The sequence below is a fragment of the Carica papaya genome, chromosome 2, assembly GCF_054855325.1.
Source record: "Carica papaya isolate Zhongbai chromosome 2, ASM5485532v1, whole genome shotgun sequence".
NCBI lineage: Eukaryota > Viridiplantae > Streptophyta > Magnoliopsida > Brassicales > Caricaceae > Carica > Carica papaya.
In genome coordinates, this window is record NC_142310.1 from 21,878,842 (window position 1) to 22,023,020 (window position 144,179).

Consider the following 144,179-nt stretch of genomic DNA (forward strand, 5'->3'; position numbering starts at 1 on the left):
TATTGTATTATCACTACAAAGGTAATGAGTACTAACATTGTACACAAATGCGATGATGACAATGAATTAAGGGATAATATAATGTTTACTTTCTAAGATAACAAGGAAAATTTACCATTTGACATGAATATGAGTAATGTATCTGAATTTTGGAAACTATGATCGAATTATCTCTCCTAGTGCCTTATATGTTATGAAATTGAAATATATATTGGTTAGTTTAGCACATCCAGGACCATCTCAATTATAATTGATAAGAACACAATGTCGGAGTATAGTGAATGGATATGAACAATTACGGAGAAAATAGACAGCGGTCATAATCTTAAAATCAAAGGGAGACTAGCTTTAATTTACAATGTAATAACGCTCAGTTTTCTTCAACCATCATCCATTGTTCTTGCAAGTTTTTTACACCTTTGGAGTAAAGAGTAAAGAACTTTATGTAAGTACATGAAGTTGGGAAGGAAAATGGTTCAACAACTCCATTATGTAAATCATAACCTTTGTAAGTTGGGTAAGTAAGCTACAATCCTTCATTAATGTTTGTTAAAACCAATCAAAAGTAGCAGAAAGCAACAAAATTATACTAGCAAATACATTACTCATTCAAGTAATAATATGACGAGTAAACCATCATTCCCACAAGGATACTCCAAACGCAAAACTAATTTAATTTACACTCTAATGCAATTTGAGAGAACCAAAATTATTTCAAGTGTTTAGTGTTTAAATTAAAGTGAATCTACTAAGCTAACTAATTATCAACTTTAGTAAATGTAACTAAAAAAATTTAAAAATTGGGAATTTTAATTTCACCTACACCAAATTGCATTAGTCTCCTTTATAGACCGAATACATTCTTATGCTGAATGAGATGAAAGAATTCCTTACATATAATTCTTGGATAAGGTACTAATTGACTAGAAAATAAGGATGAACACATATATTATTCAAATTGTTTGTGCGTTTCGTTGATTAAAAAGTTGAATAACAAAGATTGATTTCAGTATTGATATACATAGAGTGTTCATGTTTTCGAACAATTTTAATTTGATAACCTGGTGTCAGGTATGTTTTAGATATAATTTTTAATATGTAATATAATTTTTAAGTACAAATAGATCAGATTTGATTATTTTTTATTTTCCGCTACGTGTTATGAATGTATTACAATCTTGAAATCTCAAGTACAATATCTAGTTTGGTTCTTTATTATTATGTTGTTACTCCTCGTTTTCTCTTTGCCATTGGTTATTTATTTTTTATCCATTTCATGCATTTTGTTGATCAGATACGCATATATATAAGCCTTGAATCATTCTTTCCTTTCTAAATTTATCATCATATTGTTTTATCTTTTCTTGCATTGTTATAGTAGTTCGTCGAATCCTAATGTATTTATCTCTCTTTTGTGTCTCTTTCCCTATTCGATGTTGTTAACTTTGGGTTGCTTCACATTACAAGAACAATTTTTGATTCAACTCTTTCATGTGCTTTTATCACTCCTCTTTTCTCGTTTCCTGTGTTGACTATTTCACTTTGATTCTTTTTATATATTTTCTTGATCCATATTATAGGTGCCTGAATCTTAAACCTTTATTTCTCTTTTCAAATCCATTACTGTTTTTTTTTATTTATACCATTGAGATGGGATTATTCATTGAATCTTTACGTTTTTATTTCCCGTAACACTCACTCAAATTTTGTGAATTAGATCTAACGCCCAATATGTCGTTGTAATTGCTCTCGAATTATATTTCATGTGTTTGTTGTTTTGTTTTGATTCGTTTCATATGTTTTCTTGATCAAGTCTACATGCACTTTTTCCTTTTCTTTTCCATGTATTGTTTTCTCTTAAAAATTAAAAGTCAAATAAACATTCTATTAGAATTCAAGGTTAATACTTTAAATTTTTAGAGCTCTAACCTATAAGAGAAATTCATGAAAGTCTACCATAAGCTTCTTTCTCTTTCTTTTTTGTGTTTCCTGTCGTGAATTTTTTCCTTCAAGTTTTTATATCATGTTACGTGCTTGTTCCCATGCCATATTTTATAAGTACCCTGTTTTTGGTAAACCATGATTTGAATTATCTTGTTAGTTATATTACAATATAGTTTTTAGCTGTTGTATTTGAATTGCGTACTTCAATATTAGTTTTCAGTATATAACTATTAGTTGATTGTGCAGTCCTTGAAAATGTTTGATAAATGATTTAAGAATGATAGAGAAGAACTTGATTTCTTAATATTCAAGTTGAACTTTTTCTGACTAGGTTAGGGATCTTTTCAGGTGTATCCTTTTGCTACTGTTTTCAAAGAATCGGTAATGATTCAATTCCAATGAGATCCCGTGTTATTGTGCGTGTATGGTCCATATGGCACTGGAAAAGTTCATTGTGGCAATACATGCTTGATTGGTTGTGTTAAAGGAATGAGAATGAGATGTTTGGAAACAACGTGAGATGAGAAAAAATATTTGTTGTTAGAATTGATAAGATCAAATGTTATAATTTACGTGTTTGACCTTTACTATGGCGAGTGTGCTCTCACGAAAGATCAAAAAGTGCAACAAAGTTCACATTTTTTTAGTTTTAGGGGGATGGGGAAATAACATGAAATATTAATATATCATTTTGGTTAACTCCCACTTGTCTGCATATATACTTTTTTTTTTCTTATCTTTTATATTTATTTTGTGACCAATGATATAAATTATATATTTACGTAAATTATATAATTTATATGTCTAACTTTCACTATGACAAGTGCAATCACATTTCTTTTTAGTTTTAGGGGGAGAGGGAGATGACATGAGATTTTAACATATTATTTTGACTCAACTCTCTTTATCTCCCATTTCTCTGCCTATATATTTTTTTATCTTATATTTATTTTTTCACCAATAATATAAATTATATCTTTATATAAATTGAGTAATATACATGTTTGACATTTGCCATGGCAGGTGTGCTCGCATGGCAGGTCAAAAAGTACAATAAAATTTACGTTTTTTAGGGGAGATTGGGAGATGAGACAAGATATTAATAAATTATTTTGGTTCGTCTCTCCCTATTTCTTATTTGTCTGTTTGTATACTTTTTTTTTCTCTTTCTTATCTTTTATATTTATTTTCTTACTTATAATATAAGATTATATATTTATATAAATTATATAATTTATATATCTAATTTTTGCCATGAGGGATGCGCTCGCATGACAGGTCAAAAAGTACAATAAAATTTACGTTTTTTTTTTGTTTTAGGTGGATGAGGAGGTGACATGAGATATTAATATATTATTTTAGCTTGGCTCTTTATATCTCCCATTTGTCTTCTTGTATACTTTTTTCTTTTTCTTCTAATGTACTACCATAGAAGCTACAAGACAAAACCCCTGAAAATATGACCTCCAAGGATTTGGAGTTGAGAAACAAAAAAGTTTAATCAGCATTGTTATTATTATTATTATAATTATAACTGAAGTTCCTTTGATTGAACTGTTTTTTGTACAACATGAAATGTTCGAAAGGCAGTGAGGGATTTGTTTCCCAATTTTTTTCCCGATCATATTTGCTTTTTTTTTTTTTTTTTTTTTTTTTTCCTTTTTCTTCACTAATTTTCGTTTGTAATATCACCCTGTTCATGTGGTTGTTGCTCACCCTTGGTTGGTAAGGCACTAAGAGATTTGTTGTTGATGGAAGTGAGGTTTTGGTGTATATGCATACTTATAACAATGTCATTTGACCACAAGGTAAACAAGCCCATTACTATGAGAAACAAGAAAATCAAAGCACCCAAAATAAGTATCTGATTAAGATACTATTCCGAGACAGAAATTCTAGTCTTCCAATTAAATTTAAGAGATCTATTCACATCTTGGCTCAAAAATTATACTGAATAGGCAAAATTCTCTAGCCAGCTATCCCGAGTCCACATTTTGCAAAAATTCTAGTATTCTAATTAAATTTGAAAGATGTATTCATTCACATCGTGGCTCAAAAAATATACCAAGTTGATGAAATTCTCTAATCAGCTATTCCGAGTATGCATTTTGCAGAAAGAAAGATGTATTCATACACATCGTGGCTAAAAAAATGTACTAAGTTGATGAAATTCTCTAACCCACTTAGAAATAAGGGACCGGCTGATTGTTTGGGTTTAGGATGGGCTAATGTGCCCATGAACAACAATAATTTCTTTTATTCTTTTTTAAATGTTGGAAAGGATAATTAAGAAAAAAGAAAAGCTAAATGTACAATGATTTTTATATAAAAAAAAAAAAAATTGATGTAGCTGCTAATATATAAAGTAAATTATCCACCTTTACTTCCACACCAGTTCGGTATCACTTTTAGTTTTATTTCTATGATATTTATATTAGTTTGAACTAAACAATCAGACTTACAGTATTTTTTGCTTTAATTGAAAATAGACTTTTTGCTTTACCATTTTCATTTTACCTTCAAGTCAAGGACTCGGCTTGGGATCTTTTGATGGAGGGTGTTGTCTTGCAAGGAAAGGAACTTCTACTACCCTTCCAACAATGTTGTCTCCAATAAGTACAGTATCTCCAATTGAAGCAGCTCGCCTCTTGATGTAGCCTAAACCAAAATGCTCCTTTTTTCTTCTTCCAGGTGTATAGCTTGTCAATTTTCCTACCTGCTAAAATTCATGAAATTGCAAGAGAGGAGATTGGTTAACTCATTAAACGTGCAAGACTAATTAAAATATTAAGGTATTGACTCTTATTATGTTAAAGAAATAGTAGATATTAAACTATTCTGAAAGTGCTCTTGTTATTATTTTAAAGAATTAATAGATAAGTTAATGAGGATACAAATGACAAGGATGAGGGAAACAATGAAGATGACAATAGGAAACTAAATATATAGCAACCACCCTCTAACAAACCTTACTGAAAATATTCTTCTTCTCTAAAACTTCCCCTCAACTTGAATCCTAACACAGCTATTATTGCCAAAAAAAAAAAAAAAAGAAAAAAGAAAAACTGAAAGCAACTGAAAATCTCAAGCTAATCACCAGAAAATCACTTGTAACTGGATAAGTCCATGCTGATTTTATGATATTTTTTTAGTATTGAAATAGTTTTTCCCTTAGGAATTTAAGGGTAAAACATAAAAGAACTGGGCTCTTTTCATATGAAGAAAATCTGGAATTCTAAGTTTTTTTCTTCTTTATTGTGGACGATTAAGTGAGAGGATGAACCAAAACAGGTAAGAGATGCAAAGCACTAAGGACACTTGCTAAGTACCAACAAAACCTCAAAATCCTAGGATTTATTACCCTGATAACATATAGAAGAATTAACAAAAATATTGTTACATGTCTTATCATGTTAAAAGAAATTAGTTATCCTCTTAACAGAATATATGAAGAATATTCTTATTCTCTTTCGATATCAAACATCAACTATGAAAGAGGAAAGTACATTTATACCTTTTTCTCATCAACTGTAATAGCACTTCCATGTTCTGCAGGTCCAGACAAAGAGAGTCCCCATAATCTCTGTTTAATTCCATCGTATGTTATGAGTCTTGCTATTGTCTCTTGTCCCTTGTAACACCCTGAGAAGTTTGAAATAAAATCAATCTTCTATATATCTTTCTATGCAGAGCTTAATTCTAGGTGATTACCTTTGTTCAAACAAATGGAATTCCAGAGACCAGCCTCCAAAACATTGAACTCACTGGTGAGCTCCTTTCCGGGAGCTGGCCTTCCTGCAAAAATTTATTTCCTAAGAAGGCCTAGAAATTAATGCAACATATAAACCAAATAGCCAGGCAATGGAAAATGTAATGCGACAGACCTGTGCCATTTCTTATTATGAAAAAACAATTATTAAAGAATTTATCAAAACTTTTAGGGATACTTCTATTATGCACCAAAAGCGCCAAACCCTAATATAAGCTGTAACCGACTAACAGTGAGGTGTCCTAAAGAGGGATTGGCAGAATGTCAACACAGAGGATAAGTCATAGCCTCCAGGAGTCCTGTTGACATCAACATCTGCTTCTGCTTAGGACATCTTTGCCCCTTGCAATAAGGTCTCAAAGATGTTGGATTTCACAGGAAACTTACATTACAATTTTCTTAGAGTGAGATGGAACCTATGCATTAGAGTGAGATGGAACCTATGGCGAAGATGGATTAGAGGTTGCAATCGGTATCATTTGTGGTCATTGTTAATGGAAAACCCCACGAATAGTTCAGGTTTTGAGGGGTTTAAGACAAGTAGATCCTCTATCTCTTTTCCTTTTCAGTTTGGTAGTGAATGTTCTAAACAGAATGCTAACAAAGGCCATAGAAAGATATTCAGTGAGAGGACTAAAGGTTGGCGTAGATAGGATAGAGGTCTCCCATTTACAATCCGTAGATGCTACAATATTATTCTTACAAGATGATAACAAATCCATCGGGAATACTTAAACCATCATCCAAGTGTTTGAGCATATTTTCGAGCTAAAGATTAACTTGGCAAAGAGTGGGCTAGCTGGGGTCAATGTAGAGGGAGAGATACTTGATTATCTAGTGAGATCCATTGGATGTACTAGACTTGATTGGCCCATCACTTATTTAGGTGTTCCTTTAGTGGATAACGCTAGTGCCCAGACTTTTTAGGAGTGGGGAGAGCTGAAAGTGACAAAACGCCTTGAGAGTCAGAAGGGGTGACTTCTTTCAATTTGGAGAAGGGTAATCCCGATTAACGCATGTGTGTCTAGCATCCTGTTACATTTCTAATCCCTCTTCAGGATCTTGGTAGGAGTAACTACAAAGATAGAGAGTTCCATGAGGCAATTTTTATGGACCAGGGAGGGGGAGGATAAAATGGATCATTTGGCCAATTGGATCCATGTTGCCTATGCAGGGAGTTTGATGGATTAGGTTTAGGAAATCTCTTCAAGAATCTATCAATATTAGCTAAGTGGTTCTGGTGCTTCCTTCAGGAGCCAAACTCTTTGTAGCACAAGGTGACCAAAAACATTTATGGGTGCAGATGGAATGAGCAGGAAATGATCACATATGCAACCAAGTCTCACCACAGTCCTTGGAAAGCCACTTCCAAGCCTATCCTCAATATTGCCATCTTGCTCGTATCCGCTTAGGAGATGGCTGTAGAGCCAATTTCTGGGAGGATACTTGGTTTGGAGATCAGCCGTTAAAAACTAAATTTCCACATACTTATGGTTTGTCCACAAGACACGACACTCCTATCTCACATTTTATTTCAAGCATACAGGGGAATACAATCTGGAATTTTCACCCTAGTCGTGACCTTTATGACAGGAAGGCTTCTGAAATGTTAGACCCCTTGATCCTCTTGGAGTCTATCCAAATAACATTCCTTCCTGATACTATAACTTGGACCTTAGGACCTTACGCAAATACTCATGTAAATCCTTCTTCAAACACCTCATTTCAAGATCAAACCAAAACCCACTTTCCAACGCCAAAGTGTTTTGGAAATCTCCTGCTGCTTGCAAAGTCAAGGTTGTCTCATGGACCACCATCCATCATAAATCAAACATGTATGATATGCTCCAAGTTCGCCAACCTCACCTCAGTTTGTCTCTAGATATATGTATGATGTGCTCCGGAGGGGGAAAGACGCGCTCACACTTATTCTTACCTTGTGACACATCTTGGAGGTCTTTGACAAAGTTGGTAAGGATTTTCGGCATCTATTGGGTGACCCTTCCCACTGTTGAAATTTCCATGAGCTGTCATATCAAAGGAGAGGGGGTGATTCAGGGGGCTATAGCACTCTGGAGAGGGGCTCTTTATGCAGGGTTATGGTGCATTTGGCTTTCTACGAACAGTAAGATTTTCAATGATTGGGTTGCTTCTTCCAAAGAGTTGTGGGAAAGGGCCACCGTTTTGGCATCAATTATGGGTTAAGGCAAACGGCTAAATTCTACCACAAGCATCACTTATCTCCACCACAACTGGAAAGTTTTTACCCCTAACAGTTAGACCATTGTTTGTTTGCAATTCTTTATTTTCTACTTTTTTATTTAGCATCATGCAGAGGATCTTATTCTCCTTTATTGTGCTTTTATTGCTCTTTCCCATCACTAATAATATTTCTTCTCTTATCCAAAAAAAATCCATAAAAGGAATAGTAGTTCTTTCCTTGTTACTGTTAGGACCAAACAATGTGGAGTAGTATCTTCATATAAAGCCTTTTTAGTCTTAAAATCAACAAGAACATCGTCCTTTTCAACCTCAAGAACATCATTGCTAACTATTAAATTGAGAGATCCATTGCTAAAAAACTCAACTTGATCAACAGGAACAACAACTTAATTCACAAGTTTTTCTACTATCTCAAATAACTCACTCGTGCGCATATCTTCATTATCATTAATTAATTCTTAATTATTAGGTTGTAACACTTCTATAAGATTTTGCGTGCCACTCATTCACTCACCTTCTCATCCTTCTTCTTGTTCATGTTCTATCGAAGTTTCAAATATGTTAGGCTCTTGTCTAGCTGAAGATTCAAGATTTTCTTTATGTAATTTTATCTTCATTTCGTACATATTAATCTCATCACTTGATCCCGAATAGTTATTTTTATATCCTTCAAAACTTTATAAAAAGATGCATGTTGCTATTGTGACTTCTTGTCTCTTGTAGGGAGTACACTTGCTTTCACTACTTAAGATATCAGAAAATAATATTAAATTTTCATTTTATAATATCTATCATATTAACAATATCTTTGAAGAAAATCTCGAGCCTAACTAGCATCAGAAAATTCATAAGTCACAAAAGTTTATAACTTTGTAGAATGTTGATTGATTTTAATTTTCTCCGCATATCCATATTGATCAAACGTTGCTTACAAAGCATATTGTAAATCATTATTTGTAATTGAACTATATATTGGATAGAACGTAACTAAAATAAAATATAACTAAAAGAACACAGATTAACTCTATTCATGTTTTAAATCCATTAAGAATTCTTCTAACTCCAAAAAAAATTGTCTGAAGTATCAACTTGCTAACAAGTGAATGTAGAAGAAATTCAATCAAACTAACCTTAAAAGTGAAAGAATACATTGGAAAATATCAAGAACCAGTATGAAAATATTAAGAACCAGTCGAGAGCCCTTAAAGTCAACAAAAGGAAATTGGTGGCAGAAGAGATGGTGTCAACCACCACCTGGTGGTGGCTGAAGATTGTGTTGGCCTACTTTTCCTTTGTTTAGCTCTTTTTTTCTATGTTTTATGAAGACGAAGGAGAAGCAAGGAGTATATGAAAGAAGAGAGGTTGTATGTTGGAAATTGAACTCTTGAGCACTTAGATAAATGTGATGAATCAAATTTAGACTCTGATACCAACTAACATAGGACAAAAAAAGCTCAAATAAAAAGCTTAAGAGAAATTTTATTAAAAACAAAATTTGAAGATCTCGGATCTTAATAACCAAAGAAATATTTCAATATATGAATAATAGTCATCAATATTCCACCTAATGAGTAGGTCCCTTATTTATGGAGATCAAATACATCAAAAATAAGAAATCTAAAAAATCTAATAAATAGGAAAATAAGTTAAATAAAAAGAAGTATGAGAATAGAAAATCTAGAAAATAAGAAAATAAATTTTTCGATTTTCTTTTATTGGAAAACTTTCCAAAACTTAAAAAAAAAAAAAAAAAAACTAAATTTTATATTTCTTTAGTTAACTTCTCAAAATATTTATTTTCTTTAATTAGTTATGTTTCGTATCTCTTATTATTGAAATATACCTACATTAAAAGCTTTCTATTTCGTATCATTTGCGAACAAATCGAATTTAGTCTCTGATACTAATTGATGTAAGACAAGAAGAGCTTAATACAAAGTTCAGAGAAAATTTTATTAAGAACAAAAATTGGAGATCTCAGATCTCAACAACCAAAGTGATATTTCATTACATGAATTATAATCATCCATAGTCTACCTAATAATCAAACTAGGTATTCTATTTATAAACACCAAATACATCAAAAGTAGGAAATGTAAAAAGTTTAGTAAATAGAAAAATAAGTAGAAAGAACTAAGGAAATAGGAAATTTAGAAAAGAAGAAAATAAAGCTTTCCATTTTCCTTTATTGTAAAACTTTCAAAAATTTAGAAAGAAAATTAAATCTTTCTATTCCTTTTAGTTAGTTTTCAAAAACATTTATGTTCCTTTATTGGTTTTGTCTCATATCTCTTATTATTGAAATATGCCCATTTTAGAAGCTTCCTATTCTGCATAAATTAGTATACAACATCTAGGAGGGAAAAAAAATATTCTTTTCATGTGGGTTGATATTTTACAAGAAACGGATCTAGCTTCTACCAACATTATAACTCATTCCGGCTATCATTTTAGTCTTCCATCAAGTGGGACATGGAGGGTATTAAAAAAAGACCACAATGCATAATCGGTAAATTTTATTAAAAGGGGCAAAAATAACAAGTCTTAGACTTTATTTGCACTTGTACTAACTAGCAAGGCCACAAAGCCAGGTATCACCAACTCCTATCAATTCCTCACCATATTTGGTATGATGTGTCCATAGATTTCATTAGTAGTGTTGAATTTTAAGAGAAAAAATAAATAATTTTATTTCTCACATTTTAAATTGTTACACTTGAATATTTATAGAATACCTATTTTACTAATAGAGAAATTTCTATTCTAATAAACTTCTAATTACATTAAATTATCTAATTAAATAATAAAGTAATTTAAATAATAAAATAGAAAAATATCCTATTCAACACCCTCCAAGTTGATGCAGGGATGTCTTTCATACCCAACTTGCAAATCAAGTTGCAAACTAAAATCAAATATGTTAAGCAGTAGCACAGCTTGGTTTGGCCCAAAAACGGCTCAGGTTCGGCTCAAAAAAGGGCTCGAAATCGGCTCAAAATCAGCTAAAAAAGGGCTCGAACTCATCTAAAAAACAGCTCGAACTCAGCTCAAAAAAGGGCTCGAACTCGGCTTGGCTCAAGTCTCATCTCGGCTCAAGCAGATCTGTGCAAAGTAGAGATCGCAGCCAGAAAAGCTTCCTGTCGAGCGGCTCTGCGTGCGGCAAAGAAGAAGCTGGTTGCTTGGCACTTTGCGCGGCTCTGTGGGCGGAGGAAAGAGAACTAGATCGTGTAGCTCTGCGCACGGCGGAAGAAGAAGCTGGATTGATCGGGTTTTTTTCGCGCGTCTTTGCACGCAGCTGAAGAAGAATAGACCTGGGGTTAATGTGTCCCTACACGCGACTGAAGAAGAACTTACTTGAGGCGAATGCGGCTCTGCACGCGGTTGAAGAAGACGGATTCTGAGGCTCTCTCTTCGCGTGGCTTTACTTGCAATGGAGGCTGGCTGCTCACTTTCTTCCTCTGCTTTGGCCTCTTTTCTTCTAATCTCCCTCTCTTCTGATCTGAGTATTTCTATTCAGTCTATTTTGCTATTTTTGCGTTTGGAAAGAATTCTACAATTAGAACCCTAAAATAACTTTATTTGACTTTGATACCATGTTGAATTTTAGGAGAAAAAAATAAATAATTTTATTTCCCACCCTTTAGGTTGTTACACCTAAATATTTATAAAATACCTATTCTACTAATAAGGAAATTCCTATTCTAATACACTTCTAATTACATTAAATTATCTAATTAAATAACAAAGTAATTTAAATAATAAAATAGGAAAATATCCTATTCAATAAGTGGCCTTCCACCATCCCGTGAAAAAATAGTTCTCTTGGTTATTGTTGACAGAATTTCTTAGTACAAATATTATTTTCTAATAGTTCATCCTTATACCGCGGTATCCATCTTTGACTTTTATTTGATAATATTTTCAAGTGTCATGGTTTGCCAAAGCCTATCAAAAGCGAGCGGGACATCATTCTCACAAGTGCCTTTTGGCAAGAGCTTCTTAACCTAAGAGGTAAGAAACTCTTGTTTAGTAAAGCTTATCACCCTTAACCGAATAGTCAAAAGAAAGACGACAACTGCATGATTGAAATTTACTTGTAATGTTTCACTGATGACCGAACAAAGGCGCTAGTTGGATTGGCTTTCTTGGGTTGAGCATCATTATAATACTAGGTATTATTCTACCTTGAAGACCACCCGATTCCAAATGATACATGGCTGAAACCCCTCCACAGCTACTTTCATAATGCCCTAGCCTGACAAGTTAAAAGCAATGGATTATGAATTGCGAACCTAGAACCAATTCGTGAAAGAATTACGTGAACATCTTCTCCAAGCTCAAGCCACTATGAAAAGCATTATGATCTCAAGCACAATGACGTAACATTAACATTGGGGACAAGATAATTTCCAAACTCCATTCCTGTTGTCAACTTTCACTCAACCCAGAAGGTTGTGGAAGTTGGCACCTAAGTTGTATGGGCCTTTTGAAATTTAGACAAAGTCAAAGCAGGGCTTATAAGCTGAACTTATCACCAACAGCTAGAATTCACCCTATCTTTCATGTCTCTTGTTTAAAGGCCTTTCATGGAAGTGACATTTCCGAACCTGTCCTGCCTCCTATCTATATGGGGGAAATCCTTCCCACACCTTAGGCCGTCTCCCACCAGTGGGCTAAAAGGTGTGTAAAGAAACAACTTTTGACCCAGTGGGAAGGCTTCTCACAGGTTAATGCCTGTTGTGAGGATGAAGTAGAACTAACCAATTGCTGTCTACACTAGTGCTTGCAGACAAGCATCTTGAAGAGGGGGAGAGTGATGCTACGCACCAAAACCCTAACATAAATCTTAATTGGTTTACGGGTCAGGTGTACCAAAGAGGGACCACGAAAGACTCAAAGCAGAGGATAAGTCACAGCCCCCAGGAGCCTTGTCGATACCAGCATCTGTTTCTGTTTAGAAATTCTTGGCCCCTTGAGTTTAGGTGATGTACTAGAAATTCACTTTAGAATTTCCTGGAACATAGTATTTTATTTATCTATACTTTCTATTAGTAGGACTGAGCTAGGTCTCTTAATCACTTCCTAAATTGTTGGAGGAATGCTCTCTGTAAATACCTATCAATAATAAATAGTGTCAACAATTATTCAGGAAACCTTAAGAGTTCTCTAAGAGATCATAGGTGCTCCCATCCAACTATAGGCTGCCAAGGCCAACAATCCAATAAACAAGCTTCATGTTTGGTAGAACTCTTTCCTCTCAACCGGTCTGTGGCCTGATACAAAGTAGAGAAGATAACATACTTGAAATCGATCATATTTACTAGTATGAACTACTTTTTACACAGTCAAATTCTGGAACACTTGAGAGCTAGAAGTATCTACCCTTTATAGAAACAAATATTAGTTTAAAAACATCAGGAGGTATCAACTAAACAAGTCAGGACATTTATCACAAAACAAGCAGTTACTTGTTTACCAGTTACCACCTTGTATAATCCTCAACTTTTCCCAAGCGATAGAACCCATTGGAACTGCTCCTTCAGATAAAAGCATTTTCCAGACTGATTCAGCAGCAGCAGGTGCCATCAACATTGAGAAACCTTCTGCAGAAAGGAGATTTCCCACCCCAACTGTTATCGGCATACCATTTACCTAATAATTGAACCGAAGTAGTAGTTTTATTTCAAGATCAAGAAAACTAGATATGATAGATAATCCGTTACTTTTGTAATTTTACCACATTGCATTTTCTATTTATTCATTTCTCTATTACTCCACAAGAGCAGAAGACTAGAATTACATTTATATGCAGACAGGTAAACATTTAACAAATGTTTTAGTCCCAAGCTCCAGAATTATATTAAAGAATAAGTATATAGTAAAATGTTTTTAGGTTAGAAAGAGACTGGATAGCCAAACAGATGACCAGCAGTGTCCCTCACAAAGCACATTTATGTTTAGCATGATACAAGAAATTTCTTCTTTCTCTAATATATGTAGTCCTTCGATTTAGATAGGCAGGTAAGTTGAAAACATTCAGAATTTCAATTTACATAAACTCTAATTGTTTCATATATGAGTAAACTTGAAGTGCAGATTTGCCGTTTAAAGAATACAATAGATCACCAATCTTACACTATAGTGTCGATGTGTGCCAAATGGCTGCCCAATAAGATCATGCAGATTCAGGTTAGACATTACCTGTTGGCAAGTGAAGAGCAATGTTAATTCATACTTAATATTGTCAAAAAAAAAAAAATGGAAAGGAGATTTTCAATGTATCCGAATTATTCTTACTTGATTGCTTCTAGGTCCTACTAAACTGAAAAAGCAAGTTTGCTTGGTAACATCTTTGATCTTTACCTTGTCGGCAAAAAATATGTACCTGTAAAAGAATATACAAACACCAGAAGACATCACGAAATGGCCTGAAATATTTTTTTCTCTTTTTTAATTTTTCTTTTCCAATTAAATTAATTAAGAAGTAGGTTTTTCCCATGGGAATGTATCAAACAAGACCTCAATACAACTCCAAGGTTTAAGCTGTATTTTCAACACTGCATTTTACAATGACTATTTGGAACATATATGAAACCCAGAGACCAATTGAAAGTAACCAAACAGCTCCATCTTCACCACTGTTCTCTGTAGTGATCACTGGAATGCTTACTACTTCCTGCAGAAGTTTTTATTTATTATACAAATGCTATTTTTTCTTATATCATATGCAACTGTTAAATAAACTTGCAGTTTCTTGACTTCACAGTGTCTTTCACATAGTTGGAATCATTGTCTTCAAAAAACTTTCAGGTATTTGCTGTGCCAAAAAGAAAGATGTTATCCCTGGTTTACTTTTTCTTCAGCAGAAGCAATGACATAAGATAGCTTAGCCTAAAGTTAGTAATCCTGAAACAAGAACATCCCCTCTCAAAATTTTTTTATTCCACTTCTTATGATGACAGTGCAATCGTGTTACGAAATTATAGATTAAAACATCCCAACTTCACTTATTTACAAAAGCTTATTCTTTCTTATTCATCAATGAAAGTTCAAAAATTTTCAACATGATATATGCCAATTTGCAAAGCATAACCGCAATATCTGTCGAAGTCAACCACATAAAGAACCAAATCCTTTCTCTTTAATACATCAATCATGTATGGGAACCATCAAGAGTGAAAAACATTATGGGAGCCAGGTGGTTTGTTCTCTTTGTAGATGATCACGTAGAAGAATGGGGTCCTATATAAATAGTTCGGTATGAGTAGTAAAATAAAATACAATTACTTACAAGAGAATGGTATATTACTAATATATCCTTCACCTCACCTAATACCTATATTTACTTAATATCACACTAGAATAACTTGGACATATCTGATGAAAAAAATTTGAAGTTTGGGAGATATTTAAGAAATTCAACAAAATGATCTAAACTCAATTCCACACTAAACTTGAGATCCTTAGGATTGATAATACCAAAAAATATTTTAAATTGACTCTTGGAAATTACTCAACAGACCAAGGGATTGTACACCAAAGTCCTTGTGTTGATACGCCTCAACAAAATGGGATAGCTAAAAGAAAGAATCATCACATCCTTGAGGTAACCGAGTTACTTGTATTCTCAACCAACGTGTCGAACAATTTTTAGGGGAAAGCCATACTCAGTACCACTTACCTTACCAATAAAATGTCTTCTCGAGTAGTAAAATTTATAACACGAAGTCAGAGATTGTTTGATACCTATCCACATAAATGAACCATGTCATCCATCCCAACAAATGTCTTTGGATGTGGTATTTGTTCATGTTCGAATATTATAAAATATTCCATTTACATAATAGTATGATTATTTTTCCAAATGTGTTAGTGTAATTAATAGTGTTTTATGTTGATTACCATATCTGAATACATATATATATATATATATCCCTATTCTCATTTCAATAAAAGATATGTAAATATTCAGTATTTTTCCTTCTCTATCCATTTACATGGTATCAGAGATAGGGTTAAGATTAGGGTTTTAGGAGTCAAATTTCATCAGATCAAAATAAGAGTTAAACAACTCATTCCCGGTGCCGAAGGAAGTTGACCAGCAATCTACAGCCAGTTCAGAATGCGGCCATCACAGTGGCGCGCGGGAGAAGCCGAAATGGTGGCTTGGACGGTCGGCTAAGGCTGTTTGCTTCCGGTTTGCCGGAGGAGTGTATTTCTGTGCGGTTTGCTTTCCCATTGAGGATAGAAGCAACAGAGGGGCTTGGTCGACCGACTCTGTGCACGAAACCAGAAGGCTGAAGAAAGAAAAGGTGTAAGATCTTGCAAAAGCCATCCATTATACAATTTTATATCTTATAAAAGGTTATCATGTTAGTTTTAGGCATTCGTTGCAAATCTAGATAATACTCTTACTCCTAAGACAATCCAAAAAGCCATAAAAATCTCAGATTTGAAGATAGATTCATCGAAAGAAATGAGGACTGTAAAGAAAAATGGCACTTCAAAAGTCACCAAACTAACAGAAGGGAAACAAACAATACAATATAAGTAGGTCTTCACTATGAAATAAAAAGCTGATGAGAATGTTGATAGTTACAAGCTCCCTAGTTGCAAAAGAGTTCACACAGTCATATGGTATTGACTACAAGGAGACGTGCCCCAATTGTCAAGCTAAACACAATCAGGGTCCTGTTGTCCTTAGCAACAAATCTTGATTGGTCACTTCATCAACTAACTGCAAAAAATGCTTTCTTGAATAGATAACTTATAGAAGAAGTATACATGAATATCCCTCTAGATTCTGAGACACAAGCTAATATGGATAAGGTAGCAAGTTAATCAAAATTTTATATAGATTAAAATAATCTCCCAAAGTATGGTTTGACAGATTCAACAAAACACTAAAAATATTTGGATACACAGTGTCAAACAGACGACACAATGTTCGTGAAGCATTCACACAGAGAGAAAATTGTCATACTTATTGTCTATATGGATGATATAGTTCTAACAGTGGATAATGAAGAATGACTTATGAAACTCAAAAGAATCATTGCCACGGAATTTGAGACTAAATATCTGGGGAATTCGGAGCATTTCTCCAGGATAAAAGTAGCCTGGTCTAAGAAACGAATCACAGTGTTTGAAAGAAATATGTAATTGACTTACTGAATGAAACTAGAATGTTACGGTGCAAACAAATCAAGGCCCCAATGGATCCAAATATCAAGTTTGGGAGACAAGGAGAAAATCACCAGTAAATAAGGCAAGTATCAAAGACTAGTGGGCAAACTGACATATCTCTCACACACTAGCCTGAATATAAGATTTACAGTAATGTTATAAGTATCATGAATAGCTAATTGAACAACACTTAGGGATTGTAAATCAAATCTTATGATACTTAAAATAGCACCTGCTAAAGGGCTATTATTTGGAAAAACCATAAGAAAAGATGTAGAAGTCTTCATCGATGCTGACTGGATAGGGTTAGTTATAGACAGGAGATCAACTTTTGGATATTGTTCATATGTATAGGTGAATCTAGTGACATGGCAAAGTAAAAAACAAAGTGGTAGCTATAAGCAGCACTGAGGTCAAATCAGAGCTGTGACACTAGGAATATGTAAAGAAATGTGGCTCTCACGTGTACTTAAGAAATTACAAATTAAGAATTCTACTCAAATAAAAGTGATGTCTAACAGGTTATCCACAATTTGTGTTGAAAAGAATTCAGTTCACCATGATAGGATAAAACATCTTGAGATAGATCAAATACTTCATAAAGGAGAAGATACAACAAGATAATTCATGTTGTGCACATTCTTTTCAATCAAAAAATTGTTGACATACTCGCTAAGGTACTGTTGAGAAAGAATTTTGAAGGCTCAAGTGCCAAGATTTGCATGATTAACATCTATGCCTACCTTGAGAGAGAGTATAGAAATACTAAGAGAAGATTTAGGAGAGGAAATAGGATCTAGATATGATTCTCAAACCCCATAACTAAGAAAGTTTCCTAAAGTCCTAAAACAATATTTCTTTAATAAATTTTTTTCCTATTTTTCAGGGACACATTTGGTATCCAACTCTCTAAATATTGTATCGTAGTATAAACAAATATAAGAATAAAAAATTATCATTCAATATAGTAGAGACCCTAGACTACCTTGGTCGCAATCGAGTTTAAGTGAGAAGATAAAAATCAAGATTTTGTAGCAACTACAAGCAGAAGCTCTAATACCATGTTAAAACTCAATAAGTCGAGCTAATAAGGTGAGAGAATATTTTGTTATATTCAACACATGACTTACATTGGTTTCTAGATATTCATAAGTTGGTTTCCATAATCAGAAACTAGTTTCCTTTAGAAGATAATAAGAAACTAGTTATACATGGACGCAAATAATAAGGTATGCCATAAATATTGATTACAATCAAATAAGAACACGAACAAAATAACAATGGGAAGCAAATCCCTAACAGGCAATAGACAGGAGATCTCAACAGCCAACAAATGCATATTTAAATGATATAAGTATTATTGAAAAAAGGTTTTTCCTCAAAAAGAAAAAAGAAAAGAAAAGAAAAGAAAAACAGGCCATGCCATCTAAAAGTGAAATTCAATAGCATGCACAAAAAGCTTTAAAAAGAAAGAGCATATTATGCAACAAAATAGTACACACAATTCAATGTGAAGTCCTAAAAGGAGTGAAAATGATTCACGTACTTCTTGAGCATTTCAGCTATGCTCTCACAGGTTGTTGGTGAGACCACCAACATGATTGCATTTTTCTGTGAGTTTAAAATTTTGTAGTAAGTTAAGCAGTCACATGATTGGCTGTGAAAGCATAAGATATAATATGACAAACATGCTAAAAGAGGGTACCATGACCCATGCATGTGCTATGTCTATTGTCCTTGCCGTTGGCGTAACAAAAACAGTGTCACATCCCTACAGATTTCAAGGAACAATTTCACAAATTTTTCATCTATGACCAAGATTGAGGCAGAAGTTCATGTCAATAACAGAAACCAGGACAGTATAACCCTCATACCACACCTGTCCTTCATGAAGAGATTCAAAGTCACCAGTACTTTGGTTGTGAAGAAACTGAATACGGTCATCTCCACTGACTTCACAATAAGGAAACAAATAATTTTTCCTCCATCAAATAAATTATAAAATTTGCTACAAATTGCAATGAATATGGTTTTTAAATTTAGCATCATTAATAATATCAAGGGTGAAATTCAAAAGCTAATATTTACCTTGGATTTGTAAGAGAAGACAGGCAATATGAAATTTCCATAAGTTAGGGACATAGACATATGATAAATGATGGAGAAAGTCCATGAAAGAAGAAGAGGAGAATACAGTCAAACCTTGTCACTGGAATGAAAATATTGCTGTTGCAAAAACATCTGGCATTGCTTTTTGCGTTAAGAAATTATAAGAAATTTGAAAATGATGCATGTGAGGAGAGCCAAAGAAGAGGTACCTCTTATTCTCCCAAAATGTGAAAGGTCCACAATCTAAGCCATTGATAAAAAAAGCCGAATCAGTGAACGGAATCCAAAAGAAACTATGCAGTATCGAACTGTATTAATAAGCCACAGATTTGAATCGCATCCAATAGAACCTGTAGCAACTCCCTCCTAACATAAAGGAGTTTCACATGTTTTCATCTTCTATTATAAAAAGATAGTTTAAGAAAATAAGATATCACACTTCAGACACTTCCTCTTATTATGAAAAGATAGTCCATATGATAATATTGTTGACGCAGAATGGGCTAAAATTAGATTTCTTAAATAGATTAGAAATTATAATTATATTAAATATAAAACTACTAAACTATTTAAGAGTCTATTATTATTATATTATTAAGAGTATTATTATAGTTTTAGTAACTTATAATTTTATTTTTATTAATACTTTTCCTATTTGTTTTAATATTTCTTCTTTGTATCAAGATTAGTATTCATAATCTATTAATTTACTATTTAAAAAAAGTTACTAAGAGATCATTGTAAATAACTTTAAAACTTCACTTATTAGACATATTTTAGTTATTTAATAAAATACATTTTGAGATTTTCTTAAATTTGTAATTGTATCATGCAATCAAATTCTTAAATGTGATGCTTAGTACTTTGTAAAAGTGACAATAAGAAAACCTAGGTGTGATTTTTGGTTTTTTTTTTCTTTCTGTTTCTCCTCAAATCCCTAATTGGACAAATCAACCCTGTTTATCCTACATCAATTATCAAGCCTCCAATATCTCCTACTAGTCACTTCATCTAAGGCACATTTTAAAGTCATATTAATCATTTCAATTGTCTCCCAAATGGGAACATCAACCTTTTATTTCATGAATAAAGTCATTTATTGAATTTTTAAGGGATTCAATTTACAATTCCAGATGTCTCTTGTAATGGGTTAGAGATGAAAAATACTGAATAATTCTTGTGTTCTTATTGAAATGAAAAGTCGCGATATATATACATGTAAACGGATTTATATATGGTAACCAACATAAATTACCCTAATTATTTTCTTCTTAATTACGTTTATATATTTAGAAAAATAATCATATTATTATCTATAGAGAATATTCAACAATATTTTAACATTCCCCCTCAAACTGAAGTATAGATATTAATCATGCTTACCTTATTCCGAAAATACTCAATCCGTATTTCATTAAGAAGTTTTGTGAATACATCACAAAATTGTTATCCCGTTTTCACATAACCAGTAGATATAAAGTTTTCTTAAATCTTTTTTCGGATGAAGTGACAATTAACTTCAATAAGCTTAGTTCTCTCATGATATACAGGATTTGAGGTAATATGAAACTCATGCTGATTGTCACACTAGAGTTTTGCAGAAGATGTGGGCTTCAAACCCACTTCATCTAACAGATGATGTATTCATAAGATTTAACAAGTGAACTGAGCCATAACTCTATATTCGGACTTTGCACTTAAGCGAGATACAACTGTTTGTTTCTTATTTTTCATGATATGAGATTCCCACCAACAAAAACCCAATAGCCGGTAGTAGACCTCCTATCAATCTTAGATCCAGCCCAATCAGTATCAGTAAAACATTCAATGTGAGTATGCCCCTGATTATTAAATACTATGCTGAGTCTCGGAACACCTTTTAAGTAGAACAAAATATATTCCAAAGCCTCCGAATATTTGACTGTAGGTGCTGCTATAAACTGGTTAACAACACTGATAGGGTATGCAATATCTACACGAGTCACAATAATGTAACTCAATTTTCCAACAAGTCGCTTGTATTGCTCTGGGTCATCAAAGGGATCACCATCATCTTTACTGAGATGTACATTTGGTATCATCAGTGTATTGCATGACTTAACTCCCAACTTTCTTATTTTTGCAAGTACATCAAGTACATACTTTCTCTGAAATAACAGAATCCCTTCCTTACTTCTTGTTACTTCAACCCCTTAAAAGTATTTTAACTGTTCCAAGTATTTGGTATTGAACTTTATATGCAAGAATGACTTGAGAGAGGACATTCTTGCATGGTCGTCTCCTATAATCACAATATCATCAACATAAACAACAAGAATTATAATACCGCCGGTTTATTGTCTATACAAGATTGAATGATCACATTTGTTCTCCTTTAATTTGAACTTACATACTACCTCATTAAACTTACCAAACTACGCATAAGAACTCTGCTTCAGATTAGACAAAGATTCGTTCAAATGACAGATTTTTCTATACTCCCCCTGAGTAATAAACTCAGGTGGTTGCTGCATATACACTTTTTCTAAGAGATCACTATGAAAAAATGCATTTTTAATATTCAATTGGTGTAAGGGTCAATCTCAGAAGGCTGCAATAGATATGAGTAAACGAATAGAGGTGATTTTGGCCACATGAGAGAATCTATCAGAATAGTCCACCCCATAAGTTTGAGCATAGCTTTCGCTTCCAGTCGAGTTTTAAGTCTTGGCACAGAGTCATCTGAATTCACTTTGATTGCAAATACCCATTTGTACCCTATAACATTTTTTCGTTTGGGTAAATCTACTAAATCCCAAGTATGATTATCATCAAAAGCATATATCTCTTCAAGCATAGCATTATTATGCCAACCAGAGTGATTCAGAGGCTCCTTAACTATTTTGGGTATAGAGGTTGAATCTATAAAAACAATTAAAGTATTAGATGAAGGAGACAGATGGTCATATGATATAAAATTAGCAATGGGATAAGTTGGTGTAGGAATGGTGTACTAACGTTTACCTTTACGAAGACCAATGGGAAGATCAAGGTCCTGTGCGATAGAATCATATGACGACAGATCTAGTGCAGAACATTTATCATCAGTTTGTTGTCTTCTGAAATAAACATTAACAATTGGTGGTGGTACATGAGTTAGAGGCACACGAACGCTATCATCAACTTGCTCGAGTATAGCTAGAGGCACATCATCTAGAGGGGGTACTTTTATTTGTTTGCTCAGCTAAGGCGCCTGGTGTGAAATTATAAATGAGTCACTTGTTATCCGCCTCGAAACTTGTAGACTTGGACGATAAGGAGAAGAACTATATATTTTCTGAAAAAATCATATCAGTTGATACTAAATATTTATTGAGATCCGAAGAGTAACACCTGTATTCTTTCTAGAGGCGAGAATACTCCAAAAATACATATTTAAAGGCCTTTGGGTCCAATTTTGTCACAGTAGGTTGCACATCTCGAATATAACAAGTGCTATCAAATATCTTAAGTTGCACTGAAAACAACGATTGATTTAAAAAAAAAAAAAAACTGTAAAGAGCATCCTCATCAAGCACTGTTGATGACATACGATTAATCAAGAAACAAGCTGTAGAAACGGTATCAACTCAAAATTGCTTAGGGACTTGTGTTTGGAACAAGAGGGCTTGAGTTGTTTTAAGTAAATGTCTGTTCTTTCTCTCAACAATCCCATTTTGAGATAGTGTATCAACACACGAGAATTGGTGAAGGATCCCGTGTTGAGTCATATAGTTCTAAAATGAATTTGACATATATTACTTGGCATTATCACTCCTCAATATATGCACAAAAACATTGAATTGTGTCTTGATTTCAGTACAGAAACCACAAAAGTGAGAAAATACTTCTGAACGATTTCTCATAAAATATATTTAAGTCATGCGAGAAAAATCATCGACAAAAATAATGAAATACTTGAACCCAGTTTTGGAAGTAACAGGGCAGGGGCCCCAAACATCATAATGAACTAACTCAAAAGCAGATTCAGCTTGTCTATTGACCCTTGAACCTGATGGACTACGGTGATGTTTTGCAAACTGACATGACTCACAATCTAGTGAAAATACATTATGAAAGTGAAGACATAACTTTGTCAACACATGTAGAGATCGATGTCTCAATTGATAATGTGCTTCAAATGGAGAGATAATATTAGAGCAGACAACTGATCAAGGTAGCCAAGGATCAAGAATGTAAATACCATCTGACATATTTCTTTTACCAATAATTTATTTCCTCATAAGATCTTGAAGAACACAGTAATCAAGAAAAAATGTAATACAACAATTTAAATTTTTAGTAAGTTTACTCACAGAAATCAGATTGAAAACAAGTTTAGGTAGATTTAATACAGATGACAAAATAATAGATGACATTTGTTTTGTGGTCCTCGAACCCACAATAATATATGTCGACCCATTAGCAATAGTTATAGGAAAATATGTTTTATATGGTTGAAAACTATAAAAATTATTAGGATTACCTGTCATGTAATCTGTAACACCAAAATCAATCACCCATCTGTTTGAAAAGAAGATAAGATATTTTTTCTCTAATTCAGTAAGAGTAGAAAATTTATTCAAAAATTCCTGATACTGAATAAATTTAGTATACTCATAAACTAAAATCATAACAAGTCTCTTAGAAGATGAACTAGCAGTAGCAGCAACAATATTAGCAATTTGTGTTATCCGATTGTGATTCTGCAATTTATTACAGCACTACTTTATATGCCCTTATTCACGACAGTAATAGCAGATAATATTTTCATTCATTTTAATTTAGAAATTATAAAAAAATACCACTCAAAATACCCAAATCACAATAGTCAAAGATACCCAGAAAACACTGCAAATATACCAGAAAATATGAGAAGACAGAGTACCTTTTCACACACGGATATCAATAATCCTACGAGAACCTCACTATCAACCACCGGAGAACCTGTGCGACCGCATGCACCGCAGTCGAAGAGCCACTCGTCGTAGCCGGAGTTAGAAGCACCGTTGCCTAAAACCACCAAACAAACTCCTTTCGGCCAGAAATCACCACAGAACTTCAGTGCCAGCCCTAATCCGGAATGGTGCTCGCAAAAACACCCCAAATCGCGCTGGAGAGCGAAGAATCGCTTGCTATTGCCCGATTTGCTCCGCCGCGCCTTTTCCCTCTTCGGCCTTCTGGTTTCGTGCATAGAACCAGCCGACCTAACTCCTCTGTTGCTTCCATCCTCAAATGGGAACCCATAATGCACGAAAATGCTCTCCTCTGGCAATCTTGCCGCACACAGCCTCAAACCGCCGCGCGAACCACTTCTTTGGCTTCTCCCGCGTACACCACCATGTTGGCCGCACTCCGAACTGGCCTTAGATCGGTGGTTGTCTTTCTCCGGCGCCAGGAATGGGTTGTTCAACCATTCTTTTGGTCTGATATGATTTGACTCCTAAAACCCTAACCCTAGCTTTAATATCATGTAATGGATTAGGGAAGAAACATACTGAATAATTCTTGTGTTCTTATTGAAATGAAAAATAGGAATATATGTATACATGTATACGGATTCATATATTATAACCAATATAAATTACCCTAATTATTTTCTTCCTAATTAAGCTTACATATTTAGAAAGATAATCATATTATTATGTATAGAGAATATTTTATAATATTCTAATATCTCTCAAATGGGATTCCACAACCAAAACAAACTAGCTGAACTAGACATTGAATACTTCCCAGGAAGCAAATCAGTGTGACACAAATTAAATTAATTAGGATATCTTAAGACACAAAATAAATTGAGAACATACACATGCCAAAAGTAGCATTAAACGTTTAGATTAGCATCCAATAAGACCACTTTTTTGAAATAAAAAGAAAGTATTATTATGCATAAGGTATCAAAGGAGTACCCCCCGAATAAAAATTACTTACATGTCAATCAAGTGGTTTATGACAACACCAAAGTCAACCAAATCTTTGATGTTATGACTCAACAAAATAAAGCCAAAAATATGAATACATTTATCTCTAATTTTTATAAAATTAGTTTTTATACTCTCAAAAGCTCTCCTATTTCTTTCCTTTCAGACCATCCAAAATATAATAAGTGAAATAAGGAATAAATGATGTTTCTTTTTACAAAAGCACACCCATGCCCACAATTCATTACTCACATTACCAGCCATAACCCAATTTAACCAGCCCAAAAACAGAGGTCAATATATTGTATGTCACAGGGCAAAATAATCATAAATGGTTGCACGATTCCTTAGCCGCATAACATAAGTACCATCTATTAACAAACACATTCCTCTTCGTTTTTAGCATGTCCAAAGTCAGAATATATTCATTTGCCGTTTCCTATGCAAAAAAGGCCATTCTAGGTGGGACTTTAAACTTCCAAATTTGCTTATAAGGAGCTGACATGCTACAACTGTTATCATTCTTAGTTAAATAATTATACAATGATTTCACCAAGAACCCTTTCTTCTCATCTAGCTTCCATATTCTTTTATCATTTTTTTTATTCCATTTCATGTCATTCAGGGACAAAAGCAGGTTGTTATACTCATCAATTTCCCAATCATGCAGTCTTCTCTTTAACCTTCACATCCCACACCCTTCCCACCCCTACAATCACATACATCTCCTCCACCTTTGCATCCTTATTGCAAGCAATGTCAAAAATTCTTTTAATCTGTCCTGCAATATGAAATTCTTCATCCATTCGTCTTGCTAAAACCTTTGCCCATCACCCCTGCCGCCTGCCAACCCACACAACCCTTAATGCAGTGGCTGTCATCCCTAATCTTCCTCCAAAGCCTCAGCCCGTACGGTTTAAATTTGCCCCTTCTCCCCTTCTCCCTCTCCCAATCACCCCATCTAGCATGCACCACCTTCCACCACATTTTCCATCCCTCCCCAAGATATCTCCAAAACCATTTCCCATGGAAAGCACGATTTAAGTCCACAATTGACTTTAAGCTAAGCCCACCCTCCAAAACTGGTTTTTTGACCTTCTCCCACCTAACCAAATGATATTTTTTATTACCATCTCCATCACCTCAAAGGAATTTACATTGAATGTTTTTAAGTTTTTTTGCAATGTTAGCCAGAATTATTGATATGGAGAGATAGTAGATTGGTAAGTTAACAAGTATACTTTTAATCAACGTGAGTCTCCCTGCTTTAGATAGAAAATTCCTCTTCCATCCCGCCAACCTCCTATTAAACATCTCAATAATAGGCTCCCACGTTCTCACATCTTTATATTTTGCCCTAAGTGGAAGACCAAGATACTTTATAGGAAGATTACTGACTTTGCAGTCCAAAACTATGGCCAAACTAGTTTCATCTCTTTTATCACCAATCCTCACCATTTCCGTCTTTTTCAAGTTGATTCTTATACCGGAGACCATTTGAAAGCATAGTAAGATGCATTTCAAGTGGAGAATGACATTAACATTTGGTTTACAAAAAATTAAGGCATCATCCGCGAAAAATAAGTGAGAAACACTCATCTTTTCCCTCCTACTCCCAATGTAAAGGCTCGAAACTTTAAGGAAAAGAATATATATTAAAATAACAAAAACAAATAATAATTAGGGTTTACATTTTTTACACAGTAATTTGAGATGCTCAATAGGTCTAGGAAAATGTCCCTAAAAAGAGTTAAAATAATAGAAATATAAATAAAACTAAAACCTTATAGGGTTAACCTCCATTAGTAAGTTTGATGGGGTCCGGGAGGTAACCTTTACTCGCAACTCTCTTACTGTTCAGAATTTGAATTTTGGTCTTTTTAATCTGAAATGATTAAATAGGGGGATGATCTACATTAATTTAGTAAAAATATCACACTAATCACTGAAATGGAAAATCGAAAGTTGGTAAAAATTATAAAAACAACTAATAAAACCATTTGATTTCTTAAATAAATTCATTTAACATAAAATCTTTATTCTATACTTACCGTTACGAGTTTTTAAAATCAACTTATAAGGACAATAGCTCAAATAACATTATGATTTTATATACAAATGAGTAAGAACAACAACTTTCCTTTTTACCTGCTTACTGGTACCTCTAAGGGTACATAGGGATGTCCCCTTACGCGTGAACCCTATATCGAATTTTTTAAATTAACCGGCCGTCCCCATACCCTGTCTGCTAATGGGCGCTAAACATACCATCGCCTCGATAACCCATCCGGTATGAGAGTGAACTATATCTCCCAAACTCTTCTGGTATGGGACTTCTCAGCCCTGTTTGACTGAAGTAACGTTCACGGTAGGGTTTTTCCTATATATCGAGTCCGTCTACCTTTTTCCAAGATACTTAGTAAGTCTTTCATACATAAATTCACACCATTCATCAATTAGCAGTTACACATCAATATCTAATATTTACAAATCAACAGTAAGTCATGTAAATAGGCAATATGTACATTAAGAAAACACGATTGAGACATTTATTGTAAATAAATAAACAGATGAGGGTTATGCAGTTAGGTGAACTAACTAACTGAGAAATAAATTAAAACTAGTAGTTTAATGCACACAACGTAAAAATAAACATTTTAAACAGTACAAGGAAAAATAAATAGTAAACTAGTGCAAATATGAACTGACTGGTTCTGCCTCCACTAATTACTTGCAATTATTTTTAGGGTTTTTAATTTTCATAAAACATAACATTATCAATTATTAAGCTTCAATTTATCGTAATAGAAAAATGGTGAAAGATTCTTACCCTGAATCGGTGTCCGAAGCACTGTACTTTTCATTGCGACTTCTAGCGGTCCCTAAGTTTCCTGAATTTTTCTTATGAAAATTAAAACACTCATCACGTATCCAAAAATATATCAAAAAGCAAAAATAAGCGTTTTAAAACATTTATGCCCGATTTTAGAATTCCGGCAAGGTGGCGCTGCCGTGCTCTGGCGGCGATTTGCCACGACCTGGCCAGTTTTGACCGATTTAGGCAAGTTTTCGCCAGTTTTACAAATAAACCTATGAAAAAACGAGTTAGGAGGGCTTGTTTGGGCAGAAAAGACAAAAAAACCGAAACCTACCAGCGGAGGGTCTTCGGGTGCAGCAGCTCCGCCGGTCCTCCTTCGCGGCTGGGGTCTCTTTTTAGCTAATCTGCACTAGAAATGAATGGTGAACGTGACGGTGAAAAAATCACATGGTGAACACGACGATCAAAATATCACGTGAAACGAGAAACAAAAAGAGGATCATCAGAGAGGATTTAAGTGGCCGCGACAGCTCGACTGGGCTTTGTCCGTAGTTTCCAGCTCACCCGTCAATCCTTTAGCTCCAATACGGGCATGGGGAGACTCGGAATCAAATTCCAAGTGGGAAGGAGGAGAAATTACCTGTTTTGGCGTTGGCAGTGGCTCCAGTGCGGCGACGACGACAGTCGGTTTCTTTTCCGGCTGCTTCTCTTTTTCTCCAACGAGAATTGGTACGGCTATTGTTAGGGTTCCCAGGAACGCAATATTTAAATACCCTCCCCGAGTCAATCTCGGCCGTCCGTGCGGAAACACGTGACCCTCTCCTGTTCGTTGGATCCTTCTTATTCGGAGAATGAATCTGGGCCGCATGATTGGATTGAATCTGACCGTTCAATCACGTCTGAAGGGGAAACTTATCTGAGTCGTCCGTGCGCGGGATGTGATCTGCACCGTCTGATCGCCCAGGCATGCGGATCACCCTCGTGGCCTCCCGCGTGGAGCCAATGTCACGTCTCTGCCATGCAGTGTGTTCTGATTCACCGTGGCTACTGACATGGCCGTCCCACGTGGCCATAATTTTTTTTTTTTCGATTTCACCCCCTGTTTTTAAATTTTCTTTTAAAAACATCTCTCTTATTCACAATTTCACCCATTTTCCCCTGAATTATTTTTAATTTTGTCTTTAATTCATTTTTTTCTCAAAAATTTAATAAAAATTAAATCAAAATAAAATTTAATTATATATATTTTATAAGTTGGAAAAAATTATCCCGGGCCAAATTCCGGACCCGAGTGTTACACTAAATATCCACGCCTTTCAACAAATTCAACTGCCCCAGTCTCTCCATCAATCTACTAAATGCCTCCATAATGATAAGAAAGATAAGTGACGACAAAGGATCCCCTTGGCGAAGGCTTCTAGAAGCCTTGAAGAAAGTTGAAGGTCCCCCATTAACAATGATCGCAAAGGATGCAGATGAAATGCATTTTCTAATCCACTTTCTCTATTTACTCCCAAAACCCATCGTACCAAATATATAGTCCACAAAATCCCAACAAACATGATCATAAGCCTTCTCCATATCGATTTCGCATATAAGTCCTTGTTTTTTCTGCCCCACCAAATCATCAACCACTTCACTGACAATCATCACCGCATTAAGGATTTCTCTACCTTTAACAAAAGCATTCTGATTTTTACTGATCACTTCCCCGAGAACTCTAGATAGTCTTTTTGCAAACACCTTGGAGATCAATTTATAGATACTTCTCACCAAATTAATAGGTCTAAAGTCTTTTATCTCTTTAGCACCCGCCACCTTAGGAATAAGCACTAAAAAAATTGAGTTGACGGAATTCACAGATGTCCCTGTCCTGTGAAAATCGTGGAAAACATCCATCACATCACTCTTTATCACTTCCCAAAACACTTGGTAGAACTTCAAATTGAAACCGTCAGGCCTCGGCACCTTCTCCCCATGACACTCATCCAAACATGTTTTAATCTCATCTTCCGTGAATGGCTTCTCCAACTCATCAATGCTGCCATCGCTCAACCTCTTGAAGTTCAGGTTATCAAGATTGGGCCTTTGAGTCATGTCTTCTGTGTACAAATTTTGAAAAAATAGCTTTGCCTTCTGTCTCAGCTCCTCATTACCCTAACAGATTTTCTATTCCAGCACAACATATCCACAAAATTATTTTTCCTTCTGATGCAATACCTGCTGACAACACACCTAAACCAGAGAAGTGCAAGAAGCGAGCAAGTACCGATGAGCTTCCGAAAAAAGAGAGACAGTAATTGCGAGGTAATGATACTCCAAGTTACTCTATTACCGACCAAATATCAAACAGCGAGACTGAATCCATCAGACACAGTTCTCGGCGTAGGAAGAAACGGCACCAGAAGATGTTAGAAACTCGAAGGGTAACAGGCCTTACTGCTAAGGAACGACTCAGCCCGAAAATTCCGACCTACGATGAAAACCCAAATGTAATATGGGTTTGGGTACCTGTGGAGTACACATGCGTTGCAATACACGTACAGGATACTTGACCCGCACATCCACCAGTGTTCCCCGGTCCCGTGGTAAGACAATCAGGGCGAGCTAATACTCCGCAGGAAAATTGGAGATAGGCAATCTTCTCGAAGCAAAGATCTGGTGTAACAGTCCGAAACTAAAAGAAAATGGTTCATTATCTAAATGCGGAAACAAACAAAAAAGTTGGGATTTACATTCCTTTTATAGTAAATTAGAATGCCCAATAGGGTTACGGGAATGTCCTTTCTATATTGATTTATAAATAAAAAGAAACGATAATTAAAACTAATAAATAAATATCCAGTGGAGTTAACCTCCACTAGCACTTGAAGAGAGTCCGAGATGTGAACTACTCAACTCTCTTATTCATCGAGATATGAATCTTACTCTTTTTGATTTAAAATGGTTAATAAAAGAGTGGGTTACATTAACCCAGTAAGAATATCACACTAATTACTGATATGGAAAACTAAATATTGGTAAAAATCACAAAATTAATGAAACTCTTGATTTAAATAAATATATTTAACTTTAAAACGTTTTATTCCATGCTTACTGTTACGGATTTTTCCAAAATCAACCTATAGAGACAAGTAACCAAATGATATTTTAATTTCATGTATAAGATCAGTAATTCTTCCTTTTAACCTACTTACTGGGACCTTTGGGGGTCCATAGGGATATCCCTTTATTCGTGAATCCAGTATCTCGATTTGACAATTAATCCGACCGTTTTCATACCCCGTCCGGTAATAGGCATCAACATACCATCCTCTCAATACCCCGTCCGATATGAGATGAACCATCTTTCCCAAATCCTTCCGGTATAGAACTTCTCAGTCCCATCCGACTAAGATAATATTCACAATAGGGTTCCCTAGTTACTGGGTCCGTGCACTCTTTCCCAAGGCACCCAGTAAGCTTTCATATATATAGATTCTCATTGTCCAAACAACTTCCAATTGCATATTACACATTCACATATTAGTTTAAACGACATCTAAGCAAGCGATACAATTTACATAACCGAATAATCAAGTAACCAGATAACCAAATAATCAGTACAAGAGAACCCAAGTAAACCAAATAATCAAGAACACAATTTAAACTAGTAATGCACACAATGCAATAAAAACATCTTAAGCAATATAGGAGAAAATGAACAGTAAAACAGGGCAATCGTACATTGACCAGTTCCGACTCTATTAATAACATGTAATTATTATTAGAATTTTCCTAATTTTCACAAAACATGGGATTATTTATTATTAAACCTTAATTTATCGTAACAGAGAATAGGGTAAAGGATCCTTACTCGAATCGATGTTTTGAAACACCGTACTATTCACTACGCCTCCTGACAGGGTCTGGGTTTCCTGAATTTTCCCTGCAAAAATTAAAATACTCGTCATGTACTCAAAAATCTAAAATCGGTATTCAAAACCCTTTCCGATCAATTTTAGGGTTCAGGTACGGCGGCGGCGGCTCGGCAGTGGTTCGCCTTGACCTGATCAATTTTTGCCAATTTTACACATATCCCTACAAAGAAACACGTTAATAAGTTTCGATTTGCCAGAGAAACTAAAAAACCGAACCTATCGGTTTAGGGGGAGTCACTGGGTACGGCAGCTCTGCCAGTTCTCCTTCGCGGCTAGTGTTTCTTCTTCGGTTAATTTGCACAAAATGAGACAATGAACACAATGGTCAAAGAATCGTATGAAACGGGAAACAGAAAGGGGGTTATCGGAGAGGGTTTAGGTTTTGGCCGCGGTAGTTCCGCCGGGCTTTACCTACAGTTTCCGGCTCACCCACTGTCCCATTTGCTCCGATATGGCCACAGGGAGACTTGGAATCGAATTCCGAACGGAATGCGAAACATTTTACCTCTTTTGGCGGTAGTGGTAGCTCCGGTGCGGCGGCGGCATGTGGTCGACCTCATTCTCCAGCGTCTGGTTTTTCTTTTCTGGCGAGGGTAAGGCGGCTAGGGTTAGGGTTCCCCGGAACACGATGCCTAAATACCCATTTTGTGTCGATCTGGGTTGTTCGTTCAGGAAGCCGTGGCCTCTCTCGTCTATTGGATCTATCTTATTCGGGGAATGAATCTAAGCTGCAAGATCAAATTGGATTTGACCGTTCAATCGCACCTAAAGAGGGAATGCATCTGGATCGCTCACGTACACGGGATGAGATTTGGACGGTCGGATTGTTCGCCTGACTTCCTGCGTGGCGCTGATGTCAGCAGAGTTGCCACGCGGCGTGTTCTAGTTTGCTAGGACTGCTGACTAGGGTGTCCTACATGGTCAAACTTTTCCTTTTTGTGTTTTAACCCCTTGTTTTCAAATTTCATATCAAAAACACCCCCCAAATTCAAAATTTCACCCATTTTCTCCAAAATTATTTTCAATTCCGTCTCTAATCCATTTTCTCAAAATTTTAATAAAATTAAATTTAAAATAAATCAATTTAATTATTTATATAATTTTTTATAATTAAAACGAAAATCTCAAGCCGATTTTCGGACCCAGGTATTACATCTTGAGGCCCACAAGTGCGTTGGACATGCAGCCCAGCCTGCACAGTTCCTGAACATGCACAGTCTGTGCGCATAAGCGCCCGCAGGCGCCCATGCACGCGACCCTCTAGGCCCGCTCGGAACCAATCGCGTGCGCATAGGCCCAAGAGCCGAATGCATGCATCCTGCGAGGACGGGCCCGCGGACGGCCTAGCAAAATGGCCCAAGCCGCTATCCCGCGATTCCTGCGAGCTTTCTCCCGGGCAACCTGTGCGGGACTGGCCGGCCCGGCCCATCCGTGTAGCCCAAACCAGCCGACCTCTCTTTTTTTTCCTTCTTATTTAAATTATTTATTTTTATTTTAAAACTTTTAAAAAGGCTTAGGACCCACTTTTTAAATATCCATGTGTTAAAATTTATTTCTACATGTTTTTTTAATGAATTTCACACAGGATAAACATGAATTTAAATTAATTATTATTTTAATGTAAGTCTATCCTTTAGAATTATTTAATTAATTTATTTAGAACAGAATAATTATTTTATTTTGTATTTATTCTAAATTAAGATAGAATTTTATTTAGAGTATTATTTTATTAATTATCTCAATATTTTTGTACTCATCTACATTGTTCGAAAAAGACTATAAATAGACATTTACTTCTACAATGTAAAACACACATTTGAGAATAAATTTGAGAGAATTCTTGAGAGTTTCAACTTCTTTTTCTTTTACCATTTTGCTAAAATTAACTTCTGAAAATCAAGTTCTTCAAGAAACAGGAGTTTTCAGAAGTCTTGTTAAGTCAAGAAGCGGGAATCAACTTATCAGTAAGTCTGTGACGTTTTTTCTTTCCTTATTTTAATTCTCTAATCTTTGTGTTTGCTTTTTTTTTAAGATTGTAAATTCAATTAGAGGGAGAGATTTTATTAGAGGTGGTTATTGTTTCGATATTACATACGTTGAGTGAGTTTCAGGAGTAGATTCGATCCTCCCCATACCCTCCCGCATCACCTTCTAAAGTTAGCTAAACAATGGAAATATTTGGTGTTTCTATCCCCCTCATTTAGCCACTTCTCTATAACTTTTTGTTTCCATGAGATCACCTCCAAGTTCATGATGGAAGCCACATCGTTTTTAACTTCCTCTCTCCTAACCCTTTCTTGATCGCATAACATCCCCCCCATATCCTTACTGTCTAAGTTAGCCAACTTCTCAAAATTCTCCTTGATAACCCTCTCCACTCTGTCCTCCTCCAGCCTTGCCCAATTCTTTATTTCTGTTTTAAGATATTTTAGCTTGTAGGCGAACCTGAAACTAGCATTCTCCTCAACAATCGCCTCATGCCAGCATTTTTCCACCATAGGTCTGAAACCCGCCACATGCAAGCACGCACTTGTTATCAAGCCTAAAAGGGGTAGGACCCAAATGATACCTTCCGGCACAAGGCAAATTGGGAAATGATCAGAAATTGGCCAGGATAAAACTTTTTGACTCAACCCTGCAAGCTGCATTAACAACCCATTAGAGATAAAAAACGGTCAATTCTAGACCATGATGGGATATCCCTCGCGTTGGACCACGTCCATCTGCCTCCCCTGAGTAGAAGGTCCACCAACTTCAGATTATCCACCATCTCCCTAAATTCCTCCACCTCCCCACTCCTGGTACCACTGCCCAATCTCTCATGCATATGAAGGACCATATTGAAATCACCCCCAATCACCCAATTGTCACCCCATTTTATTTTATAGCAACATAGTTCCTCCCACAGGCTCACGCTTTCCTCTTTGTTATCTCTTCAATAGACACTAGAAAAAGCCCAATTCTTTCCATTCCCCCAGTTCTCAAACAAACCCAACAGAGACACCCTACCCCTCTCTACCCCTCTACAAATAAATTTTTCTTTGTCCCACATAATAAGGATACCCCTAGCTGCCCCATCTGCAGGTAAAAACACCCAATCCACCTTACTGCCATTCCACAAGTTTCGGATAATCTGTAGATTAATTTCCTCCGTCTTGATCTCTTGTAAACAGATCAAATCAGGCTTCCATCTTTTTAGACAGCCCATGATAATCCTATGTTTTTTGCCATCATTAATTCCCCTCACATTCCATGAAATAATTTTCCCTATCATCACTATATTTTGCTAAGCTTACCTCCCTTCCCCCCTCCTGCCGATTTTTTACCCTCATAATTTAGAGATTACTCCAGTCTTTCAGCTTCTAGAGACCTTAACTCAAGTTCTGCCAACAGACTCAACACCCTGTGCTCAAGACCCTTAAAACACAATCCAAACAATTTACTCACCTTGACAAAATTTCTCTGCACCCAGCCAGAGTATAGATCCTCAACTCCTTGATCAGCCATATGCACCAGAGGTTGTCACTTTGTAAGGGAAACACATCGAGAACGACCTCATCACAATCATCTCTCAGACCCATCCCGACCACAACCAGTTCGTTTCTTACCCCCTCTAGGCTCTCCTATTCATCTTTATCAGTCTCGACCCCCTCGTCCCCATCACTTCCTCCCTCTGAATCAACCATAGAGAAACCGGAATCGCTTGACTGAAATGATCCCAGCAAATCCCCAACCTCAACTCTGTCCTCCGTCTCCACAACATAAATCGTCCCGCAAGCTTCCTCTCCAACCCTACCCGATTCTTTCAGGGTCAGGCTCTCTAAAATTTTTCCATTGCCATCTCCTGATTTTGCCCCTTTATACTGACTTGCGAGAAATGGGTTCTTGGGCGAACCAAGCATGACCCGCTTCAGTTGCCAAATCTTCCTCACCCATTTTTTACCCACAACCTTGCTCAGCCCAGGATTGTACACCCATTTACCCCTTTCAGCCCATGAGAACTTATCTTTTATTCCTCCCTCTTTCGACGCACTAAGTACCCTTCCATTCTCATTCTCCTGACCACCCCTCATCACTTAACCTGCACATTTCTGTATTTCAAATTTTGAATTCCTCTTACCCCACCCGCATTGACCCGCCTTACCATCCTGCCCTACCCGACTTGGCTTCACGTCTGGTTGTCCGAAGGATATCAGCAAATGAAGCCTTCTTCTTCTCCACCAATTCAAGGCTGCATCCAAGACACTTAAGACAATAATGTGTTGCTCGAATTGGGGGAATGACTCCCATTCAAGCAATTGTCCTTCTCCTTTTAGCCAATCTTGGGGAAAAAAGCTCCACCCCAACAACCTCATGGACAACATCCATTATTTGCCACCAACCCTCAGCCCGAGCCCCCTCAGGAAAAATTAACCTGTTGAAACTCCTTTTAGGGCCATCTTTACTTTCTAGTAACACCAGAAATCTACCTTGCTTATTACTGCTCAGGACCAAGCATAGCGTCCTCCAGCTACTTCTCCGGAGCCTTCTCCATTTCTCCCATCTAAACTCTCTGAGACTTTTCGAAAACCATTCAACGTCTTCTTTCTGGAGAAATATAGACTTCCGAAAACCCCTACCATTTTCGTATACTCTGATACCTCTACCCTCTTCAACAACATCAAAAGACTTCTGTTCGACAACAAAAAATTTTTGCCGACCCACCGGCATGGTTGGCCGGGATGACAGTCGCCACAAGCGACCAATCACCAAAGAGACACCGTTACAAACATGGAATGCAATACTATCTTGATAATATCACACAACAAGGATTTATGTTCACCTTGGATTACTTTAGGAGGCTTATTGGAAACCAGAATATCTCATGTTCCAAACTCACCCAACATCCAATAAGACCACATGTGAAACTAAATTGTAAATTTGAAAATTCAGACTAGTGAACAAGCTTGTGTACGAAGACTATCTAAGGCTATGCTTGGAACAAATAAACTTAATTATATAAAATTCATTTAAAAATACATGCCTTGTAATTTCATCCAAAATGATAAAAGTTAGCATCCCAGGGCAATTTCAAGAAGTTGCATTAAAACAATATATTTTAAATTCCATAAGTATTAATAGGATTTGAAAAAAAAGAAAATGTGAATCTTTAAACGAATTCCTCAAAATTAGTTCATTTATTTCAAACATAGATTGGAAGTAAGTCTCGAACAACTGAATTATTTTTATAAAATTCATTTGAAATCTCTACTAATTTTACTACATTGAATCATTACAATTTTCCTAAGTATCCGCTTCTTAACTATTTCCTATCTATTTTCCTATTCTGTTTCTTATTTTTCCTATTTTGAATTTCCCATATAACAAAGAAATACTAAAGACAGACACCAACAAGAAATGAAGGAGAAACCAAATTTAGAAGTTGGAAGTAGAAAGTACGCACCGCTACTCCATTATCAACTGCATCCAAAGCTTCATCATCATTATGAAAAGTCTCAACAGTTCTACTCCCTGACAGGTTTGCTCCAGCAACTGCCAAAGTATCCTTCAATGCAATAGCAAAAGAGGAAAAAAAGATTAATTCAAGAGAGAGAGGGTGGGGGGAGGAAGTGAGAAAGGCGAATGAGACTTACAAGGAGGTCATGATCAATGGGCGGAGGGGAGAGATCGAAGGGAAGTGCAGTAATTGAAAAAGTGGAGAGTGGATTACGGTTGTGGAGAGTCCAGAAGCCATTTCGTAGAGGCAGCGATTTGCAGGGAAAGACTCTTTTGGTCGGAAAGGAGCGGAGAGAACCAGTGACGACAGTACCAACCACATATCCACCACAGCCCAGCGTCGCTGCCATTCCCAAATTACCTTAGAAATATAAGCTTCGTTTCTATTGAAGAGATTTCCGTTTACTCAAAGAAAAAAGAGACCATTTGAACATGTTTGAAGGTAGACGTTCATGGGCTATTGGATTTTAGCATATTATTTAACTATTATTACGAAGATAGTAAGTAAATTTATTTTTATGATAATTGTGATTAAATTAATAATAATAATAAATATATATTTTCATTAAGATTATTACATGAAAATATTTGAATTATCTTTATAATAAAAATTGTATACTGTACAAAAGTCGTGCCATCTTAATAATAAAATAAAATATTTATGTAATAAATTTTTTTTAAAAAAATATTTAATTGCTAATATTAATTATAAAAATATTCTAATTATTTGATGTTTTATGTAAAATAAATTAAAAAGAATATGGATGAAAAATTACAAATATGATTTATAGAAATTTAGTCACTAATCTTATGTATATGTTTTTCTAATTGACACTATCTTATTATATAAATTACATTTAATTTGAATTTTTAATTAACACATAGATTCTTCACGCTTAATTTCACTGTAAAATTTAAATTTTATTAAAAAAATTATTAAATTTATTCAATTAAAATTTTTAAATTCCAAAATGTTACTTTTTCTTTTTCTTTTAAAATTATAAAATTAATCAATTTAACAATAAAAGAATGGTATACATAAAGGACTTGAATATGTTTTAATACAAATTAATATTACACCTAAAATTGCGTAATATATTTATGTAAAAATTAATATTAGCAATTAAGAAAAGAAGTTATATGTTCCTTCAAAACTCAACTAAACAGGAAAACTAGAAGTTCATTTTTATAAAATATTTTTAAATATCAGATATAAAATAAATTAAAAATTTTAATTTTCTATATATAAAATAATTTTAATTTATTAGATAAATCAGTTAATAAGTATTTATTATAAATTTCAATCAAATATATAAAAAAATATAATAATATATATAAGAGATAAGTATTTTAACTATTCTGAAAAGAGATAATATCTAAAAATACTTTGTATTTTAACATTTATATCAAATTATTCTGTATAAATTTTAATTTTATTAGTGTAAATTAAATTTTAGATTATTAAAATAATTATTTCGTATTTTTTAATAAAATCCCTTAAAGTTTAAACATAAAATTTATTTTTGAATGATTTTTTTTTTCTCTCCATCATCTCTCTTCTCTTTTATGCAATTTGTTACCATAAAAGATTATTATTATTTTTTATATAAAAACAAATACTTAATTTAATCCCTAAATTTTGGTTATATTACATTTTAGTCTTGAATATTTCTCAATAATATTTTGATAGATCATTTGCAATTTTTCATACGCAAATTTCTCGTCAAATTTCCATCATTGTCTCTTATACTTAGGCTATCATCTCTTCAATGCTCAAGAATCCTTAATATCCATCTTCTTCTGTCGCCAATTGATGCTGCTCAAATTTTCTCTTTTGCACGCACCTTTTTTCAATGTCGCCAACCACCTCGAGACCATCTTCCCTTTCACATTTTCATTGCTGTTGAACCTTATTTCTGCTCTCTTCAGCTCCCACGTGCTAGGTTCAACTAGGTAAACTCTCTCTCCTTTGCCTCTCCTTCTTTGAGAATACATTTTTTTGTTACTTAATTTTTGAGAAGCTTATGTATTTATATGGTTGAATAGAAACGCCATGGAGGAGAAGAAGAAGAAAAAGAGATAAGAGAATTAATTTTATTGGACTTCGAAATAAAAAATACCGTTTTTTTTTTTAATCTGAATTCTAATGATATAAATCTTTTGAAATAAAATTTTTATAAATACATTTTGTTTTTTTATAATTAAATAAATAATTTATAACCTACAACTTTTTAGATATTTAAACTAACATGTCAGACTTAATGTAATTTTTTATTTTAAAATTATGCTGGAATAAAATCTGACCTAATAAATATACAAATAAATTGGGTTTTAGTACAAATGTTAGATGTTTTCTAATTTTTTTTTTTTCTTATATTTACTATCAACCTCAACAAACAACAAAATATCACAACATCCTAACTTCTAACTCTAACACCAGAGTACATATTCTACATATAAAGACATGTATATACTTGGAAAGTGAAAAGTTTAAAGTCGAAAACTGCTGTTAACTATAGAAAGATGTATTGATTGTGTAGAAAAGCAAAAGCACTCCCCTCCTGCCCTCCACATGGCCTGAATTAGCATATGGGTAAGCAGACCATTTAAACAGAAGAGTATAAAGAGGCAGACAAACTAACACCGGAGCCACAAGTATAAAATACATCAATGAAAACCCAACTAAACCTTCAATTGGAAATATGATCACCACTTCATAAGCTACTGAAACTCTTGATGAACCAAAACAATGGAGCAGATACTGGACAAAAGAACCGGGAAACTAAAGACTTGGGTTAACTACATATATATATATATGTGTATATAAATATGTCATTCAAGGCTTTTATGCAACTACCTAATAATGATTAAATGGATATTTCGTTTATTCAAAATAATATGAAGTAATGCATGTTTCCTAGGAGAAGATATTGTATTTTATTTGGTATTCTGAGCTCTCCTTGACCAGTATTTTTGTGCCCAATCTTTTTTACAATAGTTCTCCATTCAAAGATGGAGAATCAATTAATGTACATTTTTTGAGAAGAATTAACATAAATTTACACCTTCAGTTAAATTAAAACAATGCCATTATGACCATGAATTATATTTATATTACATTTAAAATCAAATATAAATATTATCATATTTTATTCCTATGTTTGGGTGGGGTTCGGATTCAAAAAGAAAATATGTTAAAAAAAATCTCTCTTTCTTCTCATGTTTGAATGAACAAGGCTGAGCTTTCTTACACACAATTTTCATATAATCCAAGTATTCATTTCCTGTAACACCTACGCTAAAAAGGTTTAACATGTAATACATTAAAATTGACATCTACTCCAAAGCTATTGTACATTCTGTGTTGCGTGACTTTCATGCCCTGGGTCATCGGTGTAGTCTTGTCCTTGATCTCTTAGATCTCTGAAGATGGAGAGAAATGAGTTGAGGCCTTCAGAGGAAGCGCCACCTAAGATCCACAATAACAGTGAGCTGAAGGAATTCATAGGCCCTGGGTTTGGACCAGTTTCTGCTTGCCGAAGGTCAGGTTGTCCTGGAATCTGCATAGGATTGCCCATTACATTTGGGCTAACATTTTCCCTTTGTTCGTGAAACCTAGTACCTTCTGCACCATTGGCTCGCAATGGCTCCTCGTCTCCAGGATTTAGGTTCGTATTAAGTGGAGGTTGATTTCTCGTGTTCAACCTTGTGATGTGCAGTGTAGATGCAAGTATGGTTGAGGAGGTGATGTGGAAGTCTGGATGTTGCTCAAGCTGTGACCGCCGGTTTTGCATAAACCTTTGAAGTGCTGGAACCTAAGATGTGTTTTCAAATTAAGACAAGTGATCAGGCATTTTCTAGAGCAAAAAGTATTATTCACAACGCATAAAATCCGCATTTTTCTTAAATCTAGTCTATTCTCACTCAAATTCTAAATTTAATTATTTAATATGTAAAATTTATTTATAATTTCTGTATTTTTTGTCATAGTTATATAAACTCTCTTCGCATATTCAATTTTACAAGGTTAGATTTGTATTCTCATTTGTTAAGCAAATGATCACAAAACTAAGTGTTATATTGCAATTGAACCATACGTTGTATGTAGAACAGATTGGGGCACCATGAGAGGGGATTTCTATGAATCCTCAAATAGGATGAGTATATTCTCTATCAGAAATCGAATATTAAATAGGCAGACTAAATAGGTGTAAGTAGAGTAGAAAAGAAGGAAAAGAAAAGAGAAATTTTATCCCTAGAAAGGCCAAAGGGTCAACATGTCAGATTTTACTATAGTTATTTGAAATGTGTTTAGCTAACATCCTTCGTTGAGTGAATATAGCTTTGACTATTTGATGCAAAATAGGAAACACTTAAAATAAACATATTCCAATAATATGAGATATGAGGGAGAATTAATAAACAAACATAAATGCTTTGAGAAGTTACTAAAAGAAATAGGAAGATTTAATTTCTTTCTAAGTTTCAGAAAGTTTTACAATAAAAGAAAATATGAAATTTTATTTTTTATTTTCTAGATTTTCTATTTTTGAATTCTTTCTATTTAATTTATTTTCCTATTTCTTAGATTTTCTATTTTCTTAATTCTTTCTATTTAATTTATTTTTTTATTTACTAACTTTTCTAAATTTCCTATTTTTGATGTATTTAGTGTCTATAAATAAGATATCTAGTTTAGTTATTTATTATTATTATCAAAATATTGATATATTGCTTTGGCAGAGGAATGTTGGATGAAGCTAAAACATGAGTAGAGTTTTTTTGGTTAAGTTCTATCAAATATATGAATCAGTTAAAGATGATGATTTACAAAATGCTTTATACAAAACTTTTGATCAATATGGATATGTGGAGAAAATTAAAATTAATTGACATTTTGTAAGGTTGCAAGCTTTGCAACCAATGGACTTTATGAAGATGCAATTTGGTTATTTAAAAAAAAATGAAGATGCTACTTAGACTCGACATTCCCTCCAAGGATATCATTTAAATGATAGGTGTTATCAAATAGAAATCTAATATTATTTTCCTATGTCTAAAATAGTGAAGCAAGTGTTCCACTTAGAAGAGAAGAAAAAAGTCACAGGGAAGACATGATAATTCTTATCCTTATCAAGTTGCTTTCGAGAATACAAAAATAACTCTCTACGATTTAAATGATAAGATTTATATGTATGAAATGAAGATGAAAAAATATAGAGAAAATGTTGAATCTCAGTTATACTAAAAGCTCCCATATCTAAAATGTCAGTAGAACATGAAGAAGAACAAGAAAAGGATAAAAGGGTGAATGATTTGGTAACAGAACAAATCTTATGAAAGTGTTGCAACCTAATGATTAAGAATTAACTATGATATTGAAGGTATGCACACAAATGAGGTATTTGAGATAGTAGATAATATTTGGGTCAAATATGATCCTTCCAGCACATTTTTGTATCCAGTTTAGTAAATAATATTCATCAACTGATCATAATTAAAAGTTCATTAATAACTAATCATGGCAAATAGGTATAAGGAAGAAACTTGTAAGCTTATTCCATAACCATAGTACCTCAAAACGGTTCCAAAAGTAGAGAATGAGATGTTGCATGAATGCTGCCGTTGTCGAGAGAGCCAAATAAGAAAAACCTAGGGAAAGATTGCCAGACATTTCAAAATAGTAGTTGTAAGCTAAAACAGTAATAGTTCAGTGATTGCTTCCCACAATAAAAAAAGTTCAGTGATAAAGTCTCACATACCGTAAGCATAGGAGAAGAAATAAATATGAAAAACCAAAAAGTAGAGCAAGAAGAAGCGGGGAAAGAACTTCATTGATATTGGTGTTCGGACACTGCAGTTTAGTGAAGAGAAAAATGATGTTAGGACCTCGGACACGTGATAAACTAATACATATGCTTCACTAATGAACAACTGGCATCTATCTATGGCCCTACTTATCCTGATTATTTCTATGGTCACTTCTTGAGAGACAAAGGGACAGGCATTATGTTAAACTCAGTGATACAGACACTTGAAATGCAGCGGGCCAATTAATTTGTGTATGCACTCTCTATATCTTTCTCCATCACCTACAAACTGCACCTTTTTAGTGTCAATCATAGTCCTGGACATTCAGAATATCATCTTCCCTGCTTATAAACCCTTATTTTTATAATATTTTCAGAGAATATGATCCATAAAAAAAATCTAAAATTATATTCAGAATGAGATAATTTTAGATTGCAGTAGAAGTCCACATCTGGAATCTCATATGCACTAGCTGCCAAATTAGAGAAAATATACTCAAGCGTAACCTATCATCTATTCATAGCGTGTTTATGTGTGTCTGTGTATGTGAGAGAGAGGAAGGGAGAGAGAGAGGGGGGGGGGGACAGAGACTGACCTAATCAGGGTAAATAGTTCACACAACCACACAAGAATCAGAACCATGAAAGCTAACAGTTGGTCATCATAAAACTCGAAGAGAAAAAATAGAATACCAATCATAATCTGCAAAATCCAAATGCAGCTTGATCAATCAAAGAAACTTAGAAACTTAGAAATAACTGGGTAAAAACCCAAAAGATTCTCCAATTTATTTCTTTAGCAAAAAGGAACTAGAAATGTACCCACCGGTACAAAGACAAGTGATTCAATAACATGAACAAAGATCAACTGAAAAGTTGGAAGCCGATGTCGAGCATGGTGTTGGAGCTGCACTGCAATAATATGAGAAAACAACAATAGCCAATGATGTTTGGAAGATGGAAAGAAAGAAGAAAGCATGACACAATGTTTGGGCCTAAGCATGGACAACTTTGGATGAATAGGAAATATGCTTCCCAGAGAATCTAACCAATTACTGAAAATAAATTATAATAGGAAGTGTATAATTGAGTTTCAAATTCACATTTTTCGGATTAGGATTTGAAAAAAAGGTGGATTATAAATGACTTCCCACTTTTTTGTGGAATTCAGTTGTTCCAGACATAGCATTATGAAAGCCTATCAATAAAGACACATAAAGAAATTAAAAGTATGCATCTATTGCCTTGACTTTGCACAATGCTACACGGACCATTTAAAAGGTGGAATAAATGCATACCTGTGAACTTCAACATGCGAGTCTGTGTCTCTCGCAATGTAAACGACACTGACATTGTGGTTGTAAAAAATACAAAGAATGACATCATAAGCACACCACATTTTGTCACCAGATAGTCTGCCGGGGAAACAGACAAAATGAGTAAAAATAATTCACAATACACACACACACACACACATATTAGAATGGTTTTGGATATAATCAATGTTAATTTTGACTTGCCACCTATGGGCTAGCTACATTGACATAAATTGAAAAGTTTGGTCACCAAAATAACATTTGAGTTGAATGATTACATTAAAATCTCCCTCAAACAACTAATCTTGCAATTTAGTCCACTACGAAAACAGCGTGCATAACTTTTTCATCCACTGCCATTAATAGTAATTATGCATATACTAAGCATGAAAAAGAAAGGAAGCTTCATATAGTAATCTTAAAAGCTTGGGTTTGCGGAGAAGTTTCTAGATCAGTCTTATCTAGTCTGCAACAATCAAGACTCTCCAGGTTTTCACCCTTATCACTAGAGACTTCGGCACTATGTGTAGAAATGAGTTTGGAGGTTGAGGGAGAAAAGTTACCTCCTCTTCTTCTCTAGTCTCTCTCTTAGTTGGAGCAAAGGAAAATATGGGTTGAATTCTTCAAAGATAAGGCAAGATAGTAACAGTTGACCGCTTCTACATTTTAGAGCACTGAATTAAAAAAACACATTTGAGAGTCCAGGATAACTTTCCTACACTCCTTTTATGGAAAAACAAAAACAGCCAAACACATTAGAAAGAACATAATGCCTCCTAAAATTTCCAAGGGACTTTTGAAACCTTAATGTTTCCAGAGGCATTTGATTGATTAGATAGATCCCCAACAAAACTGCATCTCCTTGGTAGGGTTTTGGGACATTCACGGCAAACATCAATGCCCAGGCAACTTTAAGTGTCCCCTCTTTATCTCAGCAATCCCATTTTGAGCACCAGTGTTAGCTACTTTGGTACACTATCTCATGGAGGTTAAGATAGTCATGGAGGATACCATCAATGTATTTTGTGCAGCTATAAGTGTGGAAAAATTTGATTTCCCACATTGAGTTATGTATAAGCCATTTTGTAAATGATTTAAAGCAAGAAAAAATTTATTTTGTGCACATAAAAGGTAAACTTAAGTCATTCTAGTGCAACAGGTTATAAAAAGTGGCAAACTATCTGTAACCAAACAATCACAAAATTTGAGTAGGAACTCATAAGACTTTATAGTCAATAAATGAGAACTTTTATTAGCATAAGAAGTTCTTGTGTGTTATGCAAATTCACCAAACTAATGACTCTGAATTGCAATTTTTTAAACATATTAGGATAAATCGCCTTTAGAACAAAAAAGATGGATGACCTAATCTCCCATGCAAGCAACTGTATAGCTATTGATTACCTAATAAAGATTCTCCTAACATATCTTGGGTTCTAGAAGGAACTAAAGGACTATTAACTAATAAAGATTCTCCTAACACAGCTTGGCTTCTAGAAGGAATTAAAGGACTATTACCTCCACTAACAACATCAAAATATCTATGAAATCCCCAATATTCTCACTGGAATACAGCTGATGACTCCTTAACAAAAAATTCAGTATATGGAATCACTAATCTTTTGGAGTGTCAAAATTAGAATTAATGCCCTAAAAAATCCTTCTACTTTTCTCTTTCCAAAATCACCTAAATGACAACTAATTGGATGAGTCTCAATGGCTTATCCTCGTGTATACCACTCCAAGCCCATATCTCCTCCTTCACAGAATCGGTTATGATCCAGTCTACACCCAATGAGCTATGAGCTAAGCACCAAAGACAATGGACAAAAGGACACCACAAAAGGATATGCTTGCAAGAATTTTCCACCTCTTGACGAGGTTATCTAGAGTAAAAATGCACCCCTAGACAATATCCTACGTGAAGAAAGCAATCCTTTAAGTTGCATTAACTTTCAAAATCAGCCTAACAAGAGTATTCACCTCCTCTGGCCCACCCCAATAATGGTACTTATAATAGGATTTCACTGAAAAAACGCCTGAAGTGTTTAACTTCCCACATAGCTTATCACCCATAGACTGACCCCTCTTGAATGATGATATTGCCTCTAAAAGGTTCATATACTCTAGGATCTCTCAATCATTTAAGTTTCACTTCAACCCTATCCACTAGTCCTCATTAATGCCTTGGCCTATTATATAATTCTTTACCATGGGATCCTTATCAACTGTAACTGCATAAATGTTTGGAATTTGATGGCACACATCCTTTTCCCACTAGTCATCTCTCTAGAAACTCACTCCACCCCCCGACCCTACAGTCTACTTAATATATTTACAAAGGTCTTCCTTCTCCCCACAATTCTTTTCAACAAACCCACCCCAAATGGATCCATGGGAATGCTGGAGAACCACCCATATCCATCCACCTGATGTCTGGCCTCAATGATTCTTCTCCAAAGACTCTCCTGCTCCATCATAAATCTCTAAAGTCACTTTCCTTGAAGTGCCCTGTTCAACTCTGTCAAGGATCTCAAACCTAAACCACCCCTTCGAAGTAGTTGTTTCACTTTTCCAAGGCCACAAAATGATATTTCTTATGATCTACTATATCTCTCCATACAAAGTTACATTGGATTTCTTTTCAAACTTTTTGTCACTCTGGCACGCATTATTGCCAAAGAAATCATGTATATGGGAATGCTAGCTAACGTGTTTTTAATGTGTACTGTCTTTCAAGAGCAACTAATCTAGACTCGAACTTGTTGATCACCTGTTCACATGTAGAGATCTCCTTAACTTAGCTCCCAACGATAATTCTAGTATTTAATAGGTAAATTCACTTGCTCGCATCCCAGGATTCCAATTTTATCTCAATCTCATTGTTCACCCCTTCACAACAAGCTCAGATTTCGACATGTTGATTTTTAGACTCAGCACAACCTTAAAACATAACAATACACATCTAATGTTGCGCAGGTGTTATCTTATTCACAAGACAATAATGCATCATATTCAAAGAACAAATGAGTCATTCCCACCCTCTTCTCACGCTCCGCAACATAGAGACCTCTAGACAAGTCAACCTCTTAACTCCGGATAAGAGTTTATTGAAGGCCTCCATAACCATTAGGAACAACAATGGAGAGAGAGGATCTTGCCATCTCAAACCCCAGAATGCTTTAAAGTAAGAAGAGCCCTCCTCTCATCCAGGTTGCAAACAATGCAGAAGAAACATATGTTTTCATCCACCTGTCCTATTTTTCAGACCTATGTCTATCGAGCATATAGAATAGAAAACCTCCGATCTACGTCGTCATATGCCTTTTTTATATCCAGCTTGCATAAAACGCCTCTTTTCCTGTCTTTCAAAAGGCCATCAACAACTTCATTAACAATTAAACCTACATCTAGAATTTGTCTTCCTACCACAAAATTGTACTAACACTACTTCACCACTTTTCTCAGGACTTTAGACATGCACTCAGCCAAGACTTTTGCTATGATCTTATACACCTTGCTCACCAAACATATCGGTAAAAAATCCTTAACGTTTGATGCACTTTCTATTCTATTTTAGGGATTAATACCAAGAAAGTGGAATTAGACTCTTAGCAAAGGAGGCCGAACTATGAAACTCATAAAATAAGTCAATCAAATCTCCTTTTGTGGTCTTCTAATTGCTTTGAAAAAAACTAATGTTGAAATATCTGGCTGCGAGGCTTTATCAATCTTGTAATCCATATAATGCTCCAGAATCTCCTCTTCCGAGAATCGTCACATTAGCAATGCCCTATTCTTTATCATCCTTACAATCCATAAGCCCTAAAGTCAAGTTTTGAACCTAATTGACTAGGAATATGAACAAATACAACACAACCACATATTTTTAGAGATAAATTTGCATGCACTTTAGAGGGTGGGAAAATATTTTTATAACATCCTAGAGATATTGTAAAATTCAAAAATCTTGGTAGGCATCCTTCATCAAGTAACAATGCTATAGAAAAACTCATTTTCCCAAAATTATTTTGGGAATATGCATAGAAACCATTGAACTTGCTACTCTCAATAAATGTTTATTTTTTCATTCAGTAACATGATTTTCTTTACATTATCTCGATAATTAGATTGATGCAAATTATTTTTTTCTTAAGAAAAATTTCTGAAATATTCATTATAATATTTTTTTTATTATCAGAGTAAAAGATAATTATCTTTGCTTCAAATTGATTGTTTAAACATTCATTTATCATGGAGGATGTTGCAATAGGGACAGGACTCAGAAGTAATGTTGTGAGGTTTTTTTTCTTTTTGTGTGTGACTATGATGGTGGTTACTGGAAGTTAAGAGGTTCTTTATTTTTCTTTCTAGAGTGATCAATGCTCTGATAGCACGTTGAATTTAGTAAAATTTGAATTCAATGGACATATAAAAAAAATATGAAAAATGTTGGAAATGTATACATACGTAAATTAGTATGTATAGGTATACGGGTAAAGTACCTAGATGTAATTTATGCTTAATGCGTATATATAGGACATTTTCATTCAATAAACATAATATTTTATTTTTTCACATGGTATTACAGGTATAGGAAGAAATACCATAGCTTTCTTCAAATCCTAATCGGCCCTTAAAGCCAAAACAAAGAATAGAAAAACATTAAATATGATTAGCCTTCATAGCCGACCACCATCACAACGGCCACTGGCTTTCATAGTAGGAAAACAGCCCAGTGCACGGCCCACTGCTGCATGCCGCAACTCTTGCCGAGCCACTGCACTGGTCATGTGTCTCTGTCCAGCCGCTGCTGCACCAGCCACGCACCTCTACTCCAGCACCAGCAACGCGCGTCTGCTCCAATCTTGCGCCTCTAATCCAGCCGTGCACTAGCAGCTCCTACCTCTACATGCAGCCCTGCTCTCTAAAGCCATCCTTCATAGCTTGGTTACTGCAACATCAGACCTTCATTGCAAGAGTCCTTTTTTACTAAGTTTGTCCCAAAAAGTTTGTAGCAATATTTGAAATCACATCTCAAGCCATTGACAACCACCCTGAAAGGTTGACTTACCATCTGAAGTAGTTACAATTGATTCATACTATCCTAAGAAACATAAGAAAAATCAAAGATCAGGACCACAACCAAGATATCTTTGACTTTCGGGAAGAAAAAGACTCCATGGTCGCAGTCTGCCTTTGGAATTTCATGATCCTGAAAATTAGTGACACTTAAATGATCCTCCCAAATCAAAATAGGCACTTACTTGGTACTACTCAGGCTTCCTATCCCAAAATAATGTATCTAAACAATTTTGAGGAGAAACACTCCTTACTGCCACCTACCTTATTAACTCATTACCATCTAGGGTCTTGGACTTTAAAAGGCCTATGAAAGTTATTTCCATATTTTATTCAGAGTTCAGTGCCAGAAACTATATTGTCCCTAAATTATTTGGTTGTGTTGCGTTTGCTCACATACATTCACGCCACTGAATACAATCTTTGAATCTTGCCCAACCCATCATAATTTTTCTCTATAAACCATATTCATGCAGTCGGATTATTTTATTGAAAATGAGCTCACCATTAACAATCCCCCACCTAGCAGCAATTATTTTCCTCCAAAGCCCATCATCTTCTACAGAATATCGCTGCAACCATTTCCCTTAAAGAGCCACATTCATCTCAAAAAGAGACTTAATTCCCGCCCACCTTTATAAATCGGCTTCTTCATCTCTTCCCATTTGACTAAGTGAAATCTCCTCTTATCATTGTCATTCCTCCCAAAGAAAACGACATTGAATGAATTCTATTCTCTTTGCAACCTTCACGGGCATGGTAAGAGCAGATAGATAATAAATGGGTAGGATGGTGAGTGTGCTTTTAAGAAGAGTGATAGAAATTTTCTTTTCCATCCAGCAAATTGGCTCTCAATGGAATCAATCACCAGTTCCCACGTACAAGAATCTTTATATTTGGAGCCCAAGGGGATGCCCAAATAAATGATAGGTAGCTTGGCTGTTTTGCACCCCATAATGCTAGCAAGGTGGTTCTCGTTACTTGTGTTGCCAAACCTTACCAATTCTGTCTTCTTTAAGTTAATTTTAATGCCAGAAACCAATTGAAAACACATCAAAACACATCTCAAGTGCAAGAGATTTCTAACCTCAGATAGACAAAAAATCAAGGTATTATCGGCAAAGAAGAAATGTGACACCTGAATAGCTCTAAAATCCTTCCCAATAGTTATACCTTTCAGAAAGTTCAGATCAATAGCCTTGCATATCAAAGCATTTAACGCCTTCATTACAGTTAAAAAGAATAACGGAAAAAGGGGTTCACCTTGGCACATTCTGCGTGAAGCAGAAAAGAAATTGGATGATCCGCCATTAACTAATACCAAAAATAGATGGTAGTGATAAAACTGTTCATCTAATTAATCCATTTTTGTCCAAAACCCATTCTTCTCATCATGTATGCAAGAAAGTTCCAATTGACATAATCGTAAGCCTTCTCAATGTCTAACTTACATATGAACCCTTCTTTTTTGTCTGATATAATTCATCTACCACTTCATTTCCAGCCATGACCGCGTTCAAAATCTGTTTTCCACCCACAAGTGTATGTTGACATTCCCCAATAATTTTACCTAAAACCTTGGATGGTCTATTAGACAGAACTTTTGCAATTAACTTGTATATGCATTCTAAAAGACTGAAGGGTTTGAAATTTTTCGTATCCTTAACTCCTCTTTTTTTAGCTATTAGCACTAGAAATATAGTATTGAGGGACCTCACAAATTTATCAGAGTCATGCAAGTCCCTAAACAATCCCATAACCTTTTCCTTGATTAAATGCCAAAAGTCTTCTAAGAACTTCATGTTAAACTCATCCGGACCCGGTGCTTTGTCACCATTACACAATTTAAGGCTGTCCAACACCTCAGTATCAGTAAACTTCGCTTCGAGGAACTGTCTACTTGTCTCAGAAATGGCTCTGAACTGTAGGAGATATTATTATATGAGACATTGTTATGTGAAAAATATAAAAATGTTATCAACGTTCAAATGCAGGAATTAGAGAAAAACCAAATTTAGGAGATGGTGGACCAAACCTAAAGGAAAAACATTTGTTAGATGCAAATGGGTGTTCACCATCAAGTACAAAGCTGATGGCAAAATAGAAATATACAAAATCAGGTTGGTGGCTGAGGGTTACACCTTGGCATACAGAATTGATTGTCAAGAGAATTTTGCACTTATTGCCAATACCATGTACTATTATTGGCAACTGTAATAGTTTGGTGTAAAGAATGCACTCCTATGTGAGACCTAGATGAGAAAATTTATATGGAGATTCCATTGGAATCCACCAAGAATATAGCAGCCAATAAAGTTTGCAGACTTAAAAAAAACATTAGATGAACTCAAACAGTCATCAAGAACATATTCTGAAAGATTTTCAAAGGTAACACTGGCAGTGGTGTACAAACAACATCAAAGAAATAACACTTTATTCATCAAGCATTCAGATTCAGGTAGAGCTACAATCCTCCTAGTATATATCGATGGCATTGTAGTGACTAATAGTGATGAACATGAGAGATTAGCACATAAATTAAGTAATTTGAAATTAAAGAATTAGACAAACTAAAATATTTACTTAGTATTGGAGTGGTTCACTCAAAACAAGGGATCTCCATCACTCAATAGAAGTATATAAATGACCTCTTGAAAGATAGAGGTAAACACGTATGCAAACATGCTAGCACACCAATTGATCCCACATCATAAGTTGATACTAATAGAGGAAGAGGCAGCCATTAGCAAAGAGATGCAGACTTATACACAATCCTAAAAAAGTGCACTTCTAGGCAGTATCAGAAGGGAACATTAGGAAAAAGTATCATATTTAAAAAGAACACCAAATTACTACTGTAAGCTTATATTGATGAAGACTATACTCGATTAGTAGTGAATAAAAGATCTAATACAAGTTATATCACATTCCTTCAAGGGAATTCATATGGAGAAGTAAAAAACAAAATATAATAGCACAATCTAGTGCAGCCGAACAATGGGTCAAGGAGTTTATAAGTTGTTACAACAAAAAATGGTTTTAAAAGACTTGAAGATTAAGTGAGACGACCCAATGAGATTCTATTGCGACAACAAATCAGCAATCAACATTATTCACAATCCAGTACAACATGACTGTACGGAACATATTGAAGTTGAAAGACATTTTATCAAGGAAAAACTAGATAATGGGCTTGATTTGCATACTTTACATACCTACTAACTCGCGACTTGCGGATGCACTCACCAAAGATCTTAATAACCCAGCTTTTCAGACGCTTATTGCCAAATTGGGAGTAGAAAATGTCTATTCACCAGCTTAAGCGAGAGTGTTGGAAGTGTGTTATGTAAATTAGTATGTAAAGGGTAAGAGGTAAACACCCACATGTAATTTATTATCAAGGTTTCATTTTTTAAGAGTTGTATATACATAGGACATTTTCATTTAATAATAAACATAAAATTCTATTCTCCCGCAGAAATTAACAATTAATTACACTATTTTATAGTCTATAATGTCTACAGAATCCCTATATTAGTTTGCCCAAAAATCTCTTAAAAAATCTGTCAATAAATTTGCTCGAATTAATTCCCATACCTGCTGGAATTAGTTCCCAGATCAGCTGAAATTAATTAGTACATCTGTTAAAAATTAACCCCCAAATCTTTTGGAAATTAATTCCCCAAATTTCTCAATAAAATGTTTCAGACTATTGATTCCTGTCATATTACCTTTAAGCGTACCAAAATATACTAAATAATCGTCAATTTTTATGAGCCTGACCAGAAAGCTAAAATCTAGCCCTCGACTTACCCCTCATAATTGTTGAAAGTAAGCAGTGATCTTGGGATACTTGCTAGTATCTGGTGTAAGCAATTTTGTTCCCGCATAACAAAGTCTTATAGAACTCATTGTTTTTATTACTTTCTTCTCTTTAATAGAATTAACCTTCGTTATTAATATCATTCTCAATCTCTAAATTTAATAGAAGAAACTGAAACTAAATCAGAATTATACATAAAGTTGTGGCATTAGAAAATACGGCATCAAGTGAAAAAGCACATCATGAAGGGAGAAACGAAGTATGATGTCAACAAACCTCCAAATCTTGCAGAACCTTCCGGTTGTTCATGGGCGTAACTAAGATTATAAAACTCCTTAGTTTGGTAATTATAGAGGTAACCTGCAAAAGATTCAAAACCATGCATAGTTTATAGGACTGAACTCAATAGAATATAAATTGATTTCTTACCCAGATTCTTTATTCCACGATTAATATCAACAAATGATATCAGACACAACTCTACCAAATGCAAACGCCAGAAAATTTACACAAGCAGAAAGAAATAAATGTGATGCAGGCAACCATCATGTAGCCATAGAAGCTAAGTAATTGCGAAATGTCATGAAATAGCTGAATGGCGGGAAGAAGAAATAAATTGAATGTTAGTTTTCTGTTAGGGTTTCATTAGGAATCTTTTATTTATGTATTTATTTCCTCCTAATTCTACGACTGTACTGGAAAAGACAAGTGACAGCTATAGGAAATATTACTGTTACTGATCACCCATGATTAGCTGCAGTATCTTTATATATGTATGGCTGAAACTAATAGAACTAAGGGAAGAATTATGTTTTCGATAAAAAAATGATTCATTAAGATCAAGAGAAGGAATTACAAGAAAAGAAAATGAGACATCCCCTGAGAGAGCACAAAAACAAAGAACAGAAAACAATAGGCCCATTAGTAGCAGCTGAAAGGAAATAACAAAACAAAAATTCTAACTATCATGAATAATGGTCTCCCAATTTCGATGACGACAGGAGATAGAAAGTCCTGCCCTTCAGCCTAAAATGATGCCGAAATGATTGCCCTATCCCACAGCTCAAAAAATGGGTAATTCTGTTACTGAAGATTCTTGAATTATGAGCAAGCCAAATACACCACAAGCCAATAAAGAAGACTCCCCTACCACAAGGGTTTGGCATTCTTCCGAAGCCCATTCCCATTCAAAAGGTACAAGAGGAAACTCTCCACCCTAGGAGCCAACACCCACACAATACCAAATTTTTTCAAAACATCAGGGAAGAATTATTAGAAAAGTTTTCTTTTTATCATTCTCTCTGCTCTTTTCTATTTTCATCTTTCAGTCTCTCTAAGTCTTCTCCCCTCACCTCCTTCTCTCTTCTCCCTTGCCCTCACTATGATATTGGCTACAGTTACCTCAAGAACCAATATCTTGAAAAATTGACATTAGAACCTGCTAAACCTACTCAGACCGCTTTCCCCACTGTCAAACTGGCTAAAGAACAAGGAAAAGGCTGCTATGATTGATGCCCATGAAATGAATTAAATCGAGGATTCCTTGCATGGAATGGAAAGGTTAATACAAGATTTTAGGAAAGAGTTTTATGAGATCTTTGATGCCAAATTAGTGGCCAAGCTTGAAGCTAAATTGGATGCAAAGTTTCCATAAAACAACACTCCGACATCCATATATGGCCCTATAAACCATAACACACCCAGGGCCAATATTCCCACCTTTAATGAGGAGAATCCTCGAGAATAAGGGAGTGTGGCAAGTACTTCGAAGTTTACACGATGCCAGACGAACAGAAGGTAGGAATAGCCAGTCTATACCTGGATGATAAATCAAACACTTGGGATCAAGGCTAACATGCTTAGTCTGGCGAAGTGAGTTGGGGAGATTCAAAAAGGAGATTATAGATGGTTTAAAGACCTGACAGTGGCTGATGTTGTGGAGGAATTTAACAAGCTTAAACGGAGTACTAGGAGAGGTTCGAAGAGTCATATCTATTATGCTGAGAGACAACCCTCATCTCAACGAAACCTATTTAATTTCGAGCTTTATCAGCAGGGTGTGTGAAGAACCAAGGCCAATAATAAAGCTTTTCACGTGACAAACCTTTAACTTGGCCTACGAGCAAGCTTAGTTACAGTCTCAACATATTGAGGCTATGCTCAAGCGCCGAAAAAAGCCTCATCAAAACACCTGCCTTCCATCACAAACATGCATATAACAAACCTAACAAACAAAATATGACCCAAAATTGAGCTCACTCAAACTCCAAAAACAAAATAGTATCCCTCCTAACAAGGTTACTTCAATAGCTAACAATAAATAAATGAATAACCCTTGTTAAGATGCGGGGAACCTTACTTCCCTGGGCACCAATTTAGACCTAAACAACTCATTATGATGGAAGCCACTATTGAGAAGGAAAAGGAAGAAAATGAAAAGGAGGAAATAAAGGAGGGACCTGAAGCAGATGAAGACATATTGCAAGCCATGGAGGGATAGGAACATGGCTGTAGAATAAAGGTTTGGGGATTTGTTAACTCTAAGCTTGTTTTAACCCTAGTTGACAAGCAGTACCACCCATTCCTTCGGCATTAAAGTAGCCAAGAGATGTGATTTGCAACTTGTCCAAACACCCTCTCTCCAGGTATTGGTGGCAAATGGAGAAAGGGTGGTAAGTTGACATAAAACTCCTATACTCAATTAGAAGATGCAAAATACATAGTTTCTTTGCTCCTTCAAAATCCTAGAACTAGGTCATTACATAAGGTTAAACATATACATTGTCATCCAAGCTACACAAAAGGAAACTTATATGTTTTAGAATCCCATAATTTATGAGATATTCTACCATAATATATACCTAATTAAACAGGCCTGATTCTAGAACATAATTTGTTACAAAAAAGGAAAAAAGGTATATTAACTAAATTGTTTACTTTTCCACGTTCCCCCTCAGGCTAGTAAATAGGTACTTTTCATTCCTACTTCGGCGATAATACTCTGGAACATTAGACTACTTAAATCTTTTGACAAGTGCATCAGCAAGTTGGCCATGTGTAAGCATATAACGTGTACAAATCAATAGAGTTATTCTTTGGTAGTTTTATTTGATGAAGTGTCTGTCAATTTCAATGTACTTCGTTTGATTATGTTGAATTGAATTATAGGCTATATTGATAGCAGACTTATTGTCACAATAGAGTGTCATCGGATCATCCCATTTAATCTTCAAAAATCTTCTAAAATGATCTTTACCAATAGTAGTTTACACATATCTTGGGCCATTGCTGAAATTCTGCTTTTGCACTTGAGTATACTAGAAAATTTTGTTTTTTGATACCACCAAGAAAATTACAATGTTCGGACGTTAACCTCCTATCAATGATTGACCCATCATAATCAACATCTGAATATGCCTCAATGACTAAACCTCCATTTCTTTTGAAGAGAATACTTTACGTGGTGTATCTTTAAGATACTACGACATTAATGAACTGCCTGTAAATGGACTTCTCTAGGGCCAGCATAAACCAACTGATCATACTCACTACACAGGTCATATCTAGTCATATGGGAGATAGATAAGTGAATCTTTACCAAGCATCGTTACATTTCTGTGTCTACTTCTGCATCTTCTTCTGTCTTTCCCAATTTAAGATTTGAATCTATTGGAATTCTCACTACTTTGCATGCTGTCTTGATTGCTTCTTGCAGAAGATCAGTAACATCATTTTGCTGAGAGATGAAAATGCTCTGTTTAAAGTGAACTATCTCAATTCCAATAAAATATTTCAACTGTCCCAGTGTCTTGATCTTAAATTCCTTACTCAAACACTGATTTAATTGTTGTCTCTCCTTATCATCCTCCCCTGTCACTATTATATCATATATACATATATATATATATAGGTTATAACTGTTAAATAAAGTATGTAATTAGAATAAAGGGCTTTAGGATACAACAGGAAAAGGTATTCTCTCCAAAGAAATGGAAGTTTAGTTCTTGAGGCATATACATATACCTATTATGATGGATTAATCATTTACAGGAGGCCAACATTGCTATAATCTGGTGACATAAAGGAGGCAAAAATAGAATATGGTAGTACAGTTAAGTGCAAAAGCAGAATTTCGGGCAATGGTTCATGGTGTGTGTCTGAACTACTTTCGGTAAACATCATTTTAAAAGACCTGAAGTTGGAGTACTTGCTGCACCTATTTGGTGCTTTGTAAATATACATAATTTTTATTATTAAAAAAATATTTTCATTAATGAAATGTTTATCAATCTTGATGTATTTTGCTTGTCATGCTGAACAAGACTATGCAGTAGACCTGTTTTATCTAACATCCTTAGTCCATACAGTAATTTCTATAACCGAAGTAGTTAACACATACCCCATGCCATTGATATGTATTTAGCCTGTGCACAAGCCCTGGTCACTACTGACTTTTTTTACTCTCTGAAGTTACCAAATTATCTCCAATAAATTTGCACTAACCCAATGTAAATCTTCTATCATAGGAGATCCAACTCAATCTACGTCAGTAAAACTATTTATTTAGGGTATCTTTCTTGAAGAGTAAGCTTTTTCCGAGAGCAGATTTAAGATATTTGAGAATTTGATGAACTGCATTTAGGTAACAGGGTTCATGCATGTACAAGCTCAATGTACTTATAACAATCTATATCAGGCCTAGTATGTTTAATATTTTACAACCCTGATCTGAAGAATCTTCTTCATTTGAGATGAGTTCTTTTATGCTTTCAAGTGGTTTCTGGACTCAAGATCAATCTCAATAAATTTGAATTAGCTAGAATTGGTCGTGATGGTGATGTGCGGCTTTTTGCAAAAATTTTGGAATGTAAGGAAGTAAAATTTCCATTCAAATATATTGCGGTTCTGTTGGGTGCTAAGTACAAAGATCAATCTACTTGGGAACTGGTTATCGACATGTTTGAAAAGAGATTAGCGGGTTGGAAGAGAGGTTTTCTTTCAAAATGTGGGAGATATACTTTAATTAAGAGTATTTTGACAAATCTACTAATCTACTATCTATCTACAATTACTATTCCCGTGAAGGTGGCAAAAAGATTGGAATCTATTCAGTGTAATTTCTTTCGGGGTGACGGTGATGATGGTCATAAATACCATTTGATTAATTAGGATGATATCAAAGGTGAAGTTTTTGAGAATGGAAAAATTCTCAAAATTTCTTTTTATTTCGTTTATTCATCAGGTTGCCATTATATAGGCAGATAGAGGAGAATAAAACAAAAATAACAACCTTTCTCAACAGAAGGAATAAACGTAAAATGGCAGAGGCCATCCCCAGCTGCCATACTTGACACCTGCACAAAAAGACAAAAAAGGAGAATAATAGAAGAAATGGTAAAATGGTAAAAAGATGGGGAGAGACTGGTTTTACAATATTTCTATACTCCTCCTCAATTTAGGTTCCATAGATGTTGAGTAAACCTACATTGAATATTAATTCATTGAAGGATCCTTTTGGTAGTGCCTTTGTGAGAATATCTACTGTTTGTTGTCCAGTAAGAATATGTAACAGAGTGATGGAATGATCTTCAATCTTTTCTCTGATGAAGTGCCTATCTATTTCCACATGCTTAGTTCGATCATAGTGTATAGGATTTCTAACCATACTGATTGTTGATTTGTTATCGCACCATACTTTCATATGAGTAGTAACTAAAACTTTCAATTCCATCAAAATCCTTTTCAACCAAACACCTTCACATATTCCATGAGTAAGTGATCGAAATTCAGCTTCTGCACTACTTCGTGATACAACAGATTGTTTCTTACTGTGCTAAATAACTAAATTCCCCCAAACATAAGTACAATACCCAAAAGTGGATTTCCCCAGAAGTGGATCTCTCGTCAATCATAGACCCTGCCCAATTTGCATATGTGTAAAACTCTAATACCCCTGTTCATGATTTTCTGGAAGCGTGATCCCTGCCCTGAAGTCTTTTTAAGATATCTCAAGATTTTGTATACTGCATTCATGTAATCCTCGGTGGGTTTATTCATAAATTGACTTACAGTACTTATTGCAAAACTGATATAAGGTCTAGTGTATGCAAAATAAATGAGTTCGCCCACAAGTATTTGATACCTTTCTTTATCAACAGGTTTACCTTATAGTTTGAGCCCAAGTTTGCCAGTTGGCTCCATAGGTGCTTCTGCTGGTTTACACCAAAGCATCCCTGTTTCTTTTAGGAGATCAATGATACATTTCCGCTGTGACACAAATATTCCTTTTTTAGATCGAGCGAATTCCATTTCAAGAAAATACTTGAGTATTCCAAGGTTTTTGATCTCAAATTCTGTAGCAAGAAAAGCTTTGAGTTTCTGAATCTCCCCTATGTGATCATTTATTAAAATGATGTCATCCACATACACAATTAGGATAGCTTTCTTACCAGAGGCAAAATGCTTAACAAACAGGGTGTGATCAAACTGGCACTGCTCGTAGCCCACATGTTTCACTGCCTTGGTGAATCTATCAAACCAAACTCTCGGAGACTGTTTTAATCCATAGAGTGACTTATTGAGTTTACATACCTTGTGTGAATCATATGACATCTCAGGACCCAATGGGACTTCCATATAGACTTCTTCTTTTAAGTCGCCATTGAGAAAAGTGTTTTCCACATCAAACTGATAAAAAAGACAATCAAGATTAGAAGCAAGTGAGAATAATACCTGAATAGTATTGTGCTTACCCATAGGGGCGAATGCCTCCTGATAGTCTATCCTATAGGACTGAGTGAAGCCTTTAACCACTAGACGACCCTTGTATCAATTCACACTCTCATCTGGATTGTATTTTGTCATAAAGATCTACTTGCATCTTACTTTACACTTTCCTAGAGGTAAGTTTGTCAATTCCCAAGTTTCATTCTTTTCCAGAGCCCTAATTTCTTCTTAAGTAGCATCTCTCCATTCTGGCAATAGGAGTGCCTCATGAACAGTTTTTGGTTCGGTGGGACTGTTGTTTAATTTGTTCACAAATGCATGATACCTTGACGACAAATAGCCAAATGAGACATAATCCTGTATAGGGTGTTTAGTGCAAGACCGAATACCTTTTTGCATAACAATAGGTAACTCAATGTCATGATCAGATATTGCAATAGTATTAGAAATTATGGTAGAATCATTACCTGTTGTGTTCTCACTACTTGGTACAGGAATAAATTCATGATAGTGCGTAATTGATTCGGACACTTTACCAATTGAAGCTTTATTCCTTTTAGTGTAGACACATAACTCTTTGTTGATTGCAAATAGTACAGGTTCAGGCTCAGACTCTTTGTTCCTGGTTTCACTCATAGATTCAGGCAACTCAGGAACAACAGAAGGAGGTGATATATTAGGGGACATGAGAGGAGATGTGCTCATATCCCACAATTGATATTTCTGAGTAAAATACTCCCCCTGAATATCACTAGTGGGATAGAAATGTTGATTTTAAAAAAATGTAACATCCATAATGTTGTAGAAGCAATGGGTTCTCGGACAAAAACATTTGTATCATTTCTAATTGAGTGAGTATCCAACAAAGACATATTTTAGGGATTTTGGGTCAAGTTTTCCTCTGAGATGAGTATGAACGTGGACATAAGCCGAACAGCCAAAAATTCTAATAGGAAGGGTATTTAGAACATGGGAGTAGGGAAAGACTTGTAGTAAATTGTCATAGGATAATTGAAAATTGAGTATACTGGAGGGTATTCGATTTATTAAGTATGTGTCTGTAAGTACTGCCTCTCTCCAAAGATATTTTGGGACATGTATAGTAAACATGATTGATCGGGCAACTTCAAGGATATATTTATTTTTTTTCTACACGACACCATTTTGTTGTAGGGTGTTTACACAAGAACTTTGGTGAATAATTGCCTGATCAGAAAGGTATTTTCTCAATGTGATTTCAAAATACTCACATCCATTATCAAATTTCAACATTTGTACATCGGTATAAAATTGGTTTTGAATCATAGTGTTGAATTGTCGAAAAATTGGTCCAACTTCAACTTTTTCTTTCATGAAAAAAATTTAGGTGATTCTGGTGTGGTCATCAATAAAGAATATAAATCATTTTGTTCTAATGATATTCGTAACTCGTGAGGGAGTCCATACATCACTATGAATGAATAAAAATGATTTTGAAGGTTTGTGAATCAAATTTGGATATGAATTTCGAATGTGTTTAGAAAATTGACACACCTCACAGTGGAATGAAGTTGGATTTTTATTCCGAAACAAAGGTGAAAATAACTTTTTCAAATATAAGAAATTTGGATGTACTAAGCGATAATGCCATAACATGATGGAACTTTCACTGTTCCAATTGCTTATTGATTTAGAGTTTGTACATACTGCATGGTGAGTTTGTCCATTAGAAGGAGTTCTATCAACTTGTAGGAGGTATGGGCCAGAATCCATCCTACCATTGCCAATCGTCTTCCCTGAGTCCAATTCCTAAAATTCACATAGATTTGAGTTAAACTTAACAACACAATGCAAATCTTGAGATAATTTTCTTACTGATAAAATATTGCAATTCAACTTCGGGACATAGAGTACTGTATACAAAGTCAACCATGGTGACACAACAATTGACCCCGTCCCTGCCACTTTAGAAATTAACCCATCGGCAATCTGGATGGTGAGATCCTTCTTACACTGATTATAATTTTGAAAAAATGATATATCTCCCGTCATATGATCCAATGCCTTAGAGTCTACAATCCATATTTTCCCTTTTGTGGAATAAGCTGAAAAACTAATCAAATTTTTATCTTTATGTGCATTGGAGGCATTATCAAAGGTCTTTTGAGAAAAAAGTTTCTGCAACACCTCCATCTGCTCGGGGCTGAAAGGAGAAGCTTCTGTGGTAGCGATAGGTGAGTCCTCTGTCATCACAAGGTTGCCCCACTGTGGTTCTAGTCTTGAGGTCTTTTTGTTGTTTAGTTTTCCATGGAACTTCCAGCATTTCTCACGGTAGTGATCTGGTTTTCTGCAAAATTTGCATCAAGGTCTTCCTTTCCTCCCTTGAAAATCAGTCGTCCGAGTTGTAAGAGCAGCAGCGATCTTAGTTTGGTGTGCGCCGAACTGGGGCTCACCTATTACTACTTTCTTCCGAGCCGTGAGAGCTTAAACAATCTCTGTCGGGCCAAAGTGAGCTTCTCCCAACATGACCTTCTTCCTGCTTTCTTCACGGCAAACTTCGGAGAACACCTCTCGAATGCTCGGCAGCAGCTTGGTGTCCAGAACACGACCGCGCACTTCGTCCAAATTCTTATTCAAACTCCTTAAGAATTTGAAGATGCGCTTTTGTTCGGTGATGATCTTAAACAGTTGGGCATCTTCGGGGCAACTCCATTGACGTTCTTCGAAGGCATTGAGCTGTTGCCAGTTCCAGGAAAGGGTGTTGTAGTACTAAGTCACTGTCAACTCTCCCTGTCGCAGGTCGTGGAGATGAGTTTTTAGCTCGAAGGTGGCAGACGTGTCGTCGTGGCTAGAGTAGAATTCACGAGCAGCTTCCCAGATGCCCTGTGCTGTCTCATACAGCAGGAAGTTCTCTCCAATCTCGGTGGTCATGGAATTCACCAGCCAGGACATGACGAGGCTATTCTCAACCTTCCATGAACGAGCACTTGGGTCGTTGGCAGAAGATGCTGAGAGTTCTCCGGTGAGGTATTCGTCTCTGTCTTTTTCCCGGATGATCATCAATATAGACGATGACCATTGGAGATAATTACTTCTATTTAATCTGTGCCCAATGACGAACAAAGAAGTCTGATCAACCAGGGTGTGGTTTACTGCCACAGGAAGGTAAGATCTCGAAAGAACTTCGGGAGGAGAGGAGGTCCGCTCATCCATGGCCATTTTACGTAAACAGGATAATGATTTCAGATCATGTATGCTCTGATACCATGAAATTTTTGAGAATGGAAAAATTCTCAAAATTTCCTCTTATTTTTTTCATTCATCGGGTTGCCATTATATAGGCAGATGGAGGAGAATAAAACAAAAATAACAACCTTCCTCAACAGAAAGAATAAACGTAAAATGGCAGAGGGCATCCCCAGCTGCCATACTCGACACTTGCACAAAAAGACAAAAAAGGAGAATAATAGAAGAAAGGGAAAAATGGTAAAAAGATGGGGAGAGACTGATTTTACAATATTTCTATAAAAGGCCCACTAACTTTTGGGATGTTTGGGTATCCGATCTTTGGTTAAATTAAATGAAGCTCTTCAAGGCAAATGGCTGTGGAGGTATTTGGATGAAAAGAATAACCTTTAGCGACGGATCATTGTTGCTAGATGGGGAGAGTATATGGTGAACAGCAAGAAACTCAAAATTCCTATTCCTCATGGGTGAGGTCTTTGGCAAAAAATTGTGATGCAATGGCATTCATTCTGACAATGCATTCAACGGAAGGTTAGTAGAGGCAATCTAATTAATTTTTGGGAGGATGATTGGGCAGGTGAAGGGAGCTTAAGGAGTAGATTTCCCAGGATATACAACCTTTCAAAAAATAGTGATATGAATGTGGAGAATGCGTACCAAGTGTGTAATGGTATAACTGTGTGGTCTATTTATTTAAAGAAAAACTTAAATGATTGGGAGGTGGATGAATTTGAAGATTTGCTACAGCTGTTAGATTCTCAAAGAGTTTCACAGGTTGATGATCAGATTGTTTGCAAATTGGCAAAAATGGCATTTTTTCTGTCTCCTCTTATTATCAGTACCTGTGTAAGAATTGTGTTGCTGATAGGATTGTCTTCCCTACAAATATCATTTGGAAGACGAAAGTGTCCCTCCGCATGGCTTTTTGTGCTTGGGAAGCATGTTGGAATAGAATTCTAACCATTGACAGGTTGAAATCCAAAGGACGAGTCTTTGTTAATGGCTGCTATTGTTGTCTTGTGGCTGAGGAAACGTGCAACCATCTGTTATTGGAGTGTCCAACAACTTATAATTTATGATGTATAATTTACGGACTTCTTGGGATTGATTGGGTGATTGTGGGTTCGGTTAGGGAGGAAGTTTAGGCTTGGGAGGGTCTACATGTAAAAAGAAGCTTTGTTAACATTATCCTATTAACTATCAGAATTGAAAAGAGAGAAATAGAAGAGCTTTTGATAACATTCAAAGTAGTTTAAATAGATTAAAAAATAGGTGGTTACATACTTTTGAGTCAGTATTATTAAGTCATGATATTAATAATGATGTGCATTTTAGGATTGTCACTAACATGCTAAGTTCGCTGTAAATATTTTTGTACATAGGCGGTACCCTCAGTTTTTGGTACCTAATAATACATACATTACACTTTTTATTTCAAAAAAAAAAAAAATCAGGCCTAATATGTGATAGGTAAATTAGTCTTCCAACTAGTCTTTACACCTCCCAACTTCAACTGGTTTACCAACATCACAATGTAGCTTCTGATTATTTTCAGTAGGAGAGTCAACCAATTATGACTCAAGATAGTAGTATTTTTCAAAAGATCTAGAATATATTTTTGTTAAGAAATAAAAGCATTATTCTTTTTATATAGCCATTTTGATAACCCGAAAACATCGTATTAATATAGGACAAAGAGAGTTTGAGCGCAACAATTAAGGATAAATATATTAGGAACCAAAATTGGAGATATAGAATCTCAATAGTCAAATCAATAACTGAATATTTGTATAATATCGTATAGGCACCATTATGCAATCAAAAAAGGAATTCTTAAGTCTACCTAGGAATTCTATAAAATAAGAAAATAAACTAATTAACTTAAATATCCTACAATAGAGAATAGCTAACTAAGATCTAAACTAAGTAGAAAATAATAAACTTACACAAGTAATAAGCCTGTAAATACTAGTTCCTAAATAAACTAACTACCTTAATATGTAAACAATATAATTACATAAATATATTCTATTATTGAGATATGTTCACTCTAGAATATTACTGTCCTATATCATGTTGTTTTCCTAAATCTTTGATCCTCAAATTCCCAAGCTAGAGACCCTTTTAATTTTGTCACTTCCTCTATATCATCCCATGTCATTACTATATTATCAACGTAGACAATGAACATGGTAACTTGCAACAATGTAGGGTGATTTCGCTTACATTAATGACCTTTATTTGGTTGGGATTGAACTTCCAACAACTCTCTCTAGTATGTTACATTTTGCCATAGTAATCACAAGGAAGGTGATCTTTGGTCAAACATTCTTTGATTACTACTCTTAGGTGATGCCAGCAACAAATCCTGCCTTGCCTATACCTGTTAGATGGATCATGATGCTTCTAAGATTCTCCTCTTGCTGAACATAAGAGTAGGTCTGTCATAGCGATAGTAATGGATCTCAACGAAGAACCTGAGCCTGAATTTGGCCATTCTCCTCTTGCTGAACATCTAGTGAACAGGCTGTTTGAAAGTCTTGATAATGTCTAGTTCGTACCATAAACCACTTAGTTCAGCAAAATATTAAGCTGTAATCATCCTACTTTGTCTGGTTGCGGGCACTTTGTTTCGCAGTTATATATATGATTAGATTATCATATATTTTTTAAAAGCCTGCCTTAGCCCATAAAGATGCCAAAAGCAACACCCTAACCAAATTCTTTTTCCATTTTTATAATAGTTCCTGTATTGTTTTAGCCTTTCTAACTGAAAATCCAAAGGCCCAAATCACTTCTTTTATGCTTTTAAGCCTTAAATCTCCATTTCACTTGAACCCTATGTCACTGTAATTGCATATAGGCTTCTAAATCTGTTCTACATCAAGGCATCAAGGATATTCACATGTAAGTTCCCTTCATAAATTTCAAAACAAAGCCATGGACTGTAGTAATGTTCAAAGAAACCCACAAATTAACATGTTTATAAGCTAGTAAATTAGTACAAGAATAATGTAGTTAAAAGATCTCATATCCATAAATTATAGAAGAGCACAAAAATGGTCATTTGTGGACTTTTGACAGGATTAGAGATGAAAAAGTTGTTACTGGCAAGGTGTTGAGAAAAACTGAAATTGTCTCAGTGCACCAGTTATAACTTTTTCACAAGCTTGTGCATCAAAGATAGAAGAAATGTCCATATATGTTCAATTTATCCAGATATGAAGTAGTGAATTACCTTGACCGGGAGAAGTGAGTAAACTATTCATCAATATGGTATCATAACCAACAAATCTGTTTATGAGAAGTTGCTGCCATCTGTAAGAAGAAAATCATCATTTTAAGATGTTTATATTACTAAATATCTTTTGCACTTGAAATAACTTAAGTGCAAATGCAAACTGCAGGAAACCAAAATGAAAATCATAGCCTCAACAACTCTAATAATTATATTACAAAACATTCCAAAAATAAAATGACCATTTTTTTCACAAACAAGAAGTCGGCAACATTAGGCACAAAAAAAGCAGTACGCTGCAGTTAAATTTACACAACATACACAGGTACAGCTCATATGATCCAAACCATTCACAGATAGCTCATGATCCAGCAAAATAAAGATTATGGATATGTTTAGACGTTTATGTGGTTGCAAATTTTGGGATTTTCTTACATAAAACAGCTTCAGGATTTTTTTGTTACTGGTTTTCATAGACAAGCCAAATTGAAGTAGGAGTACCCTTAACTAGTTTTGGTTCTTAGAAGGTTAAAAAATCATGGCTGCTAGCAGTGGCAATGAAACAAACATCCCCTCGGTAGTTCGGATTCTGGTTGGTTAGACCTCGTTCAAGTTCGGCCAAAATTGAATTTGAGCCAAATTCAAGCCTAAAAAGAAAACCTTTTTGATTACCCAGCCAAACTCAAACTCCAAAATATTTTATTCAAAAGCTTGCAAATATATTTTTTTATACATTAATGTATTAGATATACTTTCATATATAATATTTACGATATATAAATATTATAATTTAAAAATTTTAGTAAAATCTTACATATTCATTTTAGTATATATAAATTATTAAGAATGATTTTGATATATATTATATTGAATATCACATCCCTATATATACATTTTCAGGATGAAAAATGAAATAAGTAATTAATTACAATTAATTAAAAATAGTGTAATTTACTTTTATACTTTTTAACCTAATTTATTCTCTTTTTAACACTCTCTCAAGCTGAGAAGTAAATGTTGTTCATTCTCAACTTGCCAATAAATGTTTGAAATATTAGATTGCTTACACTTTTAGTTAAGACATCTACCAATTAAGAATTGATAGGTAAGTATCGAGTACATATTAGGCCGCTAACAAGTTTTTATTTGATAAAATGTATGCCGATCTTAATGTATTTGATCCAATCGTGTTCCATCGGATTGTGAGCAATACTTACGACCGACATGTTGTCACAGTATAGATGCCTAAGATTCTTTATATATATATACACACACATACATAGGATAAGGATAAGTGATAAACAAGAACTAAATCAAGAGATATCCTAATACTATCCTAATCCCAGGATGAGGATAAAACATATCCCCTAAAATCAAGGAATACAATCACCATTAAATCTCCTATATCATAGCACACAGTTTCCTAATTAAAGACATGTTTTTCTACATTGGACGTGGAGTTATTTGCTCAAGAAATTCTTTGGTCCTACTAAATGTTTCACATGTGCCTAAGCTTTCTACAAATTTGTCTCACTAAATATTTGAATTGTTGAGATTTTTTTCAGTCTTCCTTTTGTGAGATTCAAGACCTAGATACGAAAAGGATGAATAGACATGCTAGGCAGCAAGATGGACTCCATTACCTTGAGTTGTTAATTAAATATGCAATCCAAAAACCAAGTTGCCTCTTTATTTCTTTCAGTAACACTATCTAAAAAAGGACAAAATCTAGCTTTATCATCTTCGTCTTGGTCATCCTTTGTTTGGTCTTTTTAAAATTATGTTTCCTGTATTGCATCTGTAGAAATTTAAATATTTGCACTTTATTTTTCTTTACTATTAAGTGTTACAATTGACTCGTATATATACAGGATTTCTTAAATACAAATAGGAAAATTTTCCTTATAATAAAATTCTAAAAAATTACATCATTATGGAGAAAACAAATAGTAGGATTATATAAGGAAAAATATCACGGTCATTTAGGTAACAAAATATTTGTGTCAACACTCCCCCTCAAGTTGGTACAAAGATATCACACGTGCCCAACTTGCATATCAAGTTTTGAAGAGTTTTGTTGCAGAGTCCTTTAATGAAGATATCTACTACCTGATTGCTAGAAGACACATAATGTAAGCACAAGGAATCATCAACTACTTTTTCTTTTATGAAGTGACGGTCAACCTCAATATATTTTGTCCGATCATATTGAATTGGATTTTGAGCAATATTAATAACTGTTTTATTGTCACAAAACAATGATAAAATTTCTTCTTTAAACAATTTTAATTCTTTCATTAGTTTTTGCACTCATAATAATTCACATACCTCTTGTGTCATTACTCTATATTCTGCTTCAGCACTAGAACGAGCAACCACACTCTACTTCTTATTTTTCTATATAACCAAGTTACCTCCAACGAGTGTGCAGTAACTGGTAGTTGACTTTTTATCATCAGGAGATCTAATCCAATCGGCATCTATAAATAATTCTATCTTAAGATGATCATTTCATGAAAAAAATAAACATTTTCCTAGTACAGATTTCAGCTATCGTAGTATTCGAAAGATGGCATGTAAATAAGTATCACGAGAATCATGCATCTGATCTAGTATGTGAGAGATAAATGAGTTTTTCAACTAATCTATGATATCTTCCAATATCAATTGATGTACCACTACCTGCTTGTAATTTGTTATTACTTTCAATAAGGGATTCAATTGGCTTGCAACTCATCATACCAGTCTTTTCTAACAAGTTTAGGATATACTTTCTTTGAGAGATAAAAATTCTTTTATTAGATCTGTCAACCTCAATTCTCAGTAAATACTGCAATTTTACAAGATTTTTAATTTCAAATTCTCGAGTAAGAAGTCCCTTTAATCGAGTCATGTCTTTTGTATCATCTCCAATCACCACAATATCGTGTACATAAACAATGAGAAGAGTGATCATACCCTCACAATGCCTGATAAATAGAGTATGATCAGTATTAATTTGCTGATATTCAAAAGCAATCATAACTCTTCTGAACCTTTCAAACCATACTCTTGAAGACTATTTTAATTCATAAAAGGCTTTTTTTAATTTGCAAACCTTCACTTGTGTTCTTTCATCTTCAAATTCATGTGCAATTTTCATGTATACTTCCTCCTCTAAATCCCCATGGAGAAAGACATTCTTTTACATCAAACTGATGTAAGTCTCAATCAAGATTAGCAACACAGAATAATAATATTTTGGTTGTGTTCATTTTTGCGACAGGTGTGAAGGTTTCTTAGTAGTCAACTCCATAGGTTTGAGTAAACCCTTTACCCACTAGTTTAGCTTTATATCTTTCAATCGACCCATCTGTTTTTTGTTTTACAGTGAACATCCACTTGCAACCAAAAATCTTCTTTGCTTGTAGAATTGAAACAAATTCACATGTTTCATTTTTTGTCAATGCTTTCATTTCTTCAATCATCACTTCCTTCTATTTGGTATCTTTTAGAACTTCTCTCCAATCTTGAGGAATAGACATAGAAAAAAACCATAAGATAAAGGCTCTATAGGTGGGAGATAGAGAGTCATAAGAAACAAAGTTAGACATAAGATGCTTAGTGCAAGTTCTGATTCATTTTCTAAGAACAATGGGTTTATTAGATAATTCACAAAGTAAAGATGACTCACTTGTATCTTCAAGAACTAAAGAAGATTCTTGACCTGAGATAAACTGCATGATGACTTTTTCTATCTTATCTCTCCTTGAATACTTCCTTAGATCTAGTTTATTCAATTGTTCAGCATTTTCTTCTTGAATAAGATCTTCTTACATAGAGTGCTCCCCCTGAATATGACTGTTGAGAGTTACAGAACTGAACATCACCTCTTCCATTTAACTCTCCCCCTGATGAGGTGTTACGGTGGAACTGAAGTATGATTCAGATTCTCTAAACGTAACATCTATAGTCACAAACTATTTTCTAGATAGGGGATGATAATACTTGTAACCCTTTTGAGTTGGAGAATGTTCAACAAATACACACCTAAGAGCTTTAGCTTTCAGTTTGCTCACATTTCTGGCATGGACAAAGCAAACACATCCAAACACTTTTGGAAGAATAGTATAGGAATTTGTACATTACAAAATCTCCAAAAAACTTCTAAAATTAAGGACCCGCAAAAACATTCTATTAATAAGGTAGACAGCTGAGAGAATTGCATCTCCCCAATAACTTTTAGGTAGATTCATGGTGAACATTAGTGACCGAACTATCTCTAATATGTGTATTTTTTCTTTTAGCAATCTCATTATGTTCACTAGTGTAAACATAACTTGTCTGGTGAATTATCCCATTTGACTCCAAGTAAGTACAGAACCCGCTATCAATATATTTTGCACCATTATTAGTTCTCAAAATCTTAATTTTAGCATCAAATTGTGTACATATCATTTTATGAAATACTTATAAGTATGAAAATACATCATTTTTTGCTTTCAACATATAAATATATGTCAATCGAGTACAACAGTCAATAAACATAACAAACCATCGATGACCAGATAAAGAAATATTCTGAGTAGATCTCCACACATCAAAGTGAATAGTCATAAAAGGAACAAAACTTATATTATTACTCAAATGATAAGAACTCATTTTATGTTTAACAAATTCACATGCATTACAAATAAAGAATCCATAGAATTTCTCTTAAACAAAATATGATATAATTTTTTTAAAATAAAAAAAGAAGGTTGGCCCAACTGCCGGTGCTATTGTAGCATTCCCAATTGGGTTCTTACTTCTTTGCAAAATATATAAGTCATCCTGCAGTCTACTAGTGTCAATCATCCTCCATGTTCGAAAATCTTAAAAGACACATTAATCAGAGAAAAGTTCAATTTTACAGTTTAACTCTTTAGTAATTGCACAATATATAAAAGGTTATTAGGAAAATTATACACATGTAAAACTGAAGACAGTGTAATAGTCAGGGTATAATTAATGGAACTTGTTTCAGACACAGGAATGCATGACTCATTCGCTATACAAACATTTTATTTTTTAGTACAAGAAAAATATATTAGAAATTTAGTGGAAGAACCTATCATGTGTCTGTTAGCTTCAGAGTCTATAATTCAAATATCAGGAGTAGAAAGAAGAGGGAGAGAAGGAATACTTAATTTTACCATATGTAATGCACCAATAATTGTTGAAAAGTTAAGTTAAGACAGAATGCGCTTTAAACTCTAAATCTATTCGGTGGAAAAAGTTCCAACTGTTGGTGTGTCAGGGGTGTTTCACTTGCCTCAACCAAATTTGCTTGAGTTCTAATACACCCACCTTTCCTTCCCCCACGTCCTTTAGTAGACTGTCTATGCAATTTCCAATAAGTCTCCTTAGTGTGTCTAGACTTCCCACAATAGTCACAACTCCGTTGGTCTTTGGAGTAATCAGATTGAACAATTAACTCAGCTTTCTCAATTTGTGCTATGTGGAGTATGACAATTCTTCTACTTTCTTCTTCTTACATGTAAGAATAAGTTTGTTCTAATGAGGGATGGAGATCTTTTCCAAGTACCTGAACCCATATCTGATCATATTCAGCATTTAGACCAGCAGAGAAATCATAAATCTGCTCATTTTTTATCATTTTCTGAAATTTGACAGCATCCCCTGGACAATCTATTTGAAAATCCTGATAATAATCGAGCTCCTACCATAGTCTACTGAGTTCAGAAAAATATTGAGAAATATTCAACTCTTCTTATTTTGTGTTGTGAATCTTATTTCGGAGTTCATAAATTTGATCATCATTACCCACTTATGAATATATAAGAAACACTGCATTCCATATTTTTGCGACGATGTTGAGCAACAGATATGTTTGAACAATATGAGGTTATATGGAGTTAATGAAACAAGACATGACCAAGGAGTTTTCAGAGTCCCATCTGTTATATTCCAAACTACTAATTACTGGCTTCTTCACATCACCAGTAATATAACCCTACAAACTTCTAGCTTTGATTAAACTGTAAACAGAATCTAAATCAGGCAAGATAATTAGCTCCATCAAGTTTGACGGGACTTATTTGTAATGATTGGTTATCAGAATTGGGAACAATCACTTTTTTTGTTTCTATCATTTTTTAATACAAAAAACAACGATAATATCCAATAATATATCTTTCAAGGATAAAACACAATTCCTAATCAGCACCACAAAAAAGCCGAAAAGGTTCTGAGATAGGAGAATATTACCGGAATTAGAACCAAATCTAAGAAGAGAATAACCAAGATAACAGACCTAGTCCAAAAAATAAACAATAACCTGAGAAGGCTGAGAGAATCAGACTTGGTTGTAACCTGAGAGAACAAGGTGTGACAATCACACAGCAGAAGGCTGAGAGTGGGCGGCTATGTGGAACCCAAAAACCAAGTCGCGCGGCAGAGGAAACTGAACGGAAGAAACCAGAAACCATTGTGTGCAAAAAGCTTGTGCGACCCGAATGGAGGAACTGATGTGACCCGATCTGCAACGCTTCTTCAGTGCACAAAAACTGATACGCAAAGCACAAAACGCTGCGAAGAGATGACACGAATCAGTGGCTGCGAGAACAGCAACGCGACATGCAAACCAATGAGCTACGAAGAAGTGATGCGTGAAACAAAGAGCTGCAAAGAAGAACAACAATGCGAATCAGGAGGCTGCGCATGAAGGGCAGTGTAAATTGCTACCTGCGAGTGGAGTAGGCAGTCGGGTATGGTGGAGAAAGTCACCGGAATAGGCGGCCGACCACCAGTGAGATCGGTACTCTGTTTGGGTGGGTGTTGTGAAGATTCGAGGATTTTCAAATAAATCCTGAAATTAAAACCTCAAAATACTCTTATTTTACTTTGATACCATGTAGAAATTTAGGAAAAATATTTGCACTTTATTTTTCTCTACCATTAGGTGTTACAACTAACTCCTATATATACAAGACTTCCTAAGTACAAATAGGAAAATTTCCTTATAATAAAGATTCTAAATAATTACATCATTATGGAGAAAACAAATGGTAAGACTATATAGAGAAAAATATCACGGTCATTTAGGCAACAAAATATTCGTGTCAACAGCATCAAGACATTAATCTTGAATAATTAGATTCTTATGTGTGTGAGTTTGCGAAATATGACCATGCCTCTTATCCAAGAAACAAAAATAGAACTTTAATTCCTTTATCTACGTTCATAGTGACATTCGGGAAGGATCAAAAGTGCCTAGTCTTACAGGTGCTAGGTGGATTGTCTCCTTCACAGATGATTGCACCCAAGTGATCTTTCTCCTCAAGTAAAAATCATCTCTTAGCATTATCTTTCCAAATCTTCATCAAGTCATAATGCCAAAGCCTATTTTTATCAACCATTATCACCCTTATTCCATAATGCATTCCTGAATCCTCCCCCATTTAACACACTCTAACAGAATGAGGTTGCTAAAAGAAGGAACAAACACCTTACAGCCACCACTAAACCATTTCTCTTTCAAACACATAAGTTAAATCCTGGAGAGAAGCTATCCTCACTGCTATTCATACCATAAGTTGACTACCGTTTGGAGTCCTAAGGTCCTGAAGTCCAATGGAGTTGCTCCCACCATTTTTCCCTCACTTTTAGAGCTCCAGGAACTCACTTTCAAAGTCTTAGGATGTGTGTCATTTATTCATCTTTATTCCTCTAATTGAGGTTAATTGGATCCTGGAGATTTGAGGCTCCAACAATGAGGTGCAACAATGAATGTCCAACACCTTTAAAGAAAGAAAAACTCAGTGATTTTGAAGGGTATGAGCTCTGCATACCGTCTGGAAATTGCAGCAATAAAGGCTGAAAAAAATTTCAACAAAAGTGGCTAATGCAGATTTTCTTTTCTCAGAAACCTTAATGCTTTGATACCATGGGGAAAATAGAGAGAAAAGATTCTATTTATTATGAACAACATTCAAGATATTTATACATGTGCACTTAAAGAACAATGATGACTTTCGTAAAATATAGGAATCCCACTGATAAAGAAAAGCTACATATCTCAGTTAATTAGGAAAATACAGATTGTATGCTAATTAAGCTTAATCTGCAGCTCTCCAACAGTTTCCTTTTCCACATGCAGCTGGCCAACAATTTCCTTTTCCACAAGTTCCTCATAGATTTGAAATATTACAAACAAATGTCTATGTCCAACTTGTGACTAAATAGTGAAATAAAGGTGAATAAAAGATATAACCTGTTCCCAAAGCAAGAATGTCCTGCCGGTATGCTAATATTAACAGTACGTATATTATGCTGAGACTTTGCTCCTTCAGGTAGCAAAAGATACCCCTGCAATGCAACTATATGTTTTAACATTCGAACTGATGATTATAAAGTGCTTCAATGTTATGCAGAATTTTTATCAGAATGCTTTCTCTTCTACTCTCCTCCATTCCTTTCTTGGTAGACGAGATTTGAGCCCAAGGTAATTTAAACACATTCCTTGAATGCAATAAACCTATATTCAAGAAAAGACTAGCAAGAATATTTTGGAGTGGAATTTACCTTTTCCATAGTGTACAAGTATGTAGGTTCAAATGCTTTGCTTCTCTTCTCAAGCCATTGCACTGAAATAAGCAACAAAAGATTTGAAGAATAACTATAGAAAGTAGTGCTTTCAACATATGAGGGGAAAATGTTAAAAAGTGAAAATGAAAGAAAGAGTTTTTGCATCTTAATGTTCTATTGCATCCAAATTGTTTAATTGATTTTAAATAAAAGAGGAGGTAGTACCAAAACGCAAGAGACATTGTAGTATAAGTGAGGATAAGAAATCCTCCTACATTTTTGCATTTGATTCAAGTCTATTCCTATTTAATTTTTAAATCCTAATAATTTGATGTGTAGAAGTTAGTTTTACATACTTGGTATATGATTTAATCAACTTCACTTGTATCATCAATTACACAATGATGCATTTTGTCTTTCCACTAGGCAAGAGATGTACTACAAAAGCACCCAAGTTTAATTGGACATTGAAATGACTTGGAATTAGAATGCTTCTCCTTCAAATTTTATCCAATTTGAACTCTATCTACATTCCTATACCATAGAATTAAAATTTCAACCAAACTTAACCTAAACATGAAGGCAAAACAATCCCTTTGCAAAGTAGACAAAAATGCAAAAAAAACGAAGGCTAATGTTAGGAACCTATAGCCTCTATCATTTTGTGACCATTACAGATGAAAATAATAGATTGAGTAATTTACCATCAGCTAAAACTTTTAAGACAATTGTCTGCAATCAATTATTTAACATAATATCAACATCTATCTGTTTATAACTATTACAGGAAAAAAAAAATAGATTGAGTAATTTACCATCAACTTAAGTTTTAAGACAATTGTTGAGAATCAATTAGTTAACATGATAGGTGAGATAGAGATCTAATACTCGAATCCTACTTGTCCCACTTATGTTAAGGAAAAGTAATTTTACACTAGGCATGGGAGATATGTACCTGATCTACACTTTTGACTTAGTAGGTTTGTGCGACAAGATGGCAATTGGTCAAGTTCGAGTGGGTTTCACAAAATCCGCACACGATCCAATTTTAAATATTTAAAACCATAATCTGCCCCGTGTTCAGTGTGGGTTTGACAAATTTATTTGGTTTTAATCCTGACCAGGTTTTTGGTACTGACCTGATCAAGATTATGTATGTATATATATATATATAACATATGGACATCAAATTTAAGTATATTAAATTTTTTTTAATTAAAATTAAAAACCAAGTAGGTTCTTTTGCTAAAGAAAATCGAATTGTGTTTGGTTAATCTTAAATTATATCATTTAGGTCGAGTTTGGATTTAGAAGCAAAACATCTGTTCAAGGGTTATAAATATACCATACTTTTAGTTGTAGCGGGTTGGTTCGGGTCTACCAGATCACGTTTTTTGCCGTCCTTATTTGCACATTAAGAGTTGCAAAAGAGGAAAAATAATATATTAGGAAATTTCCTACCAACTATTTTAGAATAACTGGTTACAAACAATTATTCAACAACAACGATGATGGCACAGGATTAAGAGTCGTGGTCAAAATATTGCAATAGGTTCCTGTTGGAATTCTTAGTTTGTAAAGGATTTAGTTATGAAACCTCAAAAATAACCCCACTGACACATCTATAAATCTTGATAAGTGTTTTTAGAAAGCTGATTTTCCTTCCACGGTGAAACTCCTTGCTTGGACAGCAATTTATCAATAGCTTAACACGCACAATCTGCTCCAAATCCGCTGTCCTAATCATGCCTTTTTTCCTGATGTGTGCGTGTTGTGCTTTCGAGGCGGAGAAATGCATGCACATTTGTTCCTTCACCGCAATGTGGCTTGGAGGTTGTAGACTGTGTGCTAAAGTTGTTTGGATGTTATTACATATTGCCTCCAACAAGAAAGCTTCCTGAGCACTTGTATTATAGGGGATGCGATAAGAAAGGCTGCCAAATCTCTGTGGCAGGGAGGTCCCCTTCGCAGGCCAGTGGTGTATTTGGCTGCATGTAATTCAAGAAATTTTTAATAACAGGAATGCATCATATTGTGGATTGTGGGAGAGGAAGACTTTCTTGGCTTCTCTATGGGCTAAAGGGCATGATTCTTTTCCTAATATTTCTGTTACGAATCTCCATGGATGCTGAAATATTTTCATGCACAACATGTAGCTTTTCTGTTGATTGTTTTTTCTGCTTTTTGGGTTTTTAACCTTTTACTTTCCTAGCTGACATGGGGTTATTTTTCTTTTATTCTTTTTGTTGGGGAGGATGTCTCTTTCTCCTAGGATGTATTTCCACATTCATATCTCAATAACATCTTCTTCCCTTATAAAAAAAAAGAATTTAGTTGTGAAACCACAAGTGGTGTAAAGAGATTGCAATTGAGATCTATGAATTCAATAATCAGCTAGAGGAAGATGGGTCAATCTCAAGCTAAGCATCACAAAGCAAGACAAATGATCGATTCAGAAAATTAAGTGGGCGGACGGAGTGGATTTTGGGTACTTACATTTTCCACTTAAAAAGATAGAAGTTACTGTGCAGTTGTAGCCATGTAGGGAATCGAATAGAACCTTGATGGCTGAGAGAAAAGAGAATGTTGGGAAAAGTTTCCTACTGATCAAAAAGCATATAGGAAGGAAGTAGTTTTACATTATTATTAGAGAAGGTTCTTGCAGCAAAGGGTGGTATAGTTTGGTTCTGGCATTGCATCCTTGACGATGGTGCTAGTCCTGGTGGTTAAAGAGGAAGTGCAAAAGTATTCCAGAGGCAAACATGACAGTGTTGATGACATATATCCTTAGAAATTAAAGTGAAAAACGACGATAATAGTTTCAGAATAGTATCCAGATCAGGTAAGCTGGGGAAAATCCAGGAGAATCAACCACTCCTCCAAGGAAACCATTAAAGGGAATCCTATTATCTTGGCCAATCTCAGATATTTTCATAATCAAATTTGAAATTCAAAATGACCAAAAAAGCGATATCAACTACATATTAATTTGTACCTACAAGTAAACTCAATGCTGTATGCAAACCTGCTAAACTCAGCTAGTGCATCAGTCCCATGAGTTCTAGGAGTAGTAGTAGGCCAACTTTAGAAGCCTTTTGCTTAGATCATGAGTGCATAAAATTGGATTGTAACTAGTAATTTGTAATATTATTTTAGTTCATCGAAAGAACTGATAATTTAAACGATATTATCATTTTGTGGAAACATTTCATATAAATGAATTCATTCAATTCATATTTGGTGGTTATAACAGAAATTTTATTCTAATTAGTTTCTCGAAAATAATATAAACATCATTTGTTGTTGAGAACATTGAATAGTATGCAGTACAAAATACATAGCAGTCAACTATCCTTTATAAACAATATTCAATGAAATAAGAATAATAAAAATGTGGAAAAAATAAAGTTGGGAGGATTCTATAAAGCAAGTACTCCCCAAAAAGGAATTTGTGTCATCCCCAACTCCTTTTTCTTTTTCTTTTGTATATAAGAAGAAATAATATTGAAGAAAGGAGGAGAATACACATCTCTGATGCATTGATAATCGCAAATGAAATAGTTGATGAGCTGGTAGTCAATAAAAAGCAGGGGGTTCTATGCAAACTTGACATGGAGAAGACTTTTGATCATGTAAATTGGAATTTCATCGATTACATGCTGTCCCAGTATGGTTTTGGCACCTGTTGGAGAAAATGGATAAAAACTTGTATTACCACTACTAGCTTCCCGGTGATGGTTAACCGTCTTATACCTCTTACTATTTTTTGGGTTATTTGGAAAGAAAGAAACAATCAAGTTTTTGATGACACTAAGGATACCTTTGTAAATATCAAGGATAGATAGCTATATTATTTTGGCTCCATTCTTTTGGGTCATAACGTATTATTATATGATGACATAGGAGTTATGGTCGATATCCTTATTGATATGTAAATCTTTTGTACATGGACAGCATCCTCTCGGTGCTTTTCTAATACATTTACTAACTTTAATCTCAAACAAAACTGGAGGATAAGATATCCTTCTAAAGCCTCCTAAGTCAAAAGGCCAAATCAGCAAAAAAAAAAAAAAAAGAATCAAGAAAATATGCAACCCAGCCAACCCCTCCCCTCTAACCCCAAAAAAAAAGCTTGTCCCTATAACACAGAAACAACATCTGTAAAGTAACAACACACTATGGCTCATAAGGAGACCACAGAAACTGAAAAGAAGATAAAAATCTTCCAAAATCATGTTATTCCGCTCCAATCACATACCACAAACCTGTAAAAAATGCTCATCTCCAAAAACGTTTTGGCATTTTTCTCACTCCATTCCCGTAGAGTTTTGGCATTTTCGTCAGAGTCCCTACACCAGATTAGAAAGACTATCCTCTTAGCAAATGGAGACTAGAGATCCCAACATGAGTAAATTCTTCATCTGTCAACAGGCCAAGTACATTGGGCATTTGCAAGCAGGCGATCTCCTTTACTTGCAATCTTGTATAAATTCATTGAATCCTTTCATTCATGTTGTCATTTTATTCTCATGAGAAAACCAACATGCATTGAAATATTCCATTGCACACCAAAATACATTATATAAGCCAAATAGGTAACACTGCTCCTCCCAAAGAAAGGATCTGAATCTAGACCTTGTTGGGCCATATACACTTGTAAACCACCAAGAATTTTTTCCTTTTACATTGAGTAACACTAATAACGACAAAGCCCCTTCTACTATATCGGTCCTACGAGTAACTCTGTATCCCATATTATTAGTATCCCTCCTGATGCCCCTACTAACAAGAGCACTACCCATTCTTTAAATCAGGACTCCCACACACTTCACACTAAAATTGTATTTATTACTTCTTTCTTTGTCTCCTAAAACAAAACAACATTAGGATTTGCCCTTATAATGATCTCTTTGGTTTGCTTCTTTTAAGTTCACTTCTCATCTCATTAATGTTCCTGTTAACTATTCTCATTGACTCCCTAATGTCTGGCTCACCTTCCCGACACCTTCTATAATGACTTGTCATGCTACTTTCTTAATATCCAGCACCACCTGTTTTTCCTAGGGGCATATGATTGAGGTGATACTACCATATCTGATGTGAGCAAGAAGAGGGAAAAGAATTTCTTTAAAGAGAGAATCATCCAAGAGTGAAAACTTCTTCCAAAACCATATGATATCTTAAAAAAAGAGAATCAAATTTCATTCCTTAAATAACTAAATCCCACGGTTTAGGAAAGATATAAGTAGCCTCTTTCCTCCTTTAATGGTCAGCTTTAATTAACCATATTTATTTTCCCTAATTCCTCCACAATTAATTAAAATATTCTCATTTAAAAAGAGAATATCTTATTTAGCCTATTATAGTCAAAATCTTCTTAATTTTTATTATTTTCTCATTCAAGACAATATTTAATTTTCATATAATTTCTTCTATTAATTTAGAAAATTTATTTTCTTATCATGCACATGATCTACTTTATAAATAGGTATTCAATTCACAATTGTAACGAATCAAATTTAAAAATAATAAAACTATGAAGTTTTAATTTTCAACTAATTAGGTTTCTTCAACCTTCTTGTTGAATGGGAATTGATTCAACTTATCAATATATATTCTTGTGGCGTTTTATCAATTTTCTTTTGAATTGATTTCTAACTTATCAAATTCATACTTGTGACGTTTTTAATTCAAACTATCGCAATCACCTAAGTTGACATAAACATGTTGAATGTAAATCAAGTAGGGAGGATTTGTTGAGAGTTTTATGATTCTGAAAACTAATGTTATATATGGAGTTTTTGATCACGTTAGTTGATCCTGAGTTCTGCATCATTTGGTATCAAAGCTTAAACTCAAGATAAATCTTACTATCCTGCATATTTTATCTTCGCATATTCATTATTCTTCATAGTAAAAAAAAATCATACTTTGCATCCGCTCATATACATTAAAAAAAAAATATATCCATATTATCCTTCATGCACTCTATGTTTCCTTGTACTTTTGTTTCACTACATCTCTAAGTAGCTAGTTGCACCATAATTACTTAACATCATACATAAAACACGCACTATCTTCATCCGTGCGTTTGAATTGTTATTTTTAAAATTATTTTGCTACCTTCTTTTCCTAAAATTTTCTTGAAGTATCATAAACAAAATTTGATTATCTTGATTCACAAAAATTCAATTCTTACATTCAACTTAAAGGAAGGAGATCAAGTGAAACATAAGAAGTGCAACACGTGAGCGAGTGTTATTTTCTTTACTAACTATTGCTTGCAGATTTTCACAATGATCTTATACAACGTCCCACCGATGACATTTTAAAAAAAAAAACAGAATTGATGAAACCCAAACATAAGAAATGTCCGATTGGAGGACAAATCATTTTTTAAGATGGAGGGATGATGTGAGCAAGAAGAGAGAAAAAAATTTCTTTAAAGGAAAAATCAACTAAGAGGGAAGACTTCTTTCTAAACCATATGATATCTTAAAGGAAGAGAAAATCAAATTTCATTTCTTAAATAACTAAATCCCTCGATTTAGGAAAGATATGGGTGGCATATTTCCTCCTTTAATGGTCAGCCTTAATTAACCATATTCACTTCCTCTAATTCCTCCACAATTAATCAAAATATTCTCATTTAAAAAGAGAATATCCTATTTACCTTATTATAGTTAAAATTTTCTTAATTTTTATTATTTTCTCATTCAAGATGATATTTAATTTTCTTATAATTTTTTCCATTAATTTAGGAGATTTATTTATTTGTAATGCACATGGTCTACTCTATAAATAGGTTTTCAATTCACAATTATAATGAATCAAGTTTGAGAATAATAAAACTATGAAGTTTTAGTTTTCAAGTAGTTAGGTTTGTTCAACCTTTTTGTTTAATGAGAATTGATTGAACTTATCAAGGTAAACCTTGTGACGTTTTATCAATTTTCTTTCGAATTCATTTCTAACTTATCAAGTTTATAATTGTGGCATTTTTAATTAATTCAAACTATTTCAATTAGCTGGGTTGACATTTACGTGTTGAATGTAGGTCAAATAGGGAGAATTTGTTCAGAGTTTTATGATTCTGAATACTAATATTATATACAAAATTTTTAATCACGTTAGTTGATTCTGGGTTCCGCATCAACATCTTTTCTCATTCCTCGACTCTGCCACTAATCCAAGCAACTTGTTCATTAAGTCATTTGGGTTATATTGATCAAATTTATCAAAAACAATGTCACCTCTTGATGTTACCAAGGTCTACTAATATCCCAAGTTAGTACAATATTTCTTGTTTCTTTTGGGAGCAGAAAGTATGCTTTTGCCCAATGAATTGATATCGTTCTTTATTTCCGCCGTGGATTGAACAAAAGATAAATTATGATAGGTGTTTTAACTAGGATGTGCACTAGGAGACTCTAGGGTATTGCCCAAGTTTTCTGGAGATGACTCCAGTTTCTTCACTTCCAGGGGTCATTCATTCATGTCACCCTTCTCCAGCTCCTCACTTTTGTGATGCTTCACATAGTGGCTTTACCTTGCCCTACTTTTTTCATGTATCTGCTAAGCAAAATTGTAACTGTTCACATATTCCATTTAATTCATTTCCCTCTAACTCTGCCTCATCCTTTGTATCTTGTTCCAAGCTTATAAATTCATAGTTGTTTTCATCTTCCACCTCCAAAAGGTCAAACAACAAAACCTGTTGTTATAGAGCCCATCTCCTCATCTCTCTTGTTCCTTATCAGTCTCTTCCCTCTATTTTTTTGTCATTCATTCCCCCTTCTCAATGCTCTATCTTCCTTTCCGACATTGCAATTTCACCTCAACCACGTATCTAATACGAAATTGATCGTGCCAATGAACGTGAAATTATGTTGCTCTATGTTCAGCTTGACCAAGATCTTTTCATGTGATTTGTTTAGCCTCAAAATACAGAGGGGTCAGCTACAATGATGGATGTTAACATTTTCTTCTCAGTTTCTTTCCTCTATTTTGTCTTAGTTTTCTGCTTTTTACCTCCACTATTTTCTTTGCCTCCCCTATGTTTAATCCCAATCTTTGGGAAGCCTGCACGTCTCTCAGTTCTGGTATTAACTTCCTCTTTGTGGGTCGCCACTCAACAACCTTTTGTTTACTCAACCGGGCTATCACCGCTCCGTAAAAATGTTTTGTTCTTGTCTCTCTTTTCAGATAAAGTTTTAATCTTGAGAACCTGGATAGGCCTTTGTCTTTTATGTCTCTTCCAAGCCCATGTGCTACTACCAAGCTTTATTTTGATTTGTGACTGCCATAGCAAGCCACTTAATATTTCTTTTTCCGATGACAATCAACTACTATTAGAACTATAAATTCTTCTAATAACTGTTACATCTCCGCCATATTCTCCCTCATTAATACCTTCCTATATTGGAATCAAAATATGTTATGAGGCAAAATTTTTGCTCTTTTGAAAAGTGAGTCTATCTTCTCATTAGAGCTTATTTTTCTATAATTGTTGTCCTCCTACTCTGCTACCAACAAATAACGAGACATCTTTTGGGGCTATTTTCCTTCGTAAGTGTTGTTTCTACCATGTTTTAGCTCCTTAATAAAGGAGGGTGCTTTACATCAAACACAACCGCTTTGTTCATTTCAAAAGGGGTGCCCTATTCTCCTATCTTCAATAGCACCGCTACCAAATCTTGATACCCCGACCACTCTCTCCGTTCTAGCATGCAAATCTTATTTGTTCTCTAACCTCCCACAAATCGCCATGTAGCCAAAGGAGACTCTCTTTGCTATTCCTACTTACTTCAGCCAACAAGTACCCTATCGAGATTCGGCATACCAAAGAGTAATGACACCCTCGGTCAATGAGGTGATCAATTAATTTCTGTAACTCTCTTCTTGGCGAAACAAGCAAGATATCATAGGATTGATACATCAACTTCTCCATTATTCTCACTTTTACAATCGACCAGTAACCTTGGCTGGCTGTGAAGAACCTTTTGTCTATTACGAACTCGACACTTTGATGTTCCAGTGAATCCCATTGTCATTGATAAACACGGAATTAAAATAGCTATTCTAAGGCAAAACTAACAAAATCAAAGGAAAATGTGTGCTCGTATCACAAAAGGAGCACCCCATCATCCCCTTCCTAACTGATGAATAATGACGATTCAATAATTATTTTGATGTAGAACTTAGGATCAACAATGCAATCCGAACTCATATGTACAAAATAGCATAGAATTTAATCTCTAAACAAACTCTCCCTATTTAATTCACAATCAACTTATGATTGGAACTAAGGTAACGATAGAGATAAATGAATTTATTAAAACGTCACAAGAATACCTTAAGTTGAAATCAATTCAAGAAAAGAAAATAATGAAAACGTCACAAGTTATCTTGATAAATAAACACAAATTCTCTATGCAATAAGAAGATTGAAGAACCTAACAAGTAGCAAACTTTATCGAATAACTTCTGAATTGAATAATGAAAATGATTGCAATGATGCTTATTTATAGATGTATGTCTTGAGGAAAAAACCTCTTAAATGATTAAAGAGTCCTAAAATGTTTATCTAGGACTTTTTAAAAGATCATAAATTACACATATTGAACTACATAAGAAAGGACTCTTTACTCTTAATTAAAGAAGAATAAAATGCATGGATTCTTGAAGATTTAGCCGACCATATCTTGGAGTAGAGTACTTGGCAATGACCTCTATCTTGAGAAGCTTGTAGATGAACTAAAATCCAGCTATGATGGTGTGAAATATGACTCTTGTTCTTGATGAGAATCGATAAAGATGTGGTGGGATAAGGATCCTTGATTCTCCACATGTTTAATATGCTTTTAGAAGAGAAATGATTGGCTAGGAGACTTCCAAGAAGAGTGATCAGATTCCCATAGTCAAATACCCGAGAGTCCAAGATTGTGAGGACTCTTTTGGTGGCCACTTGCTTGTAGACACCTTGTAGAAGATTTGGGCAAACATCCCTATGTTGTAGGACTCTTTGATGGCTGATTGTGAGGAGTTGGAGAAGGAGAAAAATGCTTGTAAAGGAGCTGACCAAGAGTCCTTGAGTTGTAGGACTCTTTAATGCTCAGTTGTGAGGAGTTGTAGGACAAGTTTTTGGCTGCCTCTCCTCTTGGTTTAATGGGCTTGGCCTCCCCCTTTCAAGGCCTTCAAAGTTTGGCCCAAGACTTCCTTCCTCATGAATTCATCATTTAACATAAACTTGAAAGTCTTTCTTGAGTTCATTGGCTCATCGTCCACTTGACATAGTGATACTCCATCTATATTGCCTAAGTGCACCTTTAATTGGATCCATCCTCAGCTTCTCTTTATGTGAACTTTGCTCAACTTAAATTGGGTCTTGATTTCCACTTATATGGACCTCGTCTTGAGGATCTCCCTTGCAATGGACCTTTTCATGACATCCATCATTCATGAGGCCTAAATTATGACTCCTTAAGCTCGTGAGGCAGCGAGCTTCATCTTGAGTTGTGTCTTGCTCTCCCTTAATGTGGCTGTGAGCTTTTAACATTATTTGGCCATGATCTTCTTTGTAGCCACGAGCATTCATGTTTCCTCGAGCTCCTTTGTGACCTAGTTCGATTTGACTTACCTTGATCTCTATCATATTCAATAATTGCAAACCTTACTTGATTGTGCTCACTCTTACTAGTACCAATGGCCTGAACAGCCTTTTCACTTATTCCTCAAAGGAAGGTCCATCAAGCCAATTCGCCCAACCCATGCTAATAGGACTTCAACTTATCACTTATGCTTAAATATTCTCACAGCTTTCTCAACTAAAGGACCTATAACCAACAAAAGTACCCCTATTCAGAGAATCTTACTATAACCAACAAAAGTTTTCTCAACAAGGAAGAAGAAACTTAACTAATCCAAATCCTAATACCACCGCCCATAACTCGAGGTCACAAGTTTGAAAGTCATTATTGTTTATCCTGTTTAGAATCACTATCCACGCAAACGCTCTTACCTCAAAGGAACTTTATCTTAACTTTGACTTAAGCTAATCTCCTTTTTCAAAAGAATCTCCTCAAACTCAAAAAATGCAATCTAGCCTATTGAACCCCAGTTAATCTGTTCTCAAACTCTAACTATCTATCAAAGTTGGCTATTAAGATCCTTCTTCTTAACCCGATTCATGCAGACAAACCGTTTTGCCAAGGCATTATTCGAAACTGTTGCTATATTAGTTGTTTAATCCTTTTCTAAGATAAAAAAGCAAATATTTTATAAAAAGGAAGAGATAATACATAATTGAGGATATTATAACCACCTCTTGTCTACCAACATTGAAATGTGGTGCAAAATGAGTTATGTCTAAATAGATTAGAAGTATTCTTTTAAATGTGAAATTATTATACTATTTAAGAATCTATTATTATAATACTTAGGAGTATTATTATAATTTTATAAACTTAGAATTTTTGTTCTTATTAGTATTTTCTTATTTCTATTAGGATTAGTATTTTTAATATCATTAGTATTAGTTTCTCATTATTATTACGGTTAATAAGGAGCATTTAGGAAGGAGAAAGAGTCTTAAAGAGAAAGAGTCTTAGAGAGAGAGAGAGAAAGAAAGAGAAACTTAGAGAGTTGCTTTGATGTTGTCTATGTGACCGCGATGGTACCGCTAAATAGGGTCATCTTTACGAGTCTCCAAAAGTTTATGGTGCCAGGGCAAAGTTCATTTGACGTCGTTGGAGAGGGTGAAGGGGTGAGAGTTTTCAAAAATGGGAGGAGAGTCCGAAAGTCGATTCTTTTTCAAAAGGGGGATGTTGAATGGCTCATGGGATGTTTCAAAGAATTTCGATGAGAGAAAGGAGAATAAGGATGGAGTAGATGCAGGCAGAGCCGAAACCAAATCCTCTAGATGGCTCTAAGCTCGATTAGGGGAGAGAAATACTTGGTTCTCTTTGAAGGTAACGTAGGAGGAGGAAGGGGGTTCAAGTAGATCTTCGTTCCGGAGGGAGAGAAGGTAGGTGGGTGGTGGCAATTTATGGAGGAAATTTTTGAAGTACAAGAGATTGAGCTAGTAGAACTAGAATGGGTGAAGGGGAAAGGGAGGGCGGAAGTAGGGCAGGGGAGTGTGGCCGATCTAAAGAGTTGTTCTTCTACAGGAACATTTTTTATTAGTTGCCCATGTTGTGGAGAAGAGATGGAAGTAAAGGTGAGCAGGAAAGAGACCGTGACTATAGCGACGATCCTCAAACATCCAATGCAAGTGAACCCTCGAGTAGGGCAGGAAAAACCCATACTCGCATCTGTACTCAATCCCAGTCAAGTTCAAAATGGAGGGGATAGAGGTCGTTTCGAGTCAAGGGATCAATAGGCCTTCTCGGCTTGTGTTGGGGCCAAATCCAATTTTCAAATTTTGAATAGTTCGTGACCAGCCCAAAATGCAAGAGGGGAATGTCATTTTGGGAGAACTGATTTAATGAGAATTAATCATGGGCCTTCTGGTACACGAAATGGATTGAGAGTGGGCCACAAGTTCACATGGTTAGAGAAAGGTAATGGGTTGATGTTCCAAGCCGAAGCAAGGAGTCCAAATTGAAGTTAAGCCCAAGTGTCCGACTGGTTTAAAGGATAGTGAACCGAAGTCCGACTCGATGCTCTGAGCCAGTCCAGAAGGAAACATTATTCGAAAAAGAAAGATAAGCCGAGGGTGAGAAAGAAAAAGTCGAGCGGGAGGCGACAATGGAGGCGGATTTGGAGATTGTCGCATCCCGAGGCAAGATATCAAAGAGGAAGAGGAAGTTTCCACCAAGGGTGACAAGAAATTTGGCAAGGAAGGAGGTGGAGACACAATATTAAAAGATGCAGACAGTGGAAGTGTCGAGCATGGTAGTGCGACTTTGCGGCCCGAAGATACGATCAATTTGGTGGTCATTGATGGTCAAATCTACTACTGGATGGTGTGTGTTTCTCGGCGATACCCTTATCTCTTGGAAATGTAAGAAACAAGACTCTGTATCCAAGTCTTCTACTAAGACAAAGTATCGAACCATGTCTGCTGCATGCTCCGAGATCATTTGGTTGCGTGGTCTCTTTACAAATCTTGATTTCTCACAAGTTCAACCTACTCCACTACACGCTGACAACACCAGTGCGATCCAAATCGCTGCCAATCCTGTCTATCACGAAAGGACAAAACACATATAAATTGATTGTCACTCCATCCGGAAGGCATATGACCGTCAAGTTATTATCCTGACACATATATCCACCACTCTATAAATTGCATATCTCTTCACTAAATCTATGACACGTCAACGCCATAATTTTCTTATTAGCAAATTGACACTTGTAGATTTACCAGCATCAATTTGAGGGGGGATGTCAAAGGAATTAACTGGCAATTAATTAGGCAGCAGATTTTATACAATTAATCAGCATATATTATACAGTTAATCAGCAGATTTGTTATAATTATGCCAGCAGATTCTATGCAATTAACCAACATTTATGGCAGCAAATTCTATGCAATTAATTAGTAGATTTCAAACAATTATGACAGCAAATTATGTAATTAATTAGCCAGTAGATATTATATCTAATTTTATGATTTGTATACCTTTAATAACTTTAATTATGACAAATTTGTTTAGTTAATTTAAGGACAGAAAATTACCTTGTATATTTGTATATATAATAAGAATTCTCTTCCATGAAGGACACACAAAAAATTTTCTACTCAAAATCTCTTAAATTGTCACTAATATCATTGGTTTTTTTTAATATCATTAGTATTACTTTTTTTATTCTTATTAAGGTTAATATTCCTAATTCTACTGATTTATTATTTTCTATTTTAATTCTAATTAGAAAAAGATACTATAAATAGTTTTGTGATTTCACTTATTGATCTTCCATGTATTCAGTAATAATTTGTTAAGAATTTCTCATAATTGGTTGTGTGATTCAATCAAACTTTGTTATGATGCCTGAGGACCCTAAATATGATATTTAGGTTTAATCCCCAATTTCTTAGTAGGTAAATGAACCTTAATTTATCCTACATCAAAATGGTAACAAGGAATCCAATAGATCATAGATCATTATCTTGTATCAGTTGCCTAGTGTTTAAAGGAGCAGAACTAGTAGTGTACATACATCCATGTAAACTCTACATAAAATCAGACTTTAATTATACAAATAAGATTATTCAGGAGAATTTTCTCTAATTTCTGGAAAAATCAGAAACTTTAACCCAATTGCTGATCAATCCTATATTTTACCCCATAACTTCCCTCTCTCTGCCAACATCATCAAGACAGATGAAAGGCGGTCACTATACCTGCATACCCGTTAAACTTGTCAAGGTGAGGTACATGCAACCATTTGGGACAATCAAGATTCAAATTGATACCAGCAACATTCTGCACTTAAAACATAAAAGCAATGAATCAGAAAATGTACCATAGTCTTTCTTTCATACTTTTCTAAAGCACAGACCCTTAGAAATATGGTTTATGCGGCTATGTCGTGACTTTTGTACATAAAAGAAAAGAGAGATGGGAACACATTAAAATCTTAATTAAAAGGGAAATTAATAACTGAATTTCAGGAATAGTTTCAAAATTCAAAATAGAAGATACATTTTGGTGGAAGAGGCTCTTCTAATAGAAAAGGAGGACATTCAAGGGTAGGCAGAGTTTCTATTGTAAATAGTACTTCCACAGCTGATAAAACCACATTAGCGAATCCTTTTTTAATAGAAAAAACAATATAGAACAAGATTATCTGAATTCCAACATATTGAAAACAAGAGAAAAATCAACGGGGAAAAGTGGCAGAAGCAAAAAGTATTTCCGAAACTGAAAAATAAAATTAATATGCTTCTTCTTTGTTCTTTTTCTCACCAAATGGGAGGAATTTAGAAGTATGTCTATGCACACGACTTAGCAGCAGAAGGCTTCAGCTTTAAGATTAACAATATGTTCAAAGCAGTAAGGTTTTTTTCTGGTCTTGTAAAAAAAAATAAAAAATAAAAAGCACCCAAAAGCAAAGAGACTTAAGCAAAAAATCAATACCTGCATTCCAAAAAAGGCAAACCAATAAAACCATCAACAACCAAAATAGAAGTTGACACAAGAGGGGTATAAAGGTAGGAGTTGACACTAGCAACAACCAGACACCACTATACACCACTTGAACCCAATAGAATGTAAAAAGTAGGAAATATCGGTAAAACTAACAACTTTTTTTCCAAATTTACTCACCCATAAATTTAGGAAATGTCTAAAGATTTGCACTGTATGCCTCCAAATGAAAGAAAGTCGCCTGTACCACTTTTTGCCGAAGTGAAGAATTGCTGTTTTAAAAGTCTCCTTGGCAGATAAGGAAAATCTTCCACGTGGCTCCTCCTTATCCGTTTTAGCAACTGGATCATCAAAGTTCCAAGTATTGGTAGAGCTTTCAGCTTGATGTTCTATTTCAATATCACTCTTCCAGAACTTCAATGCTAATTTGCCCCTCCTGGCATTAGAACCAATCCAATTCAACCAAAACTTGGCAGCAAAAATTGTTAATCCATTTTCATTTACATTTGTAACTTTCAAGCTATCAGCTACAGCTTCTAAACAAGGAATATCCGCAATACTAGTTTCAGACTTGTTCTGCAACCACAAGCCTGCACTGGTAATCTACACCAACAAAAGATGTCTTAGACAAGATAGTTTGGTCATACATCCACAATCAAATTACTAACAAAATACACTAGGTACAAATATAGATAACTGGTGATAGTGCTAACTGTTGGAAAGTAGAAAATTGTGGTCATTTACTTTCTATCTCAGTAAGATATTAGCTGTAAATATTGATTAATCAAATATTGTAAATTAGGAATGCTCTTAAAACAAATTTGATTCTCTTTCCTAGTTTAGCTTCTTGTATCTTCTATAAATTGACAATATGTGAAGTGTTATTCAAAGACGCCTAATAACAGAGAACTACGTTGTTGGACGTGTATATGTATAGTAAGTAGCGTAAAGGATATATTAGTGATATACTGCGCTCTTGTAATTGATAGTGTTTCCTTGTTATTGTTCATAAACCTTTATATATAGGGCTCTATTATTTAATAAAATTCATACTTCGTTCTCTACATGGTATCAGAAATTTAGGTTAAAAAAAACTTAGACCTTTTTTACAAATCCAATTCAGCTTTCATTATCGAAATAAGAAAACCTTAAAGGAGGCTGACCTTCAAAGCCAACCACCACACTCTAACTAACAACAACCACAAGACCGGCCATCTTCACCACAAGCTGGCCCTAGCTCCCAAACTGCATGGTCAAAAGCAGTCACTACGCCACCAGCCACTAGAACTGCATGCTTGCACTTGCACAGCCTCTGACCGGTCAGTCGTGCCTCTGTCGCATGCTGAGCTTTCTCTTTGCACACCCAGCAACCTGCACAGCACAGCCCGCTACACCCCACCTTGCGCGTTTGTCCCTGACCACCCTTCTGTTTGCCATTATTGCTCCCTGACCGCCTTGAACAGCTGTGCCATCTTTGACAGCCAACTACCAGATCGCACAAGCCTGAATAAATAAGTACGAGTATATATAGTACAAGTATGTTTTGACAATTGATATACTTCATAAAAATTTTTCAAATTTTTGTCTATGGATAAATAAGGGAATAATTTTTGTAGGTATACAAAGTATGGGTGTCCAAATCGATAATGCCATAGTATAATTGTATTAAGATTGTCTAAGTTGAAATGTCTTGAGACTCATTTTTTGACAATTGGAGTGCAGGAACATTTTTTGGATAGTGTCTATCTGCTCTTTGCTGAATGAGCATGATTTCTTAGCGGAGACATCTTCATCAAAAGACTCATGTTTTGACAATTGGAGTTTTGATGTAGGAACATTTTTTGGATGGTGTCCATCTACTCTTAGCTGAATGGGCATGATTTCTTAGTGGAGACATCTTCATCAAAAGAGGCATAAGTTTCCCTACTTTATTTGTCTGGGGTTGATTTTGTGCTCTTCAAATTTGCTAGTTTTCCATTAATTTTCCAAAAATTATCTCAAATATGACCCAAAATTTCTGCAATGATCACACCAAGGTCTTCCCCATCTTTGTCAGTTGTCTGAGTTGGGATGAGAACCCCAGGTAGCCAAAGCAGTGTTTTACTCAGTAGTCAGTCTTGTGAATCTATCCCCCAACATTACTATTTTTCTACTTTCTTCTCTCCTCACTTCGGAAAAGACATCACGAATGTCAGGTAATGGTTCCATTTCGTGTACTCTTCCTCAGAATTCATTTAGATTTTTATTCAATCTCATGAGAAATTTGAAGATTCTTTTTCTTTTCAAAATTTTTCTATACCGTTTTGCATCATCTAGACAGCTCCGTGCAAGTTCCTCAAACACATTGAATCATTGCCAGTGACAGGTAAGCAAACCCTAGTACTAAGTTACAAATTAATCTCACTGCCACAAGTTGTTGAGGCTAGATTCAACAGCAAAACTTTCTCACATATTTTCTTTACTCAAGTAGAACTCATTTGTTTGCTTTCCAAATTCCGCGTGTAGTCCCATACAACACAAAATTCTCACTGATATCATTTGTCACGGAATTAATCAGTCACGACATAATTAGATTATTTTCAGTCTTCTAAGTTCAGAATTTTGGGTCTTTGGTGCTCGATTGGGTGACTTTTCTCATGAGGTATTCATCTTCCTCTCTTCCATAGATAAACATCTTAATCGATTAAGACTCCTGAATGTAGATGTTCCATTTAGTTTGTGACTGGTGATCAGAATTTGAGTGGCTGGTGATCGAGATTTTGTGTTGTGTACCCTTGGTCCAATAAAATTCTTGTAAAGCACCGAGAATCCTTTCCACTTCATCTTCCCATATTGAGACTCTGAAACCCCTCTTATTCTCACTCACCCATATCCCTTCCGATTTATTCCTCTCATAAACGACGTCGAAGGTTTTTTTTTTTATGGTCAGAAATTTCCTTCCATGCGAGACCATTTCGACCATCGCCAAATGAAGCGATATTGGTCACACGATTTTGCTCAACCTACATCCATCTGGCTACTCTTGGCCAGTGCAGTTTTCGGTCACAGAATACTCATTCCAGACATTCATATCAAGCAACAATAAGCTTGAGACTTTGTTCAAGTCCAACTAAAATAGAAATTTAAAGAAATTATGAAGCTATTTTGAGGGAAGTTTTTCCTCTATTTTCTGCTTGCATTTTCCAGCTCCAAATGAGCATATTTATACACAAATGAATAACAACTTTTCTGCACCAGAACCAGATTTTGTGGGGTCAGGGAATATTTAGAATTAGTGTAGGTGACACACCACCAATTCTGTTATTCTCCTTTCTACGGTACACAAGAAATGACAAAGGAGATGTCAGTTGTTTTCCTTCTAAAATAACAGCTATTTTCTACATTTTCTACACTCCCCTTCAATCTAAGTTTACATAATTGTTGTGTAAACCTACATTGGATACAATATTTTCATATACATGTTTAGGAAGAGCTTTGGTTAGTATATCAGCAACTTGTCGATCTGTGGGAACATGAATGATGTCTATAACACTGTCTTCGATCTTCTCTCTGATGAAATGCTGATCTATCTTCACATGCTTTGTCGTATCATGATGGACTGGATCCTTCACCATTCAGATAGTTGACTGATTATCACACCACACTTTTATAGGCATTCCTGGAGTCAAGTTTAGCTCTTGTAATACTCTCTTTAGCCAGACACCTTCACATATATCATGGGCAAGGAATCTGAATTCAGATTCTGCACTACTCCGTGATACCACTGATTGCTTCTTATTTCGCCATGTAACAAGGTTACCCCAGACGTAGGTGCAGTACCCTGAGGTTGACCTCCTATCATTGACTGAACTAGCCCAATCAGCATCTGTATAAACTCCTATCTCCATGTCTGTGTTCTTTTGGAAAAATAGGCCCTGTCTTGGTGTTTTCTTTATATACCTGAGAATCCTGTACACAGTTACCATGTGTGTCAGTTGGTTGACTTATAAACTGGCTCACTGTGCTGACTGCAAAACTTATATCTGGTCTCGTATGTGTCAAATATATGAGCTTCCCAACTAACCTCTGATATCTCTCCTTATCAGTCAACTTGTCACCTTCACTCTTGCCAAGTTTCACAGTAGAATCCATAAGTGTGTCTACAGGCTTACAGACGAGCATTCCGGTCTCCTTTAGGAGATCAAGTACATATTTCCGTTGAGCCACAGAAATTCCCTTCTTTGATCGTGCAATCTTCATGCCTAAAAAATATCTGAGTATTCCTATGTCTTTTATTTCAAATTCTTTGGCCATGAACTCTTTTAATTTCTGAATTTCTTCACCATTGTCCCTTGTAATTATAATATCGTCAACATAAACTATTAAGATAGACTTCTTACTCGAGTCGCAGTGTTTGACAAATAAAGTGTGATCTAACTGACATTACTTATATCTCACTTGCTTGACAGCTCTTGTGAATCTTCCAAACCATGCCCTTGACTGCTTGAGTTCATAAAGTGCTTTTCTAAGTCTGTACACCTTATGAGAGTTATTGCTTGTCTCAAAACCCGGAGGGATGTCCATGTACACTTCCTCCTCCAAGTCTCCGTTAAGGAAAGCATTCTTCACATCTAATTGGAACAAGGGCAGTCTAGATTTACTGCAAGAGAAAACAAGATCCGTATCGTGTTGTGCTTGGCTACAGGAGCGAAAGTCTCTTGATAGTCTATTCCATACGATTGTGTGAACCCCTTTGCCACCAGACGGACTTTATGTCTGTCTATACTGCCGTCAGGATTATATTTAGTTGTGAAAACTCATTTACATCCTACCTGTCGCTTGTCATGAGACAACTCTGTCAATTCCCATGTCCCATTTTTTTCAAGAGCTCTCATTTCTTCTTCGATAGCTGCTCGCCATTCTGGAATTCTGAGTGCCTCATGAACTATCTTGGGCTCAGATGAGCTCTCATCTAGTTTGCTTACAAAAGCATGATATTCTGTAGACAAATTACCAAGTAACAAATAATCCTGTATGGGGTGGTTAGTACAGAATCTGGTTCCTTTTCTCAAGGCAATAGGTAAATCATCATCAGTAATAATAGTCTTACCAATTGGGTCTAGGACGGTCGGAGGCAGAGTCGAGTCATGGCAGAGCTTAGTCCCTGCTGGAACACTACCTTTCTGAGCCTTATTCCTCCCAGTGTAGACACGTAACTCCTTTGTTGTAGGTAATGTACTTTTTGGTTTGGGCTCATTTTGTGTGGGTGATATTTGGTGTGTGTGGACAAGTGGTGAAGAAATGGTAGCTTCCCAAATGTGATATTCCTGAGTATGTTTCTCCCCCTGAATGTTGCTTTTAGGATAAAATGATTTATTTTCAAAAAATGTGACATCCATGGTGTGATAGAACCGACGAGTATCCGCAAAGAAGCATTTGTATCCTTTTTGATAAGGAGAATAACACACAAAAATGCACTTAAGGGCTCTAGGATCAAGTTTATCTCGAAGGTGTGAGTGGACATGAACATATGCAGAGGAGCCAAAGACCTTTAGTGGTAGGGAATTTAGGATACGGGAATGTGGAAAGGATTCTGAGAGAAGATTAAATGGGATTTGGTACTTGAGGACTCGGAAAGGCATTCTGTTTATCAAGTAAGTGGTTGTGAATAAGGCTTCCCCCCAAAAATATTTTGGTACATTCATAGCAAACATAATGGACCTAGTGACTTGCAGAATATGTCTATTTTTTCTCTCAGCAACACCATTCTGCTGAGGGGAATAGACGCATGAATTCTGATGAATTATACCATTTTCAGCAAAATAACTATTAAGGGTTGATGTGAAGTACTCACAAGCATTATCAGATCTTAACACTTGTATTGTTATGCCAAATTGGGTTTTAATCATTTTGTGAAATTTTTGAAATATGGCTCCTACTTCTGACTTACTTTTCATAAGGAATACCCAAGTATCCCTATGTGATCATCAATAAAGGATACAAACCACTTATTTCCGGATATGTCAGTGGGTCGGGAAGGTCCCCAAACATCACTGTGAATTAAGAAAAATGGTTTAGATGACGTATACTTGAGACTAGAAAAAATATTCCGAACATACTTAGAAAGTTGACAAATTTCACATCGATATAACAAAGGGTCTTTATTAAAGAACAATGGCGGAAACATTTTCTTTAAATACAAAAAATTTGAATGTCCCAAGCGAGAATGCCACAACATGATTTCATCACAAGTACTACTAATAGAAATAGACCCAGTACATACTACATTTGGAGCTTGTCTACTAGAAGATTCAGCACGGAGGAGGTAGAGTCCGGTATGCACTCTAGCACTACCAATCATCTTCTCCGAGTTTGAGTCCTGAAATTCACACAAAATTAAACCAAATTTAGCAACACAGTTGAGATCAGTAGTCAGTTTCCGAACTAATAGTAAATTATATGCTAATTGGAATAAAGAAAACCAATTCCAGAATAATTAAGAGTGATACGACAACTGAGCCAATACCACCCACTATAGATACAGTTCCATCCGCAACCCTAATGGTGAAATACTCACTGCAAGGACACTAATCTTTAAACCGAGAAATATTAACAGTCATGTGGTCGGTTGCACCGGAATCAACTATCCATGCTTGTTCACCTGTAGAACATGCTGTAAAATAGAGTACCTGAAGATTATTACCTTTTTGAGTGATTGTTATATTAGCTGAACCTTGGGACAACAATTTTTGAATGGTCTTTTGGAGAATATCAAGTTGCCCTGGGGTAAAATGGTCCTTTCTAGAACCTGAGGCAGACTCAGACCCTTCTTCATTTGTTGCTGCGACTATTGCCGCGTTACTTCGCAATTCTGTGAAGCTTTTGGATTTCAGAGGATGACGGTCAGCTGGCTTGCCATGAAGTCGCCAGCAACGGTCGCGTACATGGCCGGGCTTTTTGCAGTAATCACAAAATGGTCTGCCCTTTTTCCCGCGACTCTCAAAATGCATCATTAGAGCCGACGCATTCTCAAATGACCTTGCTACAACACGGCCCTCACCCATCATAATTTTCTTCTAACTCTCCTCTCTTCTAACCTCTGAGAAGGCTTCGCGAATGCTGGGCAGAGGCTTCTAACCCAGAATGCATCCTCTTACATTGTCAAGGTAGAGATTTAGACCCAGCAGAAATTTAAACATCCTCTTTCGTTCAACCAAGTTCTGGTAGGTTCTGGCATCTTCAGGGGAGACCCATTTCACCTCTTCAAACACGTCAAGCCACTGCCAGCTTCGCGTAAGAATATTACAATATTGTGTCACGGTGGAGTCACCCTGGTGGACGTTGTGAAGGGTTGTTTCCGTTTCAAACACAGCTGCGGTATTGTCTTTGGAGGAATAAAATTCCTTGGTAGAAGTCCAAATGTCGTGAGCAGTTTCATATAGGAGGAAATTTTCTCCTATTTCCAACGTCATTGAGGTGACAAGCCAAGACATGACGAGGATGTTCTCCATTTTCCATGTCTTCGCGTTTGGATCAGTGGCGAGTGGTGGTGCTGCTTCTCCGATGATATATTCCTCTTTAACCTTGCCCGAATGAAAAGCAGCACAGAAGAGGACCACTGTAGATAGTTGTTTTCAGTCAGCTTGTGGCCCGTAATTTGTGAAGAGGCTTGCTCTCTGAGGCCGTGCGTGATTGCTGAAGAAAGGAGAGGTCCTGAAGATACCTTAGGTGAAGATGAGGACGACGTACCTCCAGAAGCCATAACACTTGTTGTATTATGCTGGAACAGGGGTAATTGAATGCGGATCAGAACCGAAGAAGCTCTGATACCATAAAGAAATTATGAAGCTATTTTGAGGGAAGTTTTTCCTCTATTTTCTGCTTGCATTTTCCAGCTCCAAATGAACATATTTATACACAAATGAATAACAACTTTTCTACACCATAACCAGATTTTGTGGGGTCAGGGAATATTCAGAATTGGTGTAGGTGACACACCACCAATTCTGTTATTCTCCTTTCTACGGTACACAGAAAAGGACAAACGAGATGACAGCTGTTTTCCTTCTAGAATAACAGCTATTTTCTACATTTTCTACAAAATTTCTCTACATAATGGATCTTGTAAAGCTTTTTTCAAACTCCTCTTCTAAATCTCGTTTAAGTGTTGCCACGGTTTTCTCCTGCTTTTCACTGTTTTCACTCCTTGTTTCTTTCTCTTCTTCCTTCAACACCAAAACACACACACTTCCAACCATTTTTGTCTCACAGAAAACCAGCTCCTCTTCTCATAACCCCCCCCCCCCCCACCCCACCCCCCCAAAATCTCTCCACAGAATATCCTTATTCCACTCAAATTCTGTTCTCTCGCTCTCTCCCTTCTCTGTCACAAACCCTCCTCAACCCCCCCACCCCCAAACCCCCTCCCTTGTCTCCCTTTGAACACCAAAAACCCTTCTCCAAAAACCTAGCTCTCGTGCTCAAGCATCGTTCAAAAAGAGCAGCAGTCACAAAAGAACTTGTGGAAGAATGCAGTGAAGGCTTGCATGTTGAAGCTGAAAAACCAAGTTTGGAGGTTGAAGACAGCAGCTTATGCTCCAGTCAGTAAAAAGGTACACTTACAGACAGCATATTGCGTGCTACAGAATTGAAGGGAACACCAAAAAAAAAAAGTATCTTATTCAAAAAGCATATCATACTATTACCTTAAGCCTATATTAATACGCACTATATCGGAATGGGAGTAGATAGAAGATCCACTAACAAGTTATTATACATTCCTTTGCAAGAATTTGGCCACACGGAAAAGTAAGATAGTGGCACGATCTACTTCATAATCAGAATTCCAAGCAGAATCAGAGTTTTGAGCAAGGAATCTGCCAACTATTATGGTTGAAGTTGATTTTGGAAGATCTGAGAATTAAGTGAGATGACCCAATGAGACTTTACTACAATAGCAAGTCAGCAGTTAACATTATCTGTAATACACTACAGCAGGATATTGGTATTTTACTAAGGAAAAGTTTGATATTGGAATGATTTGTACACCTACATGCTTACTAACTCACAATTTATAGACATATCCCCTTAAGGTCTAAGCAATCCAACTTTTAATAAGATCATTGCCAAGCTGGAAATAGACAATGTCTATTCAACAGCTTTAGAACGAGCAATAAGAGTGTGTATATGTAATTGAGTACGTAAAGGTATAATTAATTTAGAGTTTCCTTTTCTATAAGAGTTGTGCATATATAGGACCTCCCTCAATAGTAAACATAACATTCAATTCTTTCACACACCTTAGTTATGATCTTATAAATAATAGTTACCAAACAAATGGGAAGACAGTCTAATGCCATTTTAGATTTTTTTTTTCTTGGGTACATAGGTTATAAAAATTTGGAGTTCATACTTCTACAAATTCTTTCATTCAAGTGGACTTCCTCAAAAATCTTCATGAACCCGTCCTTTGTAACATCCCGACATGATTGAAAAGAGGCACCCGTGAACCCATCCGAGCCAGGGCTTCTTCCTATGCTCACTGTCCAAATAGTTCTCCTATTCTCCTGCTCTTCAGATAACCTCTCTAATTGTTTTTCTTGAGCTACACTGATGGGGTGCCAATTGATGCCTTTTATAAGAGGTCTGAAGACCTCCTATTCTGTGTACAGCTTTTGACAAAAGCAAGCAATTTCTCACCCCATTACTTCCCTATCTCGCTGACCCCTCCCTCTCCTAATTCTACCTATTTGATCCCATTCCTCCGCTTTCACCCATTTACTATCCTATAATACAACCTAGTGTTACCACTTCCATCCTTAACCCCACTTTATCCTAGTTTTTTCGCCTCCAATATCGCTCTTCTATGACTATTATATCCTCAAGCCCATTCTTGAGCTTGTATTACCATCTTATTTGGGCTTCAGATATAAAGTTACATGAAAAAGCTACAACCAGAAATTATCATGAAAATTCCATGATATAGATGGAGTCCAGTATATAAAGTCAAATCTACATAAAAAGAACTGACGAAGGAAAAGGTTAAAAGTTGTCCAATAATTTTTTCCTTTGCTACTAAGATATCTAAGAGAGAGAGAAAACAAAGAAGGATGATATTGTGTCCTCCTACCAAGTGAATCAAATGAAATAGAAAACAAAGAAAAGTAGGGGAAGAAACATCAGTAGAAGATACCTTCATAATTTTTAAAACGGCCTCAAGAGTTCCAAAAACATTCAAATTTGAAAATGAAGGCAAAGGTACATACCTTAATTTGTATAAGTTGGGCTTCTGTTGAGCCAAATCCAGAGAGCTCACTGGAGCAGCCAGGCTTAATATGGAAAAAAAAATCATATTTCAGTTAGAGAACTGCATGAATCACTAATATTTACATGTACATATACGAATTTTAGTTCAAAGATTAATATGTCAGTGCAACATAGGATTGAATATTTGGTATTCTCTTGACACATGCAATATGTAGGCTTTTCATATTCTTCCCCCAAATACCTTTATATTTTTCAAATCGAAGGAGTTTAAAACCAAATTAATGCCTAGGAAAAAAAGAATTGATGCACAGGTTTATCAAGTTTGAAACAACTATCGATAGCAAAACTAAATATATATATAACAACTACGAAACTATAATTAAAATAAAATAAAACCCTTCAAAAGTTCTTATAGTGTGTGAAAAAATGTGAAAAGACATACAACTACGAAACATGTTTGTGAAAAAATGTGAAAAGACATACAACTCTTCAAAAGTGTCTTTAAATCACTTGTAAATATGACATCCATATCAGAAAAGACATACAACTCTTCAAAAGTGTCTTTAAATCACTTCTAAATATGACATCCATATCAGACACTGTGATGGAGAGTAACCCATATGGTTCAACAAATCACTAAAGAATATCTTAGCAATGGAGTTGCACATCTGTTTATTACAATGATAAAAACGAGTCATCTAACCTATGCACAACTGCAAAATAGAATCATGACCTTTAAGTTTTTGGGTAATCCTAACACAAAATCCATGCTCAAATTGTTCCAATGCTGATGCAAAATAAGGGGTATAAGACTAGTGTTTTGTTTCCTAGCCTTTACTACACGACATGTTCGACAGCAAGAAACTACTTTAGCAACATTCCTAATAAATGGCCAGCAAAACCTATCTTCAACAAGATGCATACACGACTCTTGATCTTATTTGCAGCCTAATGTGCAACGGACAAGAATCACCCTGAATCATTCAGACATTGCTTTATCAATATATGCCTGGAAGGTTTCTGGGCGATTGGCGAACACCTTCCGTGGCTTGCCAGCACAGCAAATAACTAGTCCCGTAGATTTTGAGCCCCATCATACTTCCAGAGGAATGTTGAACTATTGATTTTTCAACTGTTCTTATATACTCAATCTAGCCCCATTTTATTCTCCCACCATACTCTAAATCACTTCCTCTTGATGGCGAGAATAACTGGATTTCCATCCATTAAAACTAGGATATAATGAATGTTTGAAAGTAGAAAAACTATTCAGGGACTAAGGACTAAAAATTAAACACTGAAAATTTTCGTGCACCTTCCTTGCCTGTCTTCGTGAACAACATTGAAAATTCAGCCTTGTAACCTTCACCATGATTTAATCTAATTCAACTAAAACATCTAAAATAGCTAAAACAGTAATTTTCAGCTCTAATGATTCTCATCTCTTCTCTGGGTAAACCATAATTCTAAGTGGCGAATTCTAAAAAGCTGAGTGGAGTAGTCATTCAGACTCTTCATCCCATCAAACAGATGCACATTTTCCAGGCCAGCAGTTGTCATTTCGGCTTTATTTTCTTTGCACATTACTACTTCTCAATTAGGATCTTTTGGTGATTGCATTCCCCTTGACAAAATATCAAATAGCATTCTGATTCTCATCTCCTTTCTGATATTTTATTAGATATTCTACTACATGGAAAGATTAAAATGGAAATTCATGATCAATGTGGATGTCACTGTTCAGATTTAGGATGATATTTTTCTCCACTTTAATTAACTCTTTATAAGAGAAACTATAAAAGACTAAGACAAACTTCCTTACTCAACAAAATTCTATCTACACATACCTATCTACACCCCTAGTGAGAAGAGGACAGCCCAAATGATCTTGATCATGGCAGACAAGAAAAGGATGTTACTGCCCTCCGGACTTACTCCTGCAGCCATAAAGTCGTTGAGCAAAGTTTAGCTAGCCAACTGCAGATACTGGATTCGGTTCATAAAGAGACACCCTATGAGCTTAATGCTATTCATGTTTCCCTGAACACAAACTATAGTGCAGATGATCTTGATGTTTCTATGCAGTTCGAAAAGGGAATCGTCCTTGCGTTAAACTATCTTTTTTTTTTTTGAAATATTGCATTAAACAATCTTTATCTAACTTCATTTTACATAATTGCTTATCACCTTCTTGTAGAGCCTTTCTATCATCATTGTCTTCTGTTTCAGTTCCACAATGCTAGCAAGAAGCTCTAACAAGTCCAAGGTGGAAAGCAAATGTCAATGATGAGATGAGAACCTTGACTTAGTTTATTTTATCTCTTTTGATGGAATTGTTTCATACTTCTTCTAGCATTAATTCTAGGTTTGACCCTCTATTTTTCAGGGCTTATACCCATAAATCTTTCTTTCACCTATATCCATAAATTTTCAACTATTGTTCTTATTCTCTTAGTGACATTTGCAATAGAATTGTGTGTTTGGCTTCTCTGTGGGATAAAGTGAGCAGTTTCTTCAGAGGATTCCTCTTTTTATGCTTTAGAGTGATCAAGTTGCACAATGATTGATAGTTCTTTTTTTTATGTTTCCTCTATTTTGCCTTTCTGGAGGATTGCTTATCCAGCTGGAGGATGTACTTTACTTTTCTTCATCTAATATATTTTTTTTCTAAGAAAAAAAAAATATTAAAAAACCACATCAACCATGAGAAAAATTAATCAGTTCAGCCATATGATATAGTTAATGTTCCCTGTATAGGAAATACAAGCTCGCTGAAGTGCTAAATACCCAAACAAAAACCGTTGGCTCCAATTCACCCATAAAACGGTGGCTTCCAATTCTAAGACAAACACCCACCTAGCTCTGTCACCTTGTCAGAATCCTAATTATACAGTTTAACGGACTAGTGCAGACAACTGACGTCCAACGATCATAGAGTGCCTTGTCTCCTAAATCATTTTAGCACTTCGATCAGACAAAGGATTAATAAAATGAAAGAGTTCACTCTGGCTCTCAGTCTTGCTGGTAAAACCAGATGTCAAAATCATTACAAAGAAAAAGCATGTTAAACATGGAAGCAACATGCAGTTAGCTGAGAAAAGCACAGCATCCCGCTGCTTCATTCCTCCATACCACCCTTCTTGAACTCACAGCATAAACAAAACAGGAAAATAATACAAATCCATAAAAGAATTTTAAAAAATTATCCAGATAAGGATTTTCAAGCAACCTACTTACTTACACAAGCTATCAAGAGTTAGTGAAGAAACGTACCAGCGTCTAATTATGAATTAAAACCTATCGGCGTCTAATTATGAAGTAAAACCTATCAACATCTAATCGGTAACAGAAAGAAGAAAACGCAAAATAAAAATTGAACTAAAATAAGAAAGGAACCGGAACAAGTAAAGAAATAAAAAGGATGGAATTGAATACCTGTTGGACATAATTAGCATGCATTACAACTAGGATAGAAAAGAGCGTAATGGCGATGAAGAGATACATATACTCCAAAAAGGCCCTGACCCTTGGCGTTAGAATTTGCGAAAATCTTTCCTGCACTCTTATGAACGTTTGCTCTGGATCCATCTCCGTTCTCTTCTTTTGATTTTCTGTTGTCTTCTACGATCCCTATCTGCTATATGTCTCCAGCTTATTGTCTCGTATGAATTCCCAAAACGGGATACATAACAAATGAATTGCGCTAAACATGCACAGGGTAGCTGGAGATAATCACTGTGCCTTGCTGCTGAATCGAATTTTTGTATTTAAATTTTTTATTTAATAATATAATAAAAATCTTAATTGCAAAAATAGTCTTAACTTTTGATTCATTTTCTCATTTTATTCTTTAATTAACTTGTTAATATTACAGTAGCTTTTTTTTCAATTTTTTACTTTTCCCCAATTAATATTTTAATTAACTTATTTATAAAATAAACAGATTTATGGAGAATTTACGTATTAACTAAAACACGTATTAATGTATTTTATTTAAAACTTTACAATAACTTTAAAAAATTTTAAATTTTAATTTTTCTGTTAAAATAGGCTAACTTTTCGATACGATGTCAATTGTAGGTCATCAATTTATAACCATAATGTATATTAATATACACTACTAAATTATCATGCAAACTCAGCTCACTATTTTTGCAATTAAGCATGTTACAAATGATGAATTTGAATTTTTATTACATCAAATTAAAGTTGTAAATTTTCAAATGCTACCTATCATTTTGTAATTTTTTAAAAAAAAAAATTGTTCCATTCCAATAAATTTACATAATTGTCATCGGTTAACCATTCTACTGACTTTATTTAATCATAATTTATGTTTACAACAGCATGAACCATGAATCATAGTTTATGTTTATAACATCATGAATCATGATTTTAAAATATTTTATAACATCAATTACACATATTTTATGATGGCCTCCAGAGGAGATCGAAAATTTTGGACCTCTACTCCTTATGTGGAGGAGAGACATAACTTATCCACCAAACTTGAGTTGACTAAGTCGGTTATACACAATATATATATATATATACTTGAATATCTTAAGTTGTTTCACATACAAACTTTAATTTGTTAAACAATTGTCCAACTAGGGCATCATACAATAACATTGAATATTCTATGACTAAAATTGTCTAATTTAAACATTACATAATTATAATTTGTTTAATTTAGAAAAAAAAAAAAAAAAAATCAATCCACAGATCTCCATGGCAATTTCGGCCACTTTGACACAGCACAATATATTATAACCATTGCGAGACTAACGAACACAACAACAACAAGATTCCGCTGCCAACAAAATGAGCGAAGAAAAACGAGGAAAATAAACGAAGAAAAGAAAACTAATCGGCTAGAGGAAAAGATCGAGACCAAGTGGCACTACCAACTGGGGATTAAAGGACTTGGTCCTAATGATGCTAAGATGTCAACTGAGATAAAACTTCATTAAGTTCCTGACCAAATAATTTTTTGGTACATTTCAAAAACGTATGATGATATAATAACTTTAGCAACCAGTCAATATGATTCAAATGGTGCTAGATTGTTTGCTGCAAGGATTCTGAAACCAAGGACCAATGGATGCAGGAAGCCAATTAAGATATTAGAATTAAGGATAAGTAACCTATTGCCTCCTGAGTAGCGGAATTCAAAATCACCTAGTGAGCACGGGTCATCTTTACTTTTGGCATTGCTTTTTTCATCTGACGAGCACGCTCTTTTGCCTCTTTTTTGCGAATAGCCTCAGCGCTGAGCTTAGCCTCTGCCTCCTCCAACATCTTCCTCCTCTCAGCCTTCTTTTTCTGCAATGCTTCTTGCCTAGCATTTTGAAGTTCTTTATATGCTTCTTGGGCAGCCTTTGCTCTAGCCGTCTCAGTTTTAGCTCGTGCCTGCATTGACAGAGATCATGGTTTGTTCATTAAGTGAGATTAAATAAATCTAAATTTCCTTTAGGAATTTCACTAAATATCATCTACCGGGGAGCTGAGCTTGTAACGTCCAACTAAGTCGATGTAGTAGGGTACAAGGGCCACCAACCGAGTCATGTCAGCCATATGGTTGACATCGGGGAGGGCAAACTTAAACAAAAGCATCTTCTTGTGTGTGGTGGGATGTTGATCAGAAAAATGCATTGAAATAAAACCCTTTCCATGTTTCTCAAAGGCTTTATCTCCAAAAACCTGAAAGGTATAGTTGCAATTTAGATTTGCAGAGTAAGTAGAGATAATGCTAGAGTTGCTATCTGATATAACAAACAGTCGTTGCATGCACTGGATTTACAACAAGAACAAAATATAAATAAATTATGAGCATAAAACAACCCCGAGGTCTAAGAAAATCCCAATAGACCAGTTCAGGCACAGATGAACCAGAAACATTAGTAATCCAATAAGGCTTAAGTACACGGTTAAAGTCAAACTTCTCTCCAAAGTTGTGATCAAAATGCAATCACTTCTTCCAAGATAGGGGTCTATTTTGTGTCCAAGCAACAACAAAATTTCTTAACACCATATTTCTATAAAGGGAATTGGGAGGAAAGAAAACAAAAGGTGGAATACTCCAAGTAATTTTCTTGTTTGGACAAAAAATAAGAATTAGTGAGGGATAGAAAGAACCTTTTAGAAATCTAAAATTTCCCTTCCCCAAAAGTGGGAGGACAAGAGGGGAAAGGAAAAGCTGAAAATCTTAACAGGAAGTTTCTTCTATTTTATCCTTAATTGTCTACCCAATCACTCCATTAAATTAAAGGATATTATTGACAATTTTTTACATTTAATCTTTTCATTTCCTTTATAAACCTAAATCAAACAAAGTACTTCCACAATCCTTTCCTTTCCTTTTCTTTTTAATTTTAAACTATCCAAACAAAAGAAACATGTTTCTTTCCTTTTAAAGCCCCTCTTTTCCTTCTATATATGTACACACTTCTTCTTTTAGAGAAAAAAATCCTCAATTTTCCTTTCCTTCCCTCCACATTCTTACTAATTTTTACCCTTAAATAGTGTCAAGGACAATTATATTAATTTTTTGGAGACAAAGAAGTGTAGAGTATATACTAATATGATACCAAGGGGGTACCACCCATTTACAAAAAATTTATAATTATGTTAGTGTATTAATGACATTTCCGAAATTCTCATCCCCAAAAAAAAGTATTTATAAATACCTCCTTTGGTTCCTTTGTTTGCCTTTTCTAGGATCGGTTAACAATCCTCGAACCAAAGACCATGGTTAAGTAATGCTTAACCAGCAGAGCACCTTGTGATAATTGGTGATAATTACATATGACAATCAAATTAATTGATAATGCTAGCAACAGAATAGAAGCAACACCTTCCCCCCCCCCCCACCCCCCCACCTCCCCAAATTACTTGTTACCCCCATCATGAGTTACTTGCGCTTCCAAATAAAGGGACAAGACACGAAGAGCCTAGTGATATTTTTTTTTTTAACTGCCAAGTGATAATTAAAATCATAGATGCTTCTTCAACAATATCCTGGCTAATAATGGAAACATGATAATTTGCTCGAAATTGAAAAGATAGAAACTTACTTCCTTATGGGTTCACCACATATAATTTTTTACATATGGCTGTCAATTTGATCATGATTATTCAAAATACATCACAGAATGGACAAGAATGAAACCACAGTAAATTTCCATTTTAAACCACACATATAACCGATTAAGCTATTTTCTGCCATGACACAGCCTCATATCATCTCAGAAATTATTTGAGTAAAACAAGAATCGCGATTAAACTAACACATTCCAATCACCAAATATTGCTCCTCTTCAACGAATATATTCCATAAAGAAAAATTAACTGCCCACCTGTTTCTATTCCATGAAGAAAAACTAAAACTTGGTTCCAGACCCTATTTTTTTTTTAATAAGGGCCATCCTCTTCATTCCAGTGAGGATCTTGACATTAAATCTTGTCTACAGGGTTGACCCTTGGTGCTTATGGATAGATGATATTTTTCTTTCAAAAAGGAATGTTCCATCTAGTCCAAAGCTCCACAATTGATCCCTTGTTTGTGATTCAGATTAAAATCAATGCCATTTGTTTAGTCAGCATCACAAGCCACAAGACACAAGACAGGCATTAACTACTTAGCTAGTCTACCTTAATAATGCAAGCTATCTGAACAATTATTTTATATAGCAAACATCTTATTTCACTAACAAAGCAACAAACAGAAACAGCCACGTTCTCACTCGTCAGACACGAAACTCTCAAGCAGGAGTTCGTCGCAAAATTTGTCCAAGCCAAATCAATCTCATGAACAAAGATGATAATGGCCCATCCAGTTAATAGTCTCCAGTTGTACGCATCATGCTGCTTTAGTAGAAAACCTTTCCAAAAATATGCCACAATCTAAACAATCATCAGACCTTTACAGAAACAAAAACAGGGAATTATCCTAACCTGATCAAGCACGGCCTCCGTGATCAAATCCCCGGCAACCTCCTTGGACTCGGAGATGACTGCAAGTTCATCGGCCACCCATTTTCTCCCAGTAGGCGGCGATATGGAGATGGTGAATCTCTGCAAGTCCCTGACATCTTTCTGCATTCCTTTGGCTGCCTTCTTCTTGGCCATGGCGAAAACAACATGATCCATGGCGTCATCGTTCATGTAAACCTCGAAAGTGATCTCGTCCTTGCAAGGCACCACCATGTTATAAAGCCTGGATATCAAATCGTGCCTGCTCTTCAGCTCCATGGTGGCCAAGAGCCCCTGGCAGTACCTACGGCCGCTGGCGTAGAACTTGAAAACGTTTTGACCTTCCTTCAACAGCAATGGCGAGTCATCTCCTTCGCCAACGCCCAATAAGCTGAAGTTCTTCTCAAAGATGGAATCCTTCGTGGCGAATTTAGCTGCCCAAGCCAACGCAATATTCTCATTCTCGCGTTTTCCAGTGAAATAGTTGATGATGAAGATTATTAAGAAAGAACCACAGATGACTTCAACGGCGTACGATTTCTTCAATACGAAAGCGGTTCCGGTGAGGTTGGCGGCGCTTTCGGGATCAGAATTGAGGGAAGCAGAGGTAGTGGTATTTTCGGTAATTTTTGCCGAATCGGGAGGCAGATGATCGGGCAAACCTTCGAATTCGTCCTCATCCCAATAATCGAAGGAGGGGGAGGAGGGTTTAGCAGGAGAGATCGGAGGATCCGAAAAAGCGGCTGAAGGTTGATCGGCCGGGTTCGAATCGTCTGAGGATGATGATTTATCGGGGGAATGAGAGCGAGTGACGGGAGGAGTTGGGAGTGGGGGATGGAGTTCTAGGGCTTCGTCGGAAAATTCATCATCTTCGACGTCGAAACCTTCAAAGTGAGAATCGGCAATAACATTAGAGAGAAAGAGAAAGAGCAGAAACGATGTGATTGCGTTCATGTCGTGGAGTTTGCAAAGTTCTACCAAGGTTTTTCTTTTCTATATACTGAACGAAATTAGTCGAGACCAGGTAGGATTCGTATTATTAGTTTTTTCATTCACACGTTACAATTCGGCTGCAATTTCTTACTAAGACGAACTATCAGTTCAGTAATTAGAATTACTTTACAACTAAATGGGTAAAAGTAAAACTACTTTTGGTTAAAACCGAAATCAAAATCTATAGTTGATAGATTTAAATACAGAAATAAAAATACTAAATTTTGAAAAATAATTTTAGCTGTCAACAATTTTTGTTCTAAATTTATCTATATTTAGTGTAAAAAATTACACATTCTCTTTTTTATTTTTTACTTTGTAAAATCCTTACTTAATGTTAGTTTTTTTTTTTCCTATATAATCTGATAAATCAGTCAACACTATATTTATATTATAATATGATATTTTTTTATTAGTTCTCTCATTCACACAATAATTACAATTTGGCTAAAGTTTGTTGCTAAGGATTTTGCATTTAGAAAGTCATTTAAAACTAAATATGTAAAGGTAAGATATTATTTTCATGTGTTGGGGTTTGTGTCCTCCCCATCGTGCCGATTCTCTCTCTTTCTTTGAAAGCTAAATGTCAAAGCTGTTTTACAAAATTCTAAAAAAATTTTTAAAAAATTCTTATAAACAAACAAAAACTTTATACTCTAATTTCAAAACAATTGAGATCTGTGATATTATTATACGAAAAGGGCGAGACTCTGCTGTGCTCAAAGAATAATCAATCAACAAAACAGGTTAAGATACAGAAGGAAGTTTCTAGCTTAACAGTGACTAGCTGCGATGAAACTAAACTTTTTAGGGACGAAGAAATGGTTGAAGTGAATGACATGGAGACTAATAACCCAGAAAGAGAGGATAATGTAGAAGTAGAAAGAGATGGGGACAAGGATCATGGAACCTTAGGAGGCGAGAGGGTCTCTTTTAAGGATAAACTTATAAACATTAAACATCCTGAAAAGAAAATTGAAGAATTTGAGACTAAGGAGGAAGATGTCCTCCTCAAAACAGAAGATGGTGTTCCTATGATATCATTTTCTAATAGAGTACATAATTATATCTCTCGATCCATAAAGAACTGTGCGATTATACACCTTTTAGGAAGGTCCATTAGCTATCGTGCCTTAGTTGGCCGTCTCCAGAATCTTTAACCCGACAAAAACCTTTCAGGTCATCGATCTCAATAACGATTATTATTTAGTCAGATTTAGCAATTCTAATGACTTTATGCAGATTCTTATAGAAGGCCCTTGGATCATCTATGGGCATTATCTCACAGTAGAACTATAGACATTGAAATTTTTTATTAATGATACAACAGTGACTTTAGTGGTAGAATAATTGAAATTCTCGAGACTCTCAATTAAATATTATCATAAGAGAGTTTTGTAGGCTATTACTAAAGTGATCAGAATGGTGATGCGAATTAAATACAACATTGAAGTCTTTAAGAGGAAAAAATTCGTCCATCTTGCCATCACGTTAGATCTTACTAAATCGCTAGTGCCAAAGATGTGGGTGGATGGATGGCTACAAAAGATAGAGTATGAAGGACTACTAATCATCCGCTTTAAATGTGGGTGTTATGGCCATCTACGAGAAAGCTGCCCAAATAAAATTAGTAAGGAACCTAAGGAGTCTCGAGAGGGTAGGCAAGTAAACAAGAACCATTCCACACCACTGCAGCACCAGAAGAGAAGTTCGGTCCCTGGATGCTGGTTGTACGCTAGGGAATAAAGGTTGACAGAAAAGGAAACCACTAAACCACCAAGCCACTAAGGAAACAGCCCCTAACAAAGGAAAGGCAATCACAGGTTCACGCTTTGATATGATTGCGCAATTAGGGGATGAGGATGTGGAAGCCAACAGTCAAATCCTGGAGATAAGGGATCCAGAATCTGGAGATATGGGGGGGCAATCTCCTGGCAACGAAATAGAAAAGATAGGTCTACAGAAGGAGCAACTCAGATAACTACACGTAAAGACCATAATCGACACATCAAGCCAACTTATACCGATGGACCTGTTGAAACTGGCCTAACTAAAGAGCCTAATATAAATACTGCCCAAATCTATGCTGTCGTCCTTACTATGGTGGGCCAAAACAATTCAACCAGCATCAGTTGGGTTGTCAACAGTGAGACAACAAAAGTTTATTACTCAAATAAAATAATAAACAAAGTCAATACTACTTTGGACACTAGCAAACATATAGTGGTCATCATTGATGAGGGAGCCAGGCAAGGAAGAAGGTACTGACTAAACTCAAAACAGAAAACCGACACTGAACATATTGCAACAGTCGCCAATTTATTCACACTAAAATTACGTGGGATGATATGAAGCCAAGTATCTTTTTCACTACAATCTACGGTAGTCCTCAACAGCAGAAGTGTAGACACTTGAGAGATTTTATCCTAGGTTAATTCGAACACCGCGGGTCTGTGGATGCTTACAGGTGATTTCAACGTTATCCTTAATAACTCTGATAGAAATGGCAGTGTGAGCGGGGGCAGCATTGACTGTCCTCTCTTTAATAATTTTATCCACGATAATTCTCTTTTGCAGGTTGATTATGTGGGTCCGAGATTCACATGGCGGAGAGGTACCCTGCTTAAAAGACTGGACAGGGCCCTCTGTACCCAATCTTAGTATATTGGTATAATTGTTTCCTGAAAACCTTGGTGCAACATCTCTCTAAACTTCAGTCGGACCATAGACTGTTCCTTATCAAGACAAACATCAGTTCAAGTCATAGAAGGAACCCCCAACCCTTTAGGTTTCGTGCAGCTTAGTTCACCCATCCAGACTTCCTTAATATGGTCCAAATAAATTGGAATAAAACAAAGTCCTTCCAACCTACACTTAAGAATTTCTCTCATTGTGCCAGCAAGTGGAATACAACTGTTTTTAGACATATCTAAAAATAAAAAAACCTTACACTAGACTTATTGGGATTCAACGCGTCATTGAAAGATCCTAATCTGAGTATCTTATCAATTTGGAGAATTCCCTTTGCAAAGAATTAAAAGATATTCGGTTGTAAAAGGAGCTCTTCTGGATTGAAAAATCAAGGTGTGACTACCTTTCTTTAGGGGATAAAAATACAACATATTTTTATGCTCGCACCATGGAGTGCAAAAGAAAAAACAAAATTGTTATGCTCCAATATAGTATGAGTAATTGGCTAACTGATGAGGATCAGCTAAGGAATATGACAGTGAGTTTCTTTAAAGCACTATATTTTAGAGATGACTAGATGCCTCCAAAATATATGGTGAGAGCATGATTTTTGACTTCGACATTAATTATGCTTGATAGATTAAGTAGGCCAGTCATTAGAGAAGAGGTTCGTGCTCCCTTGTTCGCCATGAAGCCCCTCAGAGGCCCAGGTGTCGATGGCTTACCTGCGATTTTCTTTTAGCAACATTGGAATGTTATCGCAGACTTAATTTGTGAAATGGTGATGAAGGCTTTCCAGGGTGTAGAGTTGGAGAAGGTCCTTAACAAAACTTTACTTACTTTGATTCGCAAAGTCACTCGACCAGCAAGTGTTAAAGAATTTAGACCAATTAGTCTGCTCAATGTATCTTAAAAGCTCATTACCAAGATAGTTGTTAACATTCAAATATATTATGCTTTATATAATCAGTAATACCGAAGCTAGCTTTGTGGAAGGGTGTAACATCTCGAATGACATTATCTTGGCATAGGAAGTCATTCACTCTATGAGGAAAAAGAAAAGTAAAAAAGATTGGATGATTACTAAAATGGACATGAAAAAAGCCTATGACAGACTCAATTGGGACTTTATTGATGACACTCTCTCTGATGTGGGATTTTCGCAGCCTTTTATCAAGCTTATCATGCACTACCTTAGTTCTTGTTCTATGCAGCTTGTATAGAATAGGGATGTTACTAAGGAGTTTTTTCTCACTACAGGAATCCGTCAAGGTGACCCCCTTTCGCCCTATATTTTCGTGCTTTGTATGGAAAGACTATCCCAGCAAATCAACTACTTGATTCACCAAGATATGTGGTAACCAATTACTTTGAGTAAGAATAGTCCAAAATTATCACATATTTTCTTCATGGATGATTTGATCCTGTTTAGTAGGACCATGAGCTATCATTTGTAGTTGACTAAAACTATGCTCAAAGACTTTTGTGAGAGATCAAGACATAAAATCAGTGCTACTAAGATCTGGATCTTCTTTTTCCATAATATGTTGGCCAATGAGACTATTAGAATTAGTAACAAGTTTGGATTTCAAGCTTCTAATAATCTGGGTGTCTATTTGGGAGTTCTCCTCCTTCATAGTAGAGTGACGACAACGGCATATAGATATATCCTTAAAAAAGTGCGGAGTAAACTTCCAAGGTGAAAAGCTAATATCCTATACATGGAAAGTCGTTTAACTATTGCTAAGTCAATCTTAATGGCGATACCCGCTTATGCTATGGAAACTATAGCTATTTTAAAATCCCTATACGATCAAATTGATGGTATTGTGTATAATTTTATATGGGGCTCCTCAGGCAAGACTAAGAAGCCTAACGTGGTTAAGTGGGATGCCATGTGTCGGCCCTACTCCTACGGTGATGCAGGTACTCTGAGCCTTAAAGACCTCAATAAAGCATTCCTTATGAATGTACGTTTTGCCATCCTCACTAAACCTCACTTCTTTTAGATATAAATTATGAGACATAAGTATAATCAGGATGGTGCTTCAAAACTACGACAAAGTCAAAAGATTATTCCCATTTATGGATAACTGCCTTTGAAAAGAGTTGAGGAGTTGGATTCATTGGTATATAGGCGACGACAACAAAGTAAAATTCTAGGTTGATGAATGGTTGGGCAATTGCGGACCTCTCACATTACTGCTTTCCAACTAGTGAAAGAACCCCTTCTGTCTAAATGAGTCAAGGAACTCGTTACCCTGGAGGGTTAGTGGAACTGGAACTTGCTGTGAAACATGTTTCCTGCAAACGTTTTCTTTAATTGGCAGCTGTAATGGTTCCACACAGATATATAGGGGCGGATGAGCCTTACTGGGGCTTATTTTCTAACGGTAAGTTTTCGGTTAAATCTGTTTACACCATGATTACTTATACTGTTTCTTTTGATGTCAGTGGGAATTGGGACTTAAAGTGGAAATGGCCTAGAGCTCAAAGAATTTTACACTTCCTCTAGTTGGAACTGCGAAAGAAACTTCTCACAAATGGCAAACAAGTTAAAAAGACATCTGACTAATGATTCCTGCTACAAGACTTGCGATCTAGGGATTAAGGATATCAGCCATGTGTTGAGAGATTGCCATCAAGGGAGACAAATCTAGATGAAGACTATCCTACCTATGGAGATACTAAATTTCTTTAACTCAAGCTTTGATGAGTGGCTCACCAATAAGTTGCAAAACAAATGTATTGATGTCTGACTTTTAAAGACTGAAAAATCATATTTGGGATCACCTAGTGGTCATTATGGAACCAAAGGAACCACTTCGTGTTTGGAGGTAATCTGTGGAGCGTTGATGAGATGAAACAGGCAGTTTTCTACATGACGGAGTACACATTCAATGCAATCTCCATTACTGCAATGATCAACGACCACTCCTGCAGAACAATGGAAAAACTAGTTAGTGGGCCAGCACCTAACCAAGACTGGATTAAAGTCAATACTGATGGGGTGTCGTGCTAGCATCAACTTGGCTTGCGCTGGTGGCCTTGGTAGAGATACAAAATGTACTTGGCTTAGTGGTTTCAGTAGGAAGATTTGCACCTGCTTTATCTTACAGGCTGAGCTTTGGGCACCCCTCAATGGTCTCGACATGGCTTGGAGTCTGGGTAAGCGTAAAGTCATTCTCGAGATGGACAATATGTTTGTCGTCCATGTTATGAACAAAATGGTTCACAAAGAGTCGTTTCACATCAATGCCCACTCCAATCTAGTTCAAGCTATAAAAATTCATCTAGATAAAAATTGAGCAATTCAAATTCAACATGTTTACCTAAAAAGAAATCGTTGTGCTGATTATGTGGTTAACCATGCCTTCTTGGCTCCTCCAGGATTTTATTTCCATCGTCAACCCTTTGTTGATCTCATTAATATTACCAGAGACAACTTCATTGGGGTTTCTTAGCCTAGAATGTGCAACATCTAAATCTTGTTGTGTTTTTTCTTATCCCTTCGTAATAAAAAAAATATGTAAAACTAAAAAAGCACTTTTTATTAAAATTGAAATTAAAATATGTATTTGATATATTTAAATACATAAGTTAAAAATAAACTTTTGAAAAATAATTTTAACTGTCGACCTTTTTATTCCAAAATTATCTAGATTTAGTTTAAAAAATTATACATTCTCATTTTTTCACTTTGTTAAATCCCTATTATTATTGTTTGCAGCCGCTGTTTGCTATTTGCTTATCGCCTTACACTAACAGTTACTTGTTATTCATTGCCCTTCACTATTGAGTTTGCATAAATGCCAATTTTATTCCTTAGTTTGATGGCATAATTAGATCAATTACTGCCTAATATAAGGAATTCTGTTGAATTCTAATGCAGGTATAAGTGTAGGAGCCAATTTTAGAAAGGCCATTTGTAGCAGCTCCGGAAATTCATAATGAAATGTATATTAAAAATATCAAATGCGGAAGCGAAGTCAAAATTTGAATAACATCCCTTACACCAAAATCAAAAACGTGCTCACAAAATATAAAAGATCAAACTATCTAAGGGAGAAACTTGAAAGTAAAAACTACGAATGTGACTATGGAGTCTTTAGGCGTCCCCTTCGTCGTCCTCCTGCGGAACCGGCTCGGGAACGATGTCCTCTTGATCTGAAATGATTAAATAAGAAATGAGCTACACTAGCCCAGTAAAGACATCACGATATCTCACCGTCACGGAGGTAAATGTGGGTAGAAAACACAAAAAAGACCAATGGAGCATAATTTACAACAAATCCTTTTATCGATAATAAAACCTTTACTATTCACTTACCTCGGTGAAATTTATAAAACAGCATACGAAAGCAATAACATCATCATCATCATGAAACCATATATATAAACTGTACAACATAATACCTATCAAACTTTTCGTAATTCAATCGTTACACAATATATTTTCCTCATTTACCAGCCTACTAGTATCCATGGGGATCCATAGGGGTCCCGCTACTCGTTAACCCTTAACACCTGAAATCATATTCCAGGGTCGTCCCCATACCCCGTCCGGTATGGGCGCCAAAACATAGACCTCATTACCCCGTCGGGTATGAGGGTGAAACGGGCCGTCCCCATACCCCGTCCGGTATGGGTGCCAAAACATAGACCTCATTACCCCGTCCGATATGAGGGTGAAACGGGCCGTCCCCATACCCCGTCCGGTATGGGCGCCAAAACACATAAGATCTCCATACCCCGTCCGATATGGGAGACCACAATCCCGGTAGGGTTCCTTACGGACCCGGTCCGTCCACCATCTCCCAGGATATCTAGTCAGGCTGACCACATTATACCATTACCCATTTACATAATTTTTCATTCTCTTTTTCCTCAGTCAGCATCATTAATCCACATGCAAACAAGCAAAACAGTAATTTATGCCAAACAGACAACATATAGTATCAATATCCCAGTCATTCAACCCATAATCAATAAAACAGTACAATATGCACACGAAACTATAAAATGAAAACATCAAACCTCATACTGCATTTAAAACTGTAAAATATGCCAAATAACAATTAACCGACAAACACACTAGACTCGTGCTCCATTAGTGACCTTAAGCAATTTCACACATTCGTTGATTCATGAAATACCGTTTTATCATTTATTGAACTTTAAAACCGTGATAGGAAATAGGGTGAGGGGTCCTTACTCGTTTCGGGGTCCGAACACGGCTTCACAGTGCGCTTGCAGGCTGTCCCTAATTTTTCCTGAATTTTTTCCGGAGAACTGAAACGCACTACTGGTACCTGCACGTGTTCCAAAAAAACCTAAATTAGGCTCAGGGCCCCTTTCGGCCAATATCGCAACTCCGGCACGGCGGCTCCGCCGTGCTCCGGCGACGACGTCGCCGCTTGCGGCGGCGGTTTGCCTCGGGTTGGCCGTTTTCGGCCGTTTCCGGCCGAATTCGGCCACACTCGCATTACTTCCTGCGATAAAACAACACTACGGCCCTCGGGGGGCCGAAAATTTACGGAAAACCGAAGCTTACCGGCGGCGGTGCTCTCGGGTGCGGCGGCTCTCCGGTGAAGTTCGTGTTTTGGTGATTCGGTTCTGATCAACCTGTAGAGAAAAGAATGGTGATCACGGTGATATAAAAATTGCATTGAACGGAGGCCGTGTTTTCCGGCCGTTTGGCCAGAATTTTGGCTCCGATTTGGCCACTGGGGAAATCAGCGTGGAAAAACGAGTCGGGGGTATGAAATTTACCTCGATCGGCGGTCGAAAATTCCTCCGGTGCGGCGGCGGGTGGCGGCGGCCGGCTTCTGGTTCGTCTTCTCCGGCGAGGGCAGGCGGCTAGGGTTTGGGGTCTGGTGTGGGGGTCTTATTTATACCCTTTCGCCTTTTGATCTCAGCCGTCCATTTTGTTTTAATCTGGGCCGTCCGTTTTTGATTAAATTTGGGCCGTCCGTGCAATTAAATCTGAGTCGTCCGTGCGCGCGATTGATCTGGGCCGTCCGATCGCGCGCACGCGTATCGCCAACGTGGCCCGTCCCCGGTCAACGTGGTTGTGCCACGTGGCAAGTCCTGGTTGGCCAGGCCTGCTGACGTGGCACGTACCTTTTTTTTTTTTTTTTTTCCTTCTTCAATTTTCCCGGGCGCTACACCCCTGATTGAGCTGATTTATGCACAAGGAAGTTTGTTCGTACACAGTTAAGCCTTGGGCAAGGCTTGCACCGTAGTAGCCATAACAAATATTAGTTCATATACAGTTAAGCTTTGGGCAAGGCTTGCAACCTAGCGGCGACATTAAATATCAATTTTTCAAGTTTCTTTCAAACTCAAACAAAAGAGAGGAGGCAGGAAACCAAGTCAAAAGGGCATTTTTAAAAAAATAGAAAGAAGATCGAAATCAAGGGAGAGGAAAATCCTAGCTGCACATGGCTTCACTCTTTAAATAAAAGCAGAAAATGAGAGTCGCAGGGGAGACAAAAATAGAAGAGAAGACGACGAGTAGATTTTCCTTTTTGTTTTATGTATATTATCTGTTGATTCTAAATAATTGCTAGTGTACTAAACTCACTATGAGCGGCTAGATACTCCTATTATCTCGTCAAGGGTTTACTTAAAGTTTCAATTTCAAGACTGTTATATCTACTTACTTTATCTTTGTTCTTTCTTATTTTCAATATTTATATATTCTTCTGTGCATACAAAAATTAATGTTTGTTATTTGTTACAACAAGCTCCGTTGCGCGTCTAGCGTAATAGTATATTGCCATTTGGGATTCTTAAATCCGTAATTATTCAGGATATTCTGATAGCTAGTATTAAATTAGTGTTTACACTGAGAAAATAAATAATCTAATATGAATAAATTGCACAGTTAAGTTTGTTGGTTAGGATTGGGTCTTTCTAGTTCTTTAATGCTATTAGTGAATTAAATTCTATGAGTGTCTTCAGGGTTGTTCACTAGCAAGCATTAATCAACGAGCATTTTTTAGTTAATTTAAGATTTAGAGAAGATTAGTTATTATGAGCATCTCTAATAATTAGAACTGGTTTATTGAAAATTGGTAAGAATTAGTTTTACATCAATAATCAATCCTGCATATTGAAACTAATATTATTTCTTTGACTGGAACCTATTCAAACTTGATTCTTACTTAATCCACTAAATTATTTTCTGCCAATTTTAGTTTAGTTAATTTTTATTTAATTTGCTAATTTATTTTAATTCATTGGTTGCTTAATTTCAACTCAAAATAAAAACCCCCTCTTATTTGTTTTTATTTTATTGCTAGCCATAAAAGAATATTAAGACTCAATTTTCTGTAGGTTCAACTATATTCACTATTACTATAATATTATTTTCTTATTTTAATTAAATTTTTTTTTTGTGTGGATTCGGCACCCATCAACTACCAGCTGATTGGTGGTCGTCGCCTGTCATCTTTTGCAGCTACTGATTCTCAATTAGTTCTCCTGTGTTGCCAGCCATTTATTACCAGTCATCTTCCGCGGTCAATCCAATCATAGAACAATCTCTTATTTAGTTTTAGATAAATTTAAAATAAGAATATAATTTACATAATCTATTTCTAAATATATACTGGTTCCTTAACAAAAATTATGCATATAACTTTTTCTATTTATTCACGTTTATAATTCCATTTACACTATAATAATAATAAACATATATATAATTAAGTTGTGTTTATTAGATTTTAAATTTTCTGTATGGACTTATTTGTATAAATTATTATTCATAAAAGATTATTAAATTTATTAGTTCTGGTTAAAAGTAATCTGATACGGTTAAATGTATATTGGACCTTAATACATCAAATTAAAGTGTGAGCTTTATTTTTGTGTAGAGACCAGATTCATAATTTCTGAATTTGTTATCACTCAAATTGACAAACAGATTTGCTGATAAATATATGGTTATGGTCCTCAAATTACAAGTAGAGTTTTTCTATTCTAACATCCAATTACAAGAAATAGAGAGAGTGAGAGAGCTCAAAAGAATAACATGTTAATTTGAAAGATTTATAGCAGGACTTGCAAATTTTTTCTACTATGAATTTAGGTATGCTTTCATTTCATATCTAATACATTTGATTTGGCATGAGCATGGTTGTTTAAATTCAAATCTATTTTATGAAATTCCTAAAAGTGGTATTAGAACTACCTCATATTATATATTTGAGAATGATTTCTTTTTTCGAATTCGGTATTTAGATTTTTGTGGTAAATTTTTGGGATTCAAGAAACACATTTTTTCATGGATATGGTTTGGCATAAATAAAAAAATTGAAAAAACCTAGTTTTGACTGCAAGGTTGCATGGCATCACGGTTGCGACATCACAGACGTGACTAGATAGTGAGGCACGACCTCAGGATCAAGCTGCTGGACGAGCCATGACATTTTGGCCATGACTAAGAGAAAAGAGTGGCGGTCAAAAGACACCGCATAAAGAAAACAAAACATGTCGCAAGTGGCATTGCTAGAAATGGTGTAGTCCTGCGACCACATTGGCAAGAAGGGCAGTGGCTAGACGACTGTGAATTCTAAGTGATTGTAACCATCAGTCGTTTGGTCCCTTAAAGGGGCTGGTGGCCGATCAGCCGCTTCAAGGAGGAAGAAGGAAAAAAAAAACAATTAGGGTTTTCATAGTTGGGCTTGAATTTGTGTTGGATCTGAATGGCCAACATCGGCCCAATGGGCTAGTGTTGGGTTGAGCATCGGGCTCAAGCCTAAGGGCAAAGAAATAAAGAAAAAAAGGGAAGGGCGAGGCCCGTATCTGGGTGGGCCCAAGGCTTGACCAAGTCAATATTGACTTAGTCAAAAACTAACCATATCAAGGTCAACGATCAACAATCAATGTTAAATTTGACCGGTCAACGATTAACGTCTACCAAATAAAAAAATTAAGGGGTCAATTTTTATTTTTGAGGATAATTATGGATGTATTTTAAGGATATTTTGGTCATTTTTTTCTTTCTTATAAGGAATCATTTTCATATAATTTTGAATGTAAACAGTTGTATATATATAATTTATATGAATGTTAATCGGCCCAAAGGAAGTTTATATTTAAAATAATTGCATTCCTAAAAAAAATTAATATTTAACATGATTACATTCTTACCTACGATGATAAATGTGTGACAGTTATTCAGTTTTGCATGTGAACTATAAATTAGTCCAAAGAAAGATTTATTATTAAGTATGTTCTTACTATTAGTTTTTGATTACTACACTAAGATATCACTTACAAGTTAATATTCTATATAAAGATTTAGTGTTGATGGAGTGCTTGGTATCTTGAGGTGAGATATACCTTTATTTGAATTTGTTATTATTATTCTAGTTTGAAGATTTATGTGAGCATTTATTGTTTGGTCATTGTTTGTTCTCTATTCAATTTCCGGTTCTACTAAAACTATCTTTGCTAATGTGAATTCAATCTTTATGCTCAATGACATAAATTTCAAGGTGTGGCAAGAAAATGCTTTAATTATTTTTAGAGTCATGAATCTGGAACTTGCTTTACGGCACGATTGACCAGATGAATTCACTTATAAGAATCTCTCTGAGGCTAAGAGAGAGTTTGAAAGATGGGAACGATCGAACCGTAAAGTTTGATGATTATGAAACTTGCCATTCCAAAAGCTTTTCAGGGCACTATGTATGATTAGATAACTACAACTACGGGGTTCCTTGAGGACCTAGAGAAATGATTTGCCAAGAATAAAAAGGCAGAAAAGAGTATACTCCTGGCAAACCTTATCTCTATGAGGTACAAAGGGAAAAAAACATAAGAAAGTAAATTATGGAAATGGCTTATACTGCTTTAAAATTCAAGGCACTAAAGTTGGAATTGTCTGAAGAATTATTAATGCACTTAGTTTTGATATCTCTTTTACCACGGTTTAGTCAATTCAAGGTGAGCTACAACTGTTTGAAGGACTTTTTGTCCCTTGATGAGCTAATCTCTCATTGTGTCAAGGAAAAAAAAAAGGACGAAGCATGAAAAGGCATAAGGTGTCCACTTAGCTACTATTTCTAAGGATAATAGGAATAAAAAATGAAAGAAAGATAAGAATGTTGCGGTTCCAACATCACAAAAGAAACAAAAAAGGTTCAAAATGAAGATGTATGTTTCTTCTGTAAAGCTCAGATCACCAAAAGAAACATTGCACCAACTATCACGCATGATATGCAAAGAAATTTATGCTTCCTAACTTTATTTGTTGTAAGGTTAATTAGCTTCGTTACCTAAACACATATGGTGGATAGAGTCTAGTCTAATAACTCACATCAATGTGTCTATGCAAAGTTGTCGATAATTAAGTGATGGTGTCGGATACATTTATGTTGGCGATGGTAAGTCGGTAAAAGTTGAAGTAATTGGAACACTTAGATTATTATTAAGAGCTGGTGTTTATTTGGATTTGAATGAGACTTTTATTATACCATTATTCAGACAAAATTTAATTTTTGTTTCTTTTTTGGACAAATATGGTTATTGTTGTTCTTTTGGAAATGAAAAGTTTAGTCTTTTTCGTGATTCAAAATTGGTTGATACCAGTTCTTTATCAGATTATGATAATCTATATTTGTTTAATATAGTTGCTTATTTTAATGAATTCTTACATGTGAATACATGAGGTGTAAAGCGTAAATTAACTAGTGAGAACACCGCCTCATTATGACATAAGATATTAGGCCATATCTCCAAATTGAGAATTAAGAGACTTGTGTCAGATGAAATTTTTGATTCCTTTGATTTTGCAGATTTTGACATATGTATTAGTTGCATAAAGGGAAAATAAAACATTAGGAGATTGGGTGCCAACAAGGCTATGGATGTTTTAGAATTTATATATGTAGATATTTGTGGATCATTCCCTATAGCTTCCTAAAATAGTCAACAATATTTTATAACGTTAATATATGACTTTTCTCGATACGGATACCTTTATCTCATTCATGAGAAGTCACATTCACTGGATGTGTTCAAAAATTATAAAATTGAAGTTAAGAACCAACTCAACAAAAGAATTAAAATTGTCAGATCTGACCATGGTGGTGAATACTATGACATATATAAGGATTAGGTGAACAACGTTCATAAATATTTACTAAATTTCTATAGGAATGCAGTATCGTTCCACAGTACACTATGTCCAGTTTGCCTAGCATAAATAGTGTTGCTAAAAGGTGAAATAGAACGTTTAAGGATATGGTCAGGAGTATGATTAGTCATTCTACTTAACTTGAATCTCTCTAGGGAGAGACATTAAAGACCGCAACATATACTCAACATAATTCTAACTAACGTGACTGAAAAGACCCTTTATGTACTTTGGATAGGCAAAAAGCTTTGTTTAAAGCATTCATATATTTGGGGATGTCTAGTTAAGACAAGGCCTTATAGGCCGAATGAAAAAAATCTGGACTCAAGAATTGTTAGTTATTATTTTGTTGGATATTCTAAAAGATCAAGAGATTACAAGTTTTATGATCTCACGACTAAGTTAATTTTTTAGATGAAAAATGTCTGGTTCTTTGAGAATATTGAGTTTGTAGAGGGATGGAGAGTTCGAGACCTTATCTTTGAAGAAGAATACATTGATATTCTCGTGACTGCTATTGATAATGATTAGGATCAAAATCTTATACCTGACATTACTCAAAAGGCAATTTCATAATTAAATAATGTCATTATACCTCCTGTTCATGCTCAAGAAGTTGTTCCAGAACTCCACAACTTCCAGAACCAATGTCAATAAGAAAATCCACTTAAGAGAGGAGAAGTACAATTTTAGATGATTACATTGTATGTCTCTACAAACATGAAATTGACATTAGAATAACAAAAGATGATCAAATCAACTTTTGTTAAGTCATGAAAAGTAATAACTCTCAAAAGTGGTTTAATGCCATGAATGAAGAGATCAAATTCATTAAGGACAATGACGTATGAGATCTTGTTCATTGCTTGAAGGTGTGAAACTTATTGGTTGTAAATGGATATTTAAAATCAAGGGGGATTCAAAAGGCAACATGGAGAGGTATATGACACGTTTTGTCGTTAAAGGTTTCACACAGAAAGAAGAAATCAATTATAAAAAGACTTTCTCTCCAGTTTCATTAAAGTGTCTATATAATGGTTTTAGTGGCACATTTTGATTTTGAATTGCATTAATGGATGTTAAGATTGTTTTTCTCAATAATGACATTGATGAGACAATTTTTATAGTGCAAGTAAAAAATTTTGTACCAGACGATGTGAAACAAATAATTTACGAATTAAAGAAATCAATCTATAGACTCAACTAGGTTTCTCGTCAATAGTATCATAAATTCTATCAAGTTATGATCTCATTTAGTTTTGAGATGAATATAGTGAATGATTATGTACACCGTAAGTTTAATGGAAGTAAGCATATTTTTTTAGTTTTATATGTCGATAACATACTATTTTTCAGTAATGATATATGTTTATTGCACGAAATAAAAAGACTTTTGAAAAAAAAAATTGAAATAAAAGATCTTTGGGATGCCTATTTTTTCTTAAGGATCTTGATATACTAGAATCGTTCTCGCGGTATTCTTGAATTATCACAAAAGAGCTACATAAAAAATGTTCTTAAGAGATTTAGCATGAAGGACTATAAACTAGGTGATGCTCCTGTGTCTAAGGGAGATAAGTTCATTTTAAGTCAGTGCCCTAAGAATGGCTATAGGAAGTCTTATGTATGCTCAGGTTTGTGTGTGTCCGGATATTGCGTACCTTGTTGGGATGCTAAGGAGATATTTGAGTAATACAGGAATGGATCATTGGAAAACAGTCAAAACTGTCATGTGGTATTTACAGAGAACGAAAGACTACATACTCATATACAGGAGATCAAATCAGTTAGAGATCATTTGCTATTCTGGTTCTGATTTCATAGGATGCCAAGATAATAAGAGACCCACATCAAGCTATATCTACTTGTTTGCGTGGGGAGTTATTTCCTGGAAGAGTGTTAAGCAAATACTCATAACTCTTCCACCATGACTTCAGAGTTTATAACATGTTATGAGGCGTCCAATAATGAAACATGGTTATGAAATTTTATCACTGGGTTGCACATTGTAGATGGCATTAAAAGACTACTAAAGTTATTTTATGACAACAAATCTGTAGTATATATTCCAATAATAATAGGAGCTTGAAAAAGTCAAAGTATATAGATATGAAGTTCCTAATCGTTAAAGAAAGAGTTTATAATATATAGATATCGAGAGAGCACATTGGAGCAAACTCCAAAGTTGCAGATTCGCTCACTAAGGGATTACCACCTAAGGTTTTTCATGAGCAAATTGCTCATATAGGTGTTGTATCTCTTGAGGATGTATAGTTTACGTGGGAGTTTTGTACTATAGTTGCTTTTGTGATTTAGACATGTCTTATTTTAAAACGTTGGTTATGGATTATACATTTGGTTATCTTTTAGTTAATAATGAATGTGATTTATTTTATCTCTAAACTTACTTAAAGTTGATCATACTAAAGTTTAAGGTATGACCAGTTGGAAATAGGTATGCTTAGATTACATAGCATACAATTTCCATGTTACATATTCATGTTTGATCCATGTCATTCAGTTGTATTGATATACATTATCCTTGATGAGTTAAGTTACGATAGATGTAGTGAAACCGCTTTGATCCTATTTTGATATGAATAACGGACCTGATTATTTAGGAATGCATTCAGGTAATGATAACAAAATTTTAAGTACTCATAAAGTTATTTAGTGCATAATTATGAGGTGATACATATACCCCAAATGGGAGATTGTTGGGTTTTAAATTTACCATGTAGGCTTATATGTGTAAATTGCTATACATAAAATGCTATCAAATTAATCGGACCCCATTAAAAGTGATCAACTACGATTGATGGTATATTAGGTCTTAAATCCGATTAAAAGTGATCAAATACGGTTGATGGTATATTGGATCTTAATGCATCAAATTAAAGTGTGACCTTTATTTTTATGTATAGAGACTAGATTTGTAATTCCTGATTTTGTGATTGGTCAAATTAGAAATTAGTAAAATAGGTATATAGAAACGTCTATAAATATGCGGTTATGGTCCCTAAATTATATGTTTGAGTTTTTTATTTTGACATCTCATCACTAGAAATAGAGAGTGAGAGAACTCAAAAGGACTGCATGTTAATTTAGAAGATCTACCTAAAACGTACAAATTTCTTCCACTATTGATTCAGGTACACTTTCATTTCAAATTTAATCTCTTTGATTTGATATAAGAATGAGTGTTTAGATTTAGATTTATTTTATCAAAGCCCTACATTGTTAATTTTATTTCAAGTATCTGTGTCATGATTAAGAACTATATATATATGAGTAAATCATTCTCTTAAGTTATATATTATATTGCAATTTATTTGATAAATGTGAAGTATACGTTACATAAGAGATTTTTATGAAGCTTTAATGTATTCTAAAAAATGTGAGTTAATTAAACACTTAAAAATTAATTGATGTCGATGAAACCAACATTTAATCATAAAGGCTAAAATCTCAGGTTGTGAACAAGAGAATGATCCATAATAGAGCAGTGCCACAATGATAAAGAGGAGAAAAAGCTTGAATAATGACTTAACTAGCTCTATCGAACCAATTAAACATATAAATAAACAAAATATATGAAATATCAACCATTTTTATCAAACATTAAAATTTAATAAATTAGAAAAAATATTTCATTGATGTAAATATGTTAACTAAACTTGAAAGATAGATGAAGTATCTCGTAATTGGGCACTGCTTCAATATTAACAAGACCATAAATCAATCCAACAATTGATTTTAGCAATTTGTCTTAAGACATTATTTTAACAATATGGTCATATAAATAGATTTAAATAGGAATGATTTTAAGAGATTCATTATACTAATTTTAGCCATTTTTTTTTTCTAAATTTATTTCCTGCATTGTGTATATATAATCATCTCAAATTAATGAAATAAATTAATAAACACAACTTTTACGTAGTATTAGAGCATCAATCTTAATTTTTTCTCTGTTTGTCAATACCTAGCCACATGTGAAGGAAATTATGGCCAAAATTCTACACTGAAATTTCCAGCAATAACAATAAAAACAACTCTCAATATTCAGTTTAAACTCTATAAGATCCTTTCTCACCTTTCTCTTTACACCCTTATGATCATTAAGAAGTCATTCTTATTTCAAATCCTCACAATAAAGATAATTTTTCACCTAAGGCAAGAATTGTTACTAATGCTCTTTATGCAAAAGGTAAACTTTGTTTAATTGATTTTTTACCCAAAACTTTAGTAGATTCACCAAAAAATCATGCATGAGAAAATGCCATTTTATTATTATATCATGACTTTTTAATCACTTACTAAAGAACTACAAAATAGTATAACCTATTTTAGATGACCTATAAAATATGGGTCAACCTTGAAGAATGATTCTCTCAAAAAAATGTTTTGCACATTCATCAATTGAAATGAAAATTATCCCTCTCACAACAAGAAACCTCTTGTGTTGCTATTTATTATACCAAGAGACTTTGATATGAATTGGGTGCTTGTTCTAAGGTTTTTCATTGCACATGTGGTGTTGTTAAGTAATTTCTTCTTGAACGTGAAGAAGAAAATGTGTAACAATTTTTACTTAGACTTAATGATATCTTTAATTTGGTATGTTCTTATATTTTTAACAATAAACATTTATCTTCTCTTTCAAAAACAAATGCCTTGATCACTAAAAAAGAGAAACAAGTATTATATTTTTCTATTAAACATGTTGTTGAGGCTACTATTTTGTTATCAGAAGTAACACTAATGTGTGCTTCAAATTCAAAGAGCATTGTGCATATTGCTATAAAGCAAGTCATCTTAAATCTAAATGTTTCAAACTTGTTGACTATCTTGCTAATTGGCAAACACAAGTCTGATAGTCTTGGAAAAAGACCTCTTTCTAGCTAATTTTCACATGTTAATAATATAATTACAAATCCTAATAGGGTCTATGATGATCAACAGACTCCTCAAGTTGCCAAAAATATGAATTTAAGCCAACAATGCATAAATCATCCCTTGTGCACCTATTAGCCACCGTTTTAATGACAATATGCAATTAAAATAGTCATTTGTGCATACACTAGCAATGTCAACCACTTGTATCCCCTTTTAGCCTTTCCAAAATGGTCAAGTTCACATGAAATATAAGATCTTTCTAAATGAAAATCATGGTTCTGGACGGATAACTAATAACGGTGTATCTAATTATACTACATCTTCTTTATCTAAGTTCTTTTGTTCCACTTCAATCACTCAACCTCTCCTTATTCTTTACGCTCTTTTTTTTTTTTTCTATTTTTTACTTCTCATTTTCTTTATTTCTTCTTTTATTTTTATCTTAATGTATGTTAATCATATATTGATGTTTTCTATTCACAAAACAAACATCTTATTCCTTTAAAGTTCTTAATTTTTTTTTTATATTTTTTATGACTTAAGTTGCATTACGCATCATTAATTTTAGTAGTGGTCCTTTGACTTATGAGAATGTTACCTTTAGATTTCATTTTTCAATCAATTTGTGGTTGCAAAAGACTGTTGCTTTCTGGTGCTTGAATGCATGCAATAAACTATGAATGTTCATTTCTTTTATTTTCAAGTAATTTGTCCAAATGATTTTGGAATATTTCTACTTTCCCTTCAGTAAACTTCCGAAAATAGCTTTTCATTATATCTTTGTTTTTTCCATTTTCTTTTCCTTTTTTTAAACGTTATTTAGTTTTTTTAAAAAATGAAAAAATATTATTATATATCACAAATACTTTATGATCACTGATAAAACATGGTTACAAAAGACAAAATAAAATATTTTCACGAACAAAGTAATATAAACTAGCAGCTTCATATCTTTTCTTCTTGATTTAGTAGTGGATTAATAGTGATGATGCCCCAAACTTTCTGAGTTATCAAGGTTTTCTAATTCTTGCATCTTGTAATTGGCTAAAAAAAGTTTTTGATTGTATTATAGGTTGTCCTCATATGATGTTCACATTTTACATTAAGGTTGAACCATTTGGGTTACGGACTTATATTTCAAGATTTCAGGCCGGAACTAGTGGTAGATTTCCATTAATGAAACATAGAATAGGTCAAATATCCTCCTTTTCTTTATATAGGATTCACGTTTGTATCTTGAGATTAGCTTGAGTCATTGCTTAGTTTCAAGCTAGGATGCTGGATTACATATACAAATTGATAAAGTAGGAGATGGTGATTGGGGAAATAAGTGATTAGACCTAAAGATTTTATTTGATAATAGGTAGGACACCAAACATTTATCATATAAATTTCTTCTACATTTTTCTTACTTTAATTTACCTTTCTACCATGTGCTTGTTGTTAGTCCAATATGACCTGAAGAGTACAATAATAAATTAAATCTTCTATTTTCATGGCATTATGCACGTTTTCCTTAATAATAAATTGTCCAATAATTTATCTACATAAATTCTTTATAAATTTGTTTTCTCAATCATTCTTTATAAATTTTTCCTTAATTGAAGCCAAATCTATGTGAATACATATTAGTTTAGAAAAGCTTTTACTAATTCCTCTTATTATTTGATACGGATAATGCCTAAACATACATTAGAAAATTCCTGCTCCTGTAAGACTCTTTTCTACTAGAAAATTGTCACTGCTTTCCATCGCACATACCCCTGATCAAGTCACATATGAATTCTGAATAAAAAGTGATTTTTACGTGTTGGGGATCAACTTTTCCTATGGATGGTATTTTACACCCAAACCTGCTTAATCAAATCCATTCCAACATGATTCAATATAGTTCTTTTACTAAAAAAATGCTGAGTTCCAGTCAGGTCTATTTTAATTGGCAGAAAAGAGGCACAGGTTAAGGCCAGACTGCCCGGCACTCTATATGCATATATTTTTTAATTTTTATTATTATAAATATATTTATATTGGTAAATGTATTATTATATATTAAATAAATATATTTTTAATCTTTTTCTTAATTAAATAATAATTTATTTTAATATAATAAAGTGATTTATATCCAGTTCGAGTTGTATAACTTACAAACCCAGTATAGTTACAAAACTATTTAAAAAAAAAAAAAAAAAAAAATTAAACCAACTCCAGATTCAGGATGAATTTGGGCTTACTCTTTATAAGGATAGGTTAGGTTCAGCAGGTTTGCCAAAACCCGTCATGAACTTGCCCTATTCTCATCCCTAATTTTACCTCACATTCCCTTCCCTTGTTTCCCCTTAAAACAATGCCAGAAGGAGAAAGATCATATGCAAAGACTAATAATGAAAGCTTAACGCAGTTGGTTACAAATCCATTAAAGAAATGACAATTTTTATCAAGAAAATATTACTGAGAATGACATTCTTATTCACATGTTTTTAATTCATTTAATATGAAATTTGAAAAGAAAACATATTTCATGTTTATAATTTTAAAATAAAATTTCAAGAAGAATTAAGCTTAGTTATTCTCTTCTTCAGTGTTTCTCCCAATCTTGAGATGAATTTTATTTGTAAAAACGTTTTCTAAATTCTTTAACATTTTTCGTCAAATTTTATCATTTCAATAAATGAGTATATAACCAGTTTTAAGGTTTCCTCAGTTTCATTTTTATATTTTAATTAAAAAATGAAAAGTCATTAAATGGTCATTAAATGGTGTATTGGTCCATCTCATCATACATTCTAGGTGAAATAATATTGACTTACTCTATTTTTGTTGTAATTATATGAATATTTTGGATTCTGAGTACCGAGCATATATGTGATTGTAGTATTCATTCAAAAAAAAAAAAAAAAAAAAAGTAAAAAATTTAATAGTATTAATTATGGGACACATTTGGGAAAGGAGAGATACAAAATCATAAGAAAATAGATTAATCTTCATAGTTTTGATCTTCAATGTCTATGTCCTCTTTTCATTTAGGAAAATCCAAAAGGATATATTCTCACCATAAAGATCATAATTAGTAAATTACAAAAAAAAAATCACAATGCTCAACTTGAAAAATATAGTCCTTTGCTTTATTAAAGAAATGATTACCATCAAAATTACATCTTCAATTTATATATAATTTTATAGAAAAAGATATAATTATTAAAATAAATTCCATTCAATTAGTTATCATTGAAAAAAAAATCAAAATTAATTTTTAGACAATTTTTCATTACCTTATATTCAACTAAATTAATTAATTTTGACGAATGAGTTAAACTTATTTTGTACTAATGAAATCAATTTAACTTTTTAAAACATAGATGAAGCGGTATAATGAAAGTGATAATTTTTATATGAAGTGAAAATACAGAAAAAGATAACTTTTAGATGAAAGAACATGTGAAAAGTGATAATCTTTTAGGTGAATGAGCATGATAAAAGGCGAAAACTTTTAGATAAAGTAGTATAGTGGAATGGTGACAACCTTTTTCTCGTAGCTCATCACTCCTACAAATAGAGGAAAGGAGAATGGGGGAAGAGATATTATAGATAAGAGAAAAATAGTGAAAAACATAAAGGTGAAGGAAGAAGGAGTATGAAGTGTGTGATTTTGTGAGAGTATTGTGAGGTTTTTGGATAAAAATCTTGAGAAAAATCTGCTGAATTTATGAGAGCAAAGGAAGAGAAAGAGAAGCGAAAAAAAGCTTACGGTCAAAAGGAAGTTATAAACTATTAGCAAGGTAAGTCTTTTCTTAAGTTTTGAAATTCGATTTCTGTTTGATTTTTATGATTAGTATTGTGTTGGATATTTTTGGGTCAAGAAAATGATCAAAATTATCTCGAAACTCTACCGAATTTAGAGGACAAGGTTATAAGTTAATCCGGAACTCTGCCAAAATTAAGATTATACGTTCAACAAGGAATTGGAGTAATATAAGAAAAGACTCTATCCGAGTAGATACATAACACAATAGATAAGAGGAAAGGTTTGAAATATGATTGTTAAGGACCTAAGATAAGTGGATATTATAGATTTATAACCTATATATTTTGAAGTATTTTATGTATTTTCAGTATAAAAATGTGAAAGTGTTTAATTTATCTTACGTATTTGCTAAATAAGTATTTGTTAAAGTTTTACTTTAATATAAATATTATTTCACTTTTTTTTTTCGAAATGTGATTTTGATATGTGTGCATGACTCATTATGAAAATGAGTTGTTCCAAAAGTATATGCATTATGCTAGGCTTTAATGTGGTCGTACATACATATTCCGTGTTTGGGTGTATTGACAAAGTGATAACTGTGTACCCATATATAACTATTCCATGCTTCGGTGTATGGAAAAATAATGAGATCTTTGTGCCCTAACCATTCCATGTTCAAGGGTTAGCGGTGTTTCAAGGTACTTATGTATAGTATTCTGTGTTTGGGTAAATAGAGAACTAGTGATAAATATATGTGCCTATACATAATATATAATAATGGATTAATGCTCCATAATAGTAATGAAGTATACAATAAAGCAATTGTAAATATATTTTCTGATTTGTGTATTTGTTTTCTAATTATTGTATTTATTTTTTGGAAAGATTATATGATATATGTTTTGTTATGTGTAAAAAAAACTATATATTACATTTACTATACTGTAATTTTATAATGTCGCTTATTGGAATATTTTATCTCACCCTACCCTATCACTCTCCAGATATCGAAGATACCGTTGCAGAATAAGCAGTGATACAGAGAAAAGTTTGGAAACTAAACTTTGATATTAAGATTATTGTTTCATACTTTATTTTAATAATGTAACTACGAAAATTTAAAGATTCGTACATATGTCTATATTTTACATTTAAGGGATATAACACCTTTGCGATTCTGTCACAATAATAAAGTAAAGTTATTTTATTTTACTCGAATCTATATAATTTAAGTATGCTCCGATCATTATTCTATATAACAGGGTATTATTTGTGACATATTGTCTTAAATAACTGATATATCGTGAGATAAGATTGAGTAGAAAACTTATGAAAATACACAAAGAAAACATTAAGTGTGATTGGACATGAAACTTTTTAATATCACATCATAAAGCATAGTTTTTAAGTCAAATTATCTTTACTAATGTTAAATGTGTCAAAGATTATTATGTTGTAAATTATACTATTTTTATATTTTAGACAGTTTTTATTAACGATGAATATTTCAAAGGTCGTGATTTTCACAAATCAAGTCAAATATAAAACGTGATTTAAAATAGACAGAGTTTTAAAATAAGTGTTGCGATATCATTTTTTTAGTCAAAATAAAATAATTAATTAGATAAAAATATATAATAGTAATAATATAATAAAATAAGTAGCAATAGTAATGATGATGATAATAATAATAATATGACTTAATGATAATGATGAAACTTATATTATGGTTTGCATCATTTATTTATACATTTATTTTATCTTTGTTTTCATTTTTATTTTATATTACTTCTATAAATATTTTTTGTGATTGGCCAAAAAGAGGTAAAAGAAAAGGGAAATAAGAAAAACAAGAAAAAAAAAGGAGGAAAGAAAATGGGTCACAACTGGACTTAAAAAATCCAACCTCATCTTTTATTTTAATAATCTTTCAGGCTAGATTAAAAGAAAAAAACCAAACTAATTGAAGGCCCTAAACGACATCGTTTAGTTGATGATGTTTTTTCTATGGGCTTTTGTAAAAGCCCAGAATTTTATTGAATGAAAATATTGAATCAATAAAACATAAGCGGAAATAATTGAGAATTTAGGGTTTATATTTCTTACACAGTAAATTAGGATACTCAATAGAGCTACGGGAATGTCCCTTAAAGGAGACTAAAATAACAGAAATAAAAATATAACTAAAATCTTATAGGATCAATCTCTGTAGAGCAACTCCGATGACATGCGAGGGGCTACCTTTAACCGCTAATTTTCTTGCTGCTAAGGATTCAGATCATGGTGTTCCTGATGTGAAATAATTAAATAAGGAGAATGAGTTATCTATGTTAGTAAGAATGTCACCACTTAACAACCGATAGAGAAAACTAATGGTTAGTAAAAATCACAAAACAACCAGTAGAGCTATTTTTTTTTTGGTAATTCATTTAATGTAAAAACGTAAGTTTCATTCCCACCTTTTAAGTTTTCAATTTCGACTTGTAAAGATAATAATCAAGATAGCAATTTATTATACATTATGAGGAATAATAATAATCAAACTTTACATTTTTACCTACTTATCGTTATCTCTGGGGGTCCATTGGGGTTCTCCCTATACGTGGACCCAATATCTAATCTATCAATTAATCGGTAGTTCTCATATCTCGTCCGATAATTGTGACATCTCAAGTGCTAATTAAGGCAAATAGGTGTCAGATACAGATTCAGAATAACGAGTGCATGATAAAATTTATGCAGCAAAATCAAATCATAATAAATCTCTTACAAATATATATAAGTTCTAAATATATACATAAACTGAGGCAAAAAGTGGCTACACAATACAAAATATAAGGGTCACTTCTTTCACTACGCTATTGGATTCATCAGAGTGCGAGAACAGTTTTGCACTCATACTTGTGGATCTACGGGATCCTCATAAACTTCCAAGGGTAGGTCTAGCTGTTGTTCTTCATTTTCTTCCTCATCTAGGGAGGGGCATGGAAAGAGTGAATTCCATATGCTCAGTAAGAAAAATAATATTAAATTAATATCGTAAGATTTCAAAAATTTATTATTTTATCTTACCGTTTAACTTATTCATTTACCTATCTCACATAATGAAAAACTATTTATTTGTTAAAAAAATGATATGTTAACACAAAAAATCAAACATACATCATGCTAGATAATAGAAAAAATTAAATAAATCATGAAATGCACATATTTTCGTTTCATACTTCGCGAAGTCGTTACAACTTCCATATTTGAGGGCAGATACAAATTTCTAACTAGCAAAGTGGAATGACCAAATCAGATATAGATATGACAATTTGTTCAGACCCATTTTTGGCTGGCCAAACTATGGTACGATCTATAACCACAGTCATGTCAGCCATAGTGGCCCTAACATATATCTATAGTCACGACATTACTTAGCCATGGGTGACCCTTACAGATAGTGCGACACCACTCCTTTCAGAGGGTGCGCCATCATCCACTGGGAGCAATCCTCTTATGTCTTTCTAGACCAGATAGGGTTTACATTTCTTTCTCTTATTCTCTCATAAAGTACTATATATCTCTCTCTTTCTCTAAACCTTCAAAAAATAGAAGAAATGGAAGTGTGTAAATGAAGGGGAGAAGGAGGGAAATTTATAGAATTTTAGAATTGCTGGATTCGCACAAGTGACGAAATTCGGTGAAGAGAGAGGAGAAAAAGATGCTTGATATGAAAAATAAGGGAGGAGGACCAACTCTGCTGGTGACACTGATGCGCCGCCCAAGGAAGCAGTGACCCACTGCCCGAGGTGGCAGTGCTCTAGCTGGTGTGCTAGAGGCTAGCCTGTAGGCACACAGGCCTATTGCCGCATGTGCAGGCTTGTCCTTACGCGCGTGCAAGGCCAAAGCGAGCTGTGTGTTGTGCACGTAGGCCTACTATGTGCAGGCCCCAGGCGCATAGGGCATATCCGCGCAGGCTTGCTGTGCGAACGACGCGCTCACAATGTGCGATCTCTGTCCATGCGCGAGGTGACGCACAGACGACCCGCTTTTGCACTACAGGATGCGCGGGCAGGTCTTGACCCCGCACCATGCACATGTCTCATACGTGCGTGCGTGCGTGTGTAAATAAAGGGACATACGCGCTGTTCGCACGTCCCGTGCTGGCGGGCGAGCGGATGGGTTGTGCGCGCTGTGCACACACCCTGTGGCCACTGTGTGCGCATGCGTGCGTGCAATGAGCCTAGCACCCTCGCAGGCAAACTGCTCTCCCGCAAGATTTTTTTTATGGGCATTTTTTTCTTGTTTGGTCATTTTTTGATTATTTTCTAAATTTTTCTTTTAATTCAATTTAGTTAAAATAAAATAATTTAAAATAGCATAAAATAAAATAATTTAAAATAAAATAAAATAAAAATAAAAATTAATTAAAAAATAAAAAACAATCAAGATCACGAATCACGATAAATGTTAGAGAATGTAAATTAATTAAGTTTAAACGGCCAAAAATCCAGATAAAGAGAGTTTTCAAATAATTTTAGCATAATGATGGACGGGGTGTTACATCCCTCCCACTTTAAAAAAATTTGGTCCCCAAATTTGTCTAAAAAAAAAACTGGATACTTTTTCCTCATTTCGTCTTCCAATTCCCATGTCGCTTTTTTTAGGGTATGATGCTGCCATCGTACCTTCACCATAGGGATCGTCTTGTTACGTTAGACCTTATCAGTCCACCCGAGAATTTTTACAAGAACCTTCTCGTAGGTCATATCGGCCTGTATCTGCACCTCATCATGATGAATAACATGAGAAGAATTAGGGTAGTACCTCTTGAGTATCGAGACATGAAATACATCATGTAGACTCGTGAACTCTTGGGATAGAGTGAGGCGATATGCCACGTGTCCAATACACTCGATGATCGAAAAATATCCTACATAACGAGCGCTCAACTTCTCTCTTTTCCCAAATCGCATCTTGCCTTTGTATGGGTAGACTTTTAGGAAAACTTGATCTCCCATAGCAAACTCCAAGGGTCGCCTATTATTATCTACGTAACTCTTTTAGCGGCTCTGAGTAGTTGCCAAATTCTTGCGGATGATTGTCACCTTCTTAATGGTCTCCTGAATAAAGTTTGGTCCTAAGTGGCGCTGGTTTTTGACTTCACTCCAGTAAGTAGGGGAACAACAAAGCTTTCCATATAATGCTTCATACGAGGCCATACCGATGCTGAAATGATAACTGTTATTATAAGTGAATTCACAAAGAGGAAGATACTCATACCAGTTATCACCAAAGTCGAGAACGCAAGCACGCAATATATCTTCCAATGTCTGGATTGTACATTCTGACTGACCATCTGTCTGGGGATGATAAGCGGTGATGAAGTACAATTCATAACCCAAAGCTTCTTAAAAGCTTTCCTAAAAGTTAGAAGTGAACTGGGGGTCGCAGTTGGACACAATAGATGAGGGAACTCTAAGAAGTCGAACAATCTCATCAACATATAAGCGGACTAACTTACTTGTGGATTCCGTGGTTCGAATAGTAGGAAATGGGCAGTTTTAGTTAGCCTATCCACAATGACCCAAATGGAATTTCAACCAGAACAAGTCCTGACCAATCTGGTGATAAAGTCCATAGTCACGTGCTCCTATTCCCATTCGGGGATCGGAAGACCCTATAACTAGCCACCAGGTCTCTGATGTTCTGTTTTTGTCCGTTGACAAATGAGGCATCGTGAGATGTAGTGAACTATATCCTTCTTCATTTATAGCCACCAATATTCTCGTTTCAAGTCTTGATATATTTTGGTACTCCCGAGTTGAATGGATAAATTCAGTTTCAGAATTTGATTAGTCCGTCATCAGAGATCCTGGAATCAAGAGATTCGTTAGAAGTGAACTTACCCTGATTCTTGATGAGTTCCAGATCTATGGTTTGTGCTTCCCAAATTTCATAAAGAGATACGGTAGGGCTTGCATCTGGGCGAGATAGGTGTTATTGCCGTAATAGCTAAGGCAGAGTGATTGTACAATGTCTATCATCTTCTAACTGGAGGCCATGATTTGAGCCAGTACAACAGGCTCCTTTCGACTTAAAGCATCGTCGATTATATTCTCTCTCCTAGGGTGATAAATGATCTGACAATCGTAATCTTTCAGAAGATCCATCCAACGTCTTTTCCTCATATTTAACTCTTGTTGAAAAAAGATGTATTTGAGACTCTTATGATCAGTATAGATTTCAAAATTCTGACTATATAAGTAATGCTGCCATATCTTCAGGGCAAAGGTAATGGCTGCCAGCTCCAGGTCATGGGTAGGATAGTTATACTCATTAACTTTGAGCTGTCCGAATTCAAAGACGACTATTCTGCCATGTTGCATCAAGACACACCCCTAAATCAATATGAGATGCATTGCAGTAAACTTGGAATCTTCCAACATTGTTAGGGAGGATTAACACATGAGTAGAGGTGAGACAGTACTTTAGTTCCATAAAACTTTCATTGTAGGCATAATTTCAACTGAAGGGTATGCCCTTTCTGGTGAGTCAAATCATAGGGGCAGATTTCTTGGCAAATTCGTCAATGAATAACCAATAATGGTCTTCTAAGCTAAGGAAATTACGTACCTCTACCACATTTGTGGGTGGACTCCAACTGATCACCGATTCCCCCTTGAACGAGTATATAGAAACTCCTTCGCTTGAGATTACATGACTGAGAAAAAAAAATTGATCTAATCAAAATGAGCACTTGCTTAGTTTCTCATACAGTTTGTTTCGAAGGAGAGTCTCCAACACTTCAGCCAAATGCACAATGTGTTCCTTATGGCTTTTGGAATACACCAGACTGTCATAAATAAAAATGATGATGTATTGATATAGTGCGTGTCGAAAGACTCGATTCTTTAGGTCTATGAAGGCTGCTGGGGCATTAGGTCAATCCGAACAACATCACTCTGAACTCGTACAAATTATATATGCACCAGAAGATAATTTTTGGAATATCTTCTTCTTTAACTCTCAACTAGTGATACCCGATTCTGAGATCTATCTTAGAGAAGACCGTTGCTCCTTGCAGTTGATCGAAGAGATCGTCGATCCGGGGTAAGGGGTACTTGTTTTTAATGGTCACTCGATTTAATTCCCTGTAATCCACACAGAATCGAAGGGTACTATCCTTTTTCTTTGCAAACAACATTGGAGCTTCTCAGAGGGAATGGCTAGGGCGAATGAATTTCCATTTGATAAGATCAAAAAATTGATGTTCCATCTCTGTTAGCTCAGTGTGACTCATGCAATACATGGGCTTTGAGATCGGCTGGGTTCTAGATAACAATTAAAGCAAGAACTCTACCTCACGTGGGGGCGGTAGACTAGGAAGTTTGATGGGAAAGACATCAGGAAAATTGCAAACAATTGGTATGAAACACACAACAGGATCAACGTCCATATTTCTATTCATTTAATTGTTAGGAAAATGATAACAATAATTTTTATTTCATTTTCGGGGATCGTTAGCTTAAAATTTTACTTTCACAGTCTATTATAGCTCTATACTTTTCCAACCAATCCATTTTTAATATTACATCAAATCCTACAAAATCTAATAGTATTAGGTTTATACATACTTCTATCATTGAAGTTTTTATCCTATAATCCTTATATAGATAATGAACTTCTAGTAGTCCTTTAGAGGGAGTTTCCACCCCTAGTGTTTTTTCTAAAACTTCTGGTCTAAATTTTAGGTTATAAGCAAATGTATAGGAAGTAAAAGAGTGAGTTGCACCAGTATCGATCAAAATCTTGGAGAAAGTATTACGAATAGAGAGCATACCCTGGATGAGGACAGGAGTAGGAAGGACATCAAATTCATCTAAGTGGTACACTTGACCTTGTGCTACGGGTCAGGCTACATCCTTTGGTCGTTGAGGAAAATATTTTATGAGGTGTTGGATGCTTTTGCACTGATAACAGGCATTATTGATATACCGACATGGCAGGTCACCATGCAAGCGACCACAATATTGATAGGGTTGGTTAGCTTGGCAAGGTGGTGTTGTAGATAGGAGTAAGGTAGGAGGAAGGGCAATTCTGGTTCATTTTTCTGGAGAGTTACTTATTGGATTAGGTAATCTTTTTCTAAGCTGTTGGGGTTATTGTTGGGCACAGACTCGGGTAAAGTGTTGGTGCTTGGCTGAGATAAGATCTTCAGCAAACTGGGCATGTTCAAGCACCTCCGCATACGAGATGGGTCTTAGCATTGCGACCCAGTCATAAATGTCAGCACGAATGCCTTTGAAAAACTTCCTACCTTTTCGATTTTCGAGGGTAACCATCAAAGGGGCAAACCTAGACAGTTGAACAAAACGGGTTGCATATTAGGCTACAAACAGGCTTCATTGGTGGAGGTCCTGGAATTTTTCCTCTTTTTTTTCGAAAATAGGCAAGGACGAAGTTATCAAAGAAACTTCACAGGTAGTTGGGGTAGGTAGGACTTCTTTCTTAAGTCGCCACTAGTGTTTGGCTTCATCGTTTAACATGAAAGCTGCAAAAGGGACTTTTTATTCTTCGGCCAGGTCTAAGAAAGAGAAGAGCTTCTTTATTTATAGGATTCAAGTTTCACCTATTAACGGATTAGGGTCACCTTCAAAGTGTGGGGGGTTATGTCTCCTAAACTTTGCTATATTGTGGAAGATAGACCGATTTGTGTTTCGAAATTCAGGGATAGGGGGAGGATAAAGGTTGGCCTGGTTTTATCCTATGGCTGCAGTTAATCCTTGGATGGCTTACAAAAGTTCTGCGAACTCAGTCTTGGTCGGATGATCCAGGGCTTCAAGTCGTTTAGTACGCTCTACGGATGATCTTTCTTGCGTCATTCCTACAAAAGAAAGGAAGACACGAGTTGGAGGTTTAATATTTAATAAGATGACTTATTTCTTTCCTAGGTACTCTAAAAGGTTCATCTACCCTACACATCAGTTCTAGGGATTTGTTCCGCGAAATTCTGCTCTGATACCATCTGTTACATCCCAAGTGTTAATTAAGGCAAACGAGTATCAGATACAGATTTAGAATAACGAGTACCTGATAAAATTTATGCAGGGGAATCAAATCATAATAAATTTCTTACAAATATATATAAGTTCCAAATACATATATAAACTGAGGCCAAAAGTGGCTACAAAATACAAAACATAAGGGTCACTTCTTTCACTATGCTATTGGATTCATTGGAGTACGGAAACAGTCATACACTTAAACTTGTGGATCCAAGAGATCCTCATAGACTTCTAATAGTAGGTCTGCATGTGGTTCCTCATTTTCTTCCTCATCTGGGGGGGTATAGAAAAAGTGAGTTCTATATGCTCAGTAAGGAAAACAATATTAAATTAACATCGTAAGATTTCAAATATTTATTATTTTATCTTACCATTCAACTTCCTCGTTTACCTATCTCACATTATAAAAAACCATTTATTTATTAAAAAAAATGATACGTTAGCACAGAAAATCAAACATACATTATGCTAGATAATAGAGAAAATTAAATAAATCATAAAATACAAAGATTTTCGTGTAATGCTTTGCGAAGTTGTTACAATTTCTATCTCTAAGGGCATATACATATTTTTAACTATCTAAGTTGAATGATTAGATCAGATACACATACGACAATTTGTTCGGTCCATTTCTTACTGGCCAAACCATAGTACAATTTATGACCACGGTCGTACCAGCCAAAGTGGCCCTAACAGATATCTATAGTCATGATATTATTTAGCCACAGGTGATCCCTACAGGTAGTGCGACACCGCTCTTGTTAGAGGGTATGCCGTGATCTAGTTGAAGTGGTCCTCTTATGTCTTTTCAGACCATATAGGAGAGGAGAAAATCAATACCTCGAAGGATAAGGAGCACAAATACCCTTCAGAGATAAAAAGTCTAACGAGACAATTGATGCAATGTGTATGTCGATACAAATACATTTCGGACCATACAGGCTTCATTCCACTTTTCTCTTTTTATTATTTTTTTACTTTTACTGTTATCGATTATATATTATATTTATTATATGTAAATTCATCAAGTGACTGCAATTCACATAAAATACTTGAAAATAAGAAGAATTCGACTCATCTGAACCCAGAGGCATACAAAACAAACAAAATAACAATCATATTAAATTAGTTTATCTAAAAATACTTCTTAAGACGTCGAAAGTAATACTAGATTCTTTACCGAAACCTCAATGATTTCTTATTCACCATTTTTCTTTCTTTCTCTTATTCTCTCACTAAATTACTATCTCTCTCTCTCTTTCTCTAAGACTTCTAAAAATATAAGAAATAGAAGTGTGGAGAGGAATGGAAGGGGGAAGGCAATTTATAGAATTTCGAAACCGTTAGATTCGCGCCAAGTGATAAAATCCAGTGAAAAGAGAGGAGAAAAAGATACTTAGCATAAAAAACGAGGGAGGAGGACCTCCTGCGCCGGCGGCGCACTGCCCGAGGTGGCAATGCTCCAGTCGATGCGCTGCAGGCTAGCTTGCGGGCGCACAAGCCTATTGTCGCGCGCACAGGCTAGCCCCTAAGTGTGCGCAAAGCCTTAGCGTGCTGGGTGCCATGCGCGCAAGCCTACTGCATGCAGGGCTTATCCTAGGTACAACCTTTTCCATGATACCCGGTAAGCCTTTTATATACATGTTCACATCATCAATAAACCACCAAGTACACACAACCATCTCATTTCATATATACATAATAATAGAGAAACAATTAAACAGACAGTAATTATTTATACTTTAATAACTAACAAAAAACGTGATCAGGGCATTTATTTTAAACTAATCAATAGAAAGGGATAAACAGTTAAGTAAATCAATAAATGAGAAGGAAAATAAACCTATGAATTAAAGTACATGTGGTAAGCAAACAATAACAATCCTGCAATAAATGAACAGTATAGATAAAATAAATAATTTCGTACTGACAAGTTACCAGCTCCACTAATGACCTGTATTTAATTAATTAGGGTTTTTAATATTCATAAATTACGCCATTATTATTTATTAAACTTTAATTAATCATAACAAGAGAAAAAGGTGAGAGATTCTTATCCCGGGTTTGTGTGCACTACACTTCCCGACAGTTCTCGAATTTCTTGGGTTTTTTTAAAAAAATCGAAAAATCGAGTCACATACCCCGAAATACTAAAAAAAAGGCCAAAATTAGGGTTTTGAAATTTTTTTACCTTCAGGGTTCCGACATGGCGGTGTAGCCGTGCTCCATCTACAGCGGCATCTCATCTCGGTTTGGCTGATTTCGGACGGTTTCAGCCATTTTTATGCAAAAACTTACAAAAGAAGAGGTTAGGTGGCCTCGATTGGCCGATAAAAAGGAAAAACTAAGGCTTACCGGCAGGGTGGTTTTCTGGTGTAGCAGCTCCGCCATTCCTCTTTCGCGGCCAGAGATTTTCTTTGGTCGACTTGTACCAGAAAAGGGTTAGGGATACACTGGTCGGAATATGTAAGGAAATGGGAAGCAGGATCGGCCTCACCGGAGCGGTTTTGGGTCATGGGTGCAGCGGTTTGACCAAGCTCCGCTCCTGATTTTTTACTTTTCTTTTGGTTTTTCGGCTCCGATATGGGTGTGCGGATGCTTATAATCAAATTTCAAAGCGAAAGGTGGAAAAAACTCACATCACCGATGTCGGCGGCGACGGTGGTCGGCTTTCCTTTCGACCACGCTTCTTCTTCTTCTTCAATGGGGTGAGGTGCGGCAAGGTTAATGTTTTCTAGGAAGTGATGTCTAAATACACTCTCTACGTCGATCTAGGCCATCCATGCAAGGACACATGGCACAATTCCAATCATCGGATCGCTTTTATTTTGGGTTCAAATTTAGGCAGCATGATCAGATTAAATCCAATCGTTCGATCGCGTCTGAAGAGAAAACGGATCTGAGCCATCCATGCACGCGGGAGGAGATCTTGGCCATTGGATCCGTTGACAAGCAGATCGCCCGTATGACTTCTCGCGTGTCTGCCACGTGGGACACGACGACCGACCGTGCTGCTGGCGTGGCGATCCACGTGGCCTTTTTTTATGTTATTTTCACTTTTGCCCCAGTTTTTCATATTTCTTTTCAAATAAGCCGTTTCTTATTTTTACTTTAATCATGTTTTTTTAAAATGTTTTCAAATA

At 35.1% G+C, this 144,179-nt stretch overlaps 3 protein-coding genes across 12 annotated transcripts; all 3 read right to left on the bottom strand.

The window, feature by feature from the left end:
- Positions 1-4,243: 4,243 nt before the first annotated feature.
- Positions 4,244-37,870, bottom strand: LOC110817357 (Glycine cleavage T-protein family). Of its 8 annotated transcripts, none has more exons than XR_015817142.1 (13): positions 37,545-37,870; positions 37,355-37,456; positions 24,138-24,692; positions 19,441-19,474; positions 19,002-19,075; positions 18,828-18,893; positions 18,669-18,733; positions 14,234-14,321; positions 14,072-14,137; positions 13,413-13,588; positions 5,656-5,739; positions 5,459-5,586; positions 4,244-4,660 (listed from the first exon to the last, which is right to left on the bottom strand). XR_015817142.1 is itself a non-coding variant. In XM_088213641.1 (13 exons), exons 1-13 carry the CDS (start codon positions 37,755-37,757, stop codon positions 4,469-4,471), a joined length of 1,836 nt encoding a protein of 611 aa, XP_088069767.1. In that variant the 5' UTR covers positions 37,758-37,867; the 3' UTR covers positions 4,244-4,468. The 8 variants fall into 8 exon arrangements, 7 of the variants coding, with proteins under 7 accessions (XP_088069767.1, XP_088069768.1, XP_088069769.1 ...); XM_088213641.1 differs by having other exon boundaries at positions 4,244-4,663; positions 13,423-13,588; positions 37,545-37,867; XM_088213642.1 differs by having other exon boundaries at positions 13,423-13,588; positions 37,545-37,866.
- Positions 37,871-40,478: 2,608 nt separating this feature from the next.
- Positions 40,479-104,279, bottom strand: LOC110817358 (S3 self-incompatibility locus-linked pollen protein). Of its 3 annotated transcripts, none has more exons than XM_088213649.1 (15): positions 103,968-104,279; positions 100,532-100,594; positions 96,550-96,645; positions 90,468-90,890; positions 89,543-89,624; positions 75,193-75,254; positions 74,882-74,976; positions 66,628-66,707; positions 53,715-53,798; positions 44,516-44,632; positions 44,044-44,129; positions 43,814-43,920; positions 43,170-43,261; positions 42,983-43,059; positions 40,479-41,222 (listed from the first exon to the last, which is right to left on the bottom strand). In XM_088213649.1, the coding sequence occupies exons 1-15, from the start codon at positions 104,118-104,120 to the stop codon at positions 40,755-40,757; spliced, it is 2,085 nt and encodes a 694-aa protein (XP_088069775.1). In that variant the 5' UTR covers positions 104,121-104,279; the 3' UTR covers positions 40,479-40,754. The 3 variants fall into 3 exon arrangements, with proteins under 3 accessions (XP_088069775.1, XP_088069777.1, XP_088069776.1); XM_088213651.1 differs by lacking the exon at positions 103,968-104,279 and adding an exon at positions 102,380-102,614; XM_088213650.1 differs by lacking the exon at positions 96,550-96,645.
- A 1,202-nt stretch (positions 104,280-105,481) lies between these two features.
- Positions 105,482-109,534, bottom strand: LOC110817412 (uncharacterized protein At5g49945). Its single transcript, XM_022045943.2, has 3 exons — positions 108,489-109,534; positions 106,032-106,235; positions 105,482-105,944 (listed from the first exon to the last, which is right to left on the bottom strand). Exons 1-3 carry the CDS (start codon positions 109,458-109,460, stop codon positions 105,714-105,716), a joined length of 1,407 nt encoding a protein of 468 aa, XP_021901635.2. The 5' UTR covers positions 109,461-109,534; the 3' UTR covers positions 105,482-105,713.
- Between the last annotated feature and the right edge of the window lie 34,645 nt (positions 109,535-144,179).

Bases quoted from the DNA above. Each gene is read 5' to 3' on its own strand.
- LOC110817357 (XM_088213641.1), bottom strand. From the start codon at position 37,757: ATGGCAGCGACGCTGGGCTGTGGTGGATATGTGGTTGGTACTGTCGTC. The intron at 37,457-37,544 runs GTAAGTCTCATT...ATTGCATTGAAG, and splicing joins CCATTGATCATGACCTCCTT to GATACTTTGGCAGTTGCTGG. The intron at 18,734-18,827 runs GTACCCTCTTTT...TTAAACTCACAG, and splicing joins TAGCACATGCATGGGTCATG to AAAAATGCAATCATGTTGGT.
- LOC110817358 (XM_088213649.1), bottom strand. From the start codon at position 104,120: ATGGATCCAGAGCAAACGTTCATAAGAGTGCAGGAAAGATTTTCGCAA. The intron at 90,891-96,549 runs GTATGTACTGGG...TTGTTGGTGTAG, and splicing joins GTAGACAAGCTCCAAATGTA to ATTACCAGTGCAGGCTTGTG. The intron at 43,921-44,043 runs GTGGGTACATTT...TGGATTTTGCAG, and splicing joins AATCACTTGTCTTTGTACCG to ATTATGATTGGTATTCTATT.
- LOC110817412 (XM_022045943.2), bottom strand. From the start codon at position 109,460: ATGAACGCAATCACATCGTTTCTGCTCTTTCTCTTTCTCTCTAATGTT. The intron at 106,236-108,488 runs GTTAGGATAATT...TATACCTTTCAG, and splicing joins CGGAGGCCGTGCTTGATCAG to GTTTTTGGAGATAAAGCCTT. The intron at 105,945-106,031 runs GTAGATGATATT...CTGTCAATGCAG, and splicing joins GTTACAAGCTCAGCTCCCCG to GCACGAGCTAAAACTGAGAC.